Source organism: Scyliorhinus torazame, chromosome 9 (assembly GCF_047496885.1).
Source record: "Scyliorhinus torazame isolate Kashiwa2021f chromosome 9, sScyTor2.1, whole genome shotgun sequence".
Taxonomy (NCBI): Eukaryota; Metazoa; Chordata; class Chondrichthyes; order Carcharhiniformes; family Scyliorhinidae; genus Scyliorhinus; species Scyliorhinus torazame.
The window spans coordinates 9,202,971-9,347,149 of NC_092715.1; the positions used below are offsets into that span (position 1 = coordinate 9,202,971).

At 55.1% G+C, this 144,179-nt stretch overlaps 1 protein-coding gene across 1 annotated transcript; it reads left to right on the forward strand.

Moving 5' to 3' along the window:
* The first annotated feature begins 56,890 nt into the window (after window positions 1-56,890).
* Window positions 56,891-112,941, forward strand: fbxo4 (F-box protein 4). The gene is made up of 7 exons (XM_072515596.1): window positions 56,891-57,464; window positions 59,536-59,762; window positions 62,288-62,508; window positions 73,838-73,913; window positions 81,154-81,353; window positions 104,201-104,376; window positions 111,886-112,941. Exons 1-7 carry the CDS (start codon window positions 57,288-57,290, stop codon window positions 111,964-111,966), a joined length of 1,158 nt encoding a protein of 385 aa, XP_072371697.1. The 5' UTR covers window positions 56,891-57,287; the 3' UTR covers window positions 111,967-112,941.
* The last annotated feature ends 31,238 nt before the right edge of the window (window positions 112,942-144,179 follow it).

The window sequence follows — 144,179 nt, forward strand, 5'->3', positions numbered from 1 at the left end:
CATCCCAGACACTCCCCACACACACCGTCCCAGACACTCCCCACACACACCATCCCAGACACTCCTCACACACACCGTCACAGACACTCCCCACACACACCGTCACAGACACTCCCCACACACACCATCCCAGACACTCCCCACACACACCATCCCAGACACTCCCCACACACACACCATCCCAGACACTCCCCACACACACCGTCCCAGACACTTCCCACACACACCATCCCAGACACTCCCCACACACACCGTCACAGACACTCCCCACACACACCGTCACAGACACTCCCCACACACACCGTCACAGACACTCCCCACACACACCATCCCAGACACTCCCCACACCATCCCAGACACTCCCCACACACACCGTCCCAGACACTCCCCACACACACCATACCAGACACTCCCCACACACACCATCCCAGACACTCCCCACACACACCGTCCCAGACACTCCCCACACACACCGTCACAGACACTCCCCACACACACCGTCACAGACACTCCCCACACACACCATCCCAGACACTCCCCACACACACCATCCCAGACACTCCCCACACACACACCATCCCAGACACTCCCCACACACACCGTCCCAGACACTCCCCACACACACCATCCCAGACACTCCCCACACACACCGTCACAGACACTCCCCACACACACCGTCCCAGACACTCCCCACACACACCATCCCAGACACTCCCCACACACACCGTCACAGACACTCCCCACACACACCGTCACAGACACTCCCCACACACACCGTCACAGACACTCCCCACACACACCATCCCAGACACTCCCCACACCATCCCAGACACTCCCCACACACACCGTCCCAGACACTCCCCACACACACCATCCCAGACACTCCCCACACACACCGTCCCAGACACTCCCCACACACACCATCCCAGACACTCCCCACACACACCGTCACAGACACTCCCCACACACCCCGTCACAGACACTCCCCACACACACCATCCCAGACACTCCCCACACACACCATCCCAGACACTCCCCACACACACCATCCCAGACACTCCCCACAAACACCATCCCAGACACTCAGCACACACACCGTCCCAGACACTCCCCACACACACCATCCCATACACTCCCCACACACACCATCCCAGACAATCCCCACACACACCATCCCAGACACTCCCCACACACACCGTCCCAGACACTCCCCACACACACCATCCCAGACACTCCCCACACACACCGTCACAGGCACTCCCCACACACACCGTCCCAGACACTCCCCACACACACCATCCCAGACACTCCCCACACACACCATCCCAGGCACTCCCCACACACACCATCCCAGACACTCCCCACACACATCGTCCCAGACACTCCCCACACACACCGTCCCAGACACTCCCCACACACACCGTCACAGACACTCCCCACACACACCGTCACAGACACTCCCCACACACACCATCCCAGACACTCCCCACACACACCATCCCAGACACTCCCCACACACACACCATCCCAGACACTCCCCACACACACCGTCCCAGACACTCCCCACACACACCATCCCAGACACTCCCCACACACACCGTCACAGACACTCCCCACACACACCGTCCCAGACACTCCCCACACACACCGTCCCAGACACTCCCCACACACACCGTCCCAGACACTCCCCACACACACCGTCCCAGACACTCCCCACACACACCATCCCAGACACTCCCCACACACACCATCCCAGACACTCCCCACACACACCATCCCAGACACTCCCCACACACACCGTCCCAGACACTCCCCACACACACCATCCCAGACACTCCTCACACACACCGTCACAGACACTCCCCACACACACCGTCACAGACACTCCCCACACACACCATCCCAGACACTCCCCACACACACCATCCCAGACACTCCCCACACACACACCATCCCAGACACTCCCCACACACACCGTCCCAGACACTCCCCACACACACCATCCCAGACACTCCCCACACACACCGTCACAGACACTCCCCACACACACCGTCACAGACACTCCCCACACACACCGTCACAGACACTCCCCACACACACCATCCCAGACACTCCCCACACCATCCCAGACACTCCCCACACACACCGTCCCAGACACTCCCCACACACACCATACCAGACACTCCCCACACACACCATCCCAGACACTCCCCACACACACCGTCCCAGACACTCCCCACACACACCGTCACAGACACTCCCCACACACACCGTCACAGACACTCCCCACACACACCATCCCAGACACTCCCCACACACACCATCCCAGACACTCCCCACACACACACCATCCCAGACACTCCCCACACACACCGTCCCAGACACTCCCCACACACACCATCCCAGACACTCCCCACACACACCGTCACAGACACTCCCCACACACACCGTCACAGACACTCCCCACACACACCGTCACAGACACTCCCCACACACACCATCCCAGACACTCCCCACACCATCCCAGACACTCCCCACACACACCGTCCCAGACACTCCCCACACACACCTTCCCAGACTCTCCCCACACACACCATCCCAGACACTCCCCACACACACCGTCCCAGACACTCCCCACACACACCATCCCAGACACTCCCCACACACACCGTCCCAGACACTCCCCACACACACCATCCCAGACACTCCCCACACACACCATCCCAGACACTCCCCACACACACCATCCCAGACATCCCCCCCAAACACACCGTCCCAGACACTCCCCACACACACCGTCCCAGACACTCCCCACACACACCATCCCAGCCACTCCCCACACCATCCCAGACACTCCCCACACACACCGTCCCAGACACTCCCCACACACACCATCCCAGACACTCCCCACACACACCGTCCCAGACACTCCCCACACACACCATCCCAGACACCCCCCACACACACCAGCCCAGACACTCCCCACAAACACCATCCCAGACACTCCCCACACACACCGTCCCAGACACTCCCCACACACACCGTCCCAGACACTCCCCACACACACCATCCCAGACACTCCCCACACACACCATCCCAGACACTCCCCACAAACACCATCCCAGACACTCAGCACACACACCGTCCCAGACACTCCCCACACACACCATCCCATACACTCCCCACACACACCATCCCAGACAATCCCCACACACACCATCCCAGACACTCCCCACACACACCGTCCCAGACACTCCCCACACACACCATCCCAGACACTCCCCACACACACCGTCACAGACACTCCCCACACACACCGTCCCAGACACTCCCCACACACACCATCCCAGACACTCCCCACACACACCATCCCAGGCACTCCCCACACACACCATCCCAGACACTCCCCACACACATCGTCCCAGACACTCCCCACACACACCGTCCCAGACACTCCCCACACACACCGTCACAGACACTCCCCACACACACCGTCACAGACACTCCCCACACACACCATCCCAGACACTCGCCACACACACCATCCCAGACACTCCCCACACACACACCATCCCAGACACTCCCCACACACACCGTCCCAGACACTCCCCACACACACCATCCCAGACACTCCCCACACACACCGTCACAGACACTCCCCACACACACCGTCCCAGACACTCCCCACACACACCGTCCCAGACACTCCCCACACACACCGTCCCAGACACTCCCCACACACACCGTCCCAGACACTCCCCACACACACCATCCCAGACACTCCCCACACACACCATCCCAGACACTCCCCACACACACCATCCCAGACACTCCCCACACACACCGTCCCAGACACTCCCCACACACACCGTCCCAGACACTCCCCACACACACCATCCCAGACACTCCCCACACACACCATCCCAGACACTCCCCACACACACCATCCCAGACACTCCCCACACACACCATCCCAGACACTCCCCACACACACCGTCCCAGACACTCCCCACACACACCATCCCAGACACTCCTCACACACACCGTCACAGACACTCCCCACACACACCGTCACAGACACTCCCCACACACACCATCCCAGACACTCCCCACACACACCATCCCAGACACTCCCCACACACACACCATCCCAGACACTCCCCACACACACCGTCCCAGACACTTCCCACACACACCATCCCAGACACTCCCCACACACACCGTCACAGACACTCCCCACACACACCGTCACAGACACTCCCCACACACACCGTCACAGACACTCCCCACACACACCATCCCAGACACTCCCCACACCATCCCAGACACTCCCCACACACACCGTCCCAGACACTCCCCACACACACCATACCAGACACTCCCCACACACACCATCCCAGACACTCCCCACACACACCGTCCCAGACACTCCCCACACACACCATCCCAGACACTCCCCACACACACCATCCCAGACACTCCCCACACACACCATCCCAGACACTCCCCACACACACCATCCCAGACACTCCCCACACACACCGTCCCAGACACTCCCCACACACACCATCCCAGACACTCCTCACACACACCGTCACAGACACTCCCCACACACACCGTCACAGACACTCCCCACACACACCATCCCAGACACTCCCCACACACACCATCCCAGACACTCCCCACACACACACCATCCCAGACACTCCCCACACACACCGTCCCAGACACTTCCCACACACACCATCCCAGACACTCCCCACACACACCGTCACAGACACTCCCCACACACACCGTCACAGACACTCCCCACACACACCGTCACAGACACTCCCCACACACACCATCCCAGACACTCCCCACACCATCCCAGACACTCCCCACACACACCGTCCCAGACACTCCCCACACACACCATACCAGACACTCCCCACACACACCATCCCAGACACTCCCCACACACACCGTCCCAGACACTCCCCACACACACCGTCACAGACACTCCCCACACACACCGTCACAGACACTCCCCACACACACCATCCCAGACACTCCCCACACACACCATCCCAGACACTCCCCACACACACACCATCCCAGACACTCCCCACACACACCGTCCCAGACACTCCCCACACACACCATCCCAGACACTCCCCACACACACCGTCACAGACACTCCCCACACACACCGTCCCAGACACTCCCCACACACACCATCCCAGACACTCCCCACACACACCGTCACAGACACTCCCCACACACACCGTCACAGACACTCCCCACACACACCGTCACAGACACTCCCCACACACACCATCCCAGACACTCCCCACACCATCCCAGACACTCCCCACACACACCGTCCCAGACACTCCCCACACACACCATCCCAGACACTCCCCACACACACCGTCCCAGACACTCCCCACACACACCATCCCAGACACTCCCCACACACACCGTCACAGACACTCCCCACACACCCCGTCACAGACACTCCCCACACACACCATCCCAGACACTCCCCACACACACCATCCCAGACACTCCCCACACACACCATCCCAGACACTCCCCACAAACACCATCCCAGACACTCAGCACACACACCGTCCCAGACACTCCCCACACACACCATCCCATACACTCCCCACACACACCATCCCAGACAATCCCCACACACACCATCCCAGACACTCCCCACACACACCGTCCCAGACACTCCCCACACACACCATCCCAGACACTCCCCACACACACCGTCACAGGCACTCCCCACACACACCGTCCCAGACACTCCCCACACACACCATCCCAGACACTCCCCACACACACCATCCCAGGCACTCCCCACACACACCATCCCAGACACTCCCCACACACATCGTCCCAGACACTCCCCACACACACCGTCCCAGACACTCCCCACACACACCGTCACAGACACTCCCCACACACACCGTCACAGACACTCCCCACACACACCATCCCAGACACTCCCCACACACACCATCCCAGACACTCCCCACACACACACCATCCCAGACACTCCCCACACACACCGTCCCAGACACTCCCCACACACACCATCCCAGACACTCCCCACACACACCGTCACAGACACTCCCCACACACACCGTCCCAGACACTCCCCACACACACCGTCCCAGACACTCCCCACACACACCGTCCCAGACACTCCCCACACACACCGTCCCAGACACTCCCCACACACACCATCCCAGACACTCCCCACACACACCATCCCAGACACTCCCCACACACACCATCCCAGACACTCCCCACACACACCGTCCCAGACACTCCCCACACACACCATCCCAGACACTCCTCACACACACCGTCACAGACACTCCCCACACACACCGTCACAGACACTCCCCACACACACCATCCCAGACACTCCCCACACACACCATCCCAGACACTCCCCACACACACACCATCCCAGACACTCCCCACACACACCGTCCCAGACACTCCCCACACACACCATCCCAGACACTCCCCACACACACCGTCACAGACACTCCCCACACACACCGTCACAGACACTCCCCACACACACCGTCACAGACACTCCCCACACACACCATCCCAGACACTCCCCACACCATCCCAGACACTCCCCACACACACCGTCCCAGACACTCCCCACACACACCATACCAGACACTCCCCACACACACCATCCCAGACACTCCCCACACACACCGTCCCAGACACTCCCCACACACACCGTCACAGACACTCCCCACACACACCGTCACAGACACTCCCCACACACACCATCCCAGACACTCCCCACACACACCATCCCAGACACTCCCCACACACACACCATCCCAGACACTCCCCACACACACCGTCCCAGACACTCCCCACACACACCATCCCAGACACTCCCCACACACACCGTCACAGACACTCCCCACACACACCGTCACAGACACTCCCCACACACACCGTCACAGACACTCCCCACACACACCATCCCAGACACTCCCCACACCATCCCAGACACTCCCCACACACACCGTCCCAGACACTCCCCACACACACCTTCCCAGACTCTCCCCACACACACCATCCCAGACACTCCCCACACACACCGTCCCAGACACTCCCCACACACACCATCCCAGACACTCCCCACACACACCGTCCCAGACACTCCCCACACACACCATCCCAGACACTCCCCACACACACCATCCCAGACACTCCCCACACACACCATCCCAGACATCCCCCCCAAACACACCGTCCCAGACACTCCCCACACACACCGTCCCAGACACTCCCCACACACACCATCCCAGCCACTCCCCACACCATCCCAGACACTCCCCACACACACCGTCCCAGACACTCCCCACACACACCATCCCAGACACTCCCCACACACACCGTCCCAGACACTCCCCACACACACCATCCCAGACACCCCCCACACACACCAGCCCAGACACTCCCCACAAACACCATCCCAGACACTCCCCACACACACCGTCCCAGACACTCCCCACACACACCGTCCCAGACACTCCCCACACACACCATCCCAGACACTCCCCACACACACCATCCCAGACACTCCCCACAAACACCATCCCAGACACTCAGCACACACACCGTCCCAGACACTCCCCACACACACCATCCCATACACTCCCCACACACACCATCCCAGACAATCCCCACACACACCATCCCAGACACTCCCCACACACACCGTCCCAGACACTCCCCACACACACCATCCCAGACACTCCCCACACACACCGTCACAGACACTCCCCACACACACCGTCCCAGACACTCCCCACACACACCATCCCAGACACTCCCCACACACACCATCCCAGGCACTCCCCACACACACCATCCCAGACACTCCCCACACACATCGTCCCAGACACTCCCCACACACACCGTCCCAGACACTCCCCACACACACCGTCACAGACACTCCCCACACACACCGTCACAGACACTCCCCACACACACCATCCCAGACACTCGCCACACACACCATCCCAGACACTCCCCACACACACACCATCCCAGACACTCCCCACACACACCGTCCCAGACACTCCCCACACACACCATCCCAGACACTCCCCACACACACCGTCACAGACACTCCCCACACACACCGTCCCAGACACTCCCCACACACACCGTCCCAGACACTCCCCACACACACCGTCCCAGACACTCCCCACACACACCGTCCCAGACACTCCCCACACACACCATCCCAGACACTCCCCACACACACCATCCCAGACACTCCCCACACACACCATCCCAGACACTCCCCACACACACCGTCCCAGACACTCCCCACACACACCATCCCAGACACTCCTCACACACACCGTCACAGACACTCCCCACACACACCGTCACAGACACTCCCCACACACACCATCCCAGACACTCCCCACACACACCATCCCAGACACTCCCCACACACACACCATCCCAGACACTCCCCACACACACCGTCCCAGACACTCCCCACACACACCATCCCAGACACTCCCCACACACACCGTCACAGACACTCCCCACACACACCGTCACAGACACTCCCCACACACACCGTCACAGACACTCCCCACACACACCATCCCAGACACTCCCCACACCATCCCAGACACTCCCCACACACACCGTCCCAGACACTCCCCACACACACCATACCAGACACTCCCCACACACACCATCCCAGACACTCCCCACACACACCGTCCCAGACACTCCCCACACACACCGTCACAGACACTCCCCACACACACCGTCACAGACACTCCCCACACACACCATCCCAGACACTCCCCACACACACCATCCCAGACACTCCCCACACACACACCATCCCAGACACTCCCCACACACACCGTCCCAGACACTCCCCACACACACCATCCCAGACACTCCCCACACACACCGTCACAGACACTCCCCACACACACCGTCACAGACACTCCCCACACACACCGTCACAGACACTCCCCACACACACCATCCCAGACACTCCCCACACCATCCCAGACACTCCCCACACACACCGTCCCAGACACTCCCCACACACACCTTCTCAGACTCTCCCCACACACACCATCCCAGACACTCCCCACACACACCGTCCCAGACACTCCCCACACACACCATCCCAGACACTCCCCACACACACCGTCCCAGACACTCCCCACACACACCATCCCAGACACTCCCCACACACACCATCCCAGACACTCCCCACACACACCATCCCAGACATCCCCCCCAAACACACCGTCCCAGACACTCCCCACACACACCGTCCCAGACACTCCCCACACACACCATCCCAGCCACTCCCCACACCATCCCAGACACTCCCCACACACACCGTCCCAGACACTCCCCACACACACCATCCCAGACACTCCCCACACACACCGTCCCAGACACTCCCCACACACACCATCCCAGACACCCCCCACACACACCAGCCCAGACACTCCCCACAAACACCATCCCAGACACTCCCCACACACACCGTCCCAGACACTCCCCACACACACCGTCCCAGACACTCCCCACACACACCGTCCCAGACACTCCCCACACACACCGTCCCAGACACTCCCCACACACACCGTCCCAGACACTCCCCACACACACCATCCCAGACACTCCCCACACACACCATCCCAGACACTCCCCACACACACCATCCCAGACACTCCCCACACACACCGTCCCAGACACTCCCCACACACACCATCCCAGACACTCCTCACACACACCGTCACAGACACTCCCCACACACACCGTCACAGACACTCCCCACACACACCATCCCAGACACTCCCCACACACACCGTCCCAGACACTCCCCACACACACCGTCCCAGACACTCCCCACACACACCGTCCCAGACACTCCCCACACACACCATCCCAGACACTCCCCACACACACCATCCCAGACACTCCCCACACACACCGTCACAGACACTCCCCACACACACCGTCACAGACACTCCCCACACACACCGTCACAGACACTCCCCACACACACCATCCCAGACACTCCCCTCACCATCCCAGACACTCCCCACACACACCGTCCCAGACACTCCCCACACACACCATACCAGACACTCCCCACACACACCATCCCAGACACTCCCCACACACACCGTCCCAGACACTCCCCACACACACCGTCACAGACACTCCCCACACACACCGTCACAGACACTCCCCACACACACCATCCCAGACACTCCCCACACACACCATCCCAGACACTCCCCACACACACACCATCCCAGACACTCCCCACACACACCGTCCCAGACACTCCCCACACACACCATCCCAGACACTCCCCACACACACCGTCACAGACACTCCCCACACACACCGTCCCAGACACTCCCCACACACACCATCCCAGACACTCCCCACACACACCGTCCCAGACACTCCCCACACACACCATCCCAGACACTCCCCACACACACCGTCCCATACACTCCCCACACACACCATCCCAGACACTCCCCACACACACCGTCACAGACACTCCCCACACACACCGTCACAGACACTCCCCACACACACCATCCCAGACACTCCCCACACACACCATCCCAGACACTCCCCACACACACCATCCCAGACACTTCCCACACACACCATCCCAGACACTCCCCACAAACACCATCCCAGACACTCAGCACACACAACGTCCCAGACACTCCCCACACACACCATCCCATACACTCCCCACACACACCATCCCAGACAATCCCCACACACACCATCCCAGACACTCCCCACACACACCGTCCCAGACACTCCCCACACACACCATCCCAGACACTCCCCACACACACCGTCACAGACACTCCCCACACACACCGTCCCAGACACTCCCCACACACACCATCCCAGACACTCCCCACACACACCGTCACAGACACTCCCCACACACACCGTCACAGACACTCCCCACACACACCGTCACAGACACTCCCCACACACACCATCCCAGACACTCCCCACACCATCCCAGACACTCCCCACACACACCGTCCCAGACACTCCCCACACACACCATCCCAGACACTCCCCACACACACCGTCCCAGACACTCCCCACACACACCATCCCAGACACTCCCCACACACACCGTCACAGACACTCCCCACACACCCCGTCACAGACACTCCCCACACACACCATCCCAGACACTCCCCACACACACCGTCCCAGACACTCCCCACACACACCATCCCATACACTCCCCACACACACCATCCCAGACAATCCCCACACACACCATCCCAGACACTCCCCACACACACCGTCCCAGACACTCCCCACACACACCATCCCAGACACTCCCCACACACACCGTCACAGACACTCCCCACACACACCGTCCCAGACACTCCCCACACACACCATCCCAGACACTCCCCACACACACCATCCCAGGCACTCCCCACACACACCATCCCAGACACTCCCCACACACATCGTCCCAGACACTCCCCACACACACCGTCCCAGACACTCCCCACACACACCGTCACAGACACTCCCCACACACACCGTCACAGACACTCCCCACACACACCATCCCAGACACTCCCCACACACACCATCCCAGACACTCCCCACACACACACCATCCCAGACACTCCCCACACACACCGTCCCAGACACTCCCCACACACACCATCCCAGACACTCCCCACACACACCGTCACAGACACTCCCCACACACACCGTCCCAGACACTCCCCACACACACCGTCCCAGACACTCCCCACACACACCGTCCCAGACACTCCCCACACACACCGTCCCAGACACTCCCCACACACACCATCCCAGACACTCCCCACACACACCATCCCAGACACTCCCCACACACACCATCCCAGACACTCCCCACACACACCGTCCCAGACACTCCCCACACACACCATCCCAGACACTCCTCACACACACCGTCACAGACACTCCCCACACACACCGTCACAGACACTCCCCACACACACCATCCCAGACACTCCCCACACACACCATCCCAGACACTCCCCACACACACACCATCCCAGACACTCCCCACACACACCGTCCCAGACACTCCCCACACACACCATCCCAGACACTCCCCACACACACCGTCACAGACACTCCCCACACACACCGTCACAGACACTCCCCACACACACCGTCACAGACACTCCCCACACACACCATCCCAGACACTCCCCACACCATCCCAGACACTCCCCACACACACCGTCCCAGACACTCCCCACACACACCATACCAGACACTCCCCACACACACCATCCCAGACACTCCCCACACACACCGTCCCAGACACTCCCCACACACACCGTCACAGACACTCCCCACACACACCGTCACAGACACTCCCCACACACACCATCCCAGACACTCCCCACACACACCATCCCAGACACTCCCCACACACACACCATCCCAGACACTCCCCACACACACCGTCCCAGACACTCCCCACACACACCATCCCAGACACTCCCCACACACACCGTCACAGACACTCCCCACACACACCGTCACAGACACTCCCCACACACACCGTCACAGACACTCCCCACACACACCATCCCAGACACTCTCCACACCATCCCAGACACTCCCCACACACACCGTCCCAGACACTCCCCACACACACCATCCCAGACACTCCCCACACACACCGTCCCAGACACTCCCCACACACACCATCCCAGACACTCCCCACACACACCGTCACAGACACTCCCCACACACACCGTCACAGACACTCCCCACACACACCATCCCAGACACTCCCCACACACACCATCCCAGAAACTCCCCACACACACCATCCCAGACACTTCCCACACACACCATCCCAGACACTCCCCACAAACACCATCCCAGACACTCAGCACACACACCGTCCCAGACACTCCCCACACACACCATCCCATACACTCCCCACACACACCATCCCACACAATCCCCACACACACCATCCCAGACACTCCCCACACACACCGTCCCAGACACTCCCCACACACACCATCCCAGACACTCCCCACACACACCGTCACAGACACTCCCCACACACACCGTCCCAGACACTACCCACACACACCATCCCAGACACTCCCCACACACACCGTCCCAGACACTCCGCACACACACCATCCCAGACACTCCCCACACACACCGTCACAGACACTCCCCACACACACCGTCCCAGACACTACCCACACACACCATCCCAGACACTCCCCACACACACCGTCACAGACACTCCCCACACACACCGTCACAGACACTCCCCACACACACCGTCACAGACACTCCCCACACACACCATCCCAGACACTCCCCACACCATCCCAGACACTCCCCACACACACCGTCCCAGACACTCCCCACACACACCATCCCAGACACTCCCCACACACACCGTCCCAGACACTCCCCACACACACCATCCCAGACACTCCCCACACACACCGTCACAGACACTCCCCACACACACCGTCACAGACACTCCCCACACACACCATCCCAGACACTCCCCACACACACCATCCCAGACACTCCCCACACACACCATCCCAGACACTCCCCACAAACACCATCCCAGACACTCAGCACACACACCGTCCCAGACACTCCCCACACACACCATCCCATACACTCCCCACACACACCATCCCAGACAATCCCCACACACACCATCCCAGACACTCCCCACACACACCGTCCCAGACACTCCCCACACACACCATCCCAGACACTCCCCACACACACCGTCACAGACACTCCCCACACACACCGTCCCAGACACTCCCCACACACACCATCCCAGACACTCCCCACACACACCATCCCAGACACTCCCCACACACACCATCCCAGACACTCCCCACACACACCGTCCCAGACACTCCCCACACACACCGTCCCAGACACTCCCCACACACACCGTCACAGACACTCCCCACACACACCATCGCAGACACTCCCCACACACACCGTCCCAGACACTTCCCACACACACCATCCCAGACACTCCCCACACACACCATCCCAGACACTCCCCACACACCCTCCCAGACACTCCCCACACACACCATCCCAGACACTCCCCACACACACCATCCCAGACACTCCCCACACACACCATCCCAGACACTCCCCACACACATCATCTCAGACACTCCCCACACACACCGTCCCAGACACTCCCCACACACACCATCCCAGACACTCCCCACACACACCATCCCAGACACTCCCCACACACCATCCCAGACACTCCCCACACACACCATCCCAGACACTCCCCACACACATCATCCCAGACACTCCCCACACACACCGTCCCAGACACTCCCCACACACACCATCCCAGACACTCCCCACACACACCATCCCTGACACTCCCCACACACACCATCCCAGACACTCCCCACACACACCATCCCAGACACTCCCCACACACACCGTCCCAGACACTCCCCACACACACCGTCCCAGACACTCCCCACACACACCATCCCAGACACTCCCCACACACACCATCCCAGACACTCCCCACACACACCATCCCAGACACCCCCCCCACACACACCGTCCCAGACACTCCCCACACACACCGTCCCAGACACTCCCCACACACACCATCCCAGCCACTCCCCACACCATCCCAGACACTCCCCACACACACCGTCCCAGACACTCCCCACACACACCATCCCAGACACTCCCCACACACACCGTCTCAGACACTCCCCACACACACCGTCCCAGACACTCCCCACACACACCATCCCAGACACCCCCCACACACACCAGCCCAGACACTCCCCACACACACCATCCCAGACACTCCCCACACACACCGTCCCAGACACTCCCCACACACACCGTCCCAGACACTCCCCACACACACCGTCCCAGACACTCCCCACACACACCGTCCCAGACACTCCCCACACACACCGTCCCAGACACTCCCCACACACACCATCCCAGACACTCCCCACACACACCATCCCAGACACTCCCCACACACACCATCCCAGACACTCCCCACACACACCGTCCCAGACACTCCCCACACACACCATCCCAGACACTCCTCACACACACCGTCACAGACACTCCCCACACACACCGTCACAGACACTCCCCACACACACCATCCCAGACACTCCCCACACACACCATCCCAGACACTCCCCACACACACACCATCCCAGACACTCCCCACACACACCGTCCCAGACACTCCCCACACACACCATCCCAGACACTCCCCACACACACCGTCACAGACACTCCCCACACACACCGTCACAGACACTCCCCACACACACCGTCACAGACACTCCCCACACACACCATCCCAGACACTCCCCACACCATCCCAGACACTCCCCACACACACCGTCCCAGACACTCCCCACACACACCATACCAGACACTCCCCACACACACCATCCCAGACACTCCCCACACACACCGTCCCAGACACTCCCCACACACACCGTCACAGACACTCCCCACACACACCGTCACAGACACTCCCCACACACACCATCCCAGACACTCCCCACACACACCATCCCAGACACTCCCCACACACACACCATCCCAGACACTCCCCACACACACCGTCCCAGACACTCCCCACACACACCATCCCAGACACTCCCCACACACACCGTCACAGACACTCCCCACACACACCGTCACAGACACTCCCCACACACACCGTCACAGACACTCCCCACACACACCATCCCAGACACTCCCCACACCATCCCAGACACTCCCCACACACACCGTCCCAGACACTCCCCACACACACCAACCCAGACACTCCCCACACACACCGTCCCAGACACTCCCCACACACACCATCCCAGACACTCCCCACACACACCGTCACAGACACTCCCCACACACACCGTCACAGACACTCCCCACACACACCATCCCAGACACTCCCCACACACACCATCCCAGACACTCCCCACACACACCATCCCAGACACTTCCCACACACACCATCCCAGACACTCCCCACAAACACCATCCCAGACACTCAGCACACACACCGTCCCAGACACTCCCCACACACACCATCCCATACACTCCCCACACACACCATCCCAGACAATCCCCACACACACCATCCCAGACACTCCCCACACACACCGTCCCAGACACTCCCCACACACACCATCCCAGACACTCCCCACACACACCATCCCATACACTCCCCACACACACCATCCCAGACAATCCCCACACACACCATCCCAGACACTCCCCACACACACCGTCCCAGACACTCCCCACACACACCGTCCCAGACACTCCCCACACACACCGTCACAGACACTCCCCACACACACCGTCCCAGACACTCCCCACACACACCATCCCAGACACTCCCCACACACACCGTCACAGACACTCCCCACACACACCGTCACAGACACTCCCCACACACACCGTCACAGACACTCCCCACACACACCATCCCAGACACTCCCCACACCATCCCAGACACTCCCCACACACACCGTCCCAGACACTCCCCACACACACCATCCCAGACACTCCCCACACACACCGTCCCAGACACTCCCCACACACACCATCCCAGACACTCCCCACACACACCGTCACAGACACTCCCCACACACACCATCCCATACACTCCCCACACACACCATCCCAGACAATCCCCACACACACCATCCCAGACACTCCCCACACACACCGTCCCAGACACTCCCCACACACACCATCCCAGACACTCCCCACACACACCGTCACAGACACTCCCCACACACACCGTCCCTGACACTACCCACACACACCATCCCAGACACTCCCCACACACACCGTCACAGACACTCCCCACACACACCGTCACAGACACTCCCCACACACACCATCCCAGACACTCCCCACACCATCCCAGACACTCCCCACACACACCGTCCCAGACACTCCCCACACACACCATCCCAGACACTCCCCACACACACCGTCCCAGACACTCCCCACACACACCATCCCAGACACTCCCCACACACACCGTCACAGACACTCCCCACACACACCGTCACAGACACTCCCCACACACACCATCCCAGACACTCCCCACACACACCATCCCAGACACTCCCCACACACACCATCCCAGACACTCCCCACACACACCATCCCAGACACTCAGCACACACACCGTCACAGACACTCCCCACACACACCATCCCAGACACTCCCCACACACACCATCCCAGACACTCCCCACACACACCATCCCAGACAATCCCCACACACACCATCCCAGACACTCCCCACACACACCGTCCCAGACACTCCCCACACACACCATCCCAGACACTCCCCACACACACCGTCACAGACACTCCCCACACACACCGTCCCAGACACTCCCCACACACACCATCCCAGACACTCCCCACACACACCATCCCAGACACTCCCCACACACACCATCCCAGACACTCCCCACACACACCGTCCCAGACACTCCCCACACACACCGTCCCAGACACTCCCCACACACACCGTCACAGACACTCCCCACACACACCATCGCAGACACTCCCCACACACACCGTCCCAGACACTTCCCACACACACCATCCCAGACACTCCCCACACACACCATCCCAGACACTCCCCACACACCCTCCCAGACACTCCCCACACACACCATCCCAGACACTCCCCACACACACCATCCCAGACACTCCCCACACACACCATCCCAGACACTCCCCACACACATCATCCCAGACATTCCCCACACACACCGTCCCAGACACTCCCCACACACACCATCCCAGACACTCCCCACACACACCATCCCAGACACTCCCCACACACCATCCCAGACACTCCCCACACACACCATCCCAGACACTCCCCACACACATCATCCCAGACACTCCCCACACACACCGTCCCAGACACTCCCCACACACACCATCCCAGACACTCCCCACACACACCATCCCTGACACTCCCCACACACACCATCCCAGACACTCCCCACACACACCATCCCAGACACTCCCCACACACACCGTCCCAGACACTCCCCACACACACCATCCCAGACACTCCCCACACACACCGTCCCAGACACTCCCCACACACACCATCCCAGACACTCCCCACACACACCATCCCAGACACTCCCCACACACACCATCCCAGACACCCCCCCCACACACACCGTCCCAGACACTCCCCACACACACCGTCCCAGACACTCCCCACACACACCATCCCAGCCACTCCCCACACCATCCCAGACACTCCCCACACACACCGTCCCAGACACTCCCCACACACACCATCCCAGACACTCCCCACACACACCGTCTCAGACACTCCCCACACACACCGTCCCAGACACTCCCCACACACACCATCCCAGACACACCCACACAATCCAGCCCAGACACTCCCCACACACACCATCCCAGACACTCCCCACACACACCGTCCCAGACACTCCCCACACACACCGTCCCAGACACTCCCCACACACACCGTCCCAGACACTCCCCACACACACCGTCCCAGACACTCCCCACACACACCGTCCCAGACACTCCCCACACACACCGTCCCAGACACTCCCCACACACACCATCCCAGACACTCCCCACACACACCATCCCAGACACTCCCCACACACACCATCCCAGACACCCCCCCCACACACACCGTCCCAGACACTCCCCACACACACCGTCCCAGACACTCCCCACACACACCATCCCAGCCACTCCCCACACCATCCCAGACACTCCCCACACACACCGTCCCAGACACTCCCCACACACACCATCCCAGACACTCCCCACACACACCGTCTCAGACACTCCCCACACACACCGTCCCAGACACTCCCCACACACACCATCCCAGACACCCCCCACACACACCAGCCCAGACACTCCCCACACACACCATCCCAGACACTCCCCACACACACCGTCCCAGACACTCCCCACACACACCGTCCCAGACACTCCCCACACACACCGTCCCAGACACTCCCCACACACACCGTCCCAGACACTCCCCACACACACCGTCCCAGACACTCCCCACACACACCATCCCAGACACTCCCCACACACACCATCCCAGACACTCCCCACACACACCATCCCAGACACTCCCCAAACACACCGTCCCAGACACTCCCCACACACACCATCCCAGACACTCCTCACACACACCGTCACAGACACTCCCCACACACACCGTCACAGACACTCCCCACACACACCATCCCAGACACTCCCCACACACACCATCCCAGACACTCCCCACACACACACCATCCCAGACACTCCCCACACACACCGTCCCAGACACTCCCCACACACACCATCCCAGACACTCCGCACACACACCGTCACAGACACTCCCCACACACACCGTCACAGACACTCCCCACACACACCGTCACAGACACTCCCCACACACACCATCCCAGACACTCCCCACACCATCCCAGACACTCCCCACACACACCGTCCCAGACACTCCCCACACACACCATACCAGACACTCCCCACACACACCATCCCAGACACTCCCCACACACACCGTCCCAGACACTCCCCACACACACCGTCACAGACACTCCCCACACACACCGTCACAGACACTCCCCACACACACCATCCCAGACACTCCCCACACACACCATCCCAGACACTCCCCACACACACACCATCCCAGACACTCCCCACACACACCGTCCCAGACACTCCCCACACACACCATCCCAGACACTCCCCACACACACCGTCACAGACACTCCCCACACACACCGTCACAGACACTCCCCACACACACCGTCACAGACACTCCCCACACACACCATCCCAGACACTCCCCACACCATCCCAGACACTCCCCACACACACCGTCCCAGACACTCCCCACACACACCATCCCAGACACTCCCCACACACACCGTCCCAGACACTCCCCACACACACCATCCCAGACACTCCCCACACACACCGTCACAGACACTCCCCACACACACCGTCACAGACACTCCCCACACACACCATCCCAGACACTCCCCACACACACCATCCCAGACACTCCCCACACACACCATCCCAGACACTTCCCACACACACCATCCCAGACACTCCCCACAAACACCATCCCAGACACTCAGCACACACACCGTCCCAGACACTCCCCACACACACCATCCCATACACTCCCCACACACACCATCCCATACACTCCCCACACACACCATCCCAGACAATCCCCACACACACCATCCCAGACACTCCCCACACACACCGTCCCAGACACTCCCCACACACACCATCCCAGACACTCCCCACACACACCATCCCATACACTCCCCACACACACCATCCCAGACAATCCCCACACACACCATCCCAGACACTCCCCACACACACCGTCCCAGACACTCCCCACACACACCGTCCCAGACACTCCCCACACACACCGTCACAGACACTCCCCACACACACCGTCCCAGACACTCCCCACACACACCATCCCAGACACTCCCCACACACACCGTCACAGACACTCCCCACACACACCGTCACAGACACTCCCCACACACACCGTCACAGACACTCCCCACACACACCATCCCAGACACTCCCCACACCATCCCAGACACTCCCCACACACACCGTCCCAGACACTCCCCACACACACCATCCCAGACACTCCCCACACACACCGTCCCAGACACTCCCCACACACACCATCCCAGACACTCCCCACACACACCGTCACAGACACTCCCCACACACACCATCCCATACACTCCCCACACACACCATCCCAGACAATCCCCACACACACCATCCCAGACACTCCCCACACACACCGTCCCAGACACTCCCCACACACACCATCCCAGACACTCCCCACACACACCGTCACAGACACTCCCCACACACACCGTCCCAGACACTACCCACACACACCATCCCAGACACTCCCCACACACACCGTCACAGACACTCCCCACACACACCGTCACAGACACTCCCCACACACACCGTCACAGACACTCCCCACACACACCATCCCAGACACTCCCCACACCATCCCAGACACTCCCCACACACACCGTCCCAGACACTCCCCACACACACCATCCCAGACACTCCCCACACACACCGTCCCAGACACTCCCCACACACACCATCCCAGACACTCCCCACACACACCGTCACAGACACTCCCCACACACACCGTCACAGACACTCCCCACACACACCATCCCAGACACTCCCCACACACACCATCCCAGACACTCCCCACACACACCATCCCAGACACTCCCCACACACACCATCCCAGACACTCAGCACACACACCGTCACAGACACTCCCCACACACACCATCCCAGACACTCCCCACACACACCATCCCAGACACTCCCCACACACACCATCCCAGACAATCCCCACACACACCATCCCAGACACTCCCCACACACACCGTCCCAGACACTCCCCACACACACCATCCCAGACACTCCCCACACACACCGTCACAGACACTCCCCACACACACCGTCCCAGACACTCCCCACACACACCATCCCAGACACTCCCCACACACACCATCCCAGACACTCCCCACACACACCATCCCAGACACTCCCCACACACACCGTCCCAGACACTCCCCACACACACCGTCCCAGACACTCCCCACACACACCGTCACAGACACTCCCCACACACACCATCGCAGACACTCCCCACACACACCGTCCCAGACACTTCCCACACACACCATCCCAGACACTCCCCACACACACCATCCCAGACACTCCCCACACACCCTCCCAGACACTCCCCACACACACCATCCCAGACACTCCCCACACACACCATCCCAGACACTCCCCACACACACCATCCCAGACACTCCCCACACACATCATCCCAGACACTCCCCACACACACCGTCCCAGACACTCCCCACACACACCATCCCAGACACTCCCCACACACACCATCCCAGACACTCCCCACACACCATCCGAGACACTCCCCACACACACCATCCCAGACACTCCCCACACACATCATCCCAGACACTCCCCACACACACCGTCCCAGACACTCCCCACACACACCATCCCAGACACTCCCCACACACACCGTCCCTGACACTCCCCACACACACCATCCCAGACACTCCCCACACACACCATCCCAGACACTCCCCACACACACCGTCCCAGACACTCCCCACACACACCATCCCAGACACTCCCCACACACACCGTCCCAGACACTCCCCACACACACCATCCCAGACACTCCCCACACACACCATCCCAGACACTCCCCACACACACCATCCCAGACACCCCCCCCACACACACCGTCCCAGACACTCCCCACACACACCGTCCCAGACACTCCCCACACACACCATCCCAGCCACTCCCCACACCATCCCAGACACTCCCCACACACACCGTCCCAGACACTCCCCACACACACCATCCCAGACACTCCCCACACACACCGTCTCAGACACTCCCCACACACACCGTCCCAGACACTCCCCACACACACCATCCCAGACACACCCACACAATCCAGCCCAGACACTCCCCACACACACCATCCCAGACACTCCCCACACACACCGTCCCAGACACTCCCCACACACACCGTCCCAGACACTCCCCACACACACCGTCCCAGACACTCCCCACACACACCGTCCCAGACACTCCCCACACACACCGTCCCAGACACTCCCCACACACACCTTCCCAGACACTCCCCACACACACCATCCCAGACACTCCCCACACACACCATCCCAGACACTCCCCACACACACCGTCCCAGACACTCCCCACACACACCATCCCAGACACTCCTCACACACACCGTCACAGACACTCCCCACACACACCGTCACAGACACTCCCCACACACACCATCCCAGACACTCCCCACACACACCATCCCAGACACTCCCCACACACACACCATCCCAGACACTCCCCACACACACCGTCCCAGACACTCCCCACACACACCATCCCAGACACTCCCCACACACACCGTCACAGACACTCCCCACACACACCGTCACAGACACTCCCCACACACACCGTCACAGACACTCCACACACACACCATCCCAGACACTCCCCACACCATCCCAGACACTCCCCACACACACCGTCCCAGACACTCCCCACACACACCATACCAGACACTCCCCACACACACCATCCCAGACACTCCCCACACACACCGTCCCAGACACTCCCCACACACACCGTCACAGACACTCCCCACACACACCGTCACAGACACTCCCCACACACACCATCCCAGACACTCCCCACACACACCATCCCAGACACTCCCCACACACGCACCATCCCAGACACTCCCCACACACACCGTCCCAGACACTCCCCACACACACCATCCCAGACACTCCCCACACACACCGTCACAGACACTCCCCACACACACCGTCACAGACACTCCCCACACACACCGTCACAGACACTCCCCACACACACCATCCCAGACACTCCCCACACCATCCCAGACACTCCCCACACACACCGTCCCAGACACTCCCCACACACACCATCCCAGACACTCCCCACACACACCGTCCCAGACACTCCCCACACACACCATCCCAGACACTCCCCACACACACCGTCACAGACACTCCCCACACACACCGTCACAGACACTCCCCACACACACCATCCCAGACACTCCCCACACACACCATCCCAGACACTCCCCACACACACCATCCCAGACACTTCCCACACACACCATCCCAGACACTCCCCACAAACACCATCCCAGACACTCAGCACACATACCGTCCCAGACACTCCCCACACACACCATCCCATACACTCCCCACACACACCATCCCAGACAATCCCCACACACACCATCCCAGACACTCCCCACACACACCGTCCCAGACACTCCCCACACACACCATCCCAGACACTCCCCACACACACCATCCCATACACTCCCCACACACACCATCCCAGACAATCCCCACACACACCATCCCAGACACTCCCCACACACACCGTCCCAGACACTCCCCACACACACCATCCCAGACACTCCCCACACACACCGTCACAGACACTCCCCACACACACCGTCCCAGACACTCCCCACACACACCATCCCAGACACTCCCCACACACACCGTCACAGACACTCCCCACACACACCGTCACAGACACTCCCCACACACACCGTCACAGACACTCCCCACACACACCATCCCAGACACTCCCCACACCATCCCAGACACTCCCCACACACACCGTCCCAGACACTCCCCACACACACCATCCCAGACACTCCCCACACACACCGTCCCAGACACTCCCCACACACACCATCCCAGACACTCCCCACACACACCGTCACAGACACTCCCCACACACACCGTCACAGACACTCCCCACACACACCATCCCAGACACTCCCCACACACACCATCCCAGACACTCCCCACACACACCATCCCAGACACTCCCCACAAACACCATCCCAGACACTCAGCACACACACCGTCCCAGACACTCCCCACACACACCATCCCATACACTCCCCACACACACCATCCCAGACAATCCCCACACACACCATCCCAGACACTCCCCACACACACCGTCCCAGACACTCCCCACACACACCATCCCAGACACTCCCCACACACACCGTCACAGACACTCCCCACACACACCGTCCCAGACACTCCCCACACACACCATCCCAGACACTCCCCACACACACCATCCCAGACACTCCCCACACACACCATCCCAGACACTCCCCACACACACCGTCCCAGACACTCCCCACACACACCGTCCCAGACACTCCCCACACACACCGTCACAGACACTCCCCACACACACCGTCACAGACACTCCCCACACACACCATCCCAGACACTCCCCACACACACCATCCCAGACACTCCCCACACACACACCATCCCAGACACTCCCCACACACACCGTCCCAGACACTCCCCACACACACCATCCCAGACACTCCCCACACACACCGTCACAGACACTCCCCACACACACCGTCACAGACACTCCCCACACACACCATTCCAGACACTCCCCACACCATCCCAGACACTCCCCACACACACCGTCCCAGACACTCCCCACACACACCATCCCAGACACTCCCCACACACACCATCCCAGACACTCCCCACACACACCGTCCCAGACACTCCCCACACACACCGTCACAGACACTTCCCACACACACCGTCACAGACACTCCCCACACACACCATCCCAGACACTCCCCACACACACCATCCCAGACACTCCCCACACACACACCATCCCAGACACTCCCCACACACACCGTCCCAGACACTCCCCACACACACCATCCCAGACACTCCCCACACACACCGTCCCAGACACTCCCCACACACACCATCCCAGACACTCCCCACACACACCGTCCCAGACACTCCCCACACACACCATCCCATACACTCCCCACACACACCATCCCAGACACTCCCCACACACACCATCCCAGACACTCCCCACACCATCCCAGACACTCCCCACACACACCGTCCCAGACACTCCCCACACACACCATCCCAGACACTCCCCACACACACCGTCCCAGACACTCCCCACACACACCATCCCAGACACTCCCCACACCATCCCAGACACTCCCCACACACACCGTCCCAGACACTCCCCACACACACCATCCCAGACACTCCCCACACACACCGTCCCAGACACTCCCCACACACACCATCCCAGACACTCCCCACACACACCGTCACAGACACTCCCCACACACACCGTCACAGACACTCCCCACACACACCATCCCAGACACTCCCCACACACACCATCCCAGACACTCCCCACACACACCATCCCAGACACTCCCCACAAACACCATCCCAGACACTCAGCACACACACCGTCCCAGACACTCCCCACACACACCATCCCATACACTCCCCACACACACCATCCCAGACAATCCCCACACACACCATCCCAGACACTCCCCACACACACCGTCCCAGACACTCCCCACACACACCATCCCAGACACTCCCCACACACACCGTCACAGACACTCCCCACACACACCGTCCCAGACACTCCCCACACACACCATCCCAGACACTCCCCACACACACCATCCCAGACACTCCCCACACACACCATCCCAGACACTCCCCACACACACCGTCCCAGACACTCCCCACACACACCGTCCCAGACACTCCCCACACACACCGTCACAGACACTCCCCACACACACCGTCACAGACACTCCCCACACACACCATCCCAGACACTCCCCACACACACCATCCCAGACACTCCCCACACACACACCATCCCAGACACTCCCCACACACACCGTCCCAGACACTCCCCACACACACCATCCCAGACACTCCCCACACACACCGTCACAGACACTCCCCACACACACCGTCACAGACACTCCCCACACACACCATTCCAGACACTCCCCACACCATCCCAGACACTCCCCACACACACCGTCCCAGACACTCCCCACACACACCATCCCAGACACTCCCCACACACACCATCCCAGACACTCCCCACACACACCGTCCCAGACACTCCCCACACACACCGTCACAGACACTTCCCACACACACCGTCACAGACACTCCCCACACACACCATCCCAGACACTCCCCACACACACCATCCCAGACACTCCCCACACACACACCATCCCAGACACTCCCCACACACACCGTCCCAGACACTCCCCACACACACCATCCCAGACACTCCCCACACACACCGTCCCAGACACTCCCCACACACACCATCCCAGACACTCCCCACACACACCGTCCCAGACACTCCCCACACACACCATCCCATACACTCCCCACACACACCATCCCAGACACTCCCCACACACACCATCCCAGACACCCCCCCCCACACACACCGTCCCAGACACTCCCCACACACACCGTCCCAGACACTCCCCACACACACCATCCCAGCCACTCCCCACACCATCCCAGACACTCCCCACACACACCGTCCCAGACACTCCCCACACACACCATACCAGACACTCCCCACACACACCATCCCAGACACTCCCCACACACACCATCCCAGACACTCCCCACACGCACCATCCCAGACACTCCCCACACACACCATCCCAGACACCCCCCACACACACCAGCCCAGACACTCCCCACACACACCAGCCCAGACACTCTCCACACACACCATCCCAGACACTCCCCACACACACCATCCCAGACACTCCCCACACACACCGTCCCAGACACTCCCCACACACACCATCCCAGACACTCCCCACACACACCGTCCCAGACACTCCCCACACACACCATCCCAGACACTCCGCACACACACCATCCCAGACACTCCCCACACACACCATCCCAGACACTCCCCACACACACCATCCCAGACACTCCACACACACACCATCCTAGACACTCCCCACACACACCGTCCCAGACACTCCCCACACACACCATCCCAGACACTCCCCACACACACCATCCCAGACACTCCCCACACACACCGTCCCAGACACTCCCCACACACACCATCCCAGACTCTCCCCACACACACCATCCCAGACACTCCCCACACACACCATCCCAGACACCCCCACACACACCATCCCAGACACTCCCCACACACACCATCCCAGACACTCCCCACACACACCATCCCAGACACTCCCCACACACACCATCCCAGACACTCCCCACACACACAATCCCAGACACTCCCCACACACACCATCCCAGACACTCCCCACACACAACATGCCAGACACTCCCCACACACACCATCCCAGACTCTCCCCACACACACCGTCCCAGACACTCCCCACACACACCATCCCAGACACTCCCCACACCATCCCAGACACTCCCCACACACACCATCCCAGCACTCCGCACGCACACCATCCCAGACACCCCCCACACACACCGTCCCAAACACTCCCCACACACACCGTCCCAGACACTCCCCACACACCGTCCCAGACACTCCCTACACACACCATCCCAGACACTTCCCACACACACCGTCACAGACACTCCCCACACACACCATCCCAGACACTCCCCACACACACCATCCCAGACACTCCCCACACACACACCATCCCAGACACTCCCCACACACACCGTCCCAGACACTCCCCACACACACCATCCCAGACACTCCCCACACACACCGTCCCAGACACTCCCCACACACACCATCCCAGACACTCCCCACACACACCGTCCCAGACACTCCCCACACACACCATCCCATACACTCCCCACACACACCATCCCAGACACTCCCCACACACACCATCCCAGACACCCCCCCCCACACACACCGTCCCAGACACTCCCCACACACACCGTCCCAGACACTCCCCACACACACCATCCCAGCCACTCCCCACACCATCCCAGACACTCCCCACACACACCGTCCCAGACACTCCCCACACACACCATACCAGACACTCCCCACACACACCATCCCAGACACTCCCCACACACACCATCCCAGACACTCCCCACACGCACCATCCCAGACACTCCCCACACACACCATCCCAGACACCCCCCACACACACCAGCCCAGACACTCCCCACACACACCAGCCCAGACACTCTCCACACACACCATCCCAGACACTCCCCACACACACCATCCCAGACACTCCCCACACACACCGTCCCAGACACTCCCCACACACACCATCCCAGACACTCCCCACACACACCGTCCCAGACACTCCCCACACACACCATCCCAGACACTCCGCACACACACCATCCCAGACACTCCCCACACACACCATCCCAGACACTCCCCACACACACCATCCCAGACACTCCACACACACACCATCCTAGACACTCCCCACACACACCGTCCCAGACACTCCCCACACAAACCATCCCAGACACTCCCCACACACACCATCCCAGACACTCCCCACACACACCGTCCCAGACACTCCCCACACACACCATCCCAGACTCTCCCCACACACACCATCCCAGACACTCCCCACACACACCATCCCAGACACCCCCACACACACCATCCCAGACACTCCCCACACACACCATCCCAGACACTCCCCACACACACCATCCCAGACACTCCCCACACACACCATCCCAGACACTCCCCACACACACAATCCCAGACACTCCCCACACACACCATCCCAGACACTCCCCACACACAACATGCCAGACACTCCCCACACACACCATCCCAGACTCTCCCCACACACACCGTCCCAGACACTCCCCACACACACCATCCCAGACACTCCCCACACCATCCCAGACACTCCCCACACACACCATCCCAGCACTCCGCACGCACACCATCCCAGACACCCCCCACACACACCGTCCCAAACACTCCCCACACACACCGTCCCAGACACTCCCCACACACCGTCCCAGACACTCCCTACACACACCATCCCAGACACTCCCCACACACACCGTCCCATACACTCCCCCACACACACCATCCCAGACACTCCCCCCACACACCATCCCAGACACTCCTCTCACACACCGTCCCAGACACTCCCCACACACACCGTCCCAGACACTCCCCACACACACCGTCCCAGACACTCCCCCCACACACCGTCCCAGACACTCCCCACACACACCATCCCAGACACTCCCCACACACACCGTCCCAGACACTCCCCACACACACCGTCCCAGACACTCCCCACACACACCATCCCAGACACTCCCCACACACACCATCCCAGACACTCCCCACATACACCATCCCAGACACTCCCCACACACACCACCCCAGACACTCCCCACACACACCATCCCAGACACTCCCCACACACACCATCCCAGACAACAAGGTGGCAGGAAGACGCGCGGCCCCACGATTCACAGACGCAGAATTGAAGATCCTCCCGGACGCGATGGACGAGAGGAAGTGACCCTGTACCTCAACCCGGGAAGGAGGCTGCCAGCCGCCACCTTTCATCGTGCCTGGGCGCAGGCAGCAGAGGCGGTCAGCGCCGTGGGAAACACCGTCCACACTGACCAGCAGTGGCTGGGAAACATCTCCTCAGGGAGGATAGGGTGAGGATGCTGCGCTGTGCCCCTGTCACCAACCCCTGTCCCACACACCCATAACCGCCCCCACCCCCCCACCCAGGGAATGGCCGAACCCCCCACCCTGCACCATACGCTGGCACCCATACCAGCCGCCATGGACAGGTGCCCTGGACACTGAGGCCACTAGCTACCCATCCCCTGGGCAGCATGCGTCGGACTATCGAACAGTCGTTTTCTGATTCGTCCCCCCCCGCCCCCAGAAGGAGGTGGACGTTCGGAGGGCAGGCCCCTCCCAGGGACTGGCTGCGGTCCAGACGGACGGTCACATCGATTATGGAGATACAGTCGCAGAGTCACGGACTACATGACGGGCTTTCAGTGAGTATCCAGCACCCGCAGGTGCAGGTGGAGGAGTCCAACCGCGCGTGCAGGGGCAGGAGGTGGTGCCGACAATGCGTGCCACCCAGGCCAACACCGCACAGGTGGCGTCCACAATGGAGGAATTGGAGAGTTGAGGCTGTGGATCAACATATCCAAGGCCTACTCCCTGTGCTCCTGGGCCACTGGCATGCGGGCCCTGGGCGAGACCAGAGTGGGCCTCCAGGACTGGCAACGCCAGTTGGCGGGAGAGCCTCAGATTGGAGGATCCTGGCAAGAGAGTTTCAGAGTGAGGGAGAAAGAAGCCAAAGAGCACGAACTGTCCACAATGAAGCTTAAACTAAATAAAGAAAAAGACAGATCGTGATTCAGATGGTGATTCAACCAAAAACCTTCAGTTGGTGGCTGACTTTACAGAGGGTGGAATTTAAAAATATTTGACTTCATTTGAAAAGATAGGTGTGAAATTGAATTGGCCAAGGGATGACTGGACGATGATGTTACAAAGAGTTTTGCCGGTACAGCCAGGAATGTACTTGTGAGTCTATCAGACGAACAATCTGCAGACTACAAGTTAGGAAAGGAGACAATGCCAAACCCTTCTGAGCTCGTCCCTGTAGCCTATCAGCTGAAGATTAGGACAATAAGAAAGAGACTTTATCAGACTTCTGTCATAATATACACCGGTATATCATGGTGCAGACACACACACTGATGGACACACAGTGGGACCAATCAACATACACAACACCGCAGCCAATCACCAGTGAGAGCACACGCACTATAAAGACAGGGGGCATCAGAGTTCCCGCTCATTCTAGTAGCAGCCAGCTCGGAGCACAGAGCTCACAGCCTGCAACACAGACATTCACCATGTGCTGAGTGCATCAACTGGTTAGGACTAGGTAAAGCTAGCATCGTACTTACCCACAGTTCAAGCATGTTTAAATAGTTAACCTTTTAATGAAATAGTGTTGCACTACTTCAAGTGTTGGTGACCTGTATGTGATCCAGAACACCCAACACATCAACTTCTGGAGAGTTTGCAAGTGGAAAGCAAGTTACCTGGGACAGGGCCTCAGAGGGTTGAAATTAGACATTTTGAAAATGTAAGAGAGGCAATAATTATGGAAGAATTGAGAAATCATTTTCCAGTAAACATCAAGACATACTTAGCTGAAAGACAAAGTAAAAAGATCAGGGAATATGCTGTTTTAGTCAAAACGTTTGGTATTTAAACAGTTGAGTGTAGGAAAAGGACCTGCGGGAATTTTAGTTTGATGGGATGTGGGCGTCGCTGGGCTGGGTCAGCATTAGTTTCCATTCCCTAATTGCCCTTCACCTGAGTGGCTTGTTCGGCAACTTCAGGGGCAGTTAAGAGTCAGCCACTTTGCTGTGGGTCTGGAGTCACGTGTAGGCCAGACCGGGTAAGGACGGCAGATTTCCTTCCCGAAGGACATTAGTGAACCAGGTGGGTTTTCACAACAATCGGAAACGGTTTCATGGTCACGAGATGAGAGAGGAGCCGAACAGACCGATCCATCCTTCGTTCTGGTCGGTTGACTGCCTCTCAAACCGCTGCCTGATGTTCTGCCTGTCTCCGCACCGTTCGTGTGTGCCCGATGGATGTTTCCAGAGGTTCATCGCCGTACCTCGAGGCAGGAGCAGTACTTGTGCAAACAAACGTAACCTGGCGCCCGGGTGAGCACTGTGTGGATCCTTCAGGAGGGTTCCTGACCCTACAGTGGAATGGCCACGTGAGCTTGTCACAGTATGATACCATCCTCCACACGTTGCTTTCGGAGTTCCTGGGCATAGGGCTGGAGGGCTCCTGGGGGGGGGGGGGGGGGGGGGGGGGGGGGAGTCCCCTGTAATCCGCTATATAATAACATGTGGTGGAGCTTTGCCAACTTGGGGTCTCGTTGAGTCCATGTCCGAACTTGAACATCCGTCACTGGCAGCGTATCCATCAAATTCAGGGTCGTCACAACTTAATCCGCCATTGGTGGGGGCGGGGGACTCACAGTCAGCCGGAGATGACGCAGGGGTCAGCGTGGGCTGGCCGTGTCCCCGGATGTTATTGGGATGAGTACTCATATGCTGCAAGCCCGAGTACCCAACGCTGAATCCGGGCCGATGCCGAGGGGGGGGAGTGGTGGGGGGTGGGGGCATGGTGGGGGGGGAGGGGTGGTGGTGTGGGGGGGGAATCGCCTTGCCCTCTTTAAAGAGGCCCAGTGGAGGTTTGTGATTGGTCACAATGACGGCGTGCTGCCTGCAGACGTACTGATAGAACTTCTTAATCACAAATATCACCACCAAGCCGTCCTTTTCCATTTGGGAATAGCGGCGTTCCGGGTCTGCCAGGATTCTTGATCACAATGGGGCGCTCCGTGCCAACCTCCCAGCTGTGAGCCAGCGCCGCCCCGATGCCATAGGGGGAGGCGTTGCTGGTCAGGACTAATGGTCCACTTGGGTCACAATGGGCGAGGAGTTGTGAGGATAGACAGGCGCTTTTCACCCTGGCCAATGACTCTTCCTGGGAGGCACCCCAAACCCTCTTTTGGTTGTTCTTTCACAGTATGTGAAGGAATGCCAACAGGGTGGCCAGGCTTGAGATGAATTTTCCGTAAATTTCACCAGGCCCTATAATGACCGGAGTTCGTTGGCATTCCTCGGAGTTGGGACTCCTCTAATGACCTGAATGTTCTTCTCCACAGGGTGTAGGACATCTCTGTCCACCGTGTATCCCAAGTACATCACCGCTTTGTTCTGAGCACGCATTTGCCCCTCTTCATCTGGGCACTAACTTGGAAGAACCGTCTGAGCACTTTCTCCAGGTTTTCCATGTGCTCCTTGAGGATGGTCCCGTGATGAGCACATCATTCAAGTATGTATCTAGTTGGTAGCCCTTAAAGAATGCCTTCCATTACTCTTTGGAAGATTGCCAGGGCTAACCGGGATGCAGAGTCCAGGTCCACCTGTAAATAGGCAAGGTTCAGATCAAGCTTTGTAAAGGAATACCCTCCAGCTGGTTTCATATATAAACCTCCCACCCTTGGCATCACGTAATAGTCCAGGCAAGAAGTCCTGTTCACTGTGAGTCGGACAGACTTGTCCTGCTTCATAACCGGTACTACGGGTGTGGCCCACTCGGCAAACTGCACTGTGGGTATGATTCCCACATCCTCTAGGTGCTGCAGCTCTGCACCAACTTTGGCGTGTAAGGCTTAAGGAACAGGCTGTGCCCTGAATTTATCTGTAAGAGGTCTTACAACACCCAGGTTAAAGTTCAACATGTTTGTTTTGAATCACTAGCTTTCGGAGCACAGCTCCTTCCTCAGGTGAATGATGAGGTCGGTTGAAGGTCCTGTGCGGTGAGGAGGTCTTGCTCAAACATGTGCATGAAGATGTTGGCATATTGAGGTGCGAATTTGGTGCCCATGGCTGTTCCGTGCGTCTGGATCAAGAACTTGTTGTCGAAGGTGAAGACGTTGTGACCCAGAATGAAGCGGATGAGTTGCAGAATTGCGTCTGGAGATTGGCAGTTGTTGGTGTTGAGTACTGAGGCTGTTGCAGCAATGCCGTCGTCAAGGGGGATGCTGGTGTAGAGTGCCGAGACGCCCATTGTGACGAGGAATGTTCCTGGTTCAACTGGTCCATGGGTAGTGAGTTTCTGTAAGAAGTCCGTCGTATCGTGACAGAAGCTGGGTGTACCTTGTACGATGGGTTTCAAGATGCCTTTGATGTAGCCAGAGAGGTTCTCACACAGGGTCCCATTACCTGATACGATAGGACGGCCTGGTGTGTTGGCCTTGTGTATTTTCGGGAGGCAGTAGAGATCTCCAACGCAGGGAGTACGTGGGACGAGAGCACGTAGGGTGCTCCGTAGGTCTGGATTGGGCCTTTGGGTCACTCTAAACCTTGCCCCTTGCACCTTAAACCTATGCCCCCTAGTAATTGACCCCTCTGCCCCGGGGAAAAGCCTCTGACTATCCACTCTGTCTATGCCCCTCATAATTTTGTAGACCTCTATCAGGTCGCCCTTCAACCTCCGTCGTTCCAGTGAGAACAAACCGAGTTTATTCAATCTCTCCTCATAGTTAATGCCCTTCATACCAGGCAACATTCTGGTAAATTTCTTCTGCACCCTCTCCAAAGACTCCACATCCTTCTGGTAGTGTGGCGACCAGAATTGAACACTATACTCCAAGTGTGGCCTAACTAAGGTTCTATACAGCTGCAACATGACTTGCCAATTTTTAGACTCAATGCCCCGGCCAATGATGGCAAGCATGCCGTATGCCTTCTTGACTACCTTCTCCACCTGTATTGCCTCTTTCAGTGATCTGTGGACCTGTACACCTAGATCTCTGTGACTGTCAATACTCTTGAGGGTTCTACCATTCACTGTATATTCCCTACCTGTATTAGATCTTCCAAAATGCATTACCTCACATTTGTCCAGATTAAACTCCATCTGCCATCTCTCCGCCCAAGTCTCCAAATGATCTAAATCCTGCTGTATCCTCTGACAGTCCTCATCGCTGTCCGTAATTCCACCAACCTTTGTGTCATCTGCAAACTTACTCATCAGACCAGTTACATTTTCCTCCAAATCATTTATACATACTATGAACAGCAAAGGTCCCAGCACCGATCCCTGCAGAACACCACTAGTTACAGCCCTCCAATCAGAAAAGCACCCTTACATTGCTACTCTCTGCCTTCTATGACCTAGCCAGTTCTGTATCCAACTTGCCAGCTCACCCCTGATCCAGTGTGACTTCACCTTTTGTACCAGCCTACCATGAGGGACCTTGTCAAAGGCCTTACTGAAGTCCAGATAGACAACATCCACTGCCCTGCCTGCATCAACCATCTTTGTGACCTCCTTGAAAAACTCTATCAAGTTAGTGAGACACGACCTCCACTTCACAAAACCGTGCTGCCTCTCGCTAAGACATCCACTTGCTTCTAAATGCGAGTAGATCCTGTCTCAAAGAATTCTCTCGAGTAATTTCCTTACCACTGACGTAAGGCTCACCGGCCTGTAGTTCCCTGGATTATCGTTGCTGCCCTTCTTAAACAAAGGAACAACCTTGGCTATTCTCTAGTCCTCCGGAACATCAGCTGAAGACAGTGAGGATCCAAAGATTTCTGTCAAGGCCTCAGCAATTTCCTCTCTAGCCTCCTTCAGTATTCTGGGGTAGATCCCATCAGGTCCTGGGGACATATCCACCTTAACATTTTTCAAGACGCCCAACATCTCGTCTTTTGGGATCTCAATGTGACCCAGGCTATCTACACACCCTTCTCCAGACTCAACATCCACCAATTCCTTCTCTTTGGTGAATACTGATGCAAAGTATTCATTTAGTACCTCGCCCATTTCCTCTGGCTCCACACATAGATTCCCTTGCCTATCCTTCAGTGGGCCAACCCTTTCCCTGGCTACCCTCTTGCTTTTTATGTACGTGTAAAAAGCCTTGGGATTTTCCTGAACCCTATTTGCCAATGACTTTTCGTGACCCCTTCTAGCCCTCCTGACTCCTTGCTTAAGTTCCTTCCTACTTTCCTTATATTCCAGACTGGCTTCATCTGTTCCCAGCCTTCTAGCCCTGACAAATGCCTCCTTTTTCTTTTTGACGAGGCCTACAATATCTCTCGTTATCCAAGGTTCCTGAAAATTGCCATATTTATCGTTCTTCCTCACAGGAACATTCCGGTCCTGAATTCCTTTCAACTGACATTTGAAAGCCTCCCACATGTCAGATGTTGATTTACCCTCAAACATCCGCCCCCAATCTAGGTTTTTCAGTTCCTGTCTAACATTGTTATTGTCATTGGCCTTCTTTTATGTCATTGTCATTGGCCTTCCCCCAATTTAGCACATTTACCCTAGGACCACTCTTATCCTTGTCGACCAGTACTTTAAAACTTATTGAATTGTGGTCATTGTCCCCGAAATGCTCCCCTACTGAAACTTCTACCACCTGGCCGGGCTCATTCCCCAATACCAGTCCCAGTACCGCCCCTTCCCTAGTTGGACTATCTACATATTGTTTTAAGGAGCCCTCCTGGATGCTCCTTACAAACTCCGCCCCGTCTAAGCCCCTGGCACTAAGTGAGTCCCAGTCAATATTGGGGATGTTGAAGTCTCCCATCACAACAACCCTGTTGTTTTTACTCCTTTCCAAAATCTGTCTACCTATCTGCCCCTCTATCTCCCGCTGGCTGTTGGGAGGCCTGTAGTTAAACCCCCAACATTGTGACTGCACCCTTCTTATTCCTGATCTCTACCCATATAGCCTCGCTGCCCTCTGAGGTGTCCTCCCGCAGTACAGCTGTGATATTCTCCCTAACCAGTAGCGCAACTCCGCCACCCCTTTTACATCCCCCTCTATCCCGCCTGAAACATCTAAATCCTGGAACGTTTAGCTGCCAATCCTGCCCTTCCCTCAACCAGGTCTCTGTAATGGCAACAACATCATAGTTCCAAGTACTAATCCAAGCTCTAAGTTCATCTGCCTTACCCGTAATGCTCCTTGCATTAAAACATATGCACTTCAGGCCACCAGACCCGCTGTGTTCAGCAACTTCTCCCCGTCTGCTCTGCCTCAGAGCCACACTGTCCCTATTTCCTAGTTCTCCCTCAATGCTCTCACCTTCTGACCTATTGCTCCGGTACCCACCCCCCTGCCATCCTTTACATGAGGAATTGAACATAAAAGTAAGGATGTGATGCTTCAGTTACACAGGGAACTGGTGAAACCACATCTCCAATATTGTGGGCCATTTTTGGTCTCCTTATTGAAGGAAAGATGTAAATGCATTGGAGTCGGTTCAGAGGACGTTTCCTAGATTGATATTTGGGTTGAGCGGGTTGTCTTATGAGGAAAGGTTGGATAGGCTGGGCTCGTTTCCACTGGAGTTTTTAGGAGGGGTGACTTGATTGAGTTATCCAAGATCCTAAATGGTCTGGACAAGGCTGACATCGAAAGGATGTTTGCTCTTGTGGGCGAGTCCAGAAGCAGGGGGCATTGTTTTAAAATTAGGGGGCACCCTTTTAGGACAGGGAGGAGGTGAAATTTAGATGGGGCTGGTTTAGCTCACTGGGCTCACCCCAGACACTCCCCACACACACCATCCCAGACACTCCCCACACACACCATCCCAGACACTCCCGACACACACCGTCCCAGACACTCCCCACACACACCGTCCCAGACACTCCCCACACACACCATCCCAGACACTCCCCACACACACCATCCCAGACACTCCCCACACACACCGTCCCAGACACTCCCCACACACACCATCCCAGACACTCCCCACACACACCATCCCAGACACACCCCACACACACCATCCCAGACACTCCCCACACACACCATCCCAGACACTCCCCACACACACCGTCCCAGACACTCCCCACACACACCATCCCAGACACTCCCCACACACACCATCCCAGACACTCCCCACACACACCATCCCAGACACTCCCCACACGCACCGTCCCAGACACTCCCCACACACACCGTCCCAGACAACAAGGTGGCAGGAAGACGCGCGGCCCCACGATTCACAGACGCAGAATTGAAGATCCTCCCGGACGCGATGGACGAGAGGAAGTGACCCTGTACCTCAACCCGGGAAGGAGGCTTCCAGCCGCCACCTTTCATCGTGCCTGGGCGCAGGCAGCAGAGGCGGTCAGCGCCGTGGGAAACACCGTCCACACTGACCAGCAGTGGCTGGGAAACATCTCCTCAGGGAGGATAGGGTGAGGATGCTGCGCTGTGCCCCTGTCACCAACCCCTGTCCCACACACCCATAACCGCCCCCACCCCCCCCCACCCAGGGAATGGCCGAACCCCCCACCCTGCACCATACGCTGGCACCCATACCAGCCGCCATGGACAGGTGCCCTGGACACTGAGGCCACTAGCTACCCATCCCCTGGGCAGCATGCGTCGGACTATCGAACAGTCGTTTTCTGATTCCTCCTCGCCCCCCCCCCCCCCCCCCAGAAGGAGGTGGGCGTTCGGAGGGCAGGCCCCTCCCAGGGACTAGCTGCGGTCCAGACGGACGGTCACATCGATTATGGAGATACAGTCGCAGAGTCAGGGACTACATGACGGGCTTTCAGTGAGTATCCAGCACCCGCAGGTGCAGGTGGAGGAGTCCAACCGCGCGTGCAGGGGCAGGAGGTGGTGCCGACAATGCGTGCCACCCAGGCCAACACCGCACAGGTGGCGTCCACAATGGAGGAATTGGAGAGTTGAGGCTGTGGATCAACATATCCAAGGCCTACTCCCTGTGCTCCAGGGCCACTGGCATGCGGGCCCTGGGCGAGACCAGAGTGGGCCTCCAGGACTGGCAACGCCAGTTGGCGGGAGAGCCTCAGATTGGAGGATCCTGGCAAGAGAGTTTCAGAGTGAGGGAGAAAGAAGCCAAAGAGCACGAACTGTCCACAATGAAGCTTAAACTAAATAAAGAAAAAGACAGATCGTGATTCAGATGGTGATTCAACCAAAAACCTTCAGTTGGTGGCTGACTTTACAGAGGGTGGAATTTAAAAATATTTGACTTCATTTGAAAAGATAGGTGTGAAATTGAATTGGCCAAGGGATGACTGGACGATGATGTTACAAAGAGTTTTGCCGGTACAGCCAGGAATGTACTTGTGAGTCTATCAGACGAACAATCTGCAGACTACAAGGTAGGAAAGGAGACAATGCCAAATCCTTCTGAGCTCGTCCCTGTAGCCTATCAGCTGAAGATTAGGACAATAAGAAAGAGACTTTATCAGACTTCTGTCATAATATACACCGATATATCATGGTGCAGACACACACACTGATGGACACACAGTGGGACCAATCAACATACACAACACCGCAGCCAATCACCAGTGAGAGCACACGCACTATAAAGACAGGGGGCATCAGAGTTCCCGCTCATTCGAGTAGCAGCCAGCTAGGAGCACAGAGCTCACAGCCTGCAACACAGACATTCACCATGTGCTGAGTGCATCAACTGGTTAGGACTAGGTAAAGCTAGCATCGTATTTACCCACAGTTCAAGCATGTTTAAATAGTTAACCTTTTAATGAAATAGTGTTGCACTACTTCAAGTGTTGGTGACCTGGATGTGATCCAGAACACCCAACACATCAACTTCTGGAGAGTTTGCAAGTGGAAAGCAAGTTACCTGGGACAGGGCCTCAGAGGGTTGAAATTAGACATTTTGAAAATGTAAGAGAGGCAATAATTATGGAAGAATTGAGAAATCATTTTCCAGTAAACATCAAGACATACTTAGCTGAAAGACAAAGTAAAAAGATCAGGGAATATGCTGTTTTAGTCAAAACGTTTGGTATTTAAACAGTTGAGTGTAGGAAAAGGACCTGCGGGAATTTTAGTTTGATGGGATGTGGGCGTCGCTGGGCTGGGTCAGCATTAGTTTCCATTCCCTAATTGCCCTTCACCTGAGTGGCTTGTTCGGCAACTTCAGGGGCAGTTAAGAGTCAGCCACTTTGCTGTGGGTCTGGAGTCACGTGTAGGCCAGACCGGGTAAGGACGGCAGATTTCCTTCCCGAAGGACATTAGTGAACCAGGTGGGTTTTCACAACAATCGGAAACGGTTTCATGGTCACGAGATGAGAGAGGAGCCGAACAGACCGATCCATCCTTCGTTCTGGTCGGTTGACTGCCTCTCAAACCGCTGCCTGATGTTCTGCCTGTCTCCGCACCGTTCGTGTGTGCCCGATGGATGTTTCCAGAGGTTCATCGCCGTACCTCGAGGCAGGAGCAGTACTTGTGCAAACAAACGTAACCTGGCGCCCGGGTGAGCACTGTGTGGATCCTTCAGGAGGGTTCCTGACCCTACAGTGGAATGGCCACGTGAGCTTGTCACAGTATGATACCATCCTCCACACGTTGCTTTCGGAGTTCCTGGGCATAGGGCTGGAGGGCTCCTGGGGGAGGGGGGGGGGAGTCCCCTGTAATCCGCTATATAATAACATGTGGTGGAGCTTTGCCAACTTGGGGTCTCGTTGAGTCCATGTCCGAACTTGAACATCCGTCACTGGCAGCGTATCCATCAAATTCAGGGTCGTCACAACTTAATCCGCCATTGGTGGGGGCGGGGGACTCACAGTCAGCCGGAGATGACGCAGGGGTCAGCGTGGGCTGACCGTGTCCCCGGATGCTATTGGGATGAGTACTCATATGCTGCAAGCCCGAATACCCAACGCTGAATCCGGGCCGATGCCGAGGGGGGGGAGTGGTGGGGGGTGGGGGCATGGTGGGGGGGGAGGGGTGGTGGTGTGGGGGGGGAATCGCCTTGCCCTCTTTAAAGAGGCCCAGTGGAGGTTTGTGATTGGTCACAATGACGGCGTGCTGCCTGCAGACGTACTGATAGAACTTCTTAATCACAAATATCACCACCAAGCCGTCCTTTTCCATTTGGGAATAGCGGCGTTCCGGGTCTGCCAGGATTCTTGATCACAATGGGGCGCTCCGTGCCAACCTCCCAGCTGTGGGCCAGCGCCGCCCCGATGCCATAGGGGGAGGCGTTGCTGGTCAGGACTAATGGTCCACTTGGGTCACAATGGGCGAGGAGTTGTGAGGATAGACAGGCGCTTTTCACCCTGGCCAATGACTCTTCCTGGGAGGCACCCCAAACCCTCTTTTGGTTGTTCTTTCACAGTATGTGAAGGAATGCCAACAGGGTGGCCAGGCTTGAGATGAATTTTCCGTAAATTTCACCAGGCCCTATAATGACCGGAGTTCGTTGGCATTCCTCGGAGTTGGGACTCCTCTAATAACCTGAATGTTCTTCTCCACAGGGTGTAGGACATCTCTGTCCACCGTGTATCCCAAGTACATCACCGCTTTGTTCTGAGCACGCATTTGCCCCTCTTCATCTGGGCACTAACTTGGAAGAACCGTCTGAGCACTTTCTCCAGGTTTTCCATGTGCTCCTTGAGGATGGTCCCGTGATGAGCACATCATTCAAGTATGTATCTAGTTGGTAGCCCTTAAAGAATGCCTTCCATTACTCTTTGGAAGATTGCCGGGGCTAACCGGGATGCAGAGTCCAGGTCCACCTGTAAATAGGCAAGGTTCAGATCAAGCTTTGTAAAGGAATACCCTCCAGCTGGTTTCATATATAAACCTCCCACCCTTGGCATCACGTAATAGTCCAGGCAAGAAGTCCTGTTCACTGTGAGTCGGACAGACTTGTCCTGCTTCATAACCGGTACTACGGGTGTGGCCCACTCGGCAAACTGCACTGTGGGTATGATTCCCACATCCTCTAGGTGCTGCAGCTCTGCACCAACTTTGGCGAGTAAGGCGTAAGGGACAGGCTGTGCCCTGAAATAGCTGTAGGAGGTCTTACAACACCCAGGTTAAAGTTCAACATGTTTGTTTTGAATCACTAGCTTTCGGAGCACAGCTCCTTCCTCAGGTGAATGATGAGGTCGGTTGAAGGTCCTGTGCGGTGAGGAGGTCTTGCTCAAACATGTGCATGAAGATGTTGGCATATTGAGGTGCGAATTTGGTCCCCATGGCTGTTCCGTGCGTCTGGATGAAGAACTTGTTGTCGAAGGTGAAGACGTTGTGACCCAGAATGAAGCGGATGAGTTGCAGAATTGCGTCTGGAGATTGGCAGTTGTCGGTGTTGAGTACTGAGGCTGTTGCAGCAATGCCGTCGTCATGGGGGATGCTGGTGTAGAGTGCCGAGACGTCCATTGTGACGAGGAATGTTCCTGGTTCAACTGGTCCATGGGTAATGAGTTTCTGTAAGAAGTCCGTCGTATCGTGACAGAAGCTGGGTGTACCTTGTACGATGGGTTTCAAGATGCCTTTGATGTAGCCAGAGAGGTTCTCACACAGAGTCCCATTACCTGATACGATAGGACGGCCTGGTGTGTTGGCCTTGTGTATTTTCGGGAGGCAGTAGAGGTCTCCAACGCAGGGAGTACGTGGGACGAGAGCACGTAGGGTGCTCCGTAGGTCTGGATTGGGCCTTTGGGTCACTCTAAACCTTGCCCCTTGCACCTTAAACCTATGCCCCCTAGTAATTGACCCCTCTGCCCCGGAGAAAAGCCTCTGACTATCCACTCTGTCTATGCCCCTCATAATTTTGTAGACCTCTCTCAGGTCGCCCCTCAACCTCCGTCGTTCCAGTGAGAACAAACCGAGTTTATTCAATCTCGCCTCATAGTTAGTTAATGCCCTCCATACCAGGCAACATTCTGGTAAATCTCTTCTGCACCCGCTCCAAAGACTCCACATCCTTCTGGTAGTGTGGCGACCAGAATTGAACACTATACTCCAAGTGTGGCCTAACTAAGGTTCTATACAGCTGCAACATGACTTGCCAATTTTTATACTCAATGCCCCGGCCAATGAAGGCAAGCATGCCGTATGCCTTCTTGACTATCTTCTCCACCTGTATTGCCTCTTTCAGTGATCTGTGGACCTGTACACCTAGATCTCTCTGACTGTCAATACTCTTGAGGGTTCTACCATTCACTGTATATTCCCTACCTGTATTAGATCTTCCAAAATGCATTACCTCACATTTGTCCAGATTAAACTCCATCTGCCATCTCTCCGCCCAAGTCTCCAAATGATCTAAATCCTGCTGTTTCCTCTGATAGTCCTCATCGCTGTCCGTAATTCCACCAACCTTTGTGTCATCTGCAAACTTACTAATCAGACCAGTTACATTTTCCTCCAAATCATTTATACATACTATGAGCAGCAAAGGTCCCAGCACTGATCCCTGCAGAACACCACTAGTTACAGCCCTCCAATCAGAAAAGCACCCTTACATTGCTACTCTCTGCCTTCTATGACCTAGCCAGTTCTGTATCCAACTTGCCAGCTCACCCCTGATCCAGTGTGACTTCACCTTTTGTACCAGCCTACCATGAGGGACCTTGTCAAAGGCCTTACTGAAGTCCATATAGACAACATCCACTGCCCTGCCTGCATCAACCATCTTTGTGACCTCCTTGAAAAACTCTATCAAGTTAGTGAGACACGACCTCCCCTTCACAAAACCGTGCTGCCTCTCGCTAAGACATCCACTTGCTTCTAAATGCGAGTAGATCCTGTCTCAAAGAATTCTCCCGAGTAATTTCCCTACCACTGACGTAAGGCTCACCGGCCTGTAGTTCCCTGGATTATCGTTGCTGCCCTTCTAAAACAAAGGAACAACCTTGGCTATTCTCTAGTCCTCCGGAACATCAGCTGAAGACAGTGAGGATCCAAAGATTTCTGTCAAGGCCTCAGCAATTTCCTCTCTAGCCTCCTTCAGTATTCTGGGGTAGATCCCATCAGGTCCTGGGGACATATCCACCTTAACATTTTTCAAGACGCCCAACATCTCGTCTTTTTGGATCTCAATGTGACCCAGGCTATCTACACATCCTTCTCCATTACAATGGACCTGAACTCCCAGATCTCTCTGTACATCAATTTTCCCCAGGACTCTTCCATTGACCGTATAGTCCGCTCTTGAACTAGATCTTCCAAAATGCATCACCTCGCATTTGCCTGGATTGAACTCCATCTGCCATTTCTCTGCCAACTCTTCAATCTATCTATATTTTGCTGTATTCTCTGACAGTCCTCCTTGCTATCTGCAACTCCACCAATCTTAGTATCATCTGCAAACTTGCTAATCAGACCACCTATACCTTCATCCAGATCATTTATGTATATCACAAACAACAGTGGTCCGAGCACAGATCCCTGTGGAACACCACTAGTCACCTTTCTCCATTTTGAGACACTCCCTTCCACCACTACTCTCTGTCTCCTGTTGCCCAGCCAGTTCTTTATCCATCTAGCTAGTACACCCTGAACCCCATACAACTTCACTTTTTCCATTAACCTGCCATGGGAAACTTTATCAAACACCTTACTGAAGTCCATGTATATGACATCTACAGCCCTTCCCTCATCAATTAACGTTGTCACTTCCTCAAAGAATTCTATTAGGTTTGTAAGACATGACCTTCCCTGCACAAAACCATGCTGCCTATCACTGATAAGTCTATTTTCTTCCAAATGTGAATAGATCCTATCCCTCAGTATCTTCTCCAACAGTTTGCCTACCACTGACGTCAAGCTCACAGGTCTATAATTCCCTGGATTATCCCTGCTACCCTTCTTAAACAAAGGGACAACATTAGCGATTCTCCAGTCCTCCGGGACCTCACCCGTGCTCAAGGATGCTGCAAAGATATCTGTTAAGGCCCCAGCTATTTTGTCCCTCGCTTCCCTCAGCAACCTGGGATAGATCCCATCTGGACCTGGGGACTTGTCCACCTCAATGCCTTTTAGAATACCCAAAACATCCCCCTCCTTATACCGACTTGACCTAGAGTATTTAAACATCCATCCCCAGCCTCAACATCCGTCATGTCCCTCTCCTTGGTGAATACCGATGCAAAGTACTCATTAAGAATCTCACCCATTTCCTCTGACTCCACGCATAAATTCCCTCTTTTGTCTTTGAGTGGGCCTTTCTCTAGTTACCCTCTTGCTCCTTATATACGAATAAAAGGCTTTGGGATTTTCCTTAACCCTGTTAGCCGAAGATATTTCATAACCCCTTTTAGCCCTCTTTATTGCACGTTTGAGATTTGTCCTACTTTCCCGATATTCCTCCAAAGCTTCATCAGTTTTAAGTCGCCTAGATCTTATGTATGCTTCCTTTTTCATCTTAGCTAGTCTCACAATTCCACCCGTCATCCATAGTTCCCTCATCTTGCCATTTCTATCCCTCATTTCCATCCGTCATCCATAGTTCCTCGACGGAGTAGGGCAGATTGCGAGCCTTGACAAGATGTTACAATCGACTGACCCCCGGTGACAAAGGCTGTCGTGCAGGGCCCGGAGTTGGTCCACTTGTGCGCTGGCACATGTACCTCGGGATAGGGCATCTGGGGGCTCGTTGAGTTTACCGGGACAATACAAAATCTCCTAATTATAGGTGGAGAGCTCGATCCTCCACTGCAAGATTTTATCATTTTTGATCTTGCCCCGCTGTGTGTTGTTGAACATGAAGGCTACCGACCGTTGGTCAGTGAGGAGAGTGAATCTCCTGCCGGCCAGGAAATGCCTCCAATGCCGCACAGCTTCAACAATAGCCTGGGCCTCCTTTTCGACGGATGGGTGCCGAATTTCTGAGGCATGAAGGGTGCGGGAAAAGAATGCCACGGGTCTGCCTGCCTGGTTGAGGGTGGCGGCAAGGGCGACGTCCGATGCGTCGCTCTCTACTTGAAAGGGCAGCGTCTCGTCTACTGTGTGCATCCTGGCCTTGGCGATATCGGCTCTGATACGGGTGAAGGCCTTTTGTGCCTCGGCCGTCAGGGGAAAGTGTGTGGACGGAATGAGTGGGCGGGCCTTGTCCGCATAGTTTGGGACCCACTGGGCATAGTACGAGAAGAACCCCAGGCAGCGTTTGAGGGCCTTGCGGCAGTGGGGGAGGGGGAGCTCCATGAGGGGGCGCATGCGGTCGGGATCGGGCCCCAGAACTCCGTTCTGGATCACATAGCCGAGTATGGCTAAGCGGTTCGTGCTGAACACGCACTTCTCCTCGTTTTAGGTGAGGTTGAGGAGAGTGGCGGTGTGGAGAAATTTGGCAAGGTTGGCATCGTGGTCCTGCTGATCATGGCCACAGATAGTGACGTTGTCTAGGTATGGGAAGGTGGCCTGCAAACCGTACCGGTTGACCATTCGGTCCATCTCCCTTTGGAAGACCGAGACCCCGTTAGTGACGCCGAAGGGAACCCTGAGGAAGTGATCGAGACGACCGTCCGCCTCGAAAGCAGTGTATGGACGGTCTGATTTATGAATGGGGAGCTGGTGGTAGGCGGATTTGAGGTCTACCGTTGAGAAGACCCGGTACTGCGCAATCTGAGTGACCATATCAGATATGCGTGGGAGGGGGTACGCGTCGAGCTGCGTGTACCGATTGATGGCTTGGCTGTAGTCCACGACCATTCTGTGCTTCTCCCCAGTTTTAACGACTACCACTTGGGCTCTCCAGGGGCTGTTGCTGGCCTCGATAATACCCTCCTTAAGCAGCCGCTGGATATCGGACTTGATGAAGGTCTTGTCCTGGGTGCTGTACCATCTGCTCCTGGTGGCAACGGGTTTGCAATCCGAAGTTAGATTGGCAAAGAGGGAGGGTGGGTCGACCTTTAGGGTCGCGAGGCCGCACACAGTGAGGGGTGGTAGGGGCCCGCCGAGGGTGAGGCTCAGGAGATTGCACTGGAAGTCCACGCCTAGTAGTAGTGCAGCGCAGAGGTTAGGAAGGACGTAGAGGCGAAAGCCGCTGAACTCCACGCCCTGGACCGTGAGAGTGACTGTGCAGAACCCCCGGATTGGGACTGAATGGGATCCGGAGGCCAGGGAGATTCTTTGATTGGCGGGGTGGACCGCGAGGGAGCAGCGCCTTACCGTGTCCAGGTGTATCAAGCTTTCGGTGCTCCCGGAGTTCAGCAGGCAAGAGACCGTTGATTTTCACCGCAGTCGAAGCGGTGGCCAGGTTGTGCGGACGAGACTGGTCGAGCGTCACTGAGGCGAGAGCTGCGGTTGGTCGCCGCTGGTGTCCGGAGATGGAGAGCGTGGGGGGCCCAGGCCGTGGAATGTTGTCGGCGTCCATGCCCCGTGGGGAAGACAAGATGGCGGCGCCTGAAGATCCTGTGGGGTACAAGATGGCGGTGCCCAAGGGCCAGCGTAACTGGAATGTAAGCTGGGGATTGGGATAGAAATGTTTCTGAGCGTGGGCACGTTGTAGATTAATTGACTGAGATCGATTGCTATGATTAGCCAAGTACTCCATTATTGTCCTATCATCCACCAGCAAAGCCCGTAGATGGTAAATAGGATAAACCTTTCCTGGTCTCGTTTCTGTGTTCATATATCAAGGCAGGATCGATTGACGTTGAAATAGGACAGGGCCCAGCACATTCCAACACAAAAGGTTTGCAGCAAACGCTGGCTTCCTGGATAAGTAGAGAAATTGAAAGAAGCCTTCAGGAGAGACAAAGCTGTGGCTGACGCCACAAAAATCTGTCGCAGCAGCAAGAGAGGAAAGTACGGCAGGGAGAGGAGGCGGTGTACAGAGAACAAATTGTTCCAGAAACCAAGACTAATGAGAAATGAATAAATAAACTCCAAGGGGTTGGAAAGGATAGGATGTTACATAAAACTCTGGCTTGGTTTCCACAATGAAACAAGAATATGTGAGGTGACAGGGAGGGTGGGGTGTGGCTAAGGCAGGGTGATGGGAATGAATGTAGCGAGTTGGTGTTGGGACCATTTCTTTCCCTCTGCTCTCTCTCTGTGGACAACAGTGGGGAGCATCGGAAAGTTAGTTGATTGGGGTCAGAAACTTTTGCATGAAATCTAATGGAGATAAATGTAACTGGAGATATTTTTGGAGCAAATGTCTGGGAAATAGAGAAACTCGCAGGATGCTGGGTCACAGCGAGGTCCAGAGTATAAAACAACAAAGCCAAGACACAAATCATTGACTGGGCTGCTGTGGGAATATTGTGGCCAGTTTTAGTATTACACAGCAATCCAGACCAGAAACAGCTGGTTCAGTTTAACAGCTTCATTTAGAGGGAGACGGTTGTGCAGTGTACATGTCACTGGGCTAGTAATCCAGAGACCCAGGCTATCGCTCTGGGGACATGGGTTCAAATCCCATCACGGCAACTGGTAGGATTTACAAATTCAGTGAATAAATCTGGAATATAAAGCTCGTCTCAGTAACGGTGACCATAAAACCATTGTAAGAAGTGTTACAACACCAGGTTAAAGTCCAACAGGTTTGTTTCGAATCACTAGCTTTCGGAGCGCTGCTCCTTCCTCAGGTGAATGAAGAGGTCTGTTCCAGAAACATATATATAGACAGATTCAAAGATGCCAGACAATGCTTGGAATGCGAGCATTAGCAGCTGATTAAATCTTTACAGATCCAGAGATGGGGTAACCCCAGGTTAAAGAGGTGTGAATTGTACCAAGCCAGGACAGTTGGTAGGATTTCACAGGCCAGATGGTGGGGGATGAATGTAATGCGACATGAATCCCAGGTCCCGGTTGAGGCCGCACTCATGTGTGCGGAACTTGGCTATAAGTTTCTGCTCGGCGATTCTGCGTTGTCGCGGGTCCTGAAGGCCGCCTTGGAGAACGCTTACCCGGAGATCAGAGGCTGAATGCCCTTGACTGCTGAAGTGCTAATGCTCGCATTCCAAGCATTGTCTGGCAGCTTTGAATTTGTCTATATATGTGTTTCTGGAACAGACCTCTTCATTCACCTGAGGAAGGAGCAGCGCTCCGAAAGCTAGTGATTCGAAACAGACCTGTTGGACTTTAACCTGGTGTTGTAAGACTTCGTACTGTGCTCACCCCAGTCCAACGCCGGCATCTCCACATCATGAAACCATTGTCATGAAACCATGAAACCCATGCGACAGCACCTCAGCACAGTGGTTAGCACAGTTGCTTCAGAGCTCCAGGGTCCCGGGTTTGATTCCCGGCTTGGGTCACTGTCTGTGCGGAGTCTGCACGTTCTCCCCGTGTCTGCGTGGGTTTCCTCCGGGTGCTCCGGTTTCCTCCCACAAGTCCCGAAACACGTGCAGGTTAGATGGATCGGCCGTGATAAATTGCACTTAGTGTCCAAAAATTCAGGGTGGGGTTACAGGGATATGGGGATAGGGTGGAGACATGGGATTGGGTAGGGGGCTCGTTCCAAGGGCCGGTGCCGACTCGGTGGGCCGAATGGCCTCCTTCTGCACGGTAAATTCCATGATTCTATGATTGTCGATTGTCGTAAAAACCCCTCCAGTTCACTAATGTCCTTTAGGGAAGTAAATCTGCCGTCCTTACCTGGTCTGGCCTACATGTGACTCCAGACCCACACAGCAATTGTTGCTGCTAACTTTAGCCTTAGTTTAATTGCTCTGTTCTATCACCTTTGCTCTTGAGTCGCCAGGTATCTTTATGATACCGCCACGTGGTTCAAGTCCGAGTAATGATCAATAATCCAACACACCGCTTAGTAAGAGTTAAATCAAAGCACATTTATTATACACAGTAATCGCTACTCATGCACAAATTCTACGTCTAAGCTACTTCCTACAACTAACAGGCCAATACTTAACTTGGAACTGGCCCACCAGGTCAGGGAAACAAATGGCCTTTTGTTTGGGTTCTGAGCCTGCGGGATTCAAAGCGGGTGCAGATCGATAGCTAGGAGCGCCTTTCTTGTAGCGAGCGTTGAAGTAAGACTTACGATTTGAGCGGCTGTTGCAGAAGGCTAGCAGAAGGGTCACAGGAGGGTGCAGAAGGGGTAGCAGAAGGGTTGATTTGAACTTGGACCCTATTCCTATAGTCCCCAGGGGCTTCCCGCCTTTCGGGCGGACCCTGTACCTGGTTCCAAGTGATTGGACTTTGTCCCAATCGCTTGGTCGATATTCTCCAATGCTGGAGCGATTCCTTGATCGACGGGCGATCTTGAGGTGATCGTTCACCTCCCTTTGTGTAGGCTCCTGTTGGCGCCAAAGAGTCTGGGTTGGCTTTGTGTCTAAATTGTTGCACATTGTTTCTGGGGATTGCTCATTAGTATGCAGATGGCTGGTGTTTTGTTATGCTGGTGGTTGCTGGTATCGATCTTGTCTGGCCTTTCCAGAGGTAAATACACAGTCTACCTGCAGCTGCTCGTTTTAGTCCTGTTGGCTGATTTTCCCATCAGCCTTTTCCGATCGCCATTTTAAATTGGGGTTAACCATTCTAAATCGGGAGTCAGCCATTCTAACTGGCTACACAATGTGGTTGAATCTTGAATGGCCCAGCAAAGCACTCAGTTCATTGAGTGGGAACCCTGGCAACGGGAACCACTGGGCTTGCATCTGGCAGGAGGCACAAGGTGGGGCAGGGGTCTCATTTTTGGAGACTCCCTCAGCCCATCAGAGTCTCTCAAAGTCAGTGTCCCCTCCCACACATTTTGACCATCACTCCCATTCAGCCTCTTGAACTCCATCTCCCCCCCCCCACCCCCAATCCCTTCCCTCATGCCCACATATTCCTCCCCCCCTCCCCACCCAACCCCCCTCTCCCCCCCCCCCCCCCCGCCAGGCTGGGAGTCCCAAGCCCGGATCAACCTGCCAGTCCTGGCTCCTCAGCACTGGGGACTCTCCGTGTCCCCAACCCCCCGGGGGCGGTGTTGGGATTACCCAGCTGCCGGCCAGTCTGAATGGAGGGTCTTGCTCCTGAGAGAGAGACACAGTGGTCTCACCTTTAAGAGATGAACACTGCCCCCAGGGGGTGGGGTGGGGGGGGACATTTTGGGGATCACGGCGCCCCTTGAAAATCAAGCTTATTTTCTCTATGCCTTCCCAGTGAAATAATTTCATGATCTTCTTCAGACCTCCAGTAGATCATCGCCTCAGTCTTCGCCATTGTAAAGAACCTAGCCCTGTTCAATCTGCCCTTCTGGGAAATAAGCCAAGGCGGACACCAAAAGACACACCGAGATTTTACTGGGATGATCGCACGCATGGGAGGCTGTGATTGTGAGACGAGGTGAGAGGACATTGAGTGTTTTTCACTGGAATCAAGGTCCCGCCGAGACTGTGAGCTGTGAGGGGCCAGCCAAGGGGAAGGATGGAAAAGTGCAGGATGCTTCCCCAGCAGGATTCCATGGTGCCACCCAGATGGGATGGAGAGTCCTTTTGAGTTTCCACTTGTGTCAGGCAGATCGGAGTTTGATTCCCCTGAGAGTTTAATGCTGATGCGAGCTCAGGTTAAAGTAATCTACATCTCAGAGAGAACTATTCACAAAGAGCAATGTGAGAACAGTAATTATCTACCGCGTGGGGAGAAGGCGCTAATTACATTTTCCGATAATTATACACTCACTGTAACATCTAAAGCGGAGCAAGCTAACTAAAATTAAAACCAGTCCGACAGGAATGGACAGTGATGTGTCCTTACGGAACGCGGAGGGAGTTTTGAGCAGCAGCTGCTGACTTGAATAAACCAGTCAGTAAATCACACAGCTCAAATTCAAATTAGTCAGAGTTTTACAGCACACAGAGGCCCTTCGGTCCGCCCTGTCTATGCTAGCCATCAAGCACCTATCTATTCTAATCCCAAAATGCAGCACAAGGTCCTGGCCTTGTGTGCTGTGATGTTTCAAGTGTTCATCTAAATGCTTCTTTAATGCTGTGAGGGTTGCCGCCTCCACCACCCTTTCAGGCGAGTTCCAGGTTCCCCCTGCCCTCTGGGTGAAAATGTTTTTCCTCAATTCCCCTGTAAATCTCCTGCTCCTTACCTTAAATCTATGCTCCCTGGCTATTGGCAGTTTCAGATTCCTCGGGGTGCACATCACCAACAATCTGACCTGCTCCACCCACATCGACGCTACCACCAAGAAAGCACAACAGCGCCTATACTTTCTCAGGAAACTAAGGAAATTCGGCATGTCCACATTAACCCTTACCAACTTTTACAGATGCACCATAGAAAGCATCCTATCGGGCTGCATCACAGCCTGGTATGGCAACTGCTCGGCCCAGGACCGCAAGAAACTTCAGAGAGTCGTGAACACCGCCCAGTCCATCACACAAACCTGCCTCCCATCCATTGACTCCATCTACACCTCCCGCTGCCTGGGGAAAGCGGGCAGCATAATCAAAGACCCCTCCCACCCGGCTTACTCACTCTTCCAACTTCGTCCATTGGGCAGGAACAAAGAACAAAGAACAAAGAACTGTACAGCACAGGAACAGGCCCTTCGGCCCTCCAAGCCCGTGCCGACCATGCTGCCCGACTAAACTACAATCTTCTACACTTCCTGGGTCCGTATCCCTCTATTCCCATCCTATTCATGTATTTGTCAAGATGCCCCTTAAATGTCACTATCGTCCCTGCTTCCACCACCTCCTCCGGTAGCGAGTTCCAGGCACCCACTACCCTCTGCGTAAAAAACTTGCCTCGTACATCTCCTCTAAACCTTGCCCCTCGCACCTTAAACCTATGCCCCCTAGTAATTGACCCCTCTACCCTGGGGAAAAGCCTCTGACTATCCACTCTGTCAATGCCCCTCATAATTTTGTAGACCTCTATCAGGTCGCCCCTCAACCTCCTTCGTTCCAGTGAGAACAAACCGAGTTTATTCAACCGCTCCTCATAGCTAATGCCCTCCATACCAGGCAACATTCTGGTAAATCTCCTCTGCACCCTCTCTAAAGCCTCCACATCCTTCTGGTAGTGTCGCGACCAGAATTGAACACTATACTCCAAGTGTGGCTTAACTAAGGTTCTATACAGCTGCAACATGACTTGCCAATTCTGATACTTAATGCCCCGGCCAATGAAGGCAAGCATGCCGTATGCCTTCTTGACTACCTTCTCCACCTGTGTTGCCCCTTTCAGTGACCTGTGGACCTGTACTCCTAGATCTCTTTGACTGTCAATATTCCTGAGGGTTCTACCATTCACTGTATATTCCCTACCTGCATTCGACCTTCCAAAATGCATTACCTCACATTTGTCCGGATTAAACTCCATCTGCCATCTCTCCGCCCAAGTCTCCAAACAATCTAAATCCTGCTGTATCCTCTGACAGTCGTCATCGCTATCCGCAATTCCACCAACCTTTGTGTCGTCTGCAAACTTACTAATCAGACCAGTTACATTTTCCTCCAAATCATTTATATATACTACAAACAGCAAAGGTCCCAGCACTGATCCCTGTGGAACACCACTGGTCACAGCCCTCCAATTAGAAAAGCATCCTTCCATTGCTACTCTCTGCCTTCTATGACCTAGCCAGTTCTGTATCCACCTTGCCAGCTCACCCCTGATCCCGTGTGACTTCACCTTTTGTACTAGTCTACCATGAGGGACCTTGTCAAAGGCCTTACTGAAGTCCATATGGACAACATCCACTGTCCTACCTGCATCAATCATCTTAGTGACCTCCTCGAAAAACTCTATCAAGTTAGTGAGACACGACCTCCCCTTCACAAAACCATGCTGCCTCTCACTAATACGTCCATTTGCTTCCAAGTGGGAGTAGATCCTGTCTCGAAGAACTCTCTCCAGTAATTTCCCTACCACTGAAGTAAGGCTCACCGGCCTGTAGTTCCCTGGATTATCCTTGCTACCCTTCTTAAACAGAGGAACAACATTGGCTATTCTCCAGTCCTCCAGGACATCACCTGAAGACAGTGAGGATCCAAAGATTTCTGTCAAGGCCTCAGCAATTTCCTCTCCAGCCTCCTTCAGTATTCTGGGGTAGATCCCATCAGGCCCTGGGGACAAATCTACCTTAATATTTTTTAAGACACCCAACACCTCGTCTTTTTGGATCTCAATGTGACCCAGGGAGATACAGAAGTCTGAGAACACGCACAAACAGATTCAAAAAACGGGGCTGGTGTAGCTCAGTGGGCTAGACAGCTGGTCTGTGATGCAGAACAAGTCCAGCAGCGCGGGTTCAATTCCCGTACCAGCTGAGAATTCTGAATTCTCCCTCTGTGTCCCTGAACAGGTGCCGGAATGTGGCGACTAGGGGCTTTTCACAGTATCTTCATTGCAGTGTTAATGTAAACCTACTTGTGACAATAAAGGTTATTTATTTTATTTTTATTCATTATTTTATCTTATTTTATTTCAAAACAGCTTCTTCCCCGTTGCTACCGGACTCCTAAGCGACCCTCTTATGGACTGATCTGATCTCTTTCCACATCTTCTCTCCCAAGTAGTACTGGTTTAGCACAGTGGGCTAAACAGCTGGCTTGTAATGCAGAACAAGGCCAGCAGCGTAGGTTCAATTCCCGTACCGGCCTCCCCGAACAGGTGCCGGAATGTGGAGGCTTTTCACAGTAACTTCATTGAAGCCTACTCGTGAGAATAACCGATCATTATTACTCCTGTATGCTTCACCCAATGCCTGTGTCTATGTATTTACATTGTGCATTTCATGTTTGCCCTATTATGTATTTTCTTTTCATGTACGGAATGATGTGTCTGGACTGTACGCAGAGCAATACATTTCACTGTACCTTGGTACACGTGACAATAAACAAATCCAATCCAATCCTCTACCCCTTTACTAACTGGAAAAGTACCTTCCTATCCACCCTATCCATATCCCTCCTAACTTCATTCACCACAATCAGGTCCCCCCTCAGCCTTCTCTGCTCCAAGGAAACAGCCCCAGCCTAACCAGCCTCTCTTCACAGCTGGAACGCTCCAACCCAGGCAGCATCCTGGTGAATCTCCTCTGCACCCTCTCCACTGCAATCACATCCTTCCTATAGTGTGGTGACCAGAACTGCACACAGTGCTCCAGCTGGGGCCTAACCAGCATGTTCTACAACTCCAGCATAACTCCCCTGCTCTTATATACAATGCCTCGGCTAATAAAGGCAAGTAGCCCATAATCCTCCTGAACCACCTGATGTGGTTGCTGCCCAGTGTGCTGCTGCCGTAAGGGATCTATGGACATGCACACCAAGGTCCCTATTGTCCTCTGTACTTCCTGGCGGCCTGCTGGTCATTGGGTATCGATTCCCTTTGCCTTGTTAGTCCTAAAACTAGAGCAGGAAATGGAGACAGTAGCAGACACATCAGTAGGAAGTGCAGCCTCTGCAATAAGAGTTTCAGAGAGTGGTCACAGACCGAGGTAGACTCCGGGGCGATCAGTGGAGTAGTGAGCAAACCAGGCCAAGCAGAGACCGACATGGTAGTTGTCCCAATGTGATTGTGGATAGTTACTGCCCTGGGCAGACCTTACGCTCAGGATTCTCCGACCCCGCGGCGGGTCGGAGAACCCCCGAGGGGGGGGGGGGACGCGAGAATCGCGCCCCGACGCCGGCTTCCCCAGTCTCCAGCGCCGATTCTCGGGCACCCGCGGGATTCCCACCGCGTCGGTCGGGGGCCATCGACAGCGCCACCCCCCCCCCCCCCCCACCCCCCGGCGATTCTCCGGGCCTCGATGAGCCGACGAGTTCGGCCGAGACCCGCCGGCGTGGATTACTCACCTCCCACACGGCAGGTGAGTGTGCGGGGGCCGCCCTGGAGGGAGGGGTGGGAGGATCCGACCCCGGGGGGGGGGGGGGCCACGGTGGCCTGGCCCGCGATCATGGCCTATCGATCGGCCTACTTTACTCCGCGCCGGGACCCTGTTGGGCTCCGCCATATTGCCCGGGGGGGGCGGCGCGGAGAAGGGGACCCCCGCGCAGCCGCGGAATCACGCCGGCCGTTCCGCGCAGGCGCAAACTCGCCGTACCCCGCAGGCCGTACCCCGCCGACTGGAGCTGCGGGGGCCACTCAGGCGCCAACCTAGGAAGGGGAGCATTCCCCTTTATCGGGGACCGTTGACGCCGGAGTGATTGGCTCCGCTTTTCACACTGGCGTGGGGACATAGCCCCATTATAGGAGAATCACAACGTTCTGCTAAATAAATCCCTTTGTCATTACTGCCACTGGCTCCCTCGTCATTACACTCCCCAATCCAGAACGGTCTTGGCTACGTGACCGTCTCCTCTCCTGTGGCTGAGCCCGAGCTCCGAGCCCCTGTCGGCTGACACACCTGGGGAGTTCTGCCTCTGCAGTGACTGCCACACTCCTGGTTTTAAAGTATCGGCATAGAATCCACAAAGAAAGTCAGACAGCGAAGAGGGAAGTTGAACAACACTATTAAAGTAGAAACCATCCCAAATCATTCCACTGGGGGGGGGGACAGGAAAAGAAAGGAAAGGATGCTGTTTGCCAATTCACAGGAGCAGCGCTCCGAAAGCTCGTGACATCGAAACAAACCCGTTGGACTTTAACCTGGTGTTGTAAGGCTTCTTGCGGGGGGGTGGGGGGCGGTGAAGTCAGGGCAGGAGAAAAGTTTGCTGAAGAAGATGGCTTGTGACCTGGAGCTCGGAAGAGAGGTGGAGCTGTTCAGGGAGGGCTCGCCACAAATTCCAAATCCTTAACCAGTTTCACTCGACTTCAACTCCCAGAATACTCCAACATTCCTGCAAGACCCCATGACTTCCTGGTGTCCAGCTGGGAAGCACAGACGTGTAGAGTGGCAACGTCACAGGGCAGAGCGAAACTGGAGGAGGAAGAGAGTTCCGATAGCCGAGCGACAGTGGGAGCCTGGGGCAGAGAGTGACCCACAAAGAGCCCAAGAGGGCACCGCAGACTAATGAGGATTGAGGGAGGCGGGGGGCGGGAGTGAGGCAGAGGGAACTCTTTATTTTCCGACAGTTAACGATAATTTTTGAAAAGGTGAAGGGCAGACGTGAGGCGCCGGTGACCTGAGGGGTTTGCTGGAGATTGAGTTGCGGCGCGCGCCCCCGCAGAGGCGCCCGTTTCCGCTGCGCGACACCTGGGACTGACTGAACTAAGTGGGGCGAGAGGGGCAGGGAGAGGTTCCGGATTAGAATCCCGAAATGGCAGGATATGAGGACGCGGAAAACGAGTGGAGCAGGATTGAGAATGCGATCCGTACGAGCTTAAGGTATTTACGAGACCGGTCCACGCGGCGCAGCGGTCGCCGGTCGGCGGACAGGGCACCTTTCCAGGGGCAGAGGGAATCGGGAGAAGTGGCAGCCTTGCAGAGATTGCCGGTAAGTTCCTCTGGTGTCCGCTTTGTCTCCTGGTGCAAGGGTGCTTTGTGCAAAGCCAATCACATATCTGATGCATGAAAAATGAAATGAAATGAAAATGGCTGATTGCCACAAATAGGCTTCAAATGAAGTTACCGTGAAAAGCCCCTAGTCGCCACATTCCGGCGCCTGTTCGGGAAGGCTGGTACGGGCATTGAACCCGCGCTGCTGGCCTGCCTTCAAAGCCAGCGATTTAGCCCTGTGCAGCACGGTAGCATTGTGGATAGCACAATTGCTTCACAGCTCCAGGGTCCCAGGTTCGATTCCGGCTTGGGTCACTGTCTGTGCGGAGTCTGCACGTTCTCCCCGTGTCTGCGTGGGTTTCCTCCGGGTGCTCCGGTTTCCTCCCACAGTCCAAAGATGTGCAGGTTAGGTGGATTGGCCGTGATAAATTGCCCTTAGCGTCCAAAATTGCCCTCAGTGTTGGATGGGGTTACTAGGTTATGGGGATAGGGTGGAGGTGTTGACTTTGGGTAGGGTGCTCTTTCCAAGAACCGGTGCAGACTCGATGGGCCGAATGGCCTCCTTCTGCACTGTAAATTCTATGATAAGCTATGATAAACAGCCCCTAAACATCTGACGTCAGTGTGAATTTAGCGGTCTGTAATTTAACATGACGATTTCATCTACAGTTTAATCAATGAGTCAGTTGTTTGAATTGCTGTTCAGGATGTTTGGAGCTGGAATATAAAACATCACACCCACACTTTGATAGGCAAGGTATTGACGGGTTTTTACGGGGGCGATCTGCTGGCTGCGCCCCCCACCCCCCCCGAACGGGGGCGCGACGCGGCCGGGGGAGACCCAGGCTCGAGCAGATCGGCTCACTCTAAAATGCAGCTGGCCTGATCTACCCGAGACACTGGGATCTAACCCCGTTGCCGCGGAGACCTGGGGAGAGCGACGTTCAGTCCTGGTCCCCACATATGGGGGGATCGAAGGCCCCCGGGTAATTGGGCCTCTGGGAGAGTGGCACCCTGACATTTTCCTCAAATGCCCCCTAAATCTCCTGCCCCCCAGCTTAAATCACTGGTTATTGATCCCTTTGCTAAGGGCAAAAGTTTCTTCCTGCCCACCCTATCAATGTGCCTCATAATTCTGCCCACCTCATCAGTTCCCCCCGCGGCCTTCGCAGCTCCAAGGAAAACAACTCCAACCTCTCTTCACAGCTGAAACGCTCCAGCCCAGGCAGCATCCTGTGCGGAGTCTGCACATCCTCCCCGTGTGTGCGTGGGTTTCCTCCGGGTGCTCCGGTTTCCTCCCACAGTCCAAAGATGTGCAGATTAGGTGGATTGGCCGTGATAAATTGCCCTTAGTGTCCAAACTTGCCCTGAATGTTGGGTGGGGTTACTGGGTTATGGGGATAGGGTGGAGGTGTTGACCTTGGTGGAGGTGTTGACCTTGGGTAGGGTGCTCTTTCCAAGAGCCGGTGCAGACTCGATGGGCCGAATGGCCTCCTTCTGCACTGTAAATTTCTATGATAATCTATGATAATCCTGGTGAATCTCCTCTGCACCCTCTCCACTGCAATCACATCCTTCCTATAGTGCGGTGACCAGAACTGCACGCAGTACTCCAATTGGGGCCTAACCCAGCATTTTATACAGCTCCATCAGAACCTCATGTCTTATGTCCAAGACATTTTTGTCAATCTCTCCTTCACTCCGACCGATCCATTCTTTCCATTCTGTCCCACCCCCTCTAAAGTCTATAATTGATCACGTTTTGATCCCTCTTCAGTCTGTGGAAGGGTCGTACGCACTCGAGACGTTAACTGTGTTTCTCTACCCCCCCCCCCCCCCCCCCCCCCCCCCCACAGATGGTGTCAGGCCTGCTGAGGTTATCTTACATTTTCTGGTTTTTATTTGAGATTTCCAGCAGCCGCAGTAATTTTGCTTTTATTTGAGACAAACTAAATTCTTCACTCCCCAATATTCCCTCTTGCGAACCGCACAAAACTGTCCTTCCCTTCCTCGCCCGAAACTTTCAAACTTTAAAATGAATGATTGGAACCTCTGCCCTGCCCTTCTAGGTGGAGGTGCAGCTAGACGTCATGGCCTTGCTGCCGCCACGCGATCTCTGCCGGTTGGGGTGCGTTAACCGTTACTGGAATGCCACCGTCCGTGACCCCCTGTTGTGGCGTTACTTCCTGCTGCGCGATCTTCCCTGCTGGAATTCCGTGGACCACCTCTCCCTGCCGGATGCTGCGTTACTGAGGAAACCACTAACGGGCGGTGTCGAGCAGGATTACATGACAGCGTGAGTGAGACAACCCCTTGGAATTAACCATCACCCTCACACCTCAGAATGAACCACATAGTCATCACTGCGGGCTCCGGCTTTACAAAGTTATTCTTCCTTGGGGTGCGCCCGTTGCTGGGTGGGGGCCAACATTTGTTGCCCCTATCAGTGCGATAAGTGTTCACTCAATATCTACTGCCTGGTGGGCACGGCTGCCGGGAAGCACGGTAGCACATTGGTTAGCACTGTTGCTTCACAGCGCCAGGGTCCCAGGTTCGATTCCCGGCTTGGGACATTCGTTGATCCACCTGGTGATCAACTTGGGGGCTATATAAACAGGAGCATAGAATGACAGAGATATTAATGGATTAAATTAATGTTCAAAACTGTGACTGCTGGATTCCAATGCTGAAAAAGTGGGACATCCTCCAGATTCAGTCGAGAAGCAGTCAAATGTTTTTAAACAGTGAAATATGAGGAAGTCCAAAGAGGTTTATACGACTTGATCATTTAAAAAAAAAAAAATTGCGTATTGTCACAAGTAGGCTTCGAATGAAGTTACTGTGAAAAGCCCCTAGTCGCCACGTTCCGGCGCCTGTTCGGGGAGGCTGGTACGGGAATTGAACCGTGCTGCTGGCCTGCCTTGGTCTGCTTTCAAAGCCAGCGATTTAGCCCTGTGCTAAACCAGCCTCAAAAGTGCAGTGACCAGGTATAGAAATTAATAAGAGCAAATGGAATGTTAGTCTTTATATGAGAGAGTGAGATTTTTCTTTTTTTTTAAAATTCTTTCACGGGATGTGAAAGAAGGGAGGGAGGCAGAAGAGGGGAAATTATAGGCCGGTTAGCCTGACTTCGGTCATTGGTAAGATTTTAGAGTCTGTTATTAAAGATGAGATCGCGGAGTACTTGGAAGTGCATGGTAAAATAGGACTGAGTCAGCACAGCTTTGTCAAAGGGAGGTCGTGTCTGACAAATCTGTTAAGAGTTCTTTCAGGAAGTAACAAGGAAGATAGACAAAGGAGAACCAGTGGACGTGATTTATTTAGATTCCCAGAAGGCCTTTGACAAGGTGCCGCACAGGAGGCTGTTAAATAAGTTAAGAGCCCATGGTGTTCAGGGTAAGATCCTGGCATGGATAGAGGATTGGCTGACTGGCAGAAGGCAGAGAGTGGGGATAAAGGGGTCTTTTTCAGGATGGCAGCCGGTGACTAGTGGTGTGCCTCAGGGGTCGGTGCTGGGACCACAACTTTTCACAATATACATTAATGATCTGGAAGAAGGAACTGAAGGCCCTGTTGCTAAGTTTGCAGATGATACAAAGATCTGTAGAGGGACAGGTAGTATTGAGGAAGCAGGTGGGCTGCAGAAGGATTTGGACAGGCTAGGAGAGTGGGCAATGAAGTGGCAGATGAAATACAATGTGGAAAAGTGTGAGGTTGTGCACTTTGGAAGGAGGAATTTAGGCATAGACTATTTTCTAAATGGGGAAATGCTTAGGAAATCAGAAGCAGAAAGGGACTTGGGAGTCCTTGTTCACGATTCTCTGAAGGTTAACGTGCAGGTTCAGTCGGCAGTTAAGAAGGCAAATGCAATGTGAGCATTCATGTCAAGAGGGCTAGAATACAAGACCAGGCATGTTCTTCTGAGGCTGTATAAGGCTCTGGTCAGACCCCATTTGGAGTATTGTGAGCAGTTTTGGGCCCCGTATCTAAGGAAGCATGTGCTGGCCTTGGAAAGGGTCCAGAGGAGGTTCACAAGAATGATCCCTGGAATGAAGAGCTTGTCGTATGAGGAACGGTTGAGGACTCTGGGTCTGTACTCGTTGGAGTTTAGAAGGATGAGGGGGGATCTTATTGAAACTTACAGGATACTGCGAGGCCTGGATAGAGTGGATGTGGAGAGGATGTTTCCACTTGTGGGAAAAACTAGAAGCAGAGGACACCATCTCAGACTAAAGGGACGATCCTTTAAAACAGAGATGAGGAGGAATTTCTTCAGCCAGAGGGTGGTGAATCTGTGGAACTCTTTGCCGCAGAAGGCTGTGGAGGCCAAATCACTGAGTGTCTTTAACACAGAGATAGATAGGTTCCTGATTAATAAGGGGATCAGGGGTTATGGGGAGAAGGCAGGAGAATGGGGATGAGAAAATATCAGCCATGATTGAATGGCGGAGCAGACTCGATGGGCCGAGTGGCCTAATGCTGCTCCTATGTCTTATGGAGTCAGATGAGAAACACAAGATGTTTGTTTATAATACGTACTATTTACAAAGGGGTTCGGTTGAACCTCACCGTGTCCTCTGTCTCTCTGTCAGTTGGTTCCTGTCTGGCCTACCTTCTATACAACATGATTACCAGCCCCGCAGTTGGTAGGGAGCTCACAGTACTCGAGCCACAGGGGGAAAAAATCGACTCCGTCCCTTGTGTCCCGTGCAGGTTATTACATTTTTCATCCTTCTTGTGTTTTACGCTTTGGGCTCGTGTCTCTTCTCGAGTGTGACCAGGATGTGAATAAACGATGACTGCACCTTTCTTCACGGGCAGGTACTTAAGGAGCTCTCCCGAGGGGAGGAAGCACTGGAAACTGAGTCATCCGGCCTACAGCTCCATGACCTCGTTCCTCTACTCGCTGGTGCCTCAGGCAGAACCCCGCTTCGCCATGTTTGGTCCTGGTTTGGAACAACTGGATTCCTCTCTCGTCACCAAGATGATGAATTCTCCCGGGCTGCTGCCTCTTGCGACATTACCTCAGCGACAGATTGATGGTATGTTATCTGACGCGAATGACTCCCCCTAAATAGTCATTCTCAGTGTTTGAGCCGAGGCAGCAACACTAAACAACAACAATTTCTTATTTATACAGAACCCCTGGTATCGTAAAACCCCCAAAGTGTTTCACAGGAGCGTGACGGAGGGTTTAATCTCACATTAAGGAGGTATTGGGACAGGTGACCCAAAGACTGGTCAATGAGGGAGAATCTATTGAACATCACAAAGGAGGAAAGTGTGGCACAGAGACAGAGGGCTGGATTCTCTGTTTGGGAAACTAAACATGCCGGCGTGAAAACGGTGATGTTTTACGCCGAGAAAACTAGCGCAAACGGCCACCGATTCCCTGCTGTGGGGGGGGGGGGGGGGGGGGGGGGGGGGGGGGGGGGGGGGGGGGGGGGGGGGGGGAGTGCACAGAATCATAGGGTGGAATTTCTGATTTTTACAAGAAAGTGTTAACCACGGCAGGAAGAGGGGAGTGTATTCCTTCAGCTGCATTTACCCCATATAGAAACTAGAGATATAGCCATTCGGCCCTTCAAGCCCACTCCACCATTCATAACTCCATTCCTACTCAGTAACCTGTTCCACTTTCCCCCCATATCCTTTGATCCCCTTCGCTGTAAGTGCTGTATCTAACTGCTTCTTGTAACCAGACAATGTTTTGGACTCAACGACTTCCTGTGGCAACGAATTCTACAGGCCGACCACTTCCCTGGGTGAAGAAATGTCTCCCTTATCTCTGTCCGAAATGGCCTCGCCCCGTATCCTCAGACTGTGGACCCCTGGTTCTGGACACACCTACCATCGGGAACATTCTACCCTGTCCAGTCCTGTTAGAATTTTACAGGTTTCTATGAGATCCCCCCCTCATTCTTCTGAACTCCAGCGAACACCATCGTGACCCACGCAGACACGGGGAGGACGTGCAGACTCCGCACAGACAGTGTACCAAGCAGGGAATCGAACCTGGGACCCTGGTGCTGTGAAGCAACTGTGCTAACCACTGCAAACATGCTGTCAGGTGAATTGGACATTCTGAATTCTCCCTCTGTGTACCCGAACAGGCGCCGGAGTGTGGCGACTAGGGGCTTTTCACAGTAACTTCATTGCAGTGTTAATGTAAGCTTGTGACAATAAAGATTATATATGAAGGACCCAAGTCTCAGAAGCAACTGCTTCACTCTCCCCCACCTTGATGAAAAATTCTATCATATTATGGCCGCGTCATCCCCAAGGGCTCTTGCAGAACTAGATTGCCAATGATTTCGTTCTCATTACACAGTGTCCAGTCTTGAATGGCCTACCCTTAGTTGGTTCCTCAACTGGCTAGGTCATAGAAGGCAGAGAGTAGCAATGGAAGGTTGCTTTTCTAATTGGAGGGCTGTGACCAGTGGTGTTCCACAGGGATCAGTGCTGGGACCTTTGCTGTTTGTAGTATATATAAATGATTTGGAGGAAAATGTAACTGGTCTGATTAGTAAGTTTGCAGACGACACAAAGGTTGGTGGAATTGCGGATAGCGATGAGGACTGTCAGAGGATACAGCAGGATTTAGATCGTTTGGAGACTTGGGCGGAGAGATGGCAGATGGAGTTTAATCCGGACAAATGTGAGGTAATGCATTTTGGAAGGTCTAATACAGGTAGGGAATATACAGTGAATGGTAGAACCCTCAAGAGGATTGAAAGTCAGAGAGATCTAGGTGTACAGGTCCACAGGTCACTGAAAGGGGCAACACAGGTGGAGAAGGTAGTCAAGAAGGCATACGGCATGCTTGCCTTCATTGGCTGTGGCATTGAGTATAAGAATTGGCAAGTCATGTTGCAGCTATATAGAACCTTAGTTAGGCCACACTTGGAGTATAGTGTTCCATTCTGGTTGCCACACTACCAGAAGGATGTGGAGGCTTTAGAGAGGATGCAGAAGAGATTTTCCAGGATGTTGCCTGGTATGGAGGGCATTAGCTATGGGAGCGGTTGAATAAACTCGGTTTGTTCTCACTGGAACGACGGAGGTTGAGGGGCGACCTGATAGAAGTCTACAAAATTATGAGGGGCATAGACAGAGTGGATAGTCAGAGGCTTTTCCCCGGGGTAGAGGGTTCAATTACTAGGGGGCATAGGTTTAAGGTGCGAGGGGCAAGGTTTAGAGGAGATGTACGAAGCAAGTTTTTTACACAGAGGAACTCGCTACCGGAGGAGGTGGTGGAAGCAGGGACGATCGTGATGTTTAAGGGGCACCTTGACAAATACATGAATAGGATGGGAATAGAGGGATACGGACCCAGGAAGTGTAGAAGATTGTAGTTTAGACGGGCAGCATGGTCGGCGCAGGCTTGGAGGGCCGAAGGGCCTGTTCCTGTGCTGTACATTTCTTTGTTCTTTGTATTGGTCCGGAAAACCATCCCGTACACACTCCAGGAATTCCTCCTCCACGGTATTTGATTTTCTCAATCTATATGCAGATTAAAATCACCCATAATTACAGATGTTCCTTTATCACATGCATCTCTAATTTCCTGTTTACCGCCACCTCCGACATCCTCGCTGCAGTTTGGGGGTCGAGACACAACCCCAGTGAGGTGTATCGCTCCTTTGTGTTTCTCTGCTGCACCCATCCAGATTCCACACTGTCGGAGCGAACATCCTCCCTCACTAATATCCTTCAATAAGTTCTGTCAACGAAACCATCTATCAGTATCAACCTGAGATTCAAAATTTACAACATCATCGACTTTCGATGAAGAGAATATTGCAAACTTCTCTCTCCATTTGCGTTAACCGTCAGCTGTTCGCCACCCTCTTAGCCTGAGAGTAACGAGGTTCAGGGTTCACGACCCCGAGCATGAAAACCAAGACTAATGGGTCTTTCAGAAAGGATATTAAAGCGAGGGCCCTTCTCCTCATTCGAGCCCACCTCACTGTCACAAGGAAGAGCAGGCGCGTTCTTCCCTCAACATCACAACAACAGATTGTCTGCACTTTGTTGCATCTTGCTGTGTCCATGATGACTGCTGTGTTTCCGACACTGTCGCACTCTCGATGCCTCAAAAAGTATTTCATTGACACAGAGGCATCTGCTGTTCTTGCAAAGCATTAATAGAAGCTCAGGTCTTTCCTCATTTTGATTCCTAATTTCCGTTCTGAATGCTTTGGCTCCAACCTTCACACTCCGCTCCCTCTTTGGACTCCTCACTCGAGGATATCGTTTTTCCGTATCTATCTTATCTTGTTTCACTTACTCCCTTGAAAACTTCATTCAAATTGTCCGTTAGCCTTCGACGTCGCAGCGAACACAACCTGAGGTTGTGTAATCTCTCCTTTCAATCCTCAAGCTCCACGCGCCAACTTGGTAAAATGAGGCAGAACTGCCCCCACAGCGTTAGGCGTGCTGAGTCAGAGCGGAATCATAGATCCCCCACAGTGCAGAAGGTGGCCCATTGGCCCAGCTGACCTGCACCGACCCTCTGAAAGAGCACAGTACCTCGGCCCAATCCCCCGCCCTGTCCCCATTACCCCGTAACCCCACCTTTGGACACTAAGGGACATTTTATCATGGCCAATCCACCTAACCTGCACATCTTTGGACTGTGGGCGGAAACCGGAGCACCCGGACGAAACCCACGCGCACACGGGGAGAACGCGCAGACTCCGCACAGACGGTCGCCCGAGCGCGGATTTTAACCCGGGTCCCCGGAGCAGTGAGGCAGCAGTGCTACCTGGGATTGTTCACAATAACTCCCGGTGTTATCCCGGAGCCAGTGACTGAAGCATGGTTCCTCGCTCCCGGAATCCCCGTGCTGCAGACTGAGAGGTCAGAGTTCCATTCACGTTTATTTCTGTCGCTGATCAGGACGTTTTATTGCTCTGAGCACAAGGACCGCTCCCTGTGCTGCTTCGAGCTGTTTACCATTTCTCTTGGTCCAAGGCGGGCACTCACACATTTGCCGACGTTGAAATCTGTTTGCCCCAGTTTTGCCGCTTCGCTGAATAAATTTCTCCCTGTCGCATTCCGTTTCCACCGATCGTGCTCACGGTCTCCTGTCTCCATGTTCCTGATAGGTTGCTCTGTGTGGCTTTCTATCGCAACATTAATAAATAACTCCGAACACAAATCGTTAAGGAACGTCAAAACTCGCATCCTGTCAATTGGAGTTCATTATCCCAACAGTCTGGCCGGGAATCTCCTTTCTGGAGACTAAGTGCTCCCTCCACGGAGAACCGGGCCTGGCCCCCACTGGCCCTGGGAGAGGGGCCAGGCGCGAGGCTCTCTCCTTAACCTTGAAAATATGATGGCCCCCTCCCCCTCACAACACTAATCCTGCCCCCCCCCCCGGTGACAAGAAGGAGCATCCTCCCCACCCACCCCTACCCACCATGAAAATAACTTGTCAAACCCCCCCACAACACACAGGCATGGAGGGTGACCCACCCCCTGACCCCAATCAAACCTCCCATCAGACACCCCCCATCAGACCCTCCATCAGACCCCCCCATCAGACACCCCCCATCAGACCCCCCCATCAGACCCCCCCATCAGACCCCCCCATCAGACCCCCCCATCAGACCCCCCCATCAGACCCACCCATCAGACCCACCCATCAGACCCCCCCATCAGATCCCCACATTAGACCCCCCCATCAGACCCCCCCGCATCAGACCCTCCTATCAGACCCCCCCATCAGACCCCCCACGTCAGATCCCCATCACCCCCCCATCAGACCCCCCCATCAGACCCCCCATCAGACACTCCCCATCAGACCCCCCATCATCCCCATCAGAACCCCCCCATCACCCCCCCCCCATTAGATCCCCCCATCACCCCCCATCAGACCCCCCATCATCCCCCATCAGACCCCCCCCCCCATCAGACCCCCCCCCCCCCCATCAGACCCCCCTATCAGATTCCCCTGCCTGGAAGCTGAAGAGAAGTCCAGACAGTAGGGTGAAAAATCACAGCAATTTCACCTACCCCTCCCTAGCATCTGCTGCCTCAGACAAAAGTGTTTAAAGCAGCAGCTCTTACAAGTGTCAGAGGCTTCCTCCAAAGCTAAGTACAGGGGAGGCAGTGACATAGTGGTATTGTCGCTGGACTAGTAATCTGGAGACCCAGGATAATGTTCTGGGTTCTGATCCCACCACGGCAGGTGATGGAATTGAAACTCATAAATATCTGAAATAAAAGTCAAACGATGACCATGAAACCATTTGTTGATTGTCATAAAAACCCATCAGGTTCACTCATGTCCTTTCGGGAAGGAAATCTGCCGTCCTTACCCGGTCTGGCCTACACGTGACTCCAGACCCACAGCAATGTGGTTGATTCTTAAATGCAGTAACTCACCAAGATTCCTTCGGCAGCAGCTTCCAAACCCACAACCTTTACCACCTAGAAGGACAAGAGCAGCAGATACCTGGGAACCCCACCACCTGGAGATTCCCCTCCAAGTCACTCACAACCCTGACTTTTTAAATTGCGCCCAATATTTTTAGAGGTCTCTGAACAACCTCTGGTCGCCTCCAATCACCCACCATCCAAACTTGGAAATATATCGCCGTTCCTTCCCTGTCGCTGGGTCAAAATCCTGGAACTCCCTCCCTAACAGCACAGTGGGTGCACCTACACCTCAGGGACTGCAGCGGTTCAAGAAGGCAGCTCACCCCCACCTTCTGAAGGGCAATTAGGGATGGGCAATAAATGCTGGGCCTAGCCAGCGACACCCACATCCCCTAAATGAATGAAACAAAAACACATCTCACCCACACACACCTCACTCACACACACACCTACCACACAGACACACCTCACACACACACCTCACACACAGACACACCTCACACACACACCTCTCACACACACACACACACACATCACACACACACACACACATCTCACTCACACACACACAAAGAACAAAGAAATGTACAGCACAGGAACAGGCCCTTCGGCCCTCCAAGCCCGTGCCGACCATGCTGCCCGACTAAACTACAATCTTCTACACTTCCTGGGTCCGTATCCCTCTATTCCCATCCTATTCATGTATTTGTCAAGATGCCCCTTAAATGTCACTATCGTCCCTGCTTCCACCACCTCCTCCGGTAGCGAGTTCCAGGCACCCACTACCCTCTGCGTAAAAAACTTGCCTCGTACATCTACTCTAAACCTTGCCCCTCTCACCTTAAACCTATGCCCCCTAGTAATTGACCCCTTTACCCTGGGGAAAAGCCTCTGACTATCCACTCTGTCTATGCCCCTCATAATTTTGTATACCCCATCAGGTCTCCCCTCAACCTCCTTCGTTCCAGTGAGAACAAACCGAGTTTATTCAACCGCTCCTCATAGCTAATGCCCTCCATACCAGGCAACATTCTGGTAAATCTCTTCTGCACCCTCTCTAAAACCTCCACATCCTTCTGGTAGTGTGGCGACCAGAATTGAACACTATACTCCAAGTGTGGCCTAACTAAGGTTCTATACAGCTGCAACATGACTTGCCAATTCTTATACTCAGTGCCCCAGCCAATGAAGGCAAACATGCCGTATGCCTTCTTGACTACCTTCTCCATCTGTGTTGCCCCTTTCAGTGACCTGTGGACCTGTACTCCTAGATCTCTTTGACTTTCAATACTCTTGAGGGTTCTACCATTCACTGTATATTCCCTACCTGCATTAGACCTTCCAAAATGCATTACCTCACATTTGTCCGGATTAAACTCCAACTGCCATCTCTCCGCCCAAGTCTCCAAACAATCTAAATCCTGCTGTATCCTCCGACAGTCCTCATCGCTATCCGCAATTCCACCAACCTTTGTGTCGTCTGCAAACTTACTAATCAGACCAGTTACATTTTCCTCCAAATCATTTATATATACTACAAAGAGCAAAGGTCCCAGCACTGATCCCTGTGGAACACCACTGGTCACAGCCCTCCAATTAGAAAAGCATCCCTCCATTGCTACTCTCTGCCTTCTATGGCCTAGCCAGTTCTGTATCCACCTTGCCAGCTCACCCCTGATCCCTTGTGACTTCACCTTTTGTACTAGTCTACCATGAGGGACCTTGTCAAAGGCCTTACTGAAGTCCATATAGACAACATCCACTGCCCTACCTGCATCAATCATCTTAGTGACCTCCTCGAAAAACTCTATCAAGTTAGTGAGACACGACCTTCCCTTCACAAAACCATGCTGCCTCTCACTAACACGTCCATTTGCTTCCAAATGGGAGTAGATCCTGTCTCAACGAATTCTCTCCAGTAATTTCCCTACCACTGAAGTAAGGCTCACCGGCCTGTAGTTCCCTGGATTATCCTTGCTACCCTTCTTAAACAGAGGAACAACATTGGCTATTCTCCAGTCCTCCGGGACATCACCTGAAGACAGTGAGGATCCAAAGATTTCTGTCAAGGCCTCAGCAATTTCCTTTCCAGCCTCCTTCAGTATTCTGGGGTAGATCCCATCAGGCCCTGGGGACTTATCTACCTTAATATTTTTTAAGACACCCAACACCTCATCTTTTTGGATCTCAATGTGACCCAGGCTATCTACACACCCTTCTCCAGACTCAACATCTTCTCTTTGGTGAATACTGATGCAAAGTATTCATTTAGTACCTCGCCCATTTCCTCTGGCTCCACACATAGATTCCCTTGCCTATCCTTCAGTGGGCCAACCCTTTCCCTGGCTACCCTCTTGCTTTTTATGTACATGTAAAAAACCTTGGGATTTTCCTTAACCCTATTTGCCAATGACTTTTCGTGACCCCTTCTAGCCCTCCTGACTCCTTGCTTAAGTTCCTTCCTACTTTCCTTATATTCCACACCGGCTTCGTCTGTTCCCAGCCTTTTAGCCCTGACAAATGCCTCCTTTTTCTTTTTGACGAGGCCTACAATATCTCTTGTTATCCAAGGTTCCCGAAAATTGACGTATTTATCCTTCTTCCTCACAGGAACATGCCGGTCCTGAATTCCTTTCAACTGACACTTGAAAGCCTCCCACATGTCCGAAGTTGATTTGCCCTCAAACATCCTCCCCCAATCTATGTTCTTCAGTTCCCGCCTAATATTGTTATAATTAGCCTTCCCCCAATTTAGCACATTCATCCTAGGACCACTCTTATCCTTGTCCACCAGCACTTTAAAACTTACTGAATTGTGGTCACTGTTCCCGAAATGCTCCCCTACTGAAACATCTACCACCTGGCAGGGCTCATTCCCCAATACCAGGTCCCGTACCGCCCCTTCCCTAGTTGGACTGTCCACATATTGTTTTAAGAAGCCCTCCTGGATGCTCCTTACAAACTCCGCCCCGTCTAAGCCCCTGGCACTAAGTGAGTCCCAGTCAATATTGAGGAAGTTGAAGTCTCCCATCACCACAACCCTGTTGTTTTTACTCTTTTCCAAAATCTGTCTACCTATCTGCTCCTCTATCTCCCGCTGGCTGTTGGGAGGCCTGTAGTAAACACCCAACATTGTGACTGCACCCTTCTTATTCCTGATCTCTACCTCACACATACACACCTGATCTCACACACACACACCTCACACACACACCCACCTCACACACACACACACACACCTCACACACACACCTCACACACACACCTCACACATACAAACACCTCACACATACACACACCTCACTCACACACACCTCACTCACACGCACACCTGACACACACACACACACACACCTCACACACACAGCTCACACACACACCTCACACACACACACCTCACACACACACACACACCTCACACACACCTCACACACACACACCTCATACCTCACACACACACCTCACACACACACACCTCACACACACCTCACACACACACACCTCACACACACACATGCACACCTCACACACACACCTCACACACAAACACCTCACACATACACACACCTCACACACACACACACCTCACTCACACACACCTCACTCACACACACCTCACTCACACACACCTCACTCACACGCACACCTCACACACACACACACACACCTCACACACATACACACCTCACACACACACACCTCACACACACACACCTCTCACACACACCTCACTCACACGCACACCTCACACACACACACACACCTCACACACATACACACCTCACACATACACACCTCACACACAAACACCTCACACATACACACACCTCACACACACACACCTCACTCACACACACCTCACTCACACGCACACCACACACACACACCTCACACACATACACACCTCACACACACACCTCACACACACACCTCACACACACACACCTCTCACACACACCTCACTCACACGCACACCTCATACACACACACCTCACAGACACTCACACCTCACACACACACACCTCACACACACACACCTCGCACACACACCTCACACACACCTTACACACAAACACCTCACACATACACACACCTCACTCACACACACCTCACTCACACACACCTCACTCACACACACCTCACTCACACGCACACCTCACACACTCACACACACACACCTCACACACACACACCTCACACACACACACCTCACACACACACACCCACACCTCACACACCTCATACCTCACACACACACCTCACACCTCACACACACACACCTCACACACACACCTCACACACATACACACCTCACACACACACACACCTCACTCACACACACACACACCTCACTCACACACATGCACACCTCACACACACACACCTCACACACACACCTCACACACATACACACCTCACACACACACACCTCACACACACACACCTCACACACACACCTCACACACAAACACCTCACACATACACACACCTCACACACACACACCTCACTCATACACACCTCACTCACACATACCTCACTCACACACACCTCACACACACGCACACCTCACACACACACACCTCACACACATACACACCTCACACACATACGCACCTCACACACACACCTTACACACAAACACCTCACACATACACACACCTCACTCACACACACCTCACACACACACACACCTCACACACACCTCACACACACACCTCACACACACACACCTCTCACACACACCTCACTCACACGCACACCTCACACACACACACCTCACACACATACACACTGTCATGATATTCAAACACACACATCATGATAGACACACCAACAGACAAATCAGAACACACAACACCACAACCAATGACAGAAAGATATAAAAGCACAGACACGACCCCCGGTGGTCAGTATTAGCTGCAGAGGAGAACCAGGACACATCTGTTACCAAACACACTCAGGGAGACAGCACGTGCAGAGTATCCAGAACGAACTGTATTATAAGAGTTATAATAAAATAGAGTTGTACCACAAAAAAAAAAAAATCTTTGTAAAAAGGGGGGATGTCATGATATTCAAACACACACATCATGATAGACACACCAACAGACAAATCAGAACACACAACACCACAACCAATGACAGAAAGATATAAAAGCACAGACACGACTCCCGGTGGTCAGTATTAGCTGCAGAGGAGAACCAGGACACATCTGTTACCAAACACACTCAGGGAGACAGCACGTGCAGAGTATCCAGAACGAACTGTATTATAAGAGTTATAATAAAATAGAGTTGTACCACATACAACTGTGTTGGCTCATCTGTGCACCAGAGCACCCAACACCACACACACCTCACACACACACCTCACACACATACACACCTCACACACACACACACCTCACACACACACACCTCACACACACACCTCACACACAAACACCTCACACATACACACACCTCACACACACACACCTCACTCATACACACCTCACTCACACACACCTCACTCACACGCACACCTCACACACACACACACACACAGACATCTCACACACACACACAGCTCATACCTCTCACACCTCACACACACCTCACCATTCCAAAGATTCACCTTTGAGTGCAGTAATGTCTCCACATCTCAGTCCTAAATGATCGTCTCGTGAACCTCACACTGCCCCCACCCCGATGTTCCAGGTTCCCTGACTAGCGTAAACAACCTCTCAGCCTCCACACTATCAAACCCCCTCAGAACGCTGTCCATTTCCATGGGAATGCATCCCATTCTTCTGAGTTCCACAGGACGTAAACCCAATTTAGTCAGCCTCTCCTCATTGGACAAGCCCAGAGAAGGAGGCACAGAAATGAATTTCCCATCTCCGCATTCATGTTGTGTTTATCTTTATCGATCTGGATCGTTTCTGTTCGGCGATGTTATCTGGTGACATCCTCCTCCTCACCTGTCCCCTTTCCCCTTTTAGGAATTGGATCAGGAATCAGCTTCTTATTCAACAGCACGAACAAGTTTAACATTCTGACTTTATACTCAACAACCTGGTAAGTAATTGTTGTTGAGGAATGGAAGGATTTGGCCTTGGGACGAGGGTGGGTCACCCAGCCCTTTGAGTCAGTTACCTCATTAACTAGCAGTAGTTGCACAGAGGGAAGGAAGAGGATTGGCAGGGATACAATGACAGGGGATGCGACAGTAAGGGGAGCAGTCAGGCACTGCTGCATCCGAAAAAGAGACTCCAGGATGCTGCAGAAAAAACAAGGACGAGAAATAAATAGGCCAGAACGCAAAATAAAACTGAACAGGACAAACAAGATTAAAAAGACAAGTCCAAAGGCCTTTGTGTCTTAATGCACAAAGCAGTCACAATAAGGTCGATAAATTAACAGCTCAACTAGATGTAAAGGGTTATGATAGAGTTATAATTACTGAAACATGGCTGCAGGGTTACCAAGGATGGGAGCTGAACTTCCAGGAGTATTCGTTATTTAGGTAGGACAGACAAAAAGGGAAAGGAGGTGGGGTAGAGTTATTAGTAAAGACAGAAATCAGTCCAATCGTGAGAAAGAATATTGGCTCAGAAATCATAATGTGGGAGAGCTCCCTCTACACTGTCCCCATCAAACACTCCCAGGACAGGTACAGCACGGGATTAGATACAGAGTAAAGCTCCCTCTGCACTGTCCCCATCAAACACTCCCAGGACAGGTACATCACGGGGTTAGATACAGAGTAAAGCTCCCTCTACACTGTCCCCATCAAACACTCCCAGGACAGGTCCAGCACGGGGTTAGATACAGAGTAAAGCACCCTCTTATCTGTCCCCATCAAACACTCCCAGGACAGGTACAGCACGGGGTTAGATACAGAGTAAAGCTCCCTCTACACTGTCCGCATCAAACAGTCCCAGGACAGGTACAGCACGGGGTTAGACACAGAGAAAAACTCTCTCTACACTGTCCCCATCAAACACTCCCAGGACAGGTACAGCACGGGGTTAGATACAGAGTAAAGCTCCCTCTACACTGTCCCCATCAAACACTCCCAGGACAGGTACAGCACGGGGTTAGATACAGAGTAAAGCCCCCTCTACACTGGCCCCATCAAACACTCCCAGGACAGGTACAGCACGGGGTTAGATATAGAGTAAAGCTCCCTCTACCCTGTCCCCATCAAACAGTCCCAGGACAGGTACAGCACGGGGTTAGATACAGAGTAAAGCTCCCTCTACACTGTCAACATCAAACACTTCCAGGACAGGTACAGCACGGGGTTAGATACAGAGAAAAACTCTCTCTACACTGTCCCCATCAAACACTCCCAGGACAGGTACAGCACGGGGTTAGATACAGAGTAAAGCTCCCTCTGCACTGTCCCCATTAAACACTCCCAATACAGGTACAGCACGGGGTTAGATACAGAGTAAAGCTCCCTCTACACTGTCCCCATCAAACACTCGCAGGAGAGGTACAGCACGGGGTTAGATACAGAGTAAAGCTCCCTCTACACTGTCCCCATCAAACACTCCCAGGACAGGTACAGCACGGGGTTAGATACAGAGAAAAACTCTCTCTACACTGTCCCCATCAAACACTCCCAGGACAGGTACAGCACGGGGTTAGATACAGAGTAAAGCTCCCTCTACACTGTCCGCATCAAACACTCCCAGGACAGGTACAGCACGGGGTTAGATACAGAGTAAAGCTCCCTCTACACTGTCCCCATCAAACACTCCCAGGACAGGTACAGCACGGGGTTAGATCCAGAGAAAAACTCTCTCTACACTATCCCCATCAAACACTCCCAGGACAGGTACAGCACGGGGTTAGATAGAGAGTAAAGCTCCCTCTACACTGTCCCCATCAAACACTCCCAGGACAGGTACAGCACGGGGTTAGATACAGAGAAAAACTCTCTCTACACTGTCCCCATCAAACACTCCCAGGACAGGTACAGCACGGGGTTAGATACAGAGTAAAGCTTCCTCTACACTGTCCCCATCAAACATTCCCAGGACAGGTACTGCACGGGGTTAGATACTGAGTAAAGCTCCCTCTACACTGTCCCCATCAAACACTCCCAGGACAGGTACAGCACGGGGTTAGATACAGAGTAAAGCTCCCTCTACATTGTCCCCATCAAACACTCCCAGGACAGGTACAGCACGGGGTTCGATACAGAGTAAAGCTCCCTCTACACTGTCCCCCATCAAACACTCCCAGGACAGGTACAGCACGGGGTTTGAGACAGAGTAAAGCTCCCTCTACACTGTCCCCCATCAAACACTCCCAGGACAGGTACAGCACGGGGTTAGATACAGAGTAAAGCTCCCTCTGCACTGTCCCCATCAAACACTCCCAGGACAGGTACAGCACGGGGTTAGATACAGAGTAAATCTCCCTCTACACTGTCCCCATCAAACACTCCCAGGACAGGTACAGCACGGGGTTAGATACAGAGTAAAGCTCCCTCTACACTGTCCCCATCAAACACTCCCAGGACAGGTACAGCACAGTGTTAGATACAGAGTAAAGCTCCCTCTACACTGTCCCCCATCAAACACTCCCAGGACAGGTACAGCACGGGCTTGGATACAGAGTAAAGCTCCCTCTACACTGTCCCCATCAAACACGCCCAGGACAGGTACAGCACGGGGTTAGACACAGAGTAAAGCTCCCTCGACACTGTCCCCATCAAACACTCCCAGGACAGGTACAGCACGGGGTTAGACACAGAGATAAGCTCCCTCTACACTGTCCCCATCAAACACTCCCAGGACAGGTACAGCGCGGGGTTAGATACAGAGTAAATCTCCCTCTACACTGTCCCCATCAAACACTCCCAGGACAGGTACAGCACGGGGTTAGATACAGAGTAAATCTCCCTCTACACTGTCCCCATCAAACACTCCCAGGACAGGTACAGCACGGGGTTAGATACAGAGTAAAGCTCCCACTACGCTGTCCCCATCAAACACTCCCAGGACAGGCACAGCACGGGGTTAGATACAGAGTAAAGCTCCCTCTACACTGTCCCCATCAAACACTCCCAGGACAGGTACAGCACAGGGTTAGATCCAGAGTAAAGCTCCCTCTGCACTGTCCCCATCAAGCACTCCCAGAACAGGTACAGCACGGGGTTAGATACAGAGTAAAGCTCCCTCTACACTGTCCCCACCAAACACTCCCAGCACTGGTACAGCACGGGGTTAGATACAGAGAAAAGCTCAATTTGCACTGTCCCCATCAAACACTCACAGGACAGGTACAGCACGGGGTTAGATACAGAGTAAAGCTCCCTCTACACTGTCCCCATCAAACACTCCCAGGACAGGTGCAGCACGGGGTTAGATACAGAGTAAAGCTCCCTCTACAGTGTCCCCATCAAACACTCCCAGGAAAGGTACAGCACGGGGTTAGATACAGAGTAAAGCTCCCTCTACACTGTCCCCATCAAACACTCCCAGGACAGGTACAGCACGGGGTTAGATACAGAGTAAAGCTCCCTCTACACTGTCCCCATCAAACACTCCCAGGACAGGTACAGCACGGGGTTAGATACAGAGTAAATCTCCCTCAACACTGTCCCCCATCAAACACTCCCAGGACAGGTACAGCACGGGGTTAGATACAGAGTAAAGCTCCCTCTACACTGTCCCCATCAAACACTCCCAGGACAGGTACAGCACGGGGTTATATACAGAGTAAATCTCCCTCAACACTGTCCCCCATCAAACACTCCCAGGACAGGTACAGCACAGGGTTAGATACAGAGTAAAGCTCCCTCTACACTGTCCCCATCAAACACTCCCAGGACAGGTACAGCACAGGGTTAGATACAGAGTAAAGCTCCCTCTACACTGTCCCCATCAAACACTCCCAGGACAGGTACAGCACGGGGTTAGATACAGAGTAAAGCTCCCTCTACACTGTCCCCATCAAACACTCCCAGGACAGGTACAGCACGGGGTTAGATACAGAGTAAAGCACCCTCTGCACAGTCCCCATCAAACACTCCCAGGACAGGTACAGCACGGGGTTAGATACAGAGTAAAGCTCCCCCTACACTGTCCCCATCAAACACTCCCAGGACAGGTTCAGCACGGGGTTAGATACAGAGTAAAGCTCCCCCTACACTGTCCCCATCAAACACTCCCAGGACAGGTACAGCACGGGGTTAGATACAGAGTAAAGCACCCTCTGCACAGTCCCCATCAAACACTCCCAGGACAGGTACAGCACGGGGTTAGATACAGAGTAAAGCTCCCCCTACACTGTCCCCATCAAACACTCCCAGGACAGGTACAGCACGGGGTTAGATACAGAGTAAAGCTCCCCCTACACTGTCCCCATCAAACACTCCCAGGACAGGTACAGCACGAGGTTAGATACAGAGTAAAGCTCCCTCTACACTGTCCCCATCAAACACTCCCAGGACAGGTACAGCACGGGGTTAGATACAGAGTAAAGCTCCCTCTACACTGTCCCCATCAAACACTCCCAGGACAGGTACAGCACGGGGTTAGATACAGAGTAAAGCTCCCCCTACACTGTCCCCATCAAACATTCCCAGGACAGGTACAGCACGGGGTTAGATACAGAGTAAAGCTCCCTCTACACTGTCCCAATCAAACGCTCCCAGGACAGGTACAGCACGGGGTTAGATACAGAGTAAAGCTCCCTCTACACTGTCCCCATCAAACACTCACAGGACAGGTACAGCACGAGGTTAGATACAGAGTAAAGCTCCCTCTACACTGTCCCAATCAAACATTCCCAGGACAGGTACAGCACGGGGTTAGATACAGAGTAAATCTCCCTCTACACTGTCCCAATCAAACATTCCCAGGACAGGTACAGCACGGGGTTAGATACAGAGTAAAGCTCCCTCTACACTGTCCCCATCAAACACTCCCAGGACAGGTACAGCACGGGGTTAGATACAGAGTAAAGCTCCCCCTACACTGTCCCCATCAAACATTCCCAGGACAGGTACAGCACGGGGTTAGATACAGAGTAAAGCTCCCTCTACACTGTCCCAATCAAACACTCCCAGGACAGGTACAGCACGGGGTTAGATACAGAGTAAAGCTCCCTCTACACTGTCCCCATCAAACACTCCCAGGACAGGTACAGCACGGGGTTAGATACAGAGTAAAGCTCCCTCTACACTGTCCCCATCAAACACTCACAGGACAGGTACAGCACGAGGTTAGATACAGAGTAAAGCTCCCTCTACACTGTCCCAATCAAACATTCCCAGGCCAGGTACAGCACGGGGTTAGATACAGAGTAAATCTCCCTCTACACTGTCCCCATCAAACACTCCCAGGACAGGTACAGCACGGGGTTAGATACAGAGTAAAGCTCCCTCTACACTGTCCCAATCAAACATTCCCAGGACAGGTACAGCACGGGGTTAGATACAGAGTAAATCTCCCTCTACACTGTCCCCATCAAACACTCCCAGGACAGGTGCAGCACGGGGTTAGATACAGAGTAAAGCTCCCTCTACACTGTCCCCATCAAACTCTCCCAGGACAGGTACAGCACGGGGTTAGATTCAGAGTAAAGCTCCCTCTACACTGTTCCCATCAAACACTCACAGGACAGGTACAGCACGAGGTTAGATACAGAGTAAAGCTCCCTCTACACTGTCCCAATCAAACACTCCCAGGACAGGTACAGCACGGGGTTAGATACAGAGTAAAGTTCCCTCTACACTGTCCACATCAAACACTCCCAGGACAGGTACAGCACGGGGTTAGATACAGAGTAAAGCTCCTTCTACACTGTCCCCATCAAACACTCCCAGGACAGGTACAGCACGGGGTTAGATACAGAGTAAAGCTCCTTTTACACTGTCCCCATCAAACATTCCCAGGACAGGTACAGCACAGGGTTAGATACAGAGTAACGCTCCCTCTACACTGTCCCCATCAAACACTCCCAGGACAGGTACAGCACGGGGTTAGATACAGAGTAAAGCTCCCTCTACACTGTCCCCATCAAACATTCCCAGGACAGGTACAGCACAGGGTTAGATACAGAGTAACGCTCCCTCTACACTGTCCCCATCAAACACTCCCAGGACAGGTACAGCACAGGGTTAGATACAGAGTAAATCTCCTTCTACACTGTCCCCATCAAACACTCCCAGGGCAGGTACAGCACGGGGTTAGATACAGAGTAAAGCTCCCTCGACACTGTCCCCATCAAACAATCCCAGGACAGGTACAGCACGGGGTTAGATACAGAGTAAAGCTCCCTCTACACTGTCCCCATCAAACACTCCCAGGACAGGTACAGCACGGGGTTAGATACAGAGTAAAGCTCCCTCTGCACTGTCCCCATCAGACAATCCCAGGACAGGTACAGCACGGGGTTAGATACAGAGTAAAGCTCCCTCGACACTGTCCCCATCAAACAATCCCAGGACAGGTGCAGCACGGGGTTAGATACAGAGTAAAGCTCCCTCTGCAGATCCTGCAAAAATAGTTAAATAATCTTAATTATGAGATTAAGTGATGTTCGGAGATTCATGTGGATTATTATCACAGCAGACATCCTGGGCGGGATTCTCCCCTCCCCGGCGAGGCGGGGGTTCAAGGCGGGACGGAGTGGTGTGAACCACTCCGGCGTCGGGCCGCCCCGAAGGTGCGGAATCCTCCGCTAGGCGCGCCCCGGAGTGGTTGGCGTCCCGCCGACCGTCGCGGAAGGGCCTCCGGCGCGTGCGCAGAGGGATCCGCTTCCGCTCCGGGAACGGCGGAGGACCACAGCCTCCGGTGTTGAAGGATAGAGTGCCCCCACGGCACAGGCCCGCCCGCGGTTCGGTGGGCCCCGATCGCGGGCCAGGCCACCGTGGGGGCACCCCCCCGGGGCCAGATCCCCCCCCCCCCCCGAGAATCCCGGAACCCGCCCGCGCCGCCAGGTCCCGCCGGGAAGGGTCCTGCTCTAATTTACGCCGGCGGGTCCGGCCACAGAGGGGCGGGACTTCGGCCCGAATCCAGGCCGGAGATTTCGGGCAGCCCCGGGACCCATCGAGCCGCGCCGACCCCCCCATTCCCCGTGGCGGGCGGCGCGATTCCCGCCGGGCCGGCTTCTGGGGGGCGGGAGAATTAGGAGGACGGCGGGGGCGGGATTCACGCCGACCCCTGGCGATTCTCCCACCCGGCTGCGGGGGGGGGGGGGGGGTCGGAGAATCCCGCCCCCTATTTCAGTGTTACGGACAGCACAAAATATCGAAAACCTGATCCGCTGCTTCCTTTCTCTCCGTCTCTTTCAGGAAGGAGAGAGAATGTGCAAGGAGAGAAGAAAATGAAGTTGTTAATAAACTGTTTGTGCGGCAAGATGCTGCTGGGGGGCAGGGCGATGCCCAGGGAGACGGACGGCAGGAACCTGGGTACACCATCATCCCTCCGGTGCAGAAGGTGTGCAGAGTGGTGAACGGATTCATCTACGTGGCAAATGCTGAAGCCAGGAGACGTTAGTGACTCCCTTTCCTTCAGTATTTTTACTCAGTCACGGGGATGGCCGACTTGCTGTGGGGACAATGGCAGGAAGTGAATATACTGCATACCTTCCATCAACTGGGTAACAACCAGACCGAATATCCTCCTCTGAACAGCTTTGTAAATGATTTAGCCACATCTTAATTAGTGCAAAACAATGTGGGAAGTTCATCATCATTGGTAGCACCCAGCACTCCCAGGACAGGTACAGCGCGGGGTTTGATACAGAGTAAAGCTCCCTCTACACTGTCCCCATCAAACACTCCCAGGACAGGTACAGCACGGGGTTAGATACAGAGTAAAGCTCCCTCTACACTGTCCCCATCAAACACTCCCAGGATAGGTACAGCACGGGGTTAGATACAGAGTAAAGCTCCCTCTACACTGTCCCCATCAAACACTCCCAGGACAGGTACAGCACGGGGTTAGATACAGAGTAAAGCTCCCTCTACACTGTCCCCATCAAACACTCCCAGGACAGGTACAGCACAGGGTTAGATACAGAGTAAAGCTCCCTCTACACTGTCCCCATCAAACACTCCCAGGACAGGTACAGCACGGGGTTAGATACAGAGTAAAGCTCCCTCTACACTGTCCCCATCAAACACTCCCAGGACAGGTACAGCACGGGGTTAGGTACAGAGTAAAGCTCCCTCTACACTGTCCCCATCAAACACTCCCAGGGCAGGTACAGCACGGGGTTAGATACAGAGTAAAGCTCCCTCTACACTGTCCCCATCAAACACTCCCAGGACAGGTACAGCACGGGGTTAGATACAGAGTAAAGCTCCCTCTACCCTGTCCCCATCAAACACTCCCAGGACAGGTACAGCACGGGGTTAGATACAGAGTAAAGCTCCCTCTACACTGTCCCCATCAAACACTCCCAGGACAGGTACAGCACGGGGTTAGATACAGAGTAAAGCTCCCTCTACACTGTCCCCATCAAACACTCCCAGGACAGGTACAGCACAGGGTTAGATACAGAGTAAAGCTCCCTCTACACTGTCCCCATCAAACACTCCCAGGACAGGTACAGCACGAGGTTAGATACAGAGTAAAGCTCCCTGTACACTGCCCCCATCAAACACAGATCCAACATTGTGAACAAGCATTGGGAAGCTATTAAATATTTGTACAAATCAATGTTTATATTACAGTTGGTGGGTTGGATCTTCCAGTAAAAACATTGAAGTCTACTGCTTCACGGCGCTGAGGACCCAGGTTAAATCCCGGCCCTGGGTCACTGTCCGTGTGGAGTTTGCACATTCTCCCCGTGTCTGCGTGGGTTTCACTCCCACAATCCAAAGATATGCAGGATAGGTGGATTGGCCACGCTAAATTGCCCCTTAATTGGGGAAAAAAAGAATTGGGTACTCTAAATTTATAAAAGAAAACCAAAAAACATTAAAGTGAGAATCATTGTCGAGATTAGCTTCACTGGAACGGGAAACTGTACGACAGAGACTCGATACGACAGAGACTCTATTCGACAGAGACTCTATACGACAGAGACTATATTCGACAGAGACTCTATACGACAGAGACTATATTCGACAGAGACTCTATACGACAGAGACTCTATACGACAGAGACTCTATACGACAGAGACTCGATACGACAGAGACTCGATACGACAGAGACTCGATACGACAGAGACTCTATACAACAGAGACTCGATACGACAGAGACTCGATACGACAGAGACTCGATACGACAGAGACTCTATACAACAGAGACTCGATACGACAGAGACTCGATACGACAGAGACTCTATTCAACAGAGACTCTATACGACAGAGACTCGATACGACAGAGACTCTATACGACAGAGACTCTATACGACAGAGACTCGATACGACAGAGACTCTATTCGACAGAGACTCTATTCGACAGAGACTCGATACGACAGAGACTCGATACGACAGAGACTCTATTCGACAGAGACTCGATACGACAGAGACTCTATACGACAGAGACTCTATTCGACAGAGACTCGATACGACAGAGACTCGACACGACAGAGACTCTATTCGACAGAGACTCGATACGACAGAGACTCGACACGACAGAGACTCGATACGACAGAGACTCTATACGACAGAGACTCTATACGACAGAGACTCGATACGACAGAGACTCAAACAAAGAACAAAGAACAAAGAAATGTACAGCACAGGAACAGGCCCTTCGGCCCTCCAAGCCCGTGCCGACCATACTGCCCGACTAAACTACAATCTTCTACACTTCCTGGGTCCGTATCCTTCTATTCCCATCCTATTCATATATTTGTCAAGATGCCCCTTAAATGTCCCTATCGTCCCTGCCTCCACTACCTCCTCCGGTAGTGAGTTCCAGGCACCCACTACCCTCTGCGTAAAAAACTTGCCTCGTACATCTACTCTAAACTTTGCCCCTCTCACCTTAAACCTATGCCCCCTAGTAATTGACCCCTCTACCCTGGGGAAAAGCCTCTGACTATCCACTCTGTCTATGCCCCTCATAATTTTGTATACCTCTATCAGGTCGCCCCTCAACCTCCTTCGTTCCAGTGAGAACAAACCGAGTTTATTCAATCGCTCCTCATAGCTTATGCCCTCCATACCAGGCAACATTCTGGTAAATCTCTTCTGCACCCTCTCTAAAGCCTCCACATCCTTCTGGTAGTGTGGCGACCAGAATTGAACACTATACTCCAAGTGTGGCCTAACTAAGGTTCTATACAGCTGCAACATGACTTGCCAATTCTTATACTCAATGCCCCGGCCAATGAAGGCAAGCATGCCGTATGCCTTCTTGACTACCTTCTCCACCTGTGTAGCCCCTTTCAGTGATCTGTGGACCTGTACTCCTAGATCTCTTTGACTTTCAATACTCTTGAGGGTTCTACCATTCACTGTATATTCCCTACCTGCATTAGCCCTTCCAAAATGCATTACCTCACATTTGTCCAGGTTAAACTCCATCTGCCATCTCTCCGCCCAAGTCTCCAGACAATCTAAATCCTGCTGTATCCTCAGACAGTCCTCATCGCTATCCGCAATTCCACCAACCTTTGTGTCGTCTGCAAACTTACTAATCAGACCAGTTACATTTTCCTCCAAATCATTTATATATACTACAAAGAGCAAAGGTCCCAGCACTGATCCCTGTGGAACACCACTGGTCACAGCCCTCCAATTAGAAAAGCATCCCTCCATTGCTACCCTCTGCCTTCTATGTCCTAGCCAGTTCTGTATCCACCTTGCCAGTTCACCCCTGATCCCGTGTGACTTCACCTTTTGTACTAGTCTACCATGAGGGACCTTGTCAAAGGCCTTACTGAAGTCCATATAGACAACATCTACTGCCCTACCTGCATCAATCATCTTAGTGACCTCCTCGAAAAACTCTATCAAGTTAGTGAGACACGACCTCCCCTTCACAAAACCGTGCTGCCTCTCACTAATACGTCCATTTGCTTCCAAATGGGAGTAGATCCTGTCTCGAAGAATTCTCTCCAGTAATTTCCCTACCACTGAAGTAAGGCTCACCGGCCTGTAGTTCCCGGGATTATCCCTGCCACCCTTCTTAAACAGAGGAACAACATTGGCTATTCTCCAGTCCTCCGGGACATCCCCTGAAGACAGCGAGGATCCAAAGATTTCTGACTCGATACAACAGAGACTCTATACGACAGAGACTCTATACGACAGAGACTCTATTCAACAGAGACTCTATACGACAGAGACTCTATACGACAGAGACTCGATACGACAGAGACTCGATACGACAGAGACTCGATACGACAGAGACTCGATACGACAGAGACTCTATACGACAGAGACTCTATACGACAGAGACTCGATACGACAGAGACTCGATACGACAGAGACTCGATACGACAGAGACTCGATACGACAGAGACTCGATATGATAGAGACTCGATACGACAGAGACTCGATATGACAGAGACTCGATATGATAGAGACTCGATACGACAGAGACTCGATACGACAGAGACTCGATACGACAGAGACTCGATACGACAGAGACTCGATATGACAGAGACTCGATATGATAGAGACTCGATACGACAGAGACTCGATACGACAGAGACTCGATACGACAGAGACTCGATTCGACAGAGACTCTATACGACAGAGACTATACGACAGAGACTCGATACGACAGAGACTCGATACGACAGAGACTATACGACAGAGACTCTATACGACAGAGACTATACGACAGAGACTCTATACGACAGAGTCTCAATACGACAGAGACTCTATACGACGGAGACTCTATTCAACAGAGACTATACGACAGAGATTCTATACGACAGAGACTCGATACGACAGAGACTCGATACGACAGAGACTCTATACGACAGAGACTCTATACAACAGAGACTATACGACAGAGACTCTATACGACAGAGACTCTATACGACAGAGACTATACGACAGAGACTCGATACGACAGAGACTCGATACGACAGAGACTATACGACAGAGACTCTATACGACAGAGACTATACGACAGAGACTCTATACGACAGAGTCTCAATACGACAGAGACTCTATACGACGGAGACTCTATTCAACAGAGACTATACGACAGAGATTCTATACGACAGAGACTCGATATGACAGAGACTCGATACGACAGAGACTCGATACGACAGAGACTCTATACGACAGAGACTCTATACGACGGAGACTCTATTCGACAGAGACTCGATACGACAGAGACTATACGACAGAGACTCTATACGACAGAGACTCTATACGACAGAGACTATATACGACAGAGTCTCAATACGACAGAGACTCGATACGACAGAGACTATACGACAGAGACTCTATACGACAGAGACTCTATACGACAGAGACTATATACGACAGAGTCTCAATACGACAGAGACTCTATACGACAGAGACTCTATACGACAGAGACTCTATACGACAGAGACTCGATACAACAGAGACTATACGACAGAGACTCTATTCGACAGAGACTCTATACGACAGAGACTCGATACGACAGAGACTATAAGACAGAGACTCGATACGACAGAGACTCGATACGACAGAGACTCGATACGACAGAGACTATACGACAGAGACTCTATACGACAGAGTCTCGATACGACAGAGACTCGATACGACAGAGACTCGATACGACAGAGACTATACGACAGAGACTCTCTACGACAGAGACTCTATTCGACAGAGACTCTATACGACGGAGACTCTATTCGACAGAGACTCGATACGACAGAGACTCGATACGACAGAGACTCTATTCGACAGAGACTATACGACAGAGACTATATACGACAGAGACTCGATACGACAGAGACTATAAGACAGAGACTCGATACGACAGAGACTCGATACGACAGAGACTCGATACGACAGAGACTATACGACAGAGACTCTATTCGACAGAGACTCTATACGACAGAGACTATACGACAGAGACTCGATACGACAGAGACTCGATACGACAGAGACTCTATACGACAGAGACTCTATATGACAGAGTCTCGATACGACAGAGACTCGATACGACAGAGACTCGATACAACAGAGACTATACGACAGAGACTCTATACGACAGAGACTCTATTCGACATTGACACTATACGACAGAGACTATACGACAGAGACTCTATACGACAGAGACTCGATACGACAGAGACTCGATACGACAGAGACTCGATACGACAGAGACTCGATACGACAGAGACTCGATACGACAGAGACTCGATACGACAGAGACTCGATACGACAGAGACTATACGACAGAGACTCTATACGACAGAGACTCTATACGACAGAGACTCGATACGACAGAGACTCTATACGACAGAGACTCTATACGACAGAGACTCTATTCGACAGAGACTCTATACGACAGAGACTCTATACGACAGAGACTCTATACGACAGAGACTCTATACGACAGAGACTCTATACGACAGAGACTCTATACGACAGAGACTCTATACGACAGAGACTCTATACGACAGAGACTCGATACGACAGAGACTCGATACGACAGAGACTCTATACGACAGAGACTCGATACGACAGAGATCGATACGACAGAGACTCTATACGACAGAGACTCTATACGACAGAGACTCTATACAACAGAGACTATACGACAGAGACTCGATACGACAGAGACTCTATTCGACAGAGACTCTATTCGACAGAGACTCGATACGACAGAGACTCGATACGACAGAGACTCTATACGACAGAGACTCGATACGACAGAGACTCGATACGACAGAGACTCTATACGACAGAGACTCTATACGACAGAGACTCTATACGACAGAGACTCTATACGACAGAGACTCTATACGACAGAGACTCGATACGACAGAGTCTCAATACGACAGAGACTCGATACGACAGAGACTCTATACGACAGAGACTCTATACGACAGAGACTCGATACGACAGAGACTCGATACGACAGAGACTCGATACGACAGAGACTCTATACGACAGAGACTATACGACAGAGACTCGATACGACAGAGCCTCGGTACGACAGAGACTCTATACGACAGAGACTCTATACGACAGAGACTCGATACGACAGAGACTCTATACGACAGAGACTCTATACGACAGAGACTCTATACGACAAAGACTCTATTCGACAGAGACTCGATACGACAGAGACTCGATACGACAGAGACTCGATACGACAGAGACTCTATACGACAGAGACTCGATACGACAGAGACTCGATACGACAGAGACTCTATACGACAGAGACTATATACGACAGAGACTCTATACGACAGAGACTCGATACGACAGAGACTCGATACGACAGAGACTCTATACGACAGAGACTATATACGACAGAGACTCTATACGACAGAGACTCGATACGACAGAGACTCGATACGACAGAGACTCTATACGACAGAGACTCTATACGACAGAGACTCGATACGACAGAGACTCTATTCGACAGAGACTCTATACGACAGAGACTCGATACGACAGAGACTCGATACGACAGAGACTCGATACGACAGAGACTATACGACAGAGACTCTCTACGACAGAGACTCTATTCGACAGAGACTCTATACGACGGAGACTCTATTCGACAGAGACTCGATACGACAGAGACTCGATACGACAGAGACTCTATACGACAGAGACTCTATTCGACAGAGACTCTATACGACAGAGACTCGATACGACAGAGACTCTATTCGACAGAGACTCGATACGACAGAGACTCTATACGACAGAGACTCGATACAACAGAGACTATACGACAGAGACTCTATACGACAGAGACTCTATACGACAGAGACTCTATATGACAGAGACTCTATTCGACAGAGACTATACGACAGAGACTCTATTCAACAGAGACTCTATACGACAGAGACTCTATACGACAGAGACTCTATACGACAGAGACTCTATACGACAGAGACTATACGACAGAGACTCTATACGACAGAGACTATACGACAGAGACTCTATACGACAGAGACTATACGACAGAGACTCTATACGACAGAGACTCGATACAACAGAGACTCTATACGACAGAGACTATACGACAGAGACTCTATACGACAGAGACTCTATTCAACAGAGACTCTATACGACAGAGACTCTATACGACAGAGACTCTATACGACAGAGACTCTATACGACAGAGACTCTATACGACAGAGACTCTATACGACAGAGACTATACGACAGAGACTCTATACGACAGAGACTATACGACAGAGACTCTATACGACAGAGACTATACGACAGAGACTCTATACGACAGAGACTCTATTCGACAGAGACTATACGACAGGGACTCATAACAACATAAGAACTAGGAGCAGGAGTCGGCCATCTGGCCCCTCGAGCCTGCTCCACCATTTAATGAGATCATGGCTGATCTTTGTGGACTCAGCTCCATTCTCCGGCCCGTACACCATAACCCTTAATCCCTTTATTCTTTAGAAAGGTATCTATCTTTTTCTTAAGGAGACCAAAACTGAACACAATACTCCAGATGCGGCCTCACCAACACCCTATACAATTGCAGCATAACCTCACTAGTCTTGAACTCCATCCCTCTAGCAATGAAAGACAAAACTCGATTAGCCTTCTTAATCACCTGTTGCACCTGCACACCAACGTTTTGCGACTCGTGCACCAGCACACCCAGGTCCCTCTGCACAGCAGCATGTTTTAACATCTTACCGTTTAAATAATAATCCATTCTGCTGTTATTCCTCCCAAAATGGATAGCCTCACACTTGGCAACATTGAATTCCATCTGCCAGACCCTCGCCCATTCACCTAACCTATCCAAATCCTTCTGCAGACTTCCGGTATCCTCTGCACTTTTTGCTTTACCACTCATCTTAGTGTCGTCTGCAAACTTTGACACATTGCACTTGGTCCCCAACTCCAAATCGTCTATGTAAATTGTGAACAACTGCGGGCCCAACACTGATCCTTGAGGGACCCCACTAGTTACAGGTTGCCAACCAGAGAAACACCCATTTATCCCCACTCTCTGCTTTCTGTTAGTTAACCAATCCTCTACCCATGCTACCACTTTACCCTCAATGCCATGCATCTTTAGTTTATGCAGCAACCTTTTGTGTGGCACCTTGTCAAAAGCTTTCTGGAAATCCAGATATACCACATCCATTGGCTCCCCGTTATCTACTGCACTGGTAACGTCCTCAAAAAATTCTACCAAATTAGTCAGACACGACCTACCCTTTGTGAACCCATGCTGCATCTGCCCAATGGGGCAATTTCCTTCCAGATGCCCCGCTCTTTCCTCCTTAATGATAGATTCCAGCATTTTCCCTACAACCGAAGTAAAGCTCACTGGCCTATAATTACCCGCTTTCTGCCGACCTCCTTTTTTAAACAGTGGTGTCACGTTTGCTACTTTCCAATCCTCTGGGACCACCCCAGAGTCTAGTGAATTTTGATAAATTATCACTAGTGCGTTTACAATTTCCCTAGCCATCTCTTTTAACACTCTGGGATGCATCCCATCAGGGCCAGGAGACTTGTCTACCTTTAGCCCCATTAGCTTGCCCAATACTGCCTCCTTAGTGATTACAATCATCGCAAGGTCCTCACCTATCATATCTTTATTTCCATCAGTCACTGGCATGTTATTTGTGTCCTCCAATGTGAAGACTGACCCAAAAAACCTGTTCAGCTCCTCAGCCATTTCCCCGTCTCCTATTATTAAATCTCCCTTCTCATCTTCCAAAGGACCAATATTTACCTTAGCCACTCTTTTTTGTCTTATATATTTGTAGAAGCTTTTACTATCTGCTTTTATGTTCTGAGCCAGTTTACTTTCATAGTCTACCTTACTCTTCTTTATGACTTTTTTAGTAGCTTTCTGTTGTCCCCTAAAGACTTCCCAGTCCTCTAGTCTCCCACTAATTTTTGCCACTTTGTATGTTTTTTCCTTCAATTTGATACTCTCCCTCACCTCCTTAGATATCCACGGTCGATTTTTCCCCTTTCTACCGTCTTTCTTTTTTGTCGGTATGAACCTTTTCTGAACACTGTGAAAGATTGCTCGGAAGGTTCTCACTGTTCCTCAACTGCTTCACCATGAAGTCTTTGCTCCCAGTCTACCTTAGCTAGTTCTTCTCTCATCCCATTGTAATCGCCTTTGTTTAAGCACAAAACACTAGTGTTTGATTTTACCTTGTCATTCTCCAACTGTATTTTAAATTCCACCATATTGTGGTCGCTCCTTCCAAGAGGATCCCGAACTATGAGATCATTAATCAATCCTGCCTCATTACACAGGACCAGATCTAGGACCGCTTGTTCCCTTGTAGGTTCCATTACATACTGTTCCAGGAAATTATCCCGGGCACATTCTATAAATTCCTCCTCAAGGCTGCCTTTACCAACCTGGTTAAACCAATCGATATGCAGATTAAAATCTCCCATGATAACCGCTGTACCATTTCTACATGCATCCGTTATTTCTTTGCTTATTGCCTGCCCTACCATCCTGTTACTATTTGGTGGCCTATAGACTACTCCTATCGCCTTACTATTCCTGATTTCCACCCAAATTGATTCAACCTTGTCCTCCATAGCACCAATATCATCTCTTACTATTGCCTGGATGCCATCCTTAAACAACAAAGCTACACCACCGCCCTTACCGTCCATTCTATCCTTTTGTATAGTCTGATACCCTTGGATATTTAACTCCCAGTCGTGACCATCTTTTAACCATGTTTCAGTAATGGCCACTAAATCATAGTCATTCACGATGATTTGCGCCATCAACTCATTTACCTTCTTTCGTATACTACGAGCATTCAGGTAAAGTACACTTATGCTGTTTTTTATTTCTTTGTTATGAATCCTAACACCTTGATCAGTAAGTTTTCGCAAATTATTTTTCCTCTTACCCTTTCTCCTAATTTTCCTTGTCTTTGAACCCATATCTCTACATAATAACCTGTCACGTAACCTGCTGCCTTGATCTCCATTAACCATTATCCTGTCCATAGCTTTACACTTCCCTTCCCCCCAACTTGCTAGTTTAAAGTCCTTGTGACCAACCTATTTATCCTATTCACTAGAACACTGGTCCCAGAATGGTTCAGGTGAAGACCGTCCCAATGGTACAGGTCCCTCCTGCCCCAGTACTGATGCCAATGCCCCATGAAATGGAATCCCTCTTTCCCGCACCACTCCTTTAGCCACGTGTTAACTTCTCTAATTTTCTCAACCCTATGCCAATTGGCACGTGGCTCGGGTAGTAATCCAGAGATTATAACCCTGGAGGACCTGTTCTTTAATTTAGTCCCTAGTGTTTGATAATCCCCAAACAGGTCCTCTTTCCTAGTCTTACCTATGTTGTTAGTCCCAACGTGGACCACAACAACTGGATCCTCCCCCTCCCTCTCCAAAATCCTTTCAAGCCGATCAGAGATGTCCCTTACCCTGGCACCGGGCGGGCAACATACCATGCGGGACTCTCGATCTGGCTTACAAAGGATGCCATCAATCCCCCGAATTATAGAATCCCCTACAACTACCACTTGTCTTTTTGCTCCCCCCTCTTGAATGACTCTATACGACAGAGACTATACGACAGAGACTTTCTACGATAGAGACTCTATATGACAGGGACTCTGTACGACAGACACTACGACAGAGACTCTATACGACAGAGACTCTATACGACAGAGACTCGATACGACAGAGACTCGATACGACAGAGACTCGATACGACAGAGACTCTATACGACAGAGACTCTATACGACAGAGACTCGATACGACAGAGACTCTATACGACAGAGACTCGATACGACAGAGACTCGATACGACAGAGACTCGATACGACAGAGACTCGATACGACAGAGACTCGATACGACAGAGACTCTATACGACAGAGACTCGATACGACAGAGACTCTATTCAACAGAGACTCTATACGACAGAGACTCTATACGACAGAGACTCTATACGACAGAGACTCTATACGACAGAGACTCGATACAACAGAGACTCGATACGACAGAGACTCGATACGACAGAGACTCGATACGACAGAGACTCGATACGACAGAGACTCTATACGACAGAGACTCTATTCGACAGAGACTCTATACGACAGAGACTCTATACGACAGAGACTCTATACGACAGAGACTCTATACGACAGAGACTCTATACGACAGAGACCAAAAGACAGGGACTCTATTCGACAGAGACTCGATACGACAGAGACTCGATACGACAGAGACTCTATACGACAGAGACTCTATACGACAGAGACTCGATACGACAGAGACTCTATACGACAGAGACTCGATACGACAGAGACTCGATACGACAGAGACTCGATACGACAGATACTCTACACGACAGAGACTCGATACGACAGAGACTCTATACGACAGAGACTCTATACGACAGAGACTCTATACGACAGAGCCTCTATACGACAGAGAATCGATACGACAGAGACTCTATTCAACAGAGACTCTATACGACAGAGACTCTATTCGACAGAGACTCGATACGACAGAGACTCTATACGACAGAGACTCTGTACGACAGAGCCTCTATACGACAGAGCCTCTATACGACAGAGCCTCTCTACGGCAGAGACTCTATACGACAGAGACTATAAGCCAGAGACTCTATATGACAGAGACTCTATATGACAGAGACTTGATACGACAGAGATCGATACGACAGAGACTCGATACGACAGAGACTCGATACGACAGAGACTCTATACGACAGAGACTCTATACGACAGAGACTCTATACGACAGAGACTCTATACGACAGAGACTCGACACGACAGAGACTCGATACGACAGAGACTCGATACGACAGAGACTCTATACGACAGAGACTCTATACGACAGAGACTCTATACGACAGAGCCTCGATGCGACAGAGACTCTATACGACAGAGACTCTATACGACAGAGATCGATACGACAGAGACTCGATACGACAGAGATCGATACGACAGAGATCGATACGACAGAGATCGATACGACAGAGATCGATACGACAGAGATCGATACGACAGAGATCGATACGACAGAGACTCGATACGACAGAGACTCTATGCAACAGAGACTCGATACGACAGAGACTCGATACGACAGAGACTCGATACGACAGAGACTCTATACAACAGAGACTCGATACGACAGAGACTCGATACGACAGAGACTCTATTCGACAGAGACTCGATACGACAGAGACTCTATTCGACAGAGACTCGATACGACAGAGACTCGATACGACAGAGACTCGATACGACAGGGACTCTATTCGACAGAGACTCGATACGACAGAGACTCGATACGACAGAGACTCTATTCGACAGAGACTCGATACGACAGAGACTCTATACGACAGAGACTCGATACGACAGAGACTCTATTCGACAGAGACTCGATACGACAGAGACTCGATACGACAGAGACTCTATTCGACAGAGACTCGATACGACAGAGACTCTATTCGACAGAGACTCGATACGACAGAGACTCGATACGACAGAGACTCGATACGACAGAGACTCTATTCGACAGAGACTCGATACGACAGAGACTCGATACGACAGAGACTCTATTCGACAGAGACTCGATACGACAGAGACTCTATACGACAGAGACTCTATACGACAGAGCCTCGATACGACAGAGACTCTATACGACAGAGACTCTATACGACAGAGATCGATACGACAGAGACTCGCTACGACAGAGATCGATACGACAGAGATCGATACGACAGAGATCGATACGACAGAGATCGATACGACAGAGATCGATACGACAGAGACTCGATACGACAGAGACTCGATACGACAGAGACTCGATACGACAGAGACTCTATACAACAGAGACTCGATACGACAGAGACTCTATTCGACAGAGACTCGATACGACAGAGACTCTATTCGACAGAGACTCGATACGACAGAGACTCGATACGACAGAGACTCGATACGACAGAGACTCTATTCGACAGAGACTCGATACGACAGAGACTCGATACGACAGAGACTCGATACGACAGAGACTCGATACGACAGAGACTCGATACGACAGAGACTCGATACGACAGAGACTCTATTCGACAGAGACTCGATACGACAGAGACTCTATACGACAGAGACTCGATACGACAGAGACTCTATTCGACAGAGACTCGATACGACAGAGACTCTATTCGACAGAGACGCTATACGGCAGAGACTCTATACGACAGAGACTCTATTCGACAGAGACTCGATACGACAGAGACTCGATACGACAGAGACTCTATTCGACAGAGACTCGATACGACAGAGACTCGATACGACAGAGACTCTATACGACAGAGACTCTATACGACAGAGACTCTATACAACAGAGACTCTATACGACAGAGACTCTATTCGACAGAGACTCGATACGACAGAGACTCGATTCGACAGAGACTCTATACGACAGAGACTCTATACGACAGAGACTCTATACAACAGAGACTCTATACGACAGAGACTCTATACGACAGAGACTCGATACGACAGAGACTCTATACGACAGAGACTCGATACGACAGAGACTCTATTCGACAGAGACTCGATACGACAGAGACTCTATTCGACAGAGACACTATACGGCAGAGACTCTATACGACAGAGACTCTATACGACAGAGCCTCGATACGACAGAGACTCGATACGACAGAGACTCTATACGGCAGAGACTCTATACGACAGAGACTCTATACGACAGAGACTCTATACGACAGAGCCTCTATACGACAGAGCCTCTATACGACAGAGCCTCTCTACGGCAGAGACTCTATACGACAGAGACTATAAGCCAGAGACTCTATACGACAGAGCCTCTCTACGACACAGCCTCTCTACGACAGAGCCTCTCTACGACAGAGACTCTATACGACAGAGACGATAAGACAGAGACTTGATACGACAGACGCGATACGACAGAGACTCTATACGACAGAGACTCGATACGACAGAGACTCTATTCGACAGAGACTCGATACGACAGAGACTCTATACGACAGAGACTCGATACGACAGAGACTCGATACGACAGAGACTATACGACAGAGACTCTATACGACAGAGACTCGATACGACAGAGACTCTATTCGACAGAGACTCTATACGACAGAGACTCTATTCGACAGAGACTCGATACGACAGAGACTCGATACGACAGAGACTCTATACGACAGAGACTCGATACGACAGAGCCTCTATACGACAGAGATCGATACGACAGAGACTCTATACGACAGAGACTCGATACAACAGAGACTCGATACGACAGAGACTCGATACGACAGAGACTCTATACGGCAGAGACTCTATACGACAGAGACTCGATACGACAGAGACTCTATACGACAGAGACTTGATACGACAGAGATCGATACGACAGAGCCTCGATACGACAGAGACTCTATACGACAGAGACTCTATACGACAGAGATCGATACGACAGAGACTCGATACGACAGAGATCGATACGACAGAGATCGATACGACAGAGATCGATACGACAGAGATCGATACGACAGAGATCGATACGACAGAGATCGATACGACAGAGACTCGATACGACAGAGACTCTATACAACAGAGACTCGATACGACAGAGACTCGATACGACAGAGACTCGATACGACAGAGACTCTATACAACAGAGACTCGATACGACAGAGACTCTATTCGACAGAGACGCGATACGACAGAGACTCTATTCGACAGAGACGCTATACGGCAGAGACTCTATACGACAGAGACTCGATACGACAGAGACTCTATTCGACAGAGACTCTATTCGACAGAGACTCGATACGACAGAGACTCGATACGACAGAGACTCGATACGACAGAGACTCTATTCGACAGAGACTCGATACGACAGAGACTCGATACGACAGAGACTCTATTCGACAGAGACTCGATACGACAGAGACTCTATACGACAGAGACTCGATACGACAGAGACTCTATTCGACAGAGACTCGATACGACAGACTCTATTCGACAGAGACGCTATACGGCAGAGACTCTATACGACAGAGACTCTATTCGACAGAGACTCGATACGACAGAGACTCGATACGACAGAGACTCTATTCGACAGAGACTCGATACGACAGAGACTCGATACGACAGAGACTCTATACGACAGAGACTCTATTCGACAGAGACTCGATACGACAGAGACTCTATACGACAGAGACTCGATACGACAGAGACTCTATACGACAGAGACTCTATACGACAGAGACTCTATACAACAGAGACTCTATACGACAGAGACTCTATTCGACAGAGACTCGATACGACAGAGACTCGATACGATAGAGACTCTATACGACAGAGACTCTATACGACAGAGACTCGATACGACAGAGACTCGATACGACAGAGACTCTATACGACAGAGACTCTATACAACAGAGACTCGATACGACAGAGACTCTATACGACAGAGACTCTATACGACAGAGACTCTATACGACAGAGACTCGATACGACAGAGACTCGATACGACAGAGACTCGATACGACAGAGACTCGATACGACAGAGACTCTATACGGCAGAGACTCTATACGACAGAGACTCTATACGACAGAGACTCTATACGACAGAGACTTGATACGACAGAGATCGATACGACAGAGCCTCGATACGACAGAGACTCTATACGACAGAGACTCTATACGACAGAGATCGATACGACAGAGACTCGATACGACAGAGATCGATACGACAGAGATCGATACGACAGAGATCGATACGACAGAGATCGATACGACAGAGATCGATACGACAGAGATCGATACGACAGAGACTCGATACGACAGAGACTCTATACAACAGAGACTCGATACGACAGAGACTCGATACGACAGAGACTCGATACGACAGAGACTCTATACAACAGAGACTCGATACGACAGAGACTCTATTCGACAGAGACTCGATACGACAGAGACTCTATTCGACAGAGACGCTATACGGCAGAGACTCTATACGACAGAGACTCGATACGACAGAGACTCTATTCGACAGAGACTCGATACGACAGAGACTCGATACGACAGAGACTCGATACGACAGAGACTCTATTCGACAGAGACTCGATACGACAGAGACTCGATACGACAGAGACTCTATTCGACAGAGACTCGATACGACAGAGACTCTATACGACAGAGACTCGATACGACAGAGACTCTATTCGACAGAGACTCGATACGACAGACTCTATTCGACAGAGACGCTATACGGCAGAGACTCTATACGACAGAGACTCTATTCGACAGAGACTCGATACGACAGAGACTCGATACGACAGAGACTCTATTCGACAGAGACTCGATACGACAGAGACTCGATACGACAGAGACTCTATACGACAGAGACTCTATTCGACAGAGACTCGATACGACAGAGACTCTATACGACAGAGACTCGATACGACAGAGACTCTATACGACAGAGACTCTATACGACAGAGACTCTATACAACAGAGACTCTATACGACAGAGACTCTATTCGACAGAGACTCGATACGACAGAGACTCGATACGACAGAGACTCGATACGACAGAGACTCGATACGACAGAGACTCGATACGACAGAGACTCTATACGACAGAGACTCTATACGACAGAGACTCGATACGACAGAGACTCTATACGACAGAGACTCTATACGACAGAGACTCTATACGACAGAGACTCGATACGACAGAGACTCGATACGACAGAGACTCGATACGACAGAGACTCGATACGACAGAGACTCGGTACAACAGAGACTCGATACGACAGAGACTCTATTCGACAGAGACTCTATACGACAGAGACTCTATACGACAGAGACTCTATACGACAGAGACTCTATTCGACAGAGACTCGATACGACAGAGACTCGATACGACAGAGACTCGATACGACAGAGACTCTATTCGACAGAGACTCGATACGACAGAGACTCGATACGACAGAGACTCTATTCGACAGAGACTCGATACGACAGAGACTCTATACGACAGAGACTCGATACGACAGAGACTCTATTCGACAGAGACTCGATACGACAGACTCTATTCGACAGAGACGCTATACGGCAGAGACTCTATACGACAGAGACTCTATTCGACAGAGACTCGATACGACAGAGACTCGATACGACAGAGACTCTATTCGACAGAGACTCGATACGACAGAGACTCGATACGACAGAGACTCTATACGACAGAGACTCTATTCGACAGAGACTCGATACGACAGAGACTCTATACGACAGAGACTCGATACGACAGAGACTCTATACGACAGAGACTCGATACGACAGAGACTCTATACGACAGAGACTCTATACGACAGAGACTCTATACGACAGAGACTCTATTCGACAGAGACTCGATACGACAGAGACTCTATACGACAGAGACTCGATACGACAGAGACTCGATACGACAGAGACTCTATACGACAGAGACTCTATACAACAGAGACTCTATACGACAGAGACTCTATTCGACAGAGACTCGATACGACAGAGACTCGATACGACAGAGACTCTATACGACAGAGACTCTATACGACAGAGACTCGATACGACAGAGACTCTATACGACAGAGACTCTATACGACAGAGACTCGATACGACAGAGACTCTATACGACAGAGACTCTATACGACAGAGACTCTATACGACAGAGACTCTATACGACAGAGACTCGATACGACAGAGACTCGATACGACAGAGACTCGATACGACAGAGACTCGATACGACAGAGACTCGATACAACAGAGACTCGATACGACAGAGACTCTATTCGACAGAGACTCTATACGACAGAGACTCTATACGACAGAGACTCTATACGACAGAGACTCTATACGACAGAGACTCTATACGGCAGAGACTCGATACGACAGAGACTCTATACGACAGAGACTCGATACGACAGAGACTCTATTCGACAGAGACTCTATACGACAGAGACTCTATACGACAGAGACTCTATACGACAGAGACTCTATACGACAGAGACTCTATACGACAGAGACTCTATACGGCAGAGACTCGATACGACAGAGACTCTATACGACAGAGACTCGATACGACAGAGACTCTATTCGACAGAGACTCTATACGACAGAGACTCTATACGACAGAGACTCTATACGACAGAGACTCTATACGACAGAGACTCTATTCGACAGAGACTCTATACGGCAGAGACTCGATACGACAGAGACTCTATACGACAGAGACTCGATACGACAGAGACTCTATACGACAGAGACTCTATTCGACAGAGACACTATACGGCAGAGACTCTATACGACAGAGACTCGATACGACAGAGACTCTATTCGACAGAGACACTATACGGCAGAGACTCTATACGACAGAGACTCTATACGACAGAGACTCTATACGACAGAGACTCTATACGACAGAGACACTATACGGCAGAGACTCTATACGACAGAGCCTCGATACGACAGAGACTCGATACGACAGAGACTCGATACGACAGAGACTATACGACAGAGACTCGATACGACAGAGACTCTATACGGCAGAGACTCTATACGACAGAGACTCTATACGACAGAGACTCTATACGACAGAGCCTCTATACGACAGAGCCTCTATACGACAGAGCCTCTCTACGGCAGAGACTCTATACGACAGAGACTATAAGCCAGAGACTCTATACGACAGAGCCTCTCTACGACACAGCCTCTCTACGACAGAGCCTCTCTACGACAGAGACTCTATACGACAGAGACGATAAGACAGAGACTTGATACGACAGACGCGATACGACAGAGACTCTATACGACAGAGACTCGATACGACAGAGACTCGATACGACAGAGACTCTATACGACAGAGACTCTATACGACAGAGACTCGATACGACAGAGCCTCTATACGACAGAGATCGATACGACAGAGACTCTATACGACAGAGACTCTATACGACAGAGACTCGATACAACAGAGACTCGATACGACAGAGACTCGATACGACAGAGACTCTATACGGCAGAGACTCTATACGACAGAGATCGATACGACAGAGACTCTATACGACAGAGACTATACGACAGAGACTCTATACGACAGAGACTCTATACGACAGAGATCGATACGACAGAGACTCTATACGACAGAGACTATACGACAGAGACTCTATACGACAGAGACTATACGACAGAGACTCGATACGACAGAGACTCTATACGACAGAGACTCGATACGACAGAGACTATAAGACAGAGAATTGATACGACAGACTCAATACGACAGAGACTATACGACAGGGACTCGATACGACAGAGACTCTTCAACATGGACTCTATACGACAGAGACCATACGACAGAGACTATACGACAGAGACTCGATACGACAGAAACTCGGTACGACAGAGACTCGATACGACAGAGCCTCTATACGACAGTGCCTCGATACGACAGAGCCTCGATACGACAGAGACTCTATACGACAGAGACTCTATACGACAGAGATCGATACGACAGAGACTCGATACGACAGAGATCGATACGACAGAGATCGATACGACAGAGACTCTATACGACAGAGACTCTATACGACAGAGCCTCTATACGACAGAGACTCTATACGACAGAGCCTCGATACGACAGAGCCTCTCTACGGCAGAGACTCTATACGACAGAGACTATAAGCCAGAGCCTCTCTACGGCAGAGACTCTATACGACAGAGCCTCTCTACGACACAGCCTCTCTACGACAGAGCCTCTCTACGACCGAGACTCTATACGACAGAGACGATAAGACAGAGACTTGATACGACAGACGCGATATGACAGAGACTCTATACGACAGAGACTCTATACGACAGAGACTCTATACGACAGAGCCTCTCTACGACACAGCCTCTCTACGACAGAGCCTCTCTACGACAGAGACTCGATACGACAGAGACTCTATTCGTCAGAGACTCGATACGACAGAGACTCTATACGACAGAGACTCTATTCGACAGAGACTCGATACGACAGAGACTCGATACGACAGAGACTCGATACGACAGAGACTCTATACGACAGAGACTCTATTCGACAGAGACTCTATACGACAGAGACTCTATACGACAGAGACTCTATTCGACAGAGACTCTATTCGACAGAGACTCTACACGACAGAGACTCGATACGACAGAGACTCGATACGACAGAGACTCGATACGACAGAGACTCGATACGACAGAGACTCGATACGAAACTATACGACAGAGACTCTATTCGACAGAGACTCTATACGACAGAGACTCTACACGACAGAGACTCGATACGACAGAGACTCGATACGACAGAGACTCGATACGACAGAGACTCGATACGAAACTATACGACAGAGACTCTATACGACAGAGACTCGATACGAAACTATACGACAGCGACTATACGCCAGAGATTCTATACGACAGGTAAAAATGAGGAAAGATTTTCAGGGATATTAATTTGCGCAGGGTGAGAGCAGGAATGTTTGATTACAGGGTGAGTGGGTGGGGAATTCCAATGTAGCAGTTCCCAGCGAGCAGTATGGAGTCAGTTAGCGACAGAGTCAAGTTCCAGTGCAAAACCTTTGACACAAACCGTCATTGTAGCTTCTCTGAGTTAGGCTCTCGGCAATGGAGAACATCCCATGGGATTTAGGGTCTACACTCAAGACATGTTTGAGTCCGTCGGTTTTACACAGAATGGAGTTTCAACCACACAGCACCAGATTCAACATGGTAATGCCGCGGGAAAGGAGAGCACTCACTCAGGGCTGCCACAGCCAACAGCTATTTTCCCAATCTTGTGTTGTTTGCCAGTGTTTTATCGGAATGTCCGGCACCAACTTACTTCTTTGATGGATTGTGAGATATGCCATCTCTAATGACCCTTGAACTGTGTGGTTTGCTCGGCCATTTCATAGAAACATAGAAAATAGAAGCAGGAGGAGGCCATTCGGCCCCTCAAGCCTGCTCCGCCATTCATTACGATCGTGGCTGATCATCAAGTTCAATCCCCTGATCCCGCCTCCCCCCCCATATCCCTCGATCCCTTTCGCCCCAAGAGCTGTACCTAATTCCTTCCTGAAATTACACAGCGTTTGGGCCTCAACTACTTCCTGTGGGAGTGAATTCCACAGATTCGCCGCTCTCTGGGTGAAGAAATCTCTCCTCGCCTCAGTCCTAGAAGGTTTCCCCCTTATCCTCAAACTATGACCCCTAGTTCTGGACTCCCCCGCCATCGGGAACATTCTGATTTGATTTATTGTCACATGTACCGAAGTCCAGTGAAAAGTATTTTTCTGCGGCCGAGGGAACGTACACAGTACGTACATAGTGCGTACACACGAATAATCAACAGAGAACATTGACAAATGGTACATCGACAAACAGTGATTGGTTACAGTGCGGAACAAGGGGCCAAACAAAGCAAATACATGAGTATTCTTTCTGAATCTACCCCATCTAATCCTGTTAGAATTTTGTAAGTTTCTATGAGATCCCCTCTCACTCTTCTAAACTCCAGTGAATATAATCCGAACCGTTAGTCTTTCCTCATACGTCAGTCCCGCCATCCCAGGAATCAGCCTGGTAAACCTTCGCTGCTCTCCCTCCATAGCAAGAACATCCTTCCTCAGGTAAGGACACCGAAACTGCCCACAATACTCCAGGTGTGGCCTCTCCAATGCTCCCTGTACAATTGCAGTAAAACATCCCTATTTCCTTCCCAGAAGGACATTAGTGACAATCCCTAAAGGACCGTCGACGAGGGTGACATGGTCACCATTACTGAGACTAGATTTATTTTGCAGATTTATTAATTGAATTTAAATTCCACCAGCTGCCGTGCTGGGATTTGAACCGGTGTCCCCGGAGCACTGGGCCTCTGGATTACCAGTTCGGTGACAGTAGCACGACACCAGTACCCCCCCGCCCAGTAATTTGGAGGTTTCAGTGTCTGCTAAAGCCCCTGTGTATCTCCATGGTCGCTGTGGATGCCCCAGTGGCAGCTGGGGGCCGAGTTCTAGATGTTCCCATGCCCTTGGTGAGCTGCCTTTTCCAACCGTTGCTGTCCCTGTTTTACCCGGTCTGGACGGACATCTGCACCTTGCCACAACTTAGTTATTCAGTTCTCAAAATCTTTGTTTGCAGTTTGTTTATCTCACACTCTTTCTCCCTCAGGACACGAGCGAGAACAGGAATGGCTGCAGATCCTGGCCTTGATTGATCCCGCTCTAGGTTCTCCAAGCCGCCCCGTCCTCGTGCTGTGCTGCGTCTCTACACCTGATGTCGCTCGGATACCCTGTGTTTATGTGTCTCACCAGCTCCACTTAAACCAGCTGGACAGACCTTGGCTGGTAAGTACTGATGGTCTTCCCACTGTAATTTTCCTGAATCAAATTAATAAACGGGGAATATGGGAATAGCTGCTCTTGTACCGCAGCCCTGCATCATTGCCAAGTAGAAAAAGCTGTCTCCATTCCTAGGAGGAGACGGGAAGTATCCAATACTGGAGGAGAATGAACTGTTCCATTTTGTGTTGGAACACAAGGACCAGGGGCAGAGGGAGACCACCCGGCCCATTCAATACCATCGTTGCTGTTGTTTGGCTCCATTTTCCTGCTCGCTCCCGATATCCCTTATCCCAGAGAGACCTGTCAATCTGCCTATCCCCAGCCTTAAATAGACTCAATGATGGAGCTCCCACAACCCTCTGAGGTGGAGAATTCTAAAGATTCACGACCCTGTAGTTTCTCCTCTTCTCAGTCCTAAATCATCGGCCCCTCATCCCGAGTCTGTGACCCCGTGTTTTAGCTCCCCGACCAGCGGAAACAATCTCTCAGCCTCCACCCTATCAATCCCCTTGGCAATTACGCAGGTTTCATTGAGATCACCTCCGTTCTTTCAAACTCCAGAGATCTCCACAGAGGCTGCAACAAGGGAGTGAAGATTACCAAACACACGCGCCACTTACGTGCCTGACACGTGACAAGTTCATTCGCGCCACACAAGTGCCAGGCAATGACCATCTCCTACAAGAGAGGATCTAACCATCACCCCATGACTGGCATTACCATCGCTGATTCCCCCACAATCAACACCCTGGGGGTTACCATTGATCAGAAACTGAACTGGACCCAGCCACATTAATACTGTGGCTACCAGGGCAGGTCAGAGGCTGGGAATCCTGCGGGGAGTAACTCACCTCCTGACCCCCCAAAGCCTGTCCACCATCTACAAGGCACAAGTCAGGAGTGTGATGGAATACTCTCCACTTGCCTGGATGAGTGCAGCTCCAACAACACTCAAGAAGCTCGACACCATCCAGGACAAAGCAGCCCCGCTTGATTGCTCCCCCTTCCACAAACATTCAAACCCTCCACCCCCGACGCACAGTGGCAGCCGTGTGTACCAGCTACAAGATGCACTGCAGTAACTCACCAAGGTTCCTTAGATAGCACCTTCCAAACCCACGGCCACTCCCATCTAGAAGGACAAGAGCAGCAGATACCCGGGAACCCCACCACCTGGAGGTTTCCCTCCGAGTCACTCACCACCCTGACTGGGAAATATATCGCCGTTCCTTCACTGTCGCTGGGGCAACAGCCTGGAACTCCCTCCCTAACAGCACAGTGGGTGTACCAGAAAGGATGTTCACGACCACCTTGGGCAAATAAATTCTGGCCTTACGTGCAGTGCTGACAAACAGTCTGCCCCAAATGTCAAAGTTTATTGTTTTAACACTGACGGGAGCAAGTCGCTGGATACAGCAGGTACCTCTCCACTGAACAAATCTTTATACAGTTACCCGGCAGATTCCGACCGGACACAATCCAGTCCTTGCCATTATAGATTACATATATTACTTGTAGATCCAATTGAATTACTCAGTGGCCCGGTGGGGCTGCATGATCAGCTCGTGGACAGATAGAGGTCCTCCTGTGATGTTTTCTAAACCCCTTATAAACTGTCCTTGGTTCTTCCTTATACTCCACAAGGTCGGGGCTCCCTTACCTTAAACCACGTCAAACTGGTCCCAATGATAACATTTGCTCAGAAGCTGCTGTCTGGGGTGGTCAATAAGGGAGGTTCTGCTGTGTAAACTAACCCTCTGCAAGAATGTGGCCAAGTTGGCACGTTAAACCCCATGATGCCCCACAAACTGTTATACTCCATTGTTAGTGCGTACCTAGGAAATAATATGTATTCAATATATATATTGCAAGTGTTTCTGCTCTGGGTCAGCTTCAGCAGGATGATTCAGTGGGAATCTTCCCAAGCTCCAAATAAATGATTAAACGTGGGTGAATTGTGATCTGGGATGGTTCCCAAACACCTGGGGGAGGGGGGGGGATGACCCTGCGAAACCCACCCAAAATCTAGTCACTTTTGGAGAGACGTTTGTCCCATATAGCTAACTCTTTGTTACCTGCTTAAAAAATTCTATTATGTTAGTCAGATACAACATTCCCGTCACAAATCCATAATGAATAATTTCCCTGATTAATTGACCCCTTTGTAAACGTCCATAAATACTGCCCCTCAGAATTTGATCCAATAATTCACCAACTCCTGAAGTTAAGCTGACTGATCTGAGATTGCTAGGTTTATTCTTTGCTCCCTTTTTAAACAACACTACAATTTTAACCTATCCCCCAATCACCCAGCACCACACCTGCAGCCGGAAGGCATTGGAAAATGATGGTCAGAGCCTCTGCTATTTCCTCTCTTGCTTCTCTTAAAAGTCTGGGATACATATCATCTGAGCCTGGCGGTGTACCCACTTTTGATGATGCTAAACTGCTTAACTATTTCCTCCCTTACCACATTTATCCAATATTTTATGCTCCTTCTCCTTAACTCAATAATTTGCAATCGTCTTGCTTCATTTCAATCTGTATATACACTGGGAAAATAAGATTGGCAGGAGTATCCTGGGTGATTTTGAGACATTTTCTTAGAGCAGCACATTCTGGAACCAACCAGGGAGCAGTTTAAATCAATCTTGGTATTGAGTAATGTGTCAGGATTAATTAATGACCTTAGAGTCAAGGCACCCCTCGGTACCAACAACCACAATAAGATTGACGTTTACTTCCTGTTTGAAAGGGAGAAGAGTGGGTCTAGGACTAGTATTTTAAACTTAAATAAGGGAAACAATATGGGCATGGGCTGAGCTAGCTGAAATGACAGGACACCAGACCAGGGGGTAGATGAAGCAGTGGTAGACATTTAAATGGATATTTCAGAATACTCAGAATAAATATTTTCTAAATATAAAGAAAAATTCTACAATTATCATAGAATTTACAGTGCAGAAGGAGGCCATTCGGCCCATCGAGTCTGCACCGGCTCTTGGAGAGAGCACCCTACCCAAGGTCAACACCTCCACCCCATCCCCATAACCCAGTAACCCCACCCAACACTAAGGGCAATTTTGGACACTGGGGGCAATTTATCATGGCCAATCCACCTAACCTGCACGTCTTTGGACTGTGGGAGGAAACCGGAGCACCCGGAGGAAACCCACGCACACACGGGGAGGATGTGCAGACTCCGCACAGACAGTGGCCCAAGCCGGGAATCGAACCTGGGACCCTGGAGCTGTGAAGCAATTGTGCTATCCACAATGCTACCGTGCTGCCCAAAGGTGGAATCACTCTTCGTGGTGAACTAAAGAAGTTCAGAAAATCATCAAACTTAGGGAAAAGCCTGCGACTGCGCAAAGGCGAGTGGGAGGTCTGATGATTGGTCAAAATATAGAGAATGACAAGAAGATTAATCAAGAGAAAGAAATTAGAGTGCGGGAGGAAGCTAGCTGGAAATGTAAAAACAGATAGGAAGATTTTCTACAGGTATTTAAAAAGGTAAAGAGTAAGTCGGGTTCAGTTGGTCCTCTAAAGAGTGAGAAAGGGGAGTTAATAGAGGTTAACAAGGAAATGGGAGATAAAATGAAGACATATTTTGCTTCTGTCTTCACTGTGCAGTAATAGCTGTAATCCAGGAGGTGGAAGAGAGAGATGTTCTTGGTGAGATTACAGTCACTGGGGAAGTTGTACTGAGCAAAATAATGGAGCCATGGCTGACAGGTCTCTGGGTCCTGAGATCGTCATCATCATTCAGCTTTTAACATCGGAGCTAAATGCGGAGATGCGTTTGTGTGAATTTTCCAAAATTCATTAGATTTTGGAAATATTCTATCAGACTGGAAAGTAGCAAATACAACCCCTCTATTCAAGAAGGGAGGGAGGCAGAAAACGGGAACGTATAGACTAGTTAGCTTGACATCTACTGTGGGGAAGGTGTCAGCATCAAACATTAAGGAGTTTATATCTGGACAATTAGAAAAACTCAAGGTAATGGGGAAGGGTCAGCATGGTTTAGTGAAAGGCAAGTCGTGTTTAAACAATTTCTTGAAGTTTTTTTGAAGGAGTAACTTGAGCTGTAGATAAAGGGGAGTCTGTAGATGTGCCAGACGGCACAAAGATAGGCAGGAAAGTATGTTGCGAAGGGGACATAAGGAGTTTGCAAATGGATATAGGTTGGTTGAGTGAGTGGACAAAAATTTGGTAGATGGAGTATAATGTGGGAAAATGTGAAACTGTTCACTTTGGCAGGAAGAATAAAGGAGCATTGGTGAAACCACATTGCCAATATGGTGTGCAGCTTTGGTCTTTATTGAAGGAAAGATGTAAATGCATTGGAGTCGGTTCAGAGGACGTTTCCTAGATTGATATTTGGGTTGAGCGGGTTGTCTTATGAGGAAAGGTTGGATAGGCTGGGCTCGTTTCCACTGGAGTTTTTAGGAGGGGTGACTTGATTGAGTTATCCAAGATCCTAAATGGTCTGGGTCTGTACAAGTTTGACAGCGAAAGGATGTTTGCTCTTGTGTGCGATTTCCAGAAGTAGGGGGCATTGTTTTAAAATTAGGGGTCACCCTTTTAGGACCGAGATGAGGAGAAATATTTTCTGAGGGTTGTGTGACTTTTGAACTCTCTGCCTCAGAAGGCGGTGGAGGTGGGGGTCACTGAATACTTTTAAGGTGGAGGTAGACAGATTCTGGCTAAGCAAGGGAACCAATGGCTGTCGGGCGTAGATGGAAATGTGGAATTAGAAACAACAACTGATCAGTCATGATCTTATTGACTGGCAGAGCAGGCTCGAGGGGCCGAATGGCCTATTTCTTCTCCTAGTACCTATTTTTATTTGTCTGCAACTTTTTTGTGAAAATAGAGACAAAATATTGGTAAAGACCGATGTCCATGGGCTGGATTCTCCGGCCCCCCCCCCCAGCCCCATGTTTCCCGGCCGCGCGCCGTTCGTTGGCGGGTGAGATTCTCTCCTTCCGCCGCTTGTCAATGCGATTTCCCAATGAAGCCACCCCGCACGGTCAGGAACCCCGCGGGCGGGGATCTGCCGCCATTTGGAAAAGAGAACCCCAGTGGCAGCTCAATTCCAGCCCATATTATCCCTCTCCACACATCTGTCACTGGGAAAATGTTAAGAGTCCATTATATGTTACAGCAGAGCATTTAGAAATACATAATGTAACAAAGCATGAAGTCAGCATGGCTTCATGAAGGGGAAATCACGCCTGACAAATTCATTAGAATTAGGGCAGCACGGTAGCACAAATGGATAGCACTGTTGCTTCACAGTGCCAGGGTCCCAGGTTCGATTCCCCGCTGGGTCACTGTCTGTGCAGAGTCTGCACATCCTCCCCGTGTCTGCGTGGGTTTCCTCCGGGTGCTCCGGTTTCTTCCCGCAGTCCAAAGACGTGCAGGTTAGGTGGTTTGGCCATGCTAAATTGCCCTTAGTGGCCAAAAAGGTCAGGAACGGTTATTGGGTTACGGGGATAGAACGTAGAAAATACAGCACAGAACAGGCCCTTCGGCCCACGATGTTGTGCCGAACCTTTGTCCTAGATTAATCATAGATTATCATTGAATTTACAGTGCAGAAGGAGGCCATTCGGCCCATTGAGTCTGCACCGGCTCTTGGAAAGAGCACCCTACCCAAAGTCAACACCTCCACCCAACACTAAGGGCAATTCTGGACACTAAGGGCAATTTCTCATGGCCAATCCACCTAACCTGCACATCTTTGGACTGTGGGAGGAAACCGGAGCACCCGGAGGAAACCCACGGTGGAAGTGAGGCCGTAAGTGGGTCGGTGCAGACTCGATGGGCCGAATGGCCTCCTTCTGCACTGTAAATTCTATGTTCTAATTCTTTGAGGCGCTAATGAACAGGATGGATAAAGGGGAACTAGTAGATGTAATATACTTGGGGTCCTCTTGTTTCCAAAAATCGTTTGATAGGGTACTGCACAAAAGGATACTTAATAAGAGAAGAGCTCATGGTGCCGGGGGTCGTATATAAGCATGGATAGAGGATTCACTAACTGATAGAAGACAGAGAGTTGGGATAAGAGAGGCATTTTCAGGATGGCAACCTGTAACTAATGGAGTGTCACAGGGGTCAGTGCTGGGACCACAATTATTTACAACATTTATTAATGATTTGGACGAGGGAAGTGAATGCACTCTGGCCACGTTTGTGGATGACACAAAAACAGGTGGAATGACAAGTGTAGAGAATGACACAGAGTCTACAGAGGGATGTAGATAGGTTAGGTGAGTGGGCAAAAACCCGGCAGATGGGAATATAATGTAGGAAAAGGTGAAGTTTTGCACTTTGGTAGGAAGAATAAAGGAGCTGAATATTATTTAAATGGAGAGAGACTGCAGAAAGTTGCAGCACGGGGGGATTTGGGATCCTCGTGTATAAATCACACAAAGCTAGCAGCAAGTTCAGCGGGTAATAGGGAAGGCAAATGGAATGTTGGCCTTTATTTCAAAGGGAATGTGGAAGTCTTGCTAAAACTACACCAGGCCCGAGTTAGACCACACCTGGAATACGGTGAACAGTTTTGGTCACCTTATCTATGGAAAGATATCCCGGCATTGGAAGCAGTCCAGAGAAGGTTCACTAGGCTGGTCCCGGGTGTGGAGGGATTTTCGTATGAGGAGAGGTTGAGTAGGTTGGGCCTGTCCTCATTGGAGTTTAGAAGAGTGAGAGGCGACCTTATTGAGACATATCGGATTTTCAGGGGGTTTGACAGGGTCGATGCTGAGAGGTTGTTTCTCTCTTGTGGGAGAGTCTGGGACCAGAGGGCAGAATCTCAGAGTGAGGGGGTCGCCCATTTCAGACAGAGATGAGGAGGGATTTCTTCTCTCGGAGGGGAGTGAATCTGTGGGATTCTTTACCGCAGAGAGCTGTCGAGGCCGGGTCGTTAAGTGTGTTCAAGGCCGAGAGACAGATTTTTAATCAGTGAGGGAATCGAGGGTTATGGGGATAAGGCGGGAAAGTGGAGTTGAGGATTATATCAAATCAGTCAGGACCTCATTGAATGGCGGAGCAGACTCGATGGGACGAATGGCCTACTTCTGTCCTACGTCTTATGGTCTTAGGTGACTTTTGTGGCCCTTAATGGGTCCTACTTTACCTTTACCCTCTGGTTTTTTATGTATTTATAAAAGATGGTTATTTTTTCTTGATTTTATCTGTCAATATCTTTTCATTCCCTCTCTTGGCTTCCTAATTTCTTTTCAATCATTTTCTGTGCTAGTCCAAGCTCTTTTGTATTTTCTTCACCCGTCTGCTCCTTGACACCTAGCGATGAAGGACGCCCACCTTTTTTTGATTGTGAGAACACATTTTGAGCCCTCCCTCTTGAATGCTTACCACTGTCCTGACACGGCTGCAGCCCCAAATAATAATTCCAGGAGTCAGGCTGTTTGAGGAGTGTGTCCTTGTGCTCAGCGCGTGTGAGCTCACCCCCTTTCTGCGTTTTTATTTGGTTAGGCACACGACACTGATGCACAATCGCTTGGCGGGTTTCTGGAGGGCATTGAATGGATCCTGCAGGAGGTTGGGCGATTGTGAACTTTCAGCTGGGACACAGCAGAGCAGGAGACCATCGTTTGGGAATTGGATCCAAGCAGCGGGCCTAATCCGAAACCCCTCTCCCGCCGGGAGAAATTGCTGATGGTCCCCCTTTATATCCCGAGGAAGTGGATCGTTTCTCTGATGCACAGGTCACCAATCAGTCCTTTTGTCCTCATTGATTTCTTTCTCGCTGCTCAATTGTGAAATAGTCCAGATAAATACTCCAAGTGGGATTTTTTGCTGCCGTTGTGTTCTAGTCCTTTGGGTAACATTTGTTTGCAGGGTAAAGTTAATCTCCTGCACCCTATGGCATTGATACGTAGCTTCAGGACGTGGAGGTCGGGCAGGACTGGGCTCCTTTCCTTCATTTCGCACAAAGCAACAAATTGGGAAGAGTTTAGTTACCTCGGCCCCAGGGGAGGGCCCGTGTCCACACAGCCGTGGGCCAGAACAGAAGAATTCATAAGCGGGCTCTGCATTTCCTCCGTTCCGTGCTACCCCTCCGAGTGGGAGGCCGTGTGGGTGCCTCTGAAGCAGAAGATCTGAGTTCAAGTCCCACCCCAGATCCTGATGGCCCCGGAAGGTGGCACAGGCTATGTGGTAACCCGTGAATCTTTCCAACACAAGACAATGGCAGCCGGAGAGAGCGGGAGAGATTGCCGGTCAGCCGGGGGATGGGAGTTCGGCATTCCTCTCCATAGCTCCAGGTGCAACACGCATGTGGCCGTAGCAACTCGGACTCCCTGCGTGACCTGTAACACAACACGACTCCTCTTAGTCAGCAGGTTTCACTCTCTTCATTGTCTATATTTACACTTTATGAAACTCTGTTTAATTCACACAGTGAAATAAGTCTTCAATTAAATGATCTCTGGTGTAAATGTGTCGACCATCTTCTCTCCACTTTGTATATTTGGCATTTGTGTTGTTTATTGACGAGTGGCTTCAAGAATAAAATATTGATTTATTTTCTTCCTGTGTCAAGTCTCTTTCCTCCCTTTTGCTAAATGTCCATTTTCCATCTTGCTCATCTTTTCTTTTTGTTTTTATAAATTTAGAGTACCCAATTCAATTTTTCCAATTTAGGGGCAATTTTTAGTGTGTTCAATCCACCTACCCTGCACATCTTTGGGTTGTGGGGGCGAAACCCACATAAACACGGGGAGAATGTGCAAACTCCACACGGACAGTGACCCAGAGCCGGGATCGAACCTGGGACCTCGGCGCCGTGAGGCAGCAGGGCTAACCCACCGTGCTGTCCTTTGCTCATCTTTTCAGCAGCCTTTGTACCCAGATTCCCCAGTACCCCCTCTCTACCCAACTTGCCCTCCGGTGCCCAGATCCACCCCCTGCCCAGCTGTCCCCTCTCTGCCCAGCCTCGCGTACCAGCCTCCCCGAACAGGCGCCAGAACATAGAACATAGAAAATACAGCACAGAACAGGCCCTTCGGCCCACGATGTTGTGCTGAACCTTTGTCCCAGATTAATCATGGATTATCATTGAATTTACAGTGCAGAAGGAGGCCATTCGGCCCATCGAGTCTGCACCGGCTCTTGGAAAGAGCACCCTACCCAAGGTCAACACCTCCACCCTATCACAGTAACCCCACCCAACACTAAGGGCAATTTTGGACACTAAGGGCAATTTATCATGGTCAATCCACCTAACCTGCACATCTTTGGACTGTGGGAGGAAACCGGAGCACCCGGAGGAAACCCACGCAGACACGGGGAGGATGTGCAGACTTCGCACAGACAGTGACCTAAGCCGGAATCGAACCTGGGACCCTGGAGCTGTGAAGCAATTGTGCTATCCACAATGCTACCGTGCTGCCCTTAAGAACAAATTAATCTACACTATAGCATTCTACCGTAATACATGTACCTATCCAATAGCTGCTTGAAGGTCCCTAATGTTTCCGACTCAACTACTTCCACAAGCAGTGCATTCCATGCCCCCACTACTCTCTGGGTAAAGAACCTACCTCTGATATCCCTCCTATATCTTCCACCATTAACCTTAAATTCATGTCCCCTTGTAATGGTTTGTTCCACCCGGGGAAAAAGTCTCTGACTGTCTACTCTATCTATTCCCCTGATCATCTTATAAACCTCGATCAAGTCGCCCCTCATCCTTCTCCGTTCTAATGAGAAAAGGCCTAGCACCCTCAACCTTTCCTCGTAAGACCTACTCTCCATTCCAGGCAATATCCTGGTAAATCTCCTTTGCACCTTTTCCAAAGCTTCCACATCCTTCCTAAAATGAGGCAACCAGAACTGTACACAGTACTCCAAATGTGGCCGTACCAAAGTTTTGTACAGCTGCATCATCACCTCACGGCTCTTAAATTCAATCCCTCTGTTAATGAACGCTAGCACACCATAGGCCTTCTTCACAGCTCTATCCACTTGAGTGGCAACTTTCAAAGATGTATGAACATAGACCCCAAGATCTCTCTGCTCCTCCACATTGCCAAGAACTCTACCGTTAACCCTGTATTCCACATTCATATTTGTCCTTCCAAAATGGACAACCTCACACTTTTCAGGGTGAAACTCCATCTGCCACTTCTCAGCCCAGCTCTGCATCCTATCTATGTCTCATTGCAGCCGACAACAGCCCTCCTTACTATCCACAACTCCACCAATCTTCGTATCGTCTGCAAATTTACTGACCCACCCTTCAACTCCCTCATCCAAGTCATTAATGAAAATCACAAACAGCAGAGGACCCAGAACTGATCCCTGCGGTACGCCACTGGTAACTGGGATCCAGGCTGAATATTTGCCATCCACCACCACTCTCTGACTTCTTTCGGTTAGCCAGTTCGTTATCCAACTGGTCAAATTTCCCACTATCCCAAGCCTCCTTACTTTCTGCATAAGCCTACCATGGTGAACCTTATCAAATGCCTTACTAAAATCCATGTACACTACATCCACTGCTTTACCTTCATCCACATGCTTGGTCACCTCGTCAAAGAATTCAATAAGACTTGTGAGGCAAGACCTACCCCTCACAAATCCGTGCTGACTATCCCTAATCAAGCAGTGTCTTTCCAGATGCTCAGAAATCCTATCCTTCAGTACCCTTTCCATTACTTTGCCTACCACCGAAGTAAGACTAACTGGCCTGTAATTCCCAGGGTTATCCCTAGTCCCTTTTTTGAACAGGGGCACGACATTTGCCACTCTCCAATCCACTGGTACCACCCCTGTTGACAGTGAGGACGAAAAGATCATTGCCAACGGCTCTGAAATGTCATCTCTTGCTTCCCATAGAATCCTTGGATATATCCCGTCAGGCCCGGGGGACTTGTCTATCCGCAAGTTTTTCAAAATGCCCAACACATCTTCCTTCCTAACACGTATTTCCTCGAGCTTACCAGTCTGTTTCACACTGTCCTCTCCAACAATATCGCCCCTCTCATTTGTAAATACAGAAGAAAAGTACTCATTCAAGACATCTCCTATCTCTTCAGACTCAATACACAATCTCCCGCTACTGTCCTTGATCGGACCTACCCTCGCTCTAGTCATTCTCATATTTCTCACATATGTGTAAAAGGCCTTGGGGTTTTCCTTGATCCTACCCGCCAAAGATTGTTCATGCCCTCTCTTAGCTCTCCTAATCCCTTTCTTCAGTTCTCTCCTGGCTATCTTGTATCCCTCCAGCGCCCTGTCTGATCCTTGTTTCCACAGCCTCACATAAGTCTCCAGATCTTCCTCTTAACAAGACATTCAACCTCTCTTGTCAACCATGGTTCCCTCACTCGACCATCTCTTCCCTGCCTGACAGGGGCATACATATCAAGGACACGTAGTATCTGTTCCTTGAACAAGTTCCACATTTCACTTGTGTCCTTCCCTGACAGCCTATGTTCCCAATTTATGCGCTTCAATTCTTGTCTGACAACATCGTATTTACCCTTCCCCCAATTGTAAACCTTGCCCTGTTGCACGCACCTATCCCTCTCCATGACTAAAGTGAAAGTCACAGAATTGTGATCACTATCTCCAAAATGCTCCCCCACTAACAAATCTATCACTTGCCCTGGTTCATTACCAAGTACCAAATCCAATATTGCCTCCCCTCTGGTCGGACAATCTACATACTGTGTTAGAAAAGCTTCCTGGACACACTGCACAAACACCACCCCATCCAAACTATTTGATCTAAAGAGTTTCCACTCAATGTTTGGGAAGTTGAAGTCACCCATGACTACTACCCTGTGACTTCTGCACCTTCCCAAAATCTGTTTCCCAATCTGTTCCTCCACATCTCTGCTGCTATTGGGGGGCCTATAGAAAACTCCTAACAAGGTGACTGCTCCTTTCCTATTTCTGACTTCAACCCATACTACCTCAATAGGCTGATACTCCTCGAACTGCCTTTCTGCAGCTGTTATACTATCTCTAATTAACAATGCCACCCCCCCACCTCTTTTACCACCCTCCCTAATCTTATTGAAACATCTATAACCAGGGACCTCCAACAACCATTTCTGCCCCTCTTCTATCCAAGTTTCCGTGATGGCCACCACATCGTAGTCCCAAGTACAGATCCATGCCTTAAGTTCACCCACCTTATTCCTGATGCTTCTTGCGTTGAAGTATACACATTTCAACCCATCTCCGTGCCTGCAAGTACTCTCCTTTGTCAGTGTTCCCTTCCCCACTGCCTCATTACACGCTTTGGCGTCCTGAATATCGGCTACCTTAGTTGCTGGACTGCAAATCCGGTTCCCATTCCCCTGCCAAATTAGCTTAAACCCTCCCGAAGGGTACTAGAAAACCTCCCTCCCAGGATATTGGTGCCCCTCTGGTTCAGATGCAACCCGTCCTGCTTGTACAGGTCCCACATTCCCCAGAATGCGCTCCAATTATCCAAATACCTGAAGCCCTCCCTCCTACACCATTCCTGCAGCCACGTGTTCAGCTGCACTCTCTCCCTATTCCTAGCCTCGCTATCGCGTGGCACCGGCAACAAACCAGAGATGACAACTCTGTCTGTCCTGGCTTTTAACTTCCAGCCTAACTCCCTAAACTTGTTTATTACCTCCACACCCCTTTTCCTACCTACGTCGTTGGTACCAATGTGCACCACGACTTCTGGCTGCTCCCACTCCCCCTTAAGGATCCTGAAGACACGATCCGAGACATCCCTGACCCTGGCACCCAGGAGGCAACATACCTTCCGGGAGTCTCGCTCGCGACCACAGAATCTCCTATCTATTCCCCTAACCATTGAATCTCCCCCCTTCCCTTCTGAGCCCCAGAGCCAGACTCAGAGCCAGAGACCTGGCCGCTAGGGCCTTCCCCCGGTAGGTCATCCCCCCCCAACAGCATCCAAAACGGTATACTTGTTTTGAAGGGGAACGGAAGGTGGCCGAATGTGGCGACTAGGGGCTTTTCACAGTAACTTCATTTGAAGCCTACTTGTGACAATAAGCGATTTTCATTTCATTTTCAGTTTCATTTCAGCTTTCCCCCCTCTGCCCAGCTCCCCCCTCTGCCCAGCTCCACCCTCTGTGCCCAGCTCCACCCTCTGTGCCCAGCTCCCCCCCCTGTGCCCAGCTCCCCCCTGTGCCCAGCTCCCCCCTGTGCCCAGCTCCCCCCTGTGCCCAGCTCCCCCCTGTGCCCAGCTCCCCCCTCTGTGCCCAGCTCCCCCCTCTGCCCAGCTCCCCCCTCTGTGCCCAGCTCGCCCCCCTCTCTGCCCAGCTCCCCCTCTGTGCCCAGCTCCCCCCTCTGCCCAGCTCCCCCTCTGTGCCCAACACCCCCTCTGTGCCCAGCACCCCCTCGGTGCCCTGCTCCACCCGCTGTGCCCAGCACCCCCCTCTGTGCCCAACACCCCCTCTGTGCCCAACACCCCCTCTGTACCCAGCACCCCCTCTGTGCCCAACACCCTCTCTGCCCAGCTCCCCCTGTGCCCAGCTCCCCTATGCCCAGCACCCCCCTCTGTGCCCAGCACCCCCCCTGTGCCCAGCTCCCCCCTCTGTGCCCAGCTCCCCCCTCTGCCCAGCTCCTCCCTCTGTGCCCAGCTCACCCCCTCTCTGCCCAACTCCCCCCTCTGTGCCCAGCTCCACCCTGTGCCCAGCTCCCCCTTCTGCCCAGCTCCCCCGTCTCTGCCCAGCTCCCCCCCTGTGCCCAGCTCCCTCCCTGTGCCAAGCTCCCCCCTGTGCCCAGCTCCCCCTCTCTGCCCAGCTCCCCCCTCTGTGCCCAGCTCCACCCTGTGCCCAGCTCCCCCCTTCTGCCCAGCTCCCCCGTCTCTGCCCAGCTCCCCCCCTGTGCCCAGCTCCCCCCCTGTGCCCAGCTCCCCCCTCTGCCCAGCTCCCCCCTCTGCCCAGCTCCCCCCTCTGTGCCCAGCTCCCCCCTCTGCCCAGCTCCCCCCCTCTGTGCCCAGCTCCCCCCTCTCTGCCCAGCTCCCCCTGTGCCCAGCTCCCCGTCACTGCCCAGCTCCCCCTGTGCCCAGCTCCCCCCGTGCCCAGCTCCCCCCTCTGTGCCCAGCTCCCCCCTATGCCCAGCTCCCCCCTCTGTGCCCAGCTCGCCCCCTCTCTGCCCAGCTCCCCCCTATGCCCAGCTCCCCCCTCTCTGCCCAGCTCCCCCTCTATGTCCAGCTCCCCCCTCTGCCCAGCTCCCCCCTCTGCCCAGCACCCCCCTCTGTGCCCAGCACCCCCTCTGTGCCCAGCTCCCCCCTCTGCGAAGCTCCCCCCTCTGTACCCAGCTCCCCCTCTCTGCGCAGCTCCCCCCTCTGTGCCCAGCACCCCCTCTGTGCCCAGCTCCCCTCTGTGCCCAGCTCCCCTCTGTGCCCAGCTCCCCCCCAGTGCCCAGCTCCTCTCTCTGCCCAGCTCCCCCCCTGTGCCCAACTCCCCACCCCCTGTGCCCAACTCCCCACCCCGTGTGCCCAGCTCCACCCTGTGCCCAGCTCCACCCTGTGCCCAGCTCCCCCCATGTGCCAAGCTTCCCCCCTCTGCCCAGCTCCCCCTCTGTGCACAGCACCCCCTCTGTGCCCAGCTCCCCCCTCTGCCCAGCTCCCCCTCTGTGCACAGCACCCCCTCTGTGCCCAGCTCCCCCCTCTGCCCAGCGCCCCCCTCTGTGCCCAGCACCCCCTCTGCGCCCAGCTCCCCCCCTCTGTGCCCAGCTCCCCCCTCTGCCCAGCTCCCCCCTCTGACCAGCTCCCCCCTCTGCCCAGCTCCCCCCTCTGTGCCCAGCTCGCCCCCTCTCTGCCCAGCTCCCCCCCTGTGCCCAGCTCCCCCCTCTGCCCAGCTCCCCCCTCTGTGCCCAGCTCGCCCCCCTCTCTGCCCAGCTCCCCGCTCTCAGCCCAGCAGCCCCTCTGTGCCAGCACCCCCCTCTGTGCCCAGCACCCCCTCTGTGCCCAGCACCCCCCACTGTGCCCAGCACCCCCCTCTGTGCCCAACACCCCCTCTGTGCCCAGCTCCCCCCTCTGTGCCCAGCACCCCCTCTGTGCCCAGCACCCCCTCTGTGCCCAGCACCCCCTCTGTGCCCAGCACCCCCTCTGTGCCCAGCACCCCCTCTGTGGCCAGCTCCCCCTCTGTGCCCAGCACCACCTCTGTGCCCAACACCCCCTCGGTCGCCAGCTCCCCCCTCTGTGCCCAGCACCCCCTTCTGTGCCCAGCACCCCCTCTGAGCCCAACACCCCCTCGGTGGCCAGCTCCCCCCTCTGTGCCCAGCACCCCCTCTGTGCCCAGCTCCCCCCTCTGTGCCCAGCACCCCCCTCTGTGCCCAGCTCCCCCCTCTGTGCCCAGCACCCCCCTCTGTGCCCAGCACCCCCCCTGTGCCAAGCTCCCCCCTGTGCCCAGCTCCACCGTCTCTGCCCAGCTCCCTCCTCTGCCCAGCTCCCCCCTCTGTGCCCAGCACCCCCCTGTGCCAAGCTCCCCCCTCTGCCCAGCTCCCCCCTCTGTGCCCAGCTCCCCCCTCTGTGCCCAGCACCCCCCCTGTGCCAAGCTCCACCCTCTGTGCCCAGCTCCCCCCTCTGCCCAGCTCCCCCCTTTGCCCAGCTCCCCCCTCTGTGCCCAGCTCCCCCCTCTGTGCCCAGCTCCCCCCTCTGTGCCCAGCTCCACCCTCTGCCCAGCTCCCCGTCTCTGCCCAGGTCCCCCCTCTGCCCAGCTCCCCCCTCTGTGCCCAGCTCCTCCCTCTGTGCCCAGCTCCCCCCTCTGCCCAGCTCCCCAAGCTGCCCAGTTCCCCCCTCTGCCCAGCTCCCCCCTCTGTGCCCAGCTCCCCCCTCTGTGCCCAGCTCCCCCCTCTGTGCCCAGCTCCCCCCTCTGCCCAGCTCCCCCCTCTGTGCCCAGCTCGCCCCCCTGCCCAGCTCCCCCGTCTCTGCCCAGCTCCCCCGTCTCTGCCCAGCTCCCCCCCTGTGCCCAGCTTCCCCGTCTCTGCCCAGCTCCCCCCCTGTGCCCAGCTCCCCCCTCTGTGCCCAGCTCCCCCCTATGCCCAGCTCCCCCATCTCTGCCCAGCTCCCCCCTGTGCCCAGCTCCCCCCCTGTGCCCAGCTCCCCCGTCTCTGCCCAGCTCCCCCCCTGTGCCCAGCTCCCCCCTCTGTGCCCAGCTCCCCCCTCTGTGCCCAGCTCCCCCCCTGTGCCCAGCTCCCCCGTCTCTACCCAGCTCCCCCCTGTGCCCAGCTCCCCCCCTGCCCAGCTCCGCCGTCTCTGCCCAGCTCCCCCCCTGTGCCCAGCTCCCCCCTGTGCCCAGCTCCCCCCTGTGCCCAGCTCCCCCCTCTGTGCCCAGCACCCCCTCTGTGCCCAGCTCCCCCCTGTGCCCAGCTCCCCCCCTGTGCCCAGCTCCCCCGTCTCTGCCCAGCTCCCCTCTGTGCCCAGCTCCCCCCCTGTGCCCAGCTCCCCCCCTGTGCCCAGCTCCCCCCTCTGTGCCCAGCACCCCCTCTGTGCCCAGCTCCCCCCATGTGCCAAGCTTCCCCCCTCTGCCCAGCTCCCACTCTGTGCCCAGCACCCCCCTCTGTGCCCAGCACCCCCTCTGTGCCCAGCACCCACCTCTGTGCCCAGCTCCCCCCTCTGTGCCCAGCTCCACCCTCTGCCCAGCTCCCCCCTCTGTGCCCAGCTCACCCCCTCTCTGCCCAGCTCCCCCCCTCTGGGCCCATCTCCACCCTGTGCCCAGCTCCCCCCTTCTGCCCAGCTCCCCCCTCTGTGCCCAGCACCCCCCTCTCTGCCCAGCTCCCCCCTCTCTGCCCAGCACCCCCTCTGTGCCCAGCATCCCCTCTGTGCCCAGCACCCCCCTCTGTGCCCAGCACCCCCCTCTGTGCCCAGCACCCCCTCTGTGCCCAGCTCCCCCCCTGTGCCCAGCTCCCCCCTGTGACCAGCTCCCCCCCTGTGCCCAGCTCCCCCACGTGCCCAGCTCCACCCTCTGCCCAGCTCCCTCCTCTGCCCAGCTCCCCCCTCTGTGCCCAGCTCCACCCTGTGCTCAGCTCCCCTCTGTGCCCAGCTCCCCCCCTGTGCCCAGCTCCCCCTCTGTGCCCAGCTCCCCCCCTTTGCCCAGCTCCCCCCTTTGCCCAGCTCCCCCCTCTGTGCCCAGCTCCACCCTGTGCCCAGCTCCCCCCCTGTGTCTAGCTCCCACCACGTGCCCAGCTCCCCCCTCTGTGCCCAGCTCCCCCCTCTGTGCCCAGCTCCCCCCTCTGTGCCCAGCTCCCCCCTCTGTGCCCAGCTCCCCCCTCTGCCCAGCTCCCCCAGCTGCCCAGTTCCCCCCTCTGCCCAGGTCCCCCCTCTGCCCAGCTCCCCCTCTGTGCCCAGCTCCCCCCTCTGCCCAGCTCCCCCCTCTGTGCCCAGCTCGCCCCCCTGCCCAGCTCCCCCGTCTCTGCCCAGCTCCCCCCTGTGCCCAGCTCCCCCCCTGTGCCCAGCTTCCCCGTCTCTGCCCAGCTCCCCCCTGTGCCCAGCTCCCCCCCTGTGCCCAGCTCCCCCCTCTGTGCCCAGCTCCACCCTATGCCCAACTCCCCCGTCTCTGCCCAGCTCCCCCCTGTGCCCAGCTCCCCCCTGTGCCCAGCTCCCCCCCTGTGCCCAGCTCCCCCGTCTCTGCCCAGCTCCCCCCCTGTGCCCAGCTCCCCCTCTGTGCCCAGCTCCCCCCTCTGTGCCCAGCTCCCCCCCTGTGCCCAGCTCCCCCGTCTCTGCCCAGCTCCCCTCTGTGCCCAGCTCCCCCCCTGCCCAGCTCCGCCGTCTCTGCCCAGCTCCCCCCCTGTGCCCAGCTCCCCCCTGTGCCCAGCTCCCCCCTCTGTGCCCAGCACCCCCTCTGTGCCCAGCTCCCCCCTGTGCCCAGCTCCCCCCCTGTGCCCAGCTCCCCCGTCTCTGCCCAGCTCCCCTCTGTGCCCAGCTCCCCCCCTGTGCCCAGCTCCCCCCCTGTGCCCAGCTCCCCCCTCTGTGCCCAGCACCCCCTCTGTGCCCAGCTCCCCCCATGTGCCAAGCTTCCCCCCTCTGCCCAGCTCCCACTCTGTGCCCAGCACCCCCCTCTGTGCCCAGCACCCCCTCTGTGCCCAGCACCCACCTCTGTGCCTAGCTCCCCCCTCTGTGCCCATCTCCACCCTCTGCCCAGCTCCCCCCTCTGTGCCCAGCTCACCCCCTCTCTGCCCAGCTCCCCCCCTCTGGGCCCATCTCCACCCTGTGCCCAGCTCCCCCCTTCTGCCCAGCTCCCCCCTCTGTGCCCAGCACCCCCCTTCTGCCCAGCTCCCCCCTCTCTGCCCAGCACCCCCTCTGTGCCCAGCATCCCCTCTGTGCCCAGCACCCCCCTCTGTGCCCAGCACCCCCCTCTGTGCCCAGCACCCCCTCTGTGCCCAGCTCCCCCCCTGTGCCCAGCTCCCCCCTGTGCCCAGCTCCCCCCTCTGTGCCCAGCTCCCCCTATGCCCAGCTCCCCCCTCTGTGCGCAGCTCACCCCCTCTCTGCCCAGCACCCCCTCTGTGCCCAGCTCCCCCCCTGTGCCCAGCTCCCCGTCTCTGCCCAGCTCCCCCCTGTGCCCAGCTCCCCCCTGTGCCAAGCTCCCCCCCTGTGCCCACCTCCCCCCTCTGTGCCCAGCTCCCCCCCTCTGCCCAGCTCCCCCCTCTGTGCCCAGCACCCCCCTCTGTGCCCAGCACCCCCCCCCTGTGCGAAGCTCCCCCCTCTGCCCAGCTCCCCCCTCTTCCCAGCTCCCCCCTCTGCCCAGCTCCCTCCTCTGTGCCCAGCTCTCCCCTCTGCCCAGCTCCCCCCCTCTGGGCCCAGCTCCACCCTGTGCCCAGCTCCACCGTCTCTGCCCAGCTCCCCCCTCTGCCCAGCTCCCCCCGCTGCCCAGTTCCCCCCTCTGCCCAGGTCCCCCCTCTGCCCAGCTCCCCCTCTGTGCCCAGCTCCCCCTCTGCCCAGCTACCCCCTCTGTGCCCAGCTCCCCCGTCTCTGCCCAGCTCCCCCCTGTGCCCAGCTCCCCCCCTGTGCCCAGCTTCCCCGTCTCTGCCCAGCTCCCCCCTGTGCCCAGCTCCCCCCCTGTGCCCAGCTCCCCCGTCTCTGCCCAGCTCCCCCCCTGTGCCCAGCTCCCCCCCTCTGTGCCCAGCTCCCCCCTCTGTGCCCAGCTCCCCCCTCTGCCCAGCTCCCCCCTCTGTGCCCAGCTCGCCCCCCTGCCCAGCTCCCCCGTCTCTGCCCAGCTCCCCCCCTGTGCCCAGCTTCCCCCCCTGTGCCCAGCTTCCCCGTCTCTGCCCAGCTCCCCCCTGTGCCCAGCTCCACCCCTGTGCCCAGCTCCCCCCTCTGTGCCCAGCTCCCCCCTATGCCCAGCTCCCCCCGTCTCTGCCCAGCTCCCCCCTGTGCCCAGCTCCCCCCCTGAGCCCAGCTCCCCCGTCTCTGCCCAGCTCCCCCCCTGTGCCCAGCTCCCCCCCTCTGTGCCCAGCTCCCCCCTCTGTGCCCAGCTCCCCCCCTGTGCCCAGCTCCCCCGTCTCTGCCCAGCTCCCCTCTGTGCCCAGCTCCCCCCCTGCCCAGCCCCGCCGTCTCTGCCCAGCTCCCCCCCTGTGCCCAGCTCCCCCCTGTGCCCAGCTCCCCCCTCTGTGCCCAGCACCCCCTCTGTGCCCAGCTCCCCCCTGTGCCCAGCTCCCCCCCTGTGCCCAGCTCCCCCGTCTCTGCCCAGCTCCCCTCTGTGCCCAGCTCCCCCCCTGTGCCCAGCTCCCCCCTGTGCCCAGCTCCCCCCCTCTGTGCCCAGCACCCCCTCTGTGCCCAGCTCCCCCCATGTGCCAAGCTTCCCCCCTCTGCCCAGCTCCCACTCTGTGCCCAGCACCCCCCTCTGTGCCCAGCACCCCCTCTGTGCCCAGCACCCACCTCTGTGCCCAGCTCCCCCCTCTGTGCCCAGCTCCGTCCTCTGTGCCCAGCTCACCCCCTCTCTGCCCAGCTCCCCCCCTCTGGGCCCAGCTCCACCCTGTGCCCAGCTTCCCCGTCTCTGCCCAGCTCCCCCCCTGTGCCCAGCTTCCCCCCCTGTGCCCAGCTTCCCCGTCTCTGCCCAGCTCCCCCCTGTGCCCAGCTCCCCCCTATGCCCAGCTCCCCCCGTCTCTGCCCAGCTCCCCCCTGTGCCCAGCTCCCCCCCTGAGCCCAGCTCCCCCGTCTCTGCCCAGCTCCCCCCCTGTGCCCAGCTCCCCCCCTCTGTGCCCAGCTCCCCCCTCTGTGCCCAGCTCCCCCCCTGTGCCCAGCTCCCCCGTCTCTGCCCAGCTCCCCTCTGTGCCCAGCTCCCCCCCTGCCCAGCCCCGCCGTCTCTGCCCAGCTCCCCCCCTGTGCCCAGCTCCCCCCTGTGCCCAGCTCCCCCCTCTGTGCCCAGCACCCCCTCTGTGCCCAGCTCCCCCCTGTGCCCAGCTCCCCCCCTGTGCCCAGCTCCCCCGTCTCTGCCCAGCTCCCCTCTGTGCCCAGCTCCCCCCCTGTGCCCAGCTCCCCCCTGTGCCCAGCTCCCCCCCTCTGTGCCCAGCACCCCCTCTGTGCCCAGCTCCCCCCATGTGCCAAGCTTCCCCCCTCTGCCCAGCTCCCACTCTGTGCCCAGCACCCCCCTCTGTGCCCAGCACCCCCTCTGTGCCCAGCACCCACCTCTGTGCCCAGCTCCCCCCTCTGTGCCCAGCTCCACCCTCTGCCCAGCTCCGTCCTCTGTGCCCAGCTCACCCCCTCTCTGCCCAGCTCCCCCCCTCTGGGCCCAGCTCCACCCTGTGCCCAGCTCCCCCCTTCTGCCCAGCTCCCCCCTCTGTGCCCAGCACCCCCCTCTCTGCCCAGCTCCCCCCTCTCTGCCCAGCACCCCCTCTGTGCCCAGCATCCCCTCTGTGCCCAGCACCCCCCTCTGTGCCCAGCACCCCCCTCTGTGCCCAGCACCCCCTCTGTGCCCAGCTCCCCCCCTGTGCCCAGCTCCCCCCTGTGCGCAGCTCCCCCTCTGTGCCCAGCTCCCCCTATGCCCAGCTCCCCCCTCTGTGCGCAGCTCGCCCCCTCTCTGCCCAGCACCCCCTCTGTGCCCAGCTCCCCCCCTGTGCCCAGCTCCCCGTCTCTGCCCAGCTCCCCCCTGTGCCCAGCTCCCCCCTGTGCCAAGCTCCCCCCCTGTGCCCACCTCCCCCCCTCTGTGCCCAGCTCCCCCTATGCCCAGCTCCCCCCTATGCCCAGCTCCCCCCCTCTGCCCAGCTCCCCCCTCTGTGCCCAGCACCCCCCTCTGTGCCCAGCTCCCCCCTCTTCCCAGCTCCCCCCTCTGCCCAGCTCCCTCCTCTGTGCCCAGCTCTCCCCTCTGCCCAGCTCCACCCTCTGTGCCCAGCTCCACCGTCTCTGCCCAGCTCCCCCCTCTGCCCAGCTCCCCCCCTGTGCCCAGCTCCACCCTGTGCCCAGCTCCACCGTCTCTGCCCAGCTCCCCCCTCTGCCCAGCTCCCCCCTCTGCCCAGCTCCCCCTCTGTGCCCAGCTCCCCCCTCTGTGCCCAGCTCGCCCCCCTGCCCAGCTCCCCCGTCTCTGCCCAGCTCCCCCCTGTGCCCAGCTCCCCCCCTGTGCCCAGCTTCCCCGTCTCTGCCCAGCTCCCCCCTCTGTGCCCAGCTCCCCCCTATGCCCAGCTCCCCCGTCTCTGCCCAGCTCCCCCCTGTGCCCAGCTCCCCCCTGTGCCCAGCTCCCCCCTATGCCCAGCTCCCCCCGTCTCTGCCCAGCTCCCCCCTGTGCCCAGCTCCCCCCTCTGTGCCCAGCTCCCCCTATGCCCAGCTCCCCCGTCTCTGCCCAGCTCCCCCCTGTGCCCAGCTCCCCCCCTGTGCCCAGCTCCCCCCTCTGTGCCCAGCTCCACCCTATGCCCAGCTCCCCCCGTCTCTGCCCAGCTCCCCCCTGTGCCCAGCTCCCCCCCTGTGCCCAGCTCCCCCGTCTCTGCCCAGCTCCCCCCCTGTGCCCAGCTCCCCCCCTCTGTGCCCAGCTCCCCCCTCTGTGCCCAGCTCCCCCCTGTGCCCAGCTCCCCCCCTGTGCCCAGCTCCCCCGTCCCTGCCCAGCTCCCCTCTGTGCCCAGCTCCCCCCTGCCCAGCTCCGCCGTCTCTGCCCAGCTCCCCCCCTGTGCCCAGCTCCCCCCTGTGCCCAGCTCCCCCCTCTGTGCCCAGCACCCCCTCTGTGCCCAGCTCCCCCCTGTGCCCAGCTCCCCCCCTGTGCCCAGCTCCCCCGTCTCTGCCCAGCTCCCCTCTGTGCCCAGCTCCCCCCCTGTGCCCAGCTCCCCCCCTGTGCCCAGCTCCCCCCCTCTGTGCCCAGCTCCCCCCTCTGTGCCCAGCTCGCCCCCTCTCTGCCCAGCTCCCCCCTCTGTGCCCAGCTCCCCCCTCTGCCCAGCTCCCCCCTCTGTGCCCAGCACCCCCCTCTCTGCCCAGCTCCCCCTCTCTGCCCAGCACCCCCCTCTGTGCCCAGCACCCCCCTCTGTGCCCAGCACCCCCTCTGTGCCCAACACCCCCTCAGTGCCCAGCTCCCCCCTCTGTGCCCAGCACCCCCTCTGTGCCCAGCACCCCCCCTGTGCCCAGCACCCCCTCTGTGCCCAGCACCCCCTCTGTGCCCAGCACCCCCTCTGTGCCCAGCTCCCCCTCTGTGCCCAGCACCCCCTCTGTGCCCAGCACCCCCTCTGTGCCCAACACCCCCTCGGTGGCCAGCTCCCCCCTCTGTGCCCAGTACCCCCCTCTGTGCCCAGCACCCCCTCTGTGCCCAGCACCCCCTCTGTGCCCAGCTCACCCCTCTGTGCCCAGCACCCCCCTCTGTGCCCAGCACCCCCCCTGTGCCAAGCTCCCCCCTCTGCCCAGCTCCCCCCTCTGCCCAGCTCCCCCCTCTGCCCAGCTCCCTCCTCTGTGCCCAGCTCTCCCCTCTGCCCAGCTCTCCCCTCTGCCCAGCTCCCCCCCTCTGGGCCCAGCTCCACCCTGTGCCCAGCTCCAACGTCTCTGCCCAGCTCCCCTACTGTGCCCAGCTCCCCCCCTGTGCCCAGCTCCCCCCCCTGTGCCCAGCTCCCCCACGTGCCCAGCTCCCCCCTCTGCCCAGCTCCCCCCCTCTGTGCCCAGCTCCCCACTGTGCCCAGCTCCCCCCCTGTGCCCAGCACCCCCCTCTGCCAACTCCACCCCTCTGTCCCCAGCTCCCCCCTCTGCCCAGCTCCCCCCTCTGCCCAGCTCCCCCCTCTGTGCCCAGCTCCCCCCTCTGCCCAGCTCCCCCCTCTGCCCAGCTCCCCCCTCTGTGCCCAGCTCCCCCCTCTGCCCAGCTCCCCCCTCTGCCCAGCTCCCCCCTCTGTGCCCAGCTCGCCCCTCTGCCCAGCTCCCCCCTCTGTGCCTTGCTCGCCCCCTCTCTGGCCAGCTCCCCCCCCTGCCCAGCTCCCCCGTCTCTGCCCAGCTCCCCCCTGTGCCCAGCTCCCCCCTCTGTGCGCAGCTCACCCCCTCTCTGCCCAGCACCCAATCTGTGCCCAGCTCCCCCCCTGTGCCCAGCTCCCCCCTGTGCCCAGCTCCCCCCTATGCCCAGCTCCCCCCGTCTCTGCCCAGCTCCCCCCTGTGCCCAGCTCCCCCCTCTGTGCCCAGCTCCCCCTATGCCCAGCTCCCCCGTCTCTGCCCAGCTCCCCCCTGTGCCCAGCTCCCCCCCTGTGCCCAGCTCCCCCCTCTGTGCCCAGCTCCACCCTATGCCCAGCTCCCCCCGTCTCTGCCCAGCTCCCCCCTGTGCCCAGCTCCCCCCCTGTGCCCAGCTCCCCCGTCTCTGCCCAGCTCCCCCCCTGTGCCCAGCTCCCCCCCTCTGTGCCCAGCTCCCCCCTCTGTGCCCAGCTCCCCCCTGTGCCCAGCTCCCCCCCTGTGCCCAGCTCCCCCGTCCCTGCCCAGCTCCCCTCTGTGCCCAGCTCCCCCCTGCCCAGCTCCGCCGTCTCTGCCCAGCTCCCCCCCTGTGCCCAGCTCCCCCCTGTGCCCAGCTCCCCCCTCTGTGCCCAGCACCCCCTCTGTGCCCAGCTCCCCCCTGTGCCCAGCTCCCCCCCTGTGCCCAGCTCCCCCGTCTCTGCCCAGCTCCCCTCTGTGCCCAGCTCCCCCCCTGTGCCCAGCTCCCCCCCTGTGCCCAGCTCCCCCCCTCTGTGCCCAGCTCCCCCCTCTGTGCCCAGCTCGCCCCCTCTCTGCCCAGCTCCCCCCTCTGTGCCCAGCTCCCCCCTCTGCCCAGCTCCCCCCTCTGTGCCCAGCACCCCCCTCTCTGCCCAGCTCCCCCTCTCTGCCCAGCACCCCCCTCTGTGCCCAGCACCCCCCTCTGTGCCCAGCACCCCCTCTGTGCCCAACACCCCCTCAGTGCCCAGCTCCCCCCTCTGTGCCCAGCACCCCCTCTGTGCCCAGCACCCCCCCTGTGCCCAGCACCCCCTCTGTGCCCAGCACCCCCTCTGTGCCCAGCACCCCCTCTGTGCCCAGCTCCCCCTCTGTGCCCAGCACCCCCTCTGTGCCCAGCACCCCCTCTGTGCCCAACACCCCCTCGGTGGCCAGCTCCCCCCTCTGTGCCCAGTACCCCCCTCTGTGCCCAGCACCCCCTCTGTGCCCAGCACCCCCTCTGTGCCCAGCTCACCCCTCTGTGCCCAGCACCCCCCTCTGTGCCCAGCACCCCCCCTGTGCCAAGCTCCCCCCTCTGCCCAGCTCCCCCCTCTGCCCAGCTCCCCCCTCTGCCCAGCTCCCTCCTCTGTGCCCAGCTCTCCCCTCTGCCCAGCTCTCCCCTCTGCCCAGCTCCCCCCCTCTGGGCCCAGCTCCACCCTGTGCCCAGCTCCAACGTCTCTGCCCAGCTCCCCTACTGTGCCCAGCTCCCCCCCTGTGCCCAGCTCCCCCCCCTGTGCCCAGCTCCCCCACGTGCCCAGCTCCCCCCTCTGCCCAGCTCCCCCCCTCTGTGCCCAGCTCCCCACTGTGCCCAGCTCCCCCCCTGTGCCCAGCACCCCCCTCTGCCAACTCCACCCCTCTGTCCCCAGCTCCCCCCTCTGCCCAGCTCCCCCCTCTGCCCAGCTCCCCCCTCTGTGCCCAGCTCCCCCCTCTGCCCAGCTCCCCCCTCTGCCCAGCTCCCCCCTCTGTGCCCAGCTCCCCCCTCTGCCCAGCTCCCCCCTCTGCCCAGCTCCCCCCTCTGTGCCCAGCTCGCCCCTCTGCCCAGCTCCCCCCTCTGTGCCTTGCTCGCCCCCTCTCTGGCCAGCTCCCCCCCCTGCCCAGCTCCCCCGTCTCTGCCCAGCTCCCCCCTGTGCCCAGCTCCCCCCTCTGTGCGCAGCTCACCCCCTCTCTGCCCAGCACCCAATCTGTGCCCAGCTCCCCCCCTGTGCCCAGCTCCCCCCTGTGCCCAGCTCCCCCCTCTGTGCCCAGCTCCCCCCTATGCCCAGCTCCCCCCTCTGTGCGCAGCTCACCCCCTCTGCCCAGCACCCCCTCTGTGCCCAGCTCCCCCCTGTGCCCAGCTCCCCGTCTCTGCCCAGCTCCCCCCTGTGCCCAGCTCCCCCCTGTGCCAAGCTCCCCCCCTGTGCCCACCTCCCCCCTCTGTGCCCAGCTCCCCCCTATGCCCAGCTCCCCCCTATGCCCAGCTCCCCCCCTCTGCCCAGCTCCCCCCTCTGTGCCCAGCACCCCCTCTGTGCCCAGCAACCCCCCCTGTGCCAAGCTCCCCCCTCTGCCCAGCTCCCCCCTCTTCCCAGCTCCCCCCTCTGCCCAGCTCCCTCCTCTGTGCCCAGCTCTCCCCTCTGCCCAGCTCCCCCCCTCTGGGCCCAGCTCCACCCTGTGCCCAGCTCCACCGTCTCTGCCCAGCTCCCCCCTCTGCCCAGTTCCCCCCTCTGCCCAGGTCCCCCCTCTGCCCAGCTCCCCCCTCTGTGCCCAGCTCGCCCCCCTGCCCAGCTCCCCCGTCTCTGCCCAGCTCCCCCCTGTGCCCAGCTCCCCCCCTGTGCCCAGCTTCCCCGTCTCTGCCCAGCTCCCCCCTGTGCCCAGCTCCCCCCCTGTGCCCAGCTCCCCCCTCTGTGCCCAGCTCCCCCTATGCCCAGCTCCCCCCCTCTCTGCCCAGCTCCCCCCTGTGCCCAGCTCCCCCCCTGTGCCCAGCTCCCCCTCTCTGCCCAGCTTGCCCTCCTGTGCCCAGCTCCCCCCTCTGCCCAGCTCCCCCCTCTGTGCCCAGCTTGCCCCCCTGTGCCCTGCTCCCCCCTCTGCCCAGCTCCCCCTCTCTGCCCATCTTGCCCTCCTCTGCCCAGCTCCCCCCTCTGCCCAGCTCCCCCCTCTGTGCCCAGCTCCCCCCTCTGCCCAGCTCCCCCTCTCTGTGCCCAGCTCCCCCCTCTGTGCCCAGCTCCCCCCTCTGCCCAGCTCCCCCCTCTGCCCAGCTCCCCCCTCTGCCCAGCTCCCCCCTCTGTGCCCAGCTCCCCCTCTGTGCCCAGCTCCCTGTCTCTGCCCTGCTCCCCCCTCTGCCCAGCTCCCCCTCTCTGCCCAGCTTGCCCCCCTGTGCCCAGCTCCCCCTCTCTGCCCAGCTTGCCCTCCTATGCCCAGCTCCCCCCTCTGCCCAGCTCCCCCTCTCTGCCCAGCTTGCCCCCCTGTGCCCAGCTCCCCGCTCTGCCCAGCTTGCCCCCCTGTGCCCAGCTCCCCCTCTCTGCCCAGCTCCCCCTCTCTGCCCAGCTTGCCCCCCTGTGCCCAGCTCCCCCTCTCTGCCCAGCTTGCCCTCCTGTGCCCAGCTCCCCCCTCTGCCCAGCTCCCCGCTCTGCCCAGCTCCCCCCTGTGCCCAGCTCCACCCTGTGCCCAGCTCCACCGTCTCTGCCCAGCTCCCCCCTCTGCCCAGCTCCCCCCGCTGCCCAGTTCCCCCCTCTGCCCAGGTCCCCCCTCTGCCCAGCTCCCCCTCTGTGCCCAGCTCCCCCCTCTGCCCAGCTCCCCCCTCTGTGCCCAGCTCGCCCCCCTGCCCAGCTCCCCGTCTCTGCCCAGCTCCCCCCTGTGCCCAGCTCCCCCCCTGTGCCCAGCTTCCCCGTCTCTGCCCAGCTCCCCCCTGTGCCCAGCTCCCTCCCTGTGCCCAGCTCCCCCCCTCTGTGCCCAGCTCCCCCCTATGCCCAGCTCCCCCCCTCTCTGCCCAGCTCCCCCCTGTGCCCAGCTCCCCCCCTGTGCCCAGCTCCCCCTCTCTGCCCAGCTTGCCCTCCTGTGCCCAGCTCCCCCCTCTGCCCAGCTCCCCCCTCTGTGCCCAGCTTGCCCCCCTGTGCCCTGCTCCCCCCTGTGCCCAGCTCCCCCTCTCTGCCCTGCTCCCCCCTCTGCCCAGCTCCCCCTCTCTGCCCATCTTGCCCTCCTCTGCCCAGCTCCCCCCTCTGCCCAGCTCCCCCCTCTGTGCCCAGCTCCCCCCTCTGCCCAGCTCCCCCCTCTGTGCCCAGCTCCCCCTCTCTGTGCCCAGCTCCCCCCTCTGTGCCCAGCTCCCCCCTCTGCCCAGCTCCCCCCTCTGCCCAGCTCCCCCCTCTGTGCCCAGCTCCCCCCTCTGCCCAGCTCCCCCCTCTGTGCCCAGCTCCCCCCCTCTGTGCCCAGCTCCCCGTCTCTGCCCTGCTCCCCCCTCTGCCCAGCTCCCCCTCTCTGCCCAGCTTGCCCCCCTGTGCCCAGCTCCCCCTCTCTGCCCAGCTTGCCCTCCTATGCCCAGCTCCCCCCTCTGCCCAGCTCCCCGCTCTGCCCAGCTTGCCCCCCTGTGCCCAGCTCCCCCTCTCTGCCCAGCTTGCCCTCCTATGCCCAGCTCCCCCCTCTGCCCAGCTCCCCGCTCTGCCCAGCTTGCCCCCCTGTGCCCAGCTCCCCCTCTCTGCCCAGCTTGCCCTCCTGTGCCCAGCTCCCCCCTCTGCCCAGCTCCCCGCTCTGCCCAGCTTGCCCCCCTGTGCCCAGCTCCCCGACATGTGCTCACGTTCTATCTACTACTTTCGGGGTTGGAAGTCTATATAAATGGTAAACCTTGCTTGACAAACCTGACTCAATTATTTTTGACGTGATGATCGGGGGGCTCTCACTGGCTCGTATTAACATGGACGTCCGATAGGCATTTCATAAAGTGCCTGAAAAGTAAAAGTAAAGTTGCAGTGCATGGAATTCAAGGCAGAGCATTTACCTGTTCAGGGAATTGGTTAGATTTCCATCCTAAAGTTGGGAATCAGGAAATTTCCTGACTTGGCCCACCCACCACAGGAGAAAGTGCCAGCAAAGGCAGGATTTAATCTGGAGCGCCGGAGCAGGGGGCGGGCCCCCCCACCTTTGGGAGAGTTCGGAGGCTCAGGGGCTTCTGGAAGCTGAGCTGGGCTCTGTGGAAAGCTCGCCTCGGAGCTCTGGGCCTTTGGCCCTGTTATAATAAAAGTAATAAAGCAGGAAACAGCCATCCAGCTCTCAGCCTCCATTCCCCCACACACGGCCTCTGCCCCCTCCATACCAATCGATGCCCCTTACCCACCCCCATGGCCCTTCATACCGTCCATGTCCATTCACCAGTGCGCCCTCTGTAAAGGAAGAGAACCAACGAATCCTATAGTAACAATGTTATCTGTGAAAAAGTTTTTTTTAAAAAGTCATTCATAACTTTCTTTTAAAAAGTGCTTTAATACAGTCCTCTCAAAGTGTCATCAACCAGATATTTAAAGTAGCATTAACAGCACCAACAAGTCTTGAACCCGTTCCACCTTATGTGAATACGCATTGAGCAATTGAGGAATAGATCGAAGAGGAAAAGATATCAGTCAAGCACTGTTTTCCTTTGCGCCCACTGCTTCAACAGACTATTGGATGTCTGGGTTCTCTTGGTTGAGGAATCGGGTCCCAGATGCTATTTTTAAATGTTCACAGAGTCTCCCCAACTCTGCAAAATGTCCAACCCACAGAATAGAGTAATGGGTGGGTGTTTGAATTGGGAGGACTGCACCAGGATCTGTGCAGCAACATTCTTTCACAAGATAATGGAATACAAAGGCACATATTCAAATTTACTGGTGACACAAATCTAGTTCTGGTCTTGTACGTAGTGTAGGTGGAAGTGTAAGATTTGTGTGATATTGATGGACTAACCGAATGGCTGAAACTGTAGCAAAGGGATGGTAAAGATCAGGTCATTTGTAGCTCTCAATGGGTCCCTTGGATGGAGCGCAATGTAGGTTTACAAAAATGATACCTGGATTACAGGGGTTGAGTTATCATAGAAATTACAGTGCAGAAGGAGGCCATTCGGCCCATCGAGTCTGCACCGGCTCTTGGAAAGAGCACCCTACCCAAGGTCAACACCTCCACCCTATCCCCATAACCCAGTAACCCCACCCAACACCAAGGGCAATTTTGGACACTAAGGGCAATTTATCATGGCCAATCCACCTAACCTGCACATCTTTGGACTGTGGGAGGAAACCGGAGCACCCGGAGGAAACCCACGCACACACGGGGAGGATGTGCAGACTCCGCACAGACAGTGACCCAAGCCGGAATCGAACCTGGGACCCTGGAGCAATTGTGCTATCCACAATGCTACCGTGCTGCCCCGTTACGAAGAGAGATGACACAAATTAGACCTGTTTTGCCAGAATTATTTAGGAGGTTAAAGGGTGTCCTGATCAAAATATTCAAGATATTTACAGCGAAAGACAGGATAAATATAGATAAACTATTCCCACTGGTTGGAGATTCTAAAACTAGTGGGCATAGTCTACAAATTAGGGCTAAACCGTTTGGGAGAGATGTTAGGAAGAACTTCTTCACTCAAAGGGTGGTCCGGGTTTGGAACTGTAGCCATCTAAAATGGCCACCTGCAAAGGACCATGGGAATTGTGGTCAACTTCGGGCACAGACAAGTACACAGCCTCTGTGTATTGTGCAAAGCAGCCAGGCCTGACCGAAACTTGCACGTATTAAAGGTCAATCAGCATTTCCCCCAGGACAATAGAACTCGAATCGAGGAACGGCAACAGTAGCAGGCTAACCGACGCCACTCTCCCTTATTTGGAAAGGCCTACGTGCCTGGGACAGTGATAGCTCGGCCCCGCCCAGCCACCGAGGTATCCGCCCCCTAATTGGGCCTGGATCAGTGAGGGTGATCGAAATCCTATCGATCCATTGGATCTGGAGTTCGGACCACCCAAAAGGGCGTGAAAGAGGAGAAGGATAAGAAACCCTGCGCAGTAGGGGTCGGCCTCGTTTGGACCGGCCTGTGTGCGACCAATTGCAGCGTATCAACCGGCCAAGGTCAAGGACCCCGCGATCGCTACCTGAAGGACGAGCCCAGCCGAGGCGAACCAGGCGACTTCCACCCGACCCACGTGGACACAGATAAAGGCCTTGGCGGGATTCTCCGAACCTCCCGGCGGGTCGGATAACCGCCGCGCGCCTCGGAGAATGTCGGGGACTGGGCGCGACGCAATGGGGCCCCGGGGACCGCCCCAATTCTCCGGGCCGGATGGGCTGAAGTCCCGACGACATGACCACGGGTCACGCCGGCGTATATCAAAGCAAGCCGTGCTGGTTGACGCCGGCCAGTGCGGAGGTAGGGGTCGGCGCGGGGCGGCCGCTGGATGAAGTGATGGCACGGCAGCAGGGGGGGGGGGGGGGGGGTCGCAGGAGCCATTGGAGTGTGCGTGCTGAAATGAAAATCGCTTATTGTCACGAGTAGGCTTCAAATGAAGTTACTGGGACAAGCCCCTAGTCGCCACATTCCGGCGCCTGTTCGGGGGAGGCTGGTATGGGAATTGAACCGTGCAGCTGGCCTGCCTTGTCTGCTTTCAAAGCCAGCGATTTAGCCCAGTGTGCTAAACCAGCTGGGGGGGGGGGGAGAGGCGCTGGGGGGGATGGAGGAGCTGGGGGGGAGGAGCTGGGAGGGGAGGAGTTGGGGGGGAGGAGCTGGGGGAGGGGGCGAGGGCGAAGGGTGTGGGGGAGAGGGGGAGGAGCTGGAGGGGAGGAGCGGGGGAGGAACTGGGGGCTGGAGCTGGTGAGGGGGGGAAGGGGGGAGAGGGGAGGAGCAGGGGGGAGAGTGGAGGAGCGGGGGGGAGGAACTGGGGGGCTGGAGCTGATGAGGGGGGGGGGGAGAGGGGAGGAGCTGGAGGGGAGGAGCGGGGGAGGAGCTGCGGGGGAGGAACTGGGGGGGCTGGAGCTGGTGAGGGGGGAAGGGGGAAGGGGGAGGGGGGGAGGGGGGAGAGGGAGGGCAGGGGGGGAGCCAGGAGAGGGGAGGAGCAGGGGGGGGAGGGAGGGGGGGGTTGGGGAGGATGAGCCGAGAAACCGTTGCCCATATCTGCCACCTGATGGCACACCTGGCACCCGCGTGGCACCTGGGGGGAGGACACCCTCTCCCTGTGGCCGTCAAGGTTACAGTGACCCTTGAACTTTTATGCCACGGGGTCATTCCAGGCAGGCGAGTGGGGACCTGTCCAGCATCTCGCAGACATCGGTGCATCCGTGCCATATATGCCATTGCGCACCGCTACATCCAGTTCCCTGTGGACCGGGCCAGCCAGGATGCCCGGGCAGCGGGCTTCGCTGCCGTGGCCAGGATGCCCATGGTCCAGGGCGCGATCGATGGGATGCACGTCGCCGTGCGGGCACCTGCGGATAACAGGGCCGTGTTCACCAATAGGAAGGGGACCTATTCCATGAACATACAGGTGGTCTGCGACCAACGCATGAGGATCCTGCGCGTCTGAGCCCGGTACCCGGGCAGTGTACACGACTCATTCGTATTGGTGCAATCTTTCACCCCCACCATGTTCGAGGGATGCCCCCCCCCCCCCCCGACTGAGGGGCTGGTTGCTGGGCGACAGGGGTTACCCGTTGCGGTCGTGGCTGATGATACCTATACGGAGGCCACAGACTGACGCGGAGAACAGTTACAACGATGCCCATGCAGCGACCAGGGGTGTGGCCGAGAGGTGCTTTGGGCTGCTGAAGATGCGTTTCAGGTGCCTGGACCGCTCTGGGGGGGCCTCCAGTACCGTCAGATAGGGTCGGCCGCATCGTCGTGGCCTGCTGCGTCCTGCACAACATAGCCCAGCAGAGGGCGATGTGCCGCAGGCAGAGGAGGGGGAAGAGGAGGAGCAGCAGGAAGAGGCGCAGACCTCCCCAGATGAGGAGGATGGGGGCAATGGTCAGGACAGACGGGCTGGACATGAACGGGAGGCTGCCCACCATTCCCGGCTGGGCTAGCCGGCACGGGAAAGGCTGATAGCCGCCGGGTTCACGGACTAGGGGGGCGCAGGATTCACCGAGCGTGGGCACAGACTGTACACCACAGCACCAGCCTACCACCCTCACCCCCCCATCCAACACCCTCACCCCCCTCACCCCCCCACCCAACACCCTCACCCCCCTCACCCACCCACACAACACCAACCACCCTCACCCCCCCCACCCAACTCCCTCACCCCCCCACCCAACACCCTCACCCCCCTCACCCCCCCACCCAACACCCTCACCCCCCCACCCAACACCCTCACCCCCTCACCCCCCCACCCAACACCAATCACCCTCACCCCCCCACCCAACACCCTCACCCCCCTCACCCCCCACACCCAACACCCTCACCCCCCTCACCCCGCCCACCCAACACCAACCACCCTCACCCCCCCACCCAACACCAACCACCCTCACCCCCCCCACCCAACACCAACCACCCTCACCCCCCCCCACCCAACACCAACACCCTCACCCCCCCACCCAACACCCTCACCCCGTCCACCCAACACCAACCACCCTCACCCACCCACCCAACACCAACCACCCTCCCCCCCCACCCAACACCAAAACCCTCACCCCCCCACCAACACCCTCACCCCCCCACCCAACACCAACCACCCTCACCCCCCACCCAACACCCTCACCCCCCCACCCAACACCCTCACCCCCCCCACCCAACACCAACCACCCTCCCCCCCACCCAACACCAACACCCTCACCCCACCACCCAACACCAACCACCCTCACCCCCCCACCCAACACCCTCACCCCCCCACCCAACACCAACCACCCTCCCCCCCACCCAACACCAACCACCCTCACCCCACCACCCAACACCAACACCCTCACCCCCCACCCAACACCCTCACCCCCCCACCCAACACCAACCACACTCACCCCCCCACCCAACACCAACACCCTCACCCCCCCACCCAACACCCTCACCCCCCCACCCAACACCAACCACCCTCATCCCACCCAACACCAACACCCTCACCCCCCACCCAACACCCTCAACCCCCCACCCAACACCAACCACCCTCACCCCACCCACCCACACCAACCACCCTCAGCCCCCCCACCCAACACCAACACCCTCACCCCCCACCCAACACCAACACCCTCACCCCCACCCAACACCCTCACCCCCCCATCCAACACCAACCACCCTCACCCCCCCACCCAACACCAACACCCTCACCCCCCCACCCAACACCAACCACCCTCACCCCCCACCCAACACCAACACCCTCACCCCACCCACCCAACACCAAAACCTTCACCCCCCCACCCAACACCCTCACCCCCCCACCCAACATCAACCACCCTCACCCCCCACCCAACACCAACACCCTCAACCCCCGCCCAACACCAACACCCTCACCCCCCCACCCAACACCAACCACCCTCACCCCCCCACCCAACACCAAAACCCTCACCCCCCCACCCAACACCCTCACCCCCCACCCAACACCAACACCCTCACCCCCCCACCCAACACCAACACCCTCACCCCCCCACCCAACACCAGAACCCTCACCCCCCACCCAACACCAGAACCCTCACCCCCCCACCCAACACCAAAACCTTCACCCCCCCACCCAACACCCTCACCCCCCACCCAACACCCTCACCCCCCCCCACCCAACACCAACCACCCTCATCCCACCCAACACCAACCACCCTCCCCCCACCCGCATGCACAACCCCCCCCCCATTGCCGATCCACCTGCGGCACAACGGGCCGGGCTCACACAGTTGCCGGTGGACGCGTGTCTATTGCAGGCCATGGAGGATGATGACGACCCGCTCTGGGGTGAGCTCCTGGCTCTGCATCGTTGGACAATGTCTGACCCATGGCCACAGTACCACCATCCACCCGGACCATCCCTGCATGCGGCTGTGACACTGCAGCGCACGGTCCCGTCCTCTGCCCGGGGGGATTGCGAGGGTGGGGGAGGGGGGGCACACTCACCTGAGGCCGACGTTCTATCACCCCTCACACACACACGGGCGCTCACCTCACGCCGCACCCTCGCACGCATCGGACAGAGCACAGAGGCAGCTTCTGTAGGTGTGAAAGTGATTTTAATAACAAACAGTTCATACACGTGCCCCAGCCCCAGAACTAATCTGTGCCCTGCACCCATGCCAACTTACTCAGTGTCTAATTGTTTGGCCTTACGGGCCCTATGACCACGTTTAAGTGGTTCCCCAGACGGTACAGCAGAACTGGAGGTGGACTCCTGTGATTCCTGCCCTCTGACACTGGATCCCTTTGGTGGCCGTTTCCTGGGGCATCCTGGCCTAGATGGGCCAGGCTGCGGCCCGGGCGACTGGGATGGCGAGCTGCCAGCCTGTCCTGCCCGTTGCCCACCCGATGCACCTGGGACGGAAGGGGGGAGTCCGAGGTGTCGTGGTGTTCCGGGACCTCCCCTACAGGGGGAGCCGGGACGGACCACACCACCTCCTCCTCCCTCGGGATGCCCGATTGGCCCCCGGGCCTCAACATGGGTCGGGGATGCGAACGGACCGAGCACCCAACGCCTCCCCGACACCTGGCGCTGCCAGTCCTGGAGGCCCTCCCTGTAATCGACAAGGGTCTGCAGGTTTGCAACCATGGAGCTCAGGGAGTTGGCCATCCCTGTCTGTGTCTGGGCGACGCCGGCTAGCACCTGGGCAATGGCGCCGATGCCCTCAGTGATGTCCTGCAGAGACTGGGCTATTGCCTGCTGAGACTGGGCCACGGCGTTGAGCGCCTCTGCGATCTGCAGCTGGCTCTGGCTCATGGCTGCCAGTGAGAGGGCAGCCGTGTCCTGGGCCAGGGACGCCGCCTGCACGGAAAGGCCCACACCTGGCATACTGCGACCCATGTCTGACACCGTCGCACCCATTGCCTCCACCGTGGACGCCACCCGTGCGGTGTCAGCCTGGGTGGCACACATGACCGGCACCACTCCCAGCTCCTGTACGCGGGTGGACTGCTCCACCTGCGACCGCAGCTGACACAAGCCGGCCGTCACCCCCTTCGGCCGTCCCTTGGTCCGTGCCTGCATCGGGTCAATGGGTGGGTGTGGTAACTCCAGGAATCCGGGATCCATCTGGGCGGCAGATGGTCGCCTGCGCTGGGCTGCCCTCCGACCGCTCGGCCCCTCTGCTGCTCCTGCCTCCACCTGCTGTACCGGGACGGCTGTGTTGTGCGCACCAGTGAGTGTACCAGACGCCTCATTACTAAAGTGCCCAACCGTGGTGAGTGTTTCTGCGATGGTGGAGGGTGTTGGTGACAGCAGTGGCGTAATGGCGTGCTCCTCATCCGACCCGAAGTCCGGGGACCCCCGGAGTGGTGATTCCTGTCCGCCCGTCCCCTGTGTATGGATGTCATGTGCGTCATTGTCCAGTGCGTCAGTGTCCTGTGTGTCAGTGTCCAGTGCGTCAGTGTCCTGGGCGTCAGTGTCCTGGGCGTCAGTGTCCTGGGCGTCAGTGTCCTGGGCGTCAGTGTCCTGTGCGTCAGTGTTCTGGGCGTCAGTGTCCTGTGTGTCAGTGTCCTGGGCGTCAGTGTCCTGGGCGTCAGTGTCCTGTGCGTCAGTGTCCTGTGTGTCAGTGTCCTGGGCGTCAGTGTCCTGGGCGTCAGTGTCCTGTGCGTCAGTGTCCTGTGTGTCAGTGTCCTGGGCGTCAGTGTCCTGGGCGTCAGTGTCCTGTGTGTCAGTGTCCTGTGTGTCTGTGTCCTGTGCGTCAGTGTTCTGGGCGTCAGTGTCCTGGGCGTCAGTGTCCTGGGCGTCAGTGTCCTGTGTGTCAGTGTCCTTTGTGTCAGTGTCCTGTGCGTCAGTGTCCTTTGTGTCAGTGTCCTGTGTGTCAGTGTCCTGGGCGTCAGTGTCCTGGGCGTCAGTGTCCTGTGCGTCAGTGTCCTGTGTGTCAGTGTCCTGGGCGTCAGTGTCCTGGGCGTCAGTGTCCTGTGTGTCAGTGTCCTGTGTGTCTGTGTCCTGTGCGTCAGTGTTCTGGGCGTCAGTGTCCTGGGCGTCAGTGTCCTGGGCGTCAGTGTCCTGTGTGTCAGTGTCCTGGGCGTCAGTGTCCTGGGCGTCAGTGTCCTGTGCGTCAGTGTCCTGTGTGTCAGTGTCCTGGGCGTCAGTGTCCTGGGCGTCAGTGTCCTGTGTGTCAGTGTCCTGTGTGTCTGTGTCCTGTGCGTCAGTGTTCTGGGCGTCAGTGTCCTGGGCGTCAGTGTCCTGGGCGTCAGTGTCCTGTGTGTCAGTGTCCTGGGCGTCAGTGTCCTGTGTGTCAGTGTCCTGGGCGTCAGTGTGTGTCAGTGTCCTGGGCGTCAGTGTCCTGTGCGTCAGTGTCCTGTGTGTCAGTGTCCTGGGCGTCAGTGTCCTGGGCGTCAGTGTCCTGTGTGTCAGTGTCCTGTGCTTCAGTGTCCTTGGCGTCAGTGTCCTGGGCGTCAGTGTCCTGGGCGTCAGTGTCCTGGGCGTCAGTGTCCTGTGTGTCAGTGTCCTGGGCGTCAGTGTCCTGGGCGTCAGTGTCCTGGGCGTCAGTGTCCAGTGCGTCAGTGTCCTGAGCGTCAGTGTGCTGTGTGTCAGTGTCCTGGGCGTCAGTGTCCTGTGCGTCAGTGTCCTGTGTGTCAGTGTCCTGTGCGTCAGTGTCCTGGGTGTCAGTGTCCTGGGCGTCAGTGTCCTGTGTGTCAGTGTCTTGTGTGTCAGTGTCATGTGCGTCAGTGTCGTGTGTGTCAGTGTGCTGTGCGTCAGTGTCCTGTGCGTCAGTGTCCTGGGCGTCAGTGTCCTGTGTGTCAGTGTCCTGTGCGTCAGTGTCCTGGACGTCAGTGTCCTGTATGTCAGTGTCCTGTGTGTCAGTGTCCTGTGTGTCAGTGTCCTGGGCGTCAGTGTCCTGGGCGTCAGTGTCCTGTGTGTCAGTGTCTTGTGTGTCAGTGTCCTGTGTGTCAGTGTCCTGTGCGTCAGTGTCCTGGGCATCAGTGTCCTGTGCGTCAGTGTCCTGTGCGTCAGTGTCCTGGGCGTCAGTGTCCTGTATGTCAGTGTCTTGTGTGTCAGTGTCCTGTGTGTCAGTGTCATGTGCGTCAGTGTCGTGTGTGTCAGTGTGCTGTGCGTCAGTGTCCTGTGCGTCAGTGTCCTGTATGTCAGTGTCCTGTGTGTCAGTGTCCTGTGTGTCAGCGTCCTGTGCGTCAGTGTGTGTCAGTGTCCTGTGTGTCAGTGTCCTGTGCGTCAGTGTCCTGGGCGTCAGTGTCCTGGGTGTCAGTGTCCTGTGTGTCAGTGTCCTGTGTGTCAGTGTCCTGTGTGTCAGCGTCCTGTGCGTCAGTGTGTGTCAGTGTCCTGTGTGTCAGTGTCCTGTGCGTCAGTGTCCTGGGCGTCAGTGTCCTGGGTGTCAGTGTCCTGTGTGTCAGTGTCCTGTGTGTCAGTGTCCTGTGCGTCAGTGTCCTGGGCGTCAGTGTCCTGTGTGTCAGTGTCCTGTGCGTCAGTGTCCTGGGCGTCAGTGTCCTGTGCGTCAGGGTCCTGTGTGTCAGTGTCCTGTGTGTCAGTGCCCTGTGCGTCAGTGTGTGTCAGTGTCCTGGGCGTCAGTGTCCTGTGCGTCAGTGTCCTGGGCGTCAGTGTCCTGGGCGTCAGTGTCCTGTGTGTCAGTGTCCTGTGTGTCAGTGTCCTGTGCGTCAGTGTCCTGGGCGTCAGTGTCCTGTGTGTCAGTGTCCTGTGCGTCAGTGTCCTGGGCGTCAGTGTCCTGTGCGTCAGAGTCCTGTGTGTCAGTGTCCTGTGTGTCATTGTCCTGTGCGTCAGTGTCCTGGGCGTCAGTGTCCTGTGTGTCAGTGTCCTGTGTGTCAGTGTCCTGTGCGTCAGTGTCCTGGGCGTCAGTGTCCTGTGTGTCAGTGTCCTGTATGTCAGTGTCCTGTGTGTCAGTGTCCTGTGTGTCAGCGTCCTGTGCGTCAGTGTGTGTCAGTGTCCTGTGTGTCAGTGTCCTGTGCGTCAGTGTCCTGGGCGTCAGTGTCCTGGGCGTCAGTGTCCTGTGTGTCAGTGTCCTGTGTGTCAGTGTCCTGTGCGTCAGTGTCCTGGGCGTCAGTGTCCTGTGTGTCAGTGTCCTGTGCGTCAGTGTCCTGGGCGTCAGTGTCCTGTGCGTCAGAGTCCTGTGTGTCAGTGTCCTGTGTGTCAGTGCCCTGTGCGTCAGTGTGTGTCAGTGTCCTGGGCGTCAGTGTCCTGTGCGTCAGTGTCCTGGGCGTCAGTGTCCTGGGCGTCAGTGTCCTGTGTGTCAGTGTCCTGTGTGTCAGTGTCCTGTGCGTCAGTGTCCTGGGCGTCAGTGTCCTGTGTGTCAGTGTCCTGTGCGTCAGTGTCCTGGGCGTCAGTGTCCTGTGCGTCAGAGTCCTGTGTGTCAGTGTCCTGTGTGTCAGTGTCCTGTGCGTCAGTGTCCTGGGCGTCAGTGTCCTGGGCATCAGTGTCCTGTGTGTCAGTGTCTTGTGTGTCAGTGTCATGTGCGTCAGTGTCCTGGGCGTCAGTGTCCTGGGCGTCAGTGTCCTGTGTGTCAGTGTCTTGTGTGTCAGTGTCATGTGCGTCAGTGTCCTGGGCGTCAGTGTCCTGGGCGTCAGTGTCCTGTGTGTCAGTGTCCTGTGCGTCAGTGTCCTGTGTGTCAGTTTCCTGGGCGTCAATGTCCTGGGCGTCAGTGTCCTGTGTGTCAGTGTCCTGTGTGTCAGTGTCCTGTGCGTCAGTGTCCTGTGTGTCAGTGTCCTGTGTGTCAGTGTCCTGTGTGTCAGTGTCCTGTGTGTCAGCGTCCTGTGCGTCAGTGTGTGTCAGTGTGCTGTGTGTCAGTGTCCTGGGCGTCAGTGTCCTGGGCGTCAGTGTCCTGTGTGTCAGTGTCCTGTGTGTCAGTGTCCTGTGTGTCAGTGTCCTGTGTGTCAGTGTCCTGTGCGTCAGTGTCCTGGGCGTCAGTGTCCTGTGCGTCAGTGTCCTGTGCGTCAGTGTCCTGGGCGTCAGTGTCCTGTGCGTCAGAGTCCTGTGTGTCAGTGTCCTGTGTGTCAGTGTCCTGTGTGTCAGTGTCCTGTGCGTCAGTGTCCTGGGCGTCAGTGTCCTGTGCGTCAGTGTCCTGTGTGTCAGTGTCCTGTGCGTCAGTGTCCTGGGCGTCAGTGTCCTGTGCGTCAGTGTCCTGTGTGTCAGTGTCCTGTGTGTCAGTGTCCTGTGCGTCAGTGTCCTGGGCGTCAGTGTCCTGTGTGTCAGTGTCCTGTGTGTCAGTGTCCTGTGCGTCAGTGTCCTGGGCGTCAGTGTCCTGTGTGTCAGTGTCCTGAGCGTCAGTGTCCTGGGCGTCAGTGTCCTGTGCGTCAGTGTCCTGTGCGTCAGTGTCCTGTGCGTCAGTGTCCTGTGCGTCAGTGTCCTGTGTGTCAGTGTCCTGTGCGTCAGTGTCCTGGGCGTCAGTGTCCTGGGCGTCAGTGTCCTGGGCGTAAGTGTCCTGTGCGTCAGTGTCCTGGGCGTCAGTGTCCTGTGTGTCAGTGTCCTGTGCGTCAGTGTCCTGTGCGTCAGTGTCCTGTGCGTCAGAGTCCTGTGTGTCAGTGTCCTGTGTGTCAGTGTCCTGTGTGTCAGTGTCCTGTGCGTCAGTGTCCTGGGCGTCAGTGTCCTGTGCGTCAGTGTCCTGTGTGTCAGTGTCCTGTGCGTCAGTGTCCTGGGCGTCAGTGTCC

What these genes read in the sequence shown, in the direction of transcription:
- fbxo4 (XM_072515596.1), top strand. Translation starts at nt 57,288, where the DNA reads ATGGCAGGATATGAGGACGCGGAAAACGAGTGGAGCAGGATTGAGAAT. An exon ending in CAGCCTTGCAGAGATTGCCG is followed by an intron (nt 57,465 to 59,535) that starts GTAAGTTCCTCT and finishes CTGCCCTTCTAG; the next exon opens with GTGGAGGTGCAGCTAGACGT. An exon ending in AGCTGGACAGACCTTGGCTG is followed by an intron (nt 104,377 to 111,885) that starts GTAAGTACTGAT and finishes TTATTTGGTTAG; the next exon opens with GCACACGACACTGATGCACA.